The following is a 119494-nucleotide window of genomic DNA, read 5'->3' on the forward strand; positions in this document are numbered from 1 at the left end:
GAGCAAGCAGATCAGTATGGGAAGGTTCTCTAAAGAATTAAGAACTGAGAAACCAACTGAGGAGTGGAACAAGAAGACTCTGTGACGTGATGGACAGATACTGAAGAATCAGGGACCCTTGAGCAGGGAGCTCCAGGTTGGAGGAGAGTGAGTGGGTCAGTTGCTCTGTGAATTAGAGGGCAGCACTAAGCAAGAGTTAAATGAGTTCTCAGGATCCTTCTATTCTTCAGGTACTGCATCAAATAATCTCCAATATTGTGATTGTAGGGGTACGTGGAATCGGTGACTAAGGTTCTACAAATCTAATGCTAAGGCTCTAAATCAGTTATCTACTGCTGTAACAAACTACCCCCAAAACTTAAAAGCTTAAAACAGAAACCACTTTATCTGTTCACAATTCTGTGAGTCAGCAATTTGGGCTCAGGTCAGCTGGGTAGTTCTCTTGGTCTTATCTAGGGTCATGCAGGCAGCTGGCATCAGCTGGAACATCATCTGGGAGCTGGTTGGTTTAGAGGGCTTCAGCAGAATGGCTCATTGCTGGTCTCTTCCCCTAAGAGGCTTACTGGGGTTTCTATGCCTGGAGATTTCAGCGGAGCAAGAAGAGGGGAGGCCCCAGGGACAAGCACCTTTTAATCCTCTGCTTGCATCACATTTTCTGATGTCTCAATAGCCAAAGAAATTCACATGGCCAAGCCAAACTCAGTGAAGGGACAGCATAAAAGTATGGATACAGAAGGACAGGTTTCATTGAGGAATATTAATATAACAACCTACCACAGGCTCTAAGTGCTTCACCACCATTCATACTACCAGCAGCATAAGAGTCTTATGTTCTGATTGAAACAGACCATGGTTCTATGGCTGCCAGCATCCGTGGTTCTTAAAATTCAGTGTTTTGATTCTAAAATTATGTAATTTTAGAAGCAGAAGCTTTGGTAGGGCTTCCCTGTGGCTCAGACAGTAAAGAATCTGCCTGTAATGTAAAGAATCTCCTCTGCAAAGACCAGAGGAGACCTAGCTTTGATCCCTGGGCTGGGAAGATCCCCAGCTTTGATCCCTGGGTTGGGAAGATCCCCTAGAGAAGGGAAAGGCTACCCATTCCAGTATTCTGGCCTGGAGAATTCCATGGACAGAGGAGCCTGGCAAGCTACAGTCGATGGGGTTGCAAAGAGTCAGACATGACTGAGCAACTCACACACACACACACACACACACACACACACAGAAAGCTTGGTACAGCTCAGGAGGATCATGAGGACCCAAGAGGATGCAAGGGAAGTAAAACAAAGCAAGGTCACTCCCAGACTAAGTGGGAACCCACTTGCCTCTTCCATTCCCATCCCTTGGCCCCCAGTTTCCTGCTAGAGCAGGCTGGGATGAGCTGGGAATCAGAAACCCTAGACTATATGCCCTCTTCCATCATTAGGGTCACCTCATCATGAGGTGACCCCAAGCACAGCTCTTAATCTTCCAGTGTTCTCATATAACCAATGCAGATATCAATCCTTGTCCTCCAAATGACACAGAACAGTGGTGAAGCCAGGAGAACTGGGCCCGCTAACTTTCATTATCAGGACCTTGATCCTGACACAACTTAGGAAGAGGGTTCTGCTCCCACCTTCTTAAATTATATCTACAGCTGCTGAGAACCTTAGTCTTAAAGAAGCCAAAATTTAAATATTATTGCCCTTGGTCTGTCCCAGCCTCCACCTGCAGAAGAAAGGAAGGGGGGTGGGGTGGAAGGGACAAAAGAATCCAACTCTGCTCTTTTCCCTTCCCCCCACCCACTCCTGTCTCTGACTTACACTGGAATCCTAGGGCCAGACCCTGCCTGGCCTTGAGCCTCAGTCTGCTCTGGCCTTTAACCTTCCCCAAGGAGAGTATGGAGGCAAAAAGTAGCTCCATGAGAGGAGACCTAGACCAGGGCACCAATTCATGAAACATAAAGGCTAGAGGGACCAGTGGCAACCCACAGATTGAACCACCGTGAAGCACAGGTGAGGAAATAGAAGCTCAGAGAGGGACAGGGACCTGCTCAAAGCCACACAGCCAGCCAGCAGCAGACCAAGACTTAAAGTCTTGGGGTCAGTCCCCTTTTCTAAACTTCAGTTTCCAGTTCTAAACTTGTGACAACAAACCAAGTTGGGGGCACCACTTAGAAACTCTAAAGCACTGTGCAAAGGCGGTAAGGAATCAGGTTTTCCTCCATGGCCTGGAAGCCTGGGTGGGGGAGGGTGGGTTGAGGTGCAGGCAAGAGCACTTATGACTTTCAGAGGATTCATCCAATTTTATTCTAGGCTTTCCCCAGAGGCCCTGGCCACAGAGTGGAGGAGGAGGGTATTAAATATCTGAGAGTTATTTAAAAGCCAGTTGCCAGTCCCTCAGAAGCAGAGTGTAGCCTCTGCTGACTCAATGGAGAAAATGGATCTTGGGTCTATGGATTTTCTTGTGTCTCGTGGCAATGGGGCAGGGAGGGGAGAGTGAGAAATGGGAACAGTAAAGCCTGCAGTGGAGTTTTCCCCTCCCCAGCAGTGCCAGAGCTACAGGAGAGAGAACCTGGGGCCTCCCCCACTACCTAATGACTGAGCTTCATCATGTCAGGCCTGCCGGAAGGAAGGCCTTGGAGGCCTTGCCTCGGAGGAAGGGGGAGCAGAGGGAAAGGCAGGCAGCACGAGGGCAACCAGGAAAGAGGGAGCCTGGATTGCAGGCTACTACAGCATGGAACTCAGGAGGAGCCGCAGGCCATCCTAGCACACTTTATAATTAAGGGTGGGGCCAGCTTCAAGGTCACATATTGAAAAGATGGGGGCACCAACTTGGGCAGCTCCAGGACCCTCGTCCCTAAAAGGCCATGGGCACAGTACTTAAAAGCCCTCCAAGACCATCCCCTGCACACACACATACACCTTTGCAAACAGGGAAAGGGAGCTGGAAAGACAGACTTGCCCACAGGGTCCAGTAACACCGAGTCACCCCTAAGGGACAAAATGGAGCTGGACAAAATGAATGGGTAAGAGCTACCTGCTGGGTGACCTCAGGGAACACCTCTCCAGTTTCCCTATAAAGGCTTAGTGGAGCGTACAGAGGGTAGGGCCTTTGCAGGGAGAAGAGGATGTGGGAACTGGGACTTAGCAGAGGGACAGCTCCTTGGAAGCCTGAGAGGGGGCTCTGGGACCTAGCGGGGTGACAAATTCAAGAATTCAGGTCCCTCGAGGCTGACATGGGTGATTCACAACCTGGCGGATGGCAGACACGATCATTCTGCCTGGGTGGGGCTGGGGTGATTTGTCTGCTGAGTCCTAAGGAAACCCTGAGGGCCTCAGCTCTTTGCCCACAGGCTCCCCTGGGATCTGACCCAGTCACGTTCCCTAGAGAGAGAACCTAGGGTGGGAAGGGCTGCAGCAGAGAAGATGAGCAGGGAACCTGAGCTCCTGTCAGGCTTGGGTTCCAGTTAGCTGTGCAACCTTGAGAAAAACACTTAACCTTTCCGGGCAGCTGTCTCCTGGTGTAAAGCAGAGGTGAAGGATCCTCACCTAGCCTGCTTTACAGGGGTGGATTGAGCCAGAGATTTTTAAATCGTTATTTCACTTAGTAAATGTTCCCTGGTGCCTTTTCCATGCTGAGCTCTAAGCTGTGTGCTGACAACACAAGAAATTAGACTTGTCATGAGCTCCAGCTGCTGGCAGTCAGGGGGCTCAGGACAGCTCTAGCCCTCTGATCACTCAGTGAAATTCAAAGGAGAGAGAAGGAAGCCAGGAAGGCTTCTTGGAGGAGACAGAACTCAAGTTGAGCCTTGAGGGACAGTGGGCTAAACTGGAGGAAAAGAATCAAGGGGAGAGAGCACCCCATGAGAGTTAAACAGTGAGCAATCCACTGGATGCCTCAGGGAATAAACACACAGCCTCAAGACGCATTTACCGAATGCGTTTATTGAACACCCACTACATACCGAACACTGATACTCCCAAGACGCAGAAGGCTGTTCCTCCAGAGAACAGAGACCCTCCCAGATGGCTCACAGACTTGGTTCCAAGGGAAACTGGACAGAGATAAGGAACACCTGCAGAAAGAGGGGAGGCAGGGGAGAAGGCAGGGTAGAGGCATAGAGAGAGATGGCAAGTGGAGACTCGTTCCTTCTATTATCTACCATGATTATTTGAGGTGTTGGGGAATGAAGGAAGATGGAACAGAGCCAAACAGCATGGGAACTAATTAGTCCCAGTAAAGGGCAATGCCTCATCCAGAGTCATGTGGGTGCTAGGTGCCTAGACCCTAATGATATGGCTTTTCTTGTTTCAAAACATTTTCCCTTCACATTATCACAATAGCTCTAAAAAGGACCAGAAATGACAAATTCAGAAGCCCACCTACTCTGCAGAAATAGAAGCTCACAGCCCAGAGGTGGAGAGAGGTCCAAGGTCATGGACCTACATACACAGACCCTACCTGCCATCTGTTCTTGGCCTCAGATCCCTGGGGTCAAGAAGAGATTTTCCTGTGGTGCTGGCCACTCAGACACACCTACTACCTTGGACAGAGCCCTAGGCCAGGTGCTGGGGTCAGGTTTCCAGGCAAAGCCCCAAGGACCATAAGTTTTTTGACAAGTCCCTGGCCTCTGGCCTCACCACCCCATTTATAAAACACAGTCATTGTCTTGTTCTCTGTCCTTTGATGGTCCTAGGTTCTCTCTGGGCCTCCTTTCCCCAACTGAGGTGTCCAGTAAATGCACACACATCCCCACCCCCACCACCAAAGCTGCTGGCTCCCCCCAGGGCTTCCCCTGGAGGGCCATCAGCCAATCAGAAACCAGCCACCATGGGGCCTGAGAAGGGAGAGCTGGCCTTGACAGCTGGCCTGTGATGTCTTAGTGGCTGGAGGCTGAAGGGGCTGTACGCAGCAGGACAGGAAACCAAAGACCTTTTCATTCACTCATTCATTTATAAACATTTACTGCATAGTCTCTTGAACTAGTGCGTGTACCAGAAACACAACAATGAGGAAGAGCCAGTGTCTCCCACTGGGGAAGATGTCAGAGCTGGGGCTTGGAGCTGACATGGGCCACGGCTGGGGTGAATGCAACAGCTGAGGGCCCAGCATCTATGGCATGCCTGAGCTCTTGTGCCATATAAGAAAAGACACCACACCCTGTTAACTCCATGGACCAAGGGTGTGGTGGAGGGCAGGAATGGGCTCAGAGTGTGTTGGCTGACCTCTGGATGCATGTGCTTGCATAAGTCTGTTAGCTTGTCCCTCTGAAAACACATCCAGGCACCTGCATGGGCCCGGAAGTATGGATGTTCAAGTATGTACATGCTTATGAATCAATGGACACATACCAGAATGCACTCAAATCTATGTTCACATGTGCACATGTATGAATGCTCCTGCAAGTACGTGTAAGAAGCACATCTGAGCCTGCCTGCAACTGGCACAAGCTTATGCAAGCCTTCCTGTGCATGTGTAGGCACACACAAGTAAGCATGAGTGTGTGTATGTGCTCACATGCAGACACACCTAGGCCTGCTACATGTTATGTGTGCTTCTACACATACATGTGAGTATACAACCCCACTTCTGAAAAGACATGTCCAATATGCATGTGCAAGTTACTATTCTCATCTGCCAAACCTTGGGAGTGACAGTAGGGACAGGGGAGAGAGTGGGAAGGAAAAGGAGAGGTCTTCCTCCCACCCCCAGCATCAATAACCCTGGACTTCAACATTGACCCCTGTCTGAGACCCAGGCCTCTCCTTAGGTGGTACTGATCTGTTGATTGATCAGTTAAATATACTTTCAGGGAAGGAGTCAACCCAGCAATCCCTAATTTCAGGAGAAAGAGACTGCTTCTTAGGTTGGGGGGAGCCTTTATCCCAACCAGCTCTGCTCATACCAGAAGGGCCTGAGGATCAAGTGTCAACTTCTACAGCCTGAATAATTCATGCCAAGGCCAGGAGAGCTCCCTTCTCAGGAGCCTGTCTCTTTAAATTAGGCCTGGAGCTTCCCAGTTCTTGGAGGGGGAGGGGGGGGGGGGGGGGCGGAAATCCAGAACAAAACAAACCTATATAAACAGCTCAGCCTTGGTCCCTTCTGAGACCCCCTACTCCAACAGTGCAAAATCTGCTTTCTGGTCTCACCACCTCTGGAGCCCCAAACCCTCCTACCCATTCACCATTTACAGGTGGGGTACCCTGGAGAGGAGGAGGGGCAGCTGATGTCATCCAACAACCCTAAGGTCCTGAGACCCAGGACAAGCAAGCAGGGGTCCAAGGCGCTGGGGCAAGGAGGGGGGCAGCAAAGAGCTGAATCACCACACCCACCGGGTCCCAGGGCCTAGGAGAGTGCTTGGGGGAGGAGTCCAGCCTGGTGGAGAAAGCCAAAGGGAAGAAATCCTGGCGGAGCAGCCAGTGACTTGGGGGGAGGAGGGATGGAAGGAAGAGGGGGTTGTCTTGACTTCCTCGGGTAGATGGGGTGGGGTGGAAAAGATGGAGGTCTCCCGGAACGTTCAGGGATGCTGACAGAGCCAGACCAGATGTAACTGGGGTGGCAGAAGAGGGGGCTGAGGCTGGGGATTTTCCTCTCCTAGCACAGCCCTCTCCTTGATCACAGGAATTAGGAAGCAGCTGAAAAACGAGGAACTTTCCCAGCTGACCCCTCATCCCTGCCTGCACGTGGAGGAGGAACTCTAAAATCCTGCCCCTAAATTCTCCCTTGGAGATGCTGACCCACCTGCCAGCTCTCCCCAGCCCGGCCCCGCCCCACACGTGCCTGAGAGGTAAGAGGAAGGAACCTGCTTAACGCGGAGGGTGGGGGAGATGAGAGGGAACTAAGTCAGAACCTCGGAGAGTCAAACTTCACAGCAGTCCGGGAGCCGAAAGGGGGAGAACAAGAGCAGCAGCCCAAAGCCCTGGTTCTCGGGAGCCTCCCACCCCGCCTCTCCGCAAGGAGGGCGCGGAGACACCGCTGGGGGCGGAGGAGGCGGCTGGGAGGCGGGGAGGGGGGAGGCAAACCCTGCCCACTCGGCTCTGAGCCCAGAACGGCCGCGGAAGTCGGAGGCCGGTGCGCAGGGCGAAGAGGGCACCGGGGGCGGGGGGCTCCGCTCCCTGCCTGTCCCCTCTCGCCCCAACCAGGAAAGTGAAGGTTCCTCGGACTCCAGAGCCAGCGGACGGAAGGACGACGACCGCCGGGCGCTCCGGGTCAAGGACTTGCCTCACCCGCCCCCCTCCCCGCCCCCAAGGCGCTCCGAACTCACTGGTGAGCGCCGCGACCCGGGCGCTGGATGTGGGGGCAGCTGCGATGGCCCCGCGCGCGGGACAGCCGGAGCACAGGGGCCCGCTGCTGCCGGGGCTGCTGCTCGTGGCGGCGGCGCTGAGCCGACCCGCCGCGCCCTGTCCCTTCCAGTGCTACTGCTTCGGCGGCCCCAAGCTGATGTTGCGCTGCGCGTCCGGCGCCGAGCTCCGGCAGCCGCCGCGGGACGTGCCGCCCGACGCGCGCAACCTCACCATCGTGGGCGCCAACCTGACGGTGCTGCGCGCGGCCGCCTTCGCCGGCGGGGACGCGGACGGGGAGGAGGCGGCGGAGGGTGGTGTGCGCCTTCCGCACCTGACTGCGCTGCGCCTCACGCACAACAACATCGAGGTGGTGGAAGACGGCGCCTTCGACGGGCTACCCAGCCTTACGGCGCTCGACCTGAGCCACAACCCGCTGCGCACCCTGGGCGGCGGCGCCTTCCGCGGACTGCCCGCGCTGCGCTCGCTGCAGCTCAACCACGCGCTGGCGCGCGGCGGCCCCGCACTGCTGGCCGCGCTGGACGCTGCGCTCGCTCCGCTCGACGAGCTGCGCCTCCTGGGCTTGGCGGGCAACGCGCTTAGCCGCCTGCCGCCCGCCGCTCTGCGCCGGCCTCGCCTGGAGCAGCTGGATGTGCACCTCAACGCGCTGGCCGGCCTGGACCCCGACGAGCTGCGGGCGCTCGAACGCGATGGCGGCCTCCCCGCGCCGCGCTTGCTGCTCGCGGACAACCCCCTGCGCTGCGGCTGCGCCGCGCGCCCCCTGCTGGCCTGGCTGCGCAACTCCACGGAGCGCGTACCCGACGCGCGGCGCCTGCGCTGCGCCGCCCCGCGGGCGCTGCACAACCGGCCTTTCCTGGACCTGGAAGAGGCGCAGCTGCGCTGCGCCGACAGCGATGCCGACAGTCGCGGGGATGAAGTGGAACTCGCCGGCCCCGAGCTGGAAGCCTCCTACGTCTTCTTCGGGCTTGTTCTGGCGCTCATCGGCCTCATCTTCCTTATGGTGCTCTACCTAAACCGCCGCGGCATCCAGCGCTGGATGCGCAACTTGCGCGAGGCGTGCCGGGACCAGATGGAGGGCTACCACTACCGCTACGAGCAGGACGCCGACCCGCGCCGCGCGCCCGCCCGGGCCGCCCCCGCCGGCTCTCGCGCCACTTCCCCGGGTTCGGGCCTCTGAGCTTCTCCTGTTCTGACTTGGGGACTAACCCCTGCCAGCTGATGACCTTACTGAGGCCACCTCGCCCAAGACCGTGGGTATGGGACACCCGCGAGCTTGAGGCTTTGAGACCTTCCCCTGCCCTGAGACCTTTGGATTATGGCATCTCCCCCACCCAGAGGCCTGGAGCTGTACCCCTTCTCCCCAGCTTCTGAGAGCTGTCACCATCGAAGACCCAGAGACACCCTCTTCTGATTCCAGAACCTGCTCCCCACCCATCCACTCATCCCAGGCTCTGAAAGCCCTCCTGAACCACCCGAAGCCCCTTCCCCCTTTCAGGTCTCACTCGGAGACCCTCTCCTTCTATCCCAAGCCCCTGAGACTGCTTCCACCACCCTGTGCTTTGAACCCAGACCTCTCAGCAAGAAACACCCCCCTAAACTACACTCCAGCTTGCAGCCCTCAGCTCCCTTCTAGTGCTCAGGGGCCCTCACATCCCATTCTAGTCTCAGAATCAGAGCACCCCCTTCAGAAGGTTTTTGTGGACTTTGAGCCTTTTTTCTTTTACCAGCTCATCCTGCATACAGACCTACATCTGGGGGCTCTGAGGGCTGGGCAGCCTCCCCCAATCTGAAGATGTATTTCATGCCACCCACCACCCCAGCTCTAGCTCAAGCCCCTCCTTGGCCCAGGCTTGGCACTCAGCTCCTAACTCTCCCATCACAGGGACAGGGACACCTCGTTAAACCCTTAGTGTGGAGCCGATCCTCAGTGTTTCCCACTTTGGGTTCTCATACCCCAATACTCAGCTTTATTCCCAATTTGAGACTCTCAGCTCTTTACCCGATCTGAGGTTCATCCCTCTACCCAAGTTCTGGGCTCTCAGTTCTCTCTAAACCCATCGCTTGCACTCAGTACCCACACCTGCCGCTCACTGGGTCAGGTCCAGTGAGGACTCCATCCCTGGGAGATGCCCACCCCCCTTTCCTCTTAGGATGAGCTCTCTAGCCCTGCAAAACAGGCAGGTGCCAAGCACCGCCCCCCGCAACCATGCTGGCAGATCCTCATGAGAGATCCTGGAGGAGAGAGTCCTGGGGGTGCAAAGTAGATGGGCTGCCTTAGAACCAGGGTCAGCTGACCTTTGTGCCCACAGAGAGGGGTGGAAGAGGAGGCTCTGAAGGACTGGGAGCTGTTGGCCACATCCTCTTTCCCATGTGACTCTTCTCCCCTGAAGTTTCCTTGCTGCCACCTTGCTATCCTTGCCCACCCCCTGCCCCATATGACTTCTGGAAGAGGAAGGGGGCCTCTCCTCCTGTCTCAGGCACAAGCCCTCCTGTCCAGGGTCAGAGCCTCAGCGCCCTGCCTTCTGCATGATCCCAAAGCACAATTGGTGAGTGGGAGGGGGCCGCCTCTCCCTGACTCCCACCCCTAGGTCAAGCAGAATGGCTGGCCTGTGCTGCCTCTGCACACAGGAAGTCACCCTCCTCCAACATATTGGCTTGAGGCCTCCCCCCCACCTAGAAATCTGGATCTCCTTTGGGCAGTTTTCTATAAAGTCTGCAATAATCTCATATACTCTGCTCTTGGAAGTGGTGCCATGTCATTCTTGCTGACCTTGGTCACTGAAGGGGGTGGGAAGGGACACTTAGAGCATTTTGGACCTTCGAGATGAAGCAGTGACTTTTGATGTCTTTTCTCAGACTGGGGGGCGCGGGGGGCGGGGGGGAATGGGCTCTGACCGCACATCATAGGATTGGGGCTAAACATATGGAGGGACTTCCCATTGGGATGGCATGGCTCGCCAAACCAGTTTTGCTTTTCATCCTGAGGTAGAGTTATCCACAGCCAGGGTGGAACCCTATGCTTCCTCTTCATTCTCCTACCCTTTGACTCCTCAACACTCGGTGGAATGGGGGATCATGGGGGTGATGTCGTTAGACTGACAAATTAACTAGCATCGGATGAGTCTGTCGAGGGAGGAAGTCCAGCTACAGAGAATCAGAAGCAGTTAATTCAGGCAGGAAAGAGGAGGATGCGTGATCTGCTGCTTTGGCATCATCTCCTCTGTTGAATTGGGCTTCCCTGGTGGCTCAGACAGTAAAGAATCAGCCTGCAATGCGAGAGACCTGGGTTCGATCCCTGGCTTGGGAATATCCCTTGGAGGAGGGCATGGCAACCCATTCCAATATTCTTGCCAGCGGAGCGTGGCAGGCTACAGTCCTTGGGGTCTCAAAGAGTCGGACACGACTGAACGACTAAGCACAGCACCTCTGTTGAATTACCTGATCCCCCCTTATGTCCTGTGTCATGCCATGCTCTCCTGGCTACAGGGCTAAGACCAGCACCTTGAATATATGAGAGGCTGAGGGGAGGCAGCCTAGCAGTGTGTGTGTGTGTGTGTGTGTGTGTGTGTGTGTGTGTGTGTAGAATAGCTCCTTGAGATATGTGGACAAGAAGATAGGTGGGTTCTAGGCCAGTGGGGTTAGGACAAGAGGCTGTCTCCTCCTCAAGGTCCCCAGGCTGGATTATTTTACATTCAGGATCTCAGAACCCTGGAACTGGATGGCGAATGTCTAGAATTCTGGCATTTTAGAATCTTGAAGTTCTAGAATGTGTCTTCTAAACATTGAAAGGGACCTCCAAGGTGATGTGGGAAACCTGGTAAACTGTGTCAGAAGGAGCAGCCTCTCTCTGTGAAGAGCCCAATCCCTCCCTTCCACTTTTAGGGCCAGAGAAAGCAGCCTGGGACTCCTTGACGGTTCCAGCTTTGCCGCGAGGTCAGGAACACTTCTCCCCCCAGCTGGCTTTTCACCGAGTGAAAAGAGTCTCGAGTCTCCTTATATTCTCCCAGCAAATTTCCTATCCCTCCTGTCAGTCATTCCTCATGAGAAAGGGTTAAATTCTTTTGAAGCATTTTCATCTGTCAGTGGCCTTCAAAGAATACTCTGCCAGTCCCGCAGGACAAAACAGTAATGGGTTTCTAACAAGGTTAGAGAACTATGTCTCTAACAGGTCACCCCCACCCTCAGTTCCAAAGACATGTCCTCTGGCACTGTAACCTAAGACTGCAGTAAGTCCTGGCATATAAAACATGCTACTAGCTGTGGCTCACTGTCAGCAAAAATCTTGGAGGGTTTTAGATGAGAGCTGATGCTAAGCTAAATATCAAATCAATAGTTGTCAAAAATCAACAAATTGAGTACCTAAGTTATGCCAGTTGACATTTAACCTTAGTATCATTCACTGATTCCCATTAAATGTTATCTCTGAGCTGCTTCCCTTCTTGCAGTCTTGCACTGGCCTTGGGCTTTATGGGATGATCAGCAGATCCCCAGGGGACCCATCCTCTTCTGCAGATCCAGCCATTTGCTAACTCTCTACTGAATACAACTTTGCCAGTCCTAGAAAAGCTAATGACCCAGGGGAGAAATTATATTCAATCAAATTCTAGAGAAATGAAGTCACAGGAAACTGCATGCTCAGAGTAGAGGCCCTTGTACCCAGCCTAAGGAAATTTCTTAAAGTCACATTTGAACAGGGTTTTGAAGGATGAATAGGAGTTTGCTGAACAGAGACAGATCAAAAGAATCAGCTTATGCAAAGGCGTGGAGGCAGGAAGATCTATTAGTCTGAGAATTCAAAAAAAAAACGTTTATGGCTGGGATAGATAGGAAGATGTTTGTGGGTAAGATGGTTCTGCATTCCCCTTACTCTCCACTGCACTAGAGGGACTTCCACCCTCAGAGGAGAACTCAGGGAAGCAGGGAGATGTGATATGTGGGCCAGGAGAACTGCATGCTTCTCTCGCTTGTTCCTTCCTTCTTTTTGTGCCCATCCTTTTTGTGGCAAGCCTCATGCTGAGCACAGGAGACAGAGGAATCAGCTAAGCTGTGTCCACAGGAGGCCAGAGGGGCATGAGGGTAAGGGAAGGAACTGCAAAGAGGCCTTGCAGGAACAGGTGAGATGGAGGGGTCTGGCTGGTTCTCCCCTGACACCCTGATGCACCCCCTCACTGCAGACCCTCTCAGCAGCACCAAAGACCCACCAAATGGCCAGCCTCCCCCTCTAATCAGGTGCTGTCAATGCTGCTGGAAGTTTTAGGTAGGCAGGGTACTACAGGGGCCAAGTGCCAGGGGTAAGCTCCATCCAGGATGTGCCCTTAAAGAGCAGGTAGGGTAAAGACTTGCCTGGTGGTCCAGTGCCTAAGATTCCATGCTCCCAATGCAGGGGACTGGGATTCCATCCCTGGTCAGGGAACTAGATCCCACTAGTTCTGCAACTAAAACTCAGCACAGCCAAACAAGTGATTTTTTTTTTTTTTTTAAGAGCAGGTAGGATAGAGAGCAGGTAGAAAGGGAGAAAAAAGATGTGTGACTGTCAGAAATGTGACAGACAAGAGGCGGCTCTGAGGCAAGAAACCCGTCAGACTTCCTGGGGTTCAGTGACCCTGTAAAACCTGAAATTTCCTCTCAAAAACAGAGGAGAGCCACAATCACCATCTCCTTGAGAAGGCATTTACTTCTGCGACCCCATTCCTACCCAGGCCCCTCAGTTCTGGGATGAGAACCAGCGAGGGCCCAGCTGGAGTCCAGAGGGCTGGGGTTCAGTCTGAGCTCAGCATGACTTGCCATGTCGTCTGGTTCCCTGGTCAGTCAGAAACACAGGTTAGGCCCCACTTTGTGCTTGGGTGCTGTGGATTCAGCAGTGAACACCTAAGAGCTGGCTTTTACCTACTTGGTTTGCTCCACCCCTGACCATGGACACCCCCTGCCCTTCCCTGGCTCCAGGTTCCTTCTGTCCAGACTGGGGCTGGACTTGTGACCTCCAGAGGCACTGTCTGCTCTCACTGAGGTCCATCTCCTTCTTCATTAAGTCTGCCTGGCAGACTCATGGCCCTAATTTATGGGCATGGTCTTTCCCGGGCTGGGAGAGGTGACCGGGGCAGTTATTATTCCTGTGGTAATGCACTTGGCTGCCTTCAGAGTCCCCTTCTTGGCTCCCTCACCCCTCTCTCGCCGCCTCTACCCTCTTCCTTCAGCACTGCTTCATGGTGACTTGCCCAGGGGTGGCCACTCCTCTGGAGACCACCTCAGCTAACCCTTCTGTGTACTGATGGGAAAGTTGAGGCCCAGTGAGTGCAGGAGCCCATCCAGGTCACACCAGGTGTCAGGAGCAGAGCAGATCCACAGCTCCGGACGCCCCCTGGGGTTTTCCCCTGCCCTGCTCTGGATCTGAGTACCTGGCAGGGCTTCCCAAACTCTGGACTCTGTATCTGTGCCTCTGTGGTAATTGCCTCCTGCAACCAGGTCTGTGGTGACCTGGAGATAAAAAGCCAACAAAGAAGGGGTGGGGAGCTCTCTTTAACTTCTATCAGCAGCTTTCTGCAGGCCTCAGAAACCCCCTCCAGCCCCCTACCAGCAGAAACCCTCCTGAGGGGTCCCTCTCAAAAGAAGGGACATCTCTTCCCATCTCTGAGAGGAGAAAGGGGTTTGCTCAGGAGCCCCAGTCTCCGAGGTCCCCCTGCTTGAAAATCATCCTTTCTGAGCCTCTCATCTCTGCTAGCACCTGCTGAGATGGTCCACATCCTGTGCTTAGTAAAGATGGGGTCACTGGGATAGTGGAGGCAAGGGGGGTTAAGTCCTAACTTAAGGTGACTGTCCAAACTAGGAATCTTGGCAAGCACAAGGGACGTCTATTAATAATTACGCTGGGACAAGAACAAGTTAGGACAGTACCAGGCTGCTGGCCCTGGACTCCAGTGACTAAGACCTGGAGGGGTAAAGAAAAAATGTTAGACTGCTAGTCTGCCAGCACCAGATTCACTCCCTGTCCTTGACCCTGTCCTCCAGCCATGCTAGACGACTTCTTGAATGCCATTCTCCAGCCATACCAGGCTACTCAGATTTTTGGTACAAGAATCCAGCTATTCCAGGCCCCCCACACCTTTGCTCACACAGTACCCTCTGCCCGGAATCCTTACCCCCAACAGAGAGCAGCAGGACGTTTCAAGAGTCCCCTCTGCTTTCCTGACCTGTCTTCCTCCTGTCGCCAGACCTCCAGAGCTCCGTGTGGGCTGATTTGCTTTCTGGCCCATTGTCTGCAGCAGACTAGATGCCCCTGCCCCAGGAGCTGGGCTCAGTTCCCTTTTGGGTGCCTGACCCTGGTGCTCTGAGATACGTGAGCACTGCCTCTGCCCCACAGAAATCCGAAGCACGGGGGAAAAGCCATTACATGGGCTCGTGGCCTCCCTCTGCTGCGTGTCAGATGTCCACACCCTCTAACTCCCACAACCTCTCACCTCACTGAACTGGGGCTGCAGTTACAGAAGGTGCCTGTGTGGCCAGCTCCTTGTTACTAGTCAATAAAGTGAGAAAACAGAAAATGCGGCTTTAGAATATATATGTAAAACATAATTTAGCTTTAGTTTCTAGACTTTGACTTTTTAATACGATTATCGCTTTCTGGTCCTCCGTTTGGGATTCCTGTCCAGCGTCCTATCTGGGCAACATCTGCCTCTGGCTCTGGCTTGGTTCCTTGACCCAGGGAGCAACAGTGACATCTATTGGCCGATTTGTGTAAGAGCAGAACCAGTTTTAAAAAGTGTTTTCCATACATGTGCCATCTGCTGGTGGACATGGGAATGTGCCTTCTTTCATTTAGTAAAACCTGTTCAGCAAGTATTTTATAAAGTGCCTGCTATGTGCCAAGCACTATGTTCGACAGAAGCTAGGAGTTTTTCTAGGCACTTGACATATATTAGCCCATTTTAGCCTGATGACAATTCTATGAAGTAGGTATTATTTATTTGTTTATTTTTGGCTGTGCCAGCTTTCTCTAGCTGTGGGGAGAGGGGCTGCTCTTTGTTCCGGTGTGTGGGCTTCTCATCGCGGTGGCCTCTCTTGTTGCAGAGCACAGGCTCTATGCACTCAGGCTTCAGTGGTTGTGGCACACGGGCTTAGTCGTCCTACAGTATGGAATCCTCCAGACCAGGGACTGAACTATGTCTCCTGCATTGGCAGACTGCTTCTTAACCACTAGACCACCAGGGAAGTCCCTATGAAGCAATTATTATTATTCCTACTTTACAAAGGAAGAAACTATGGCAACTGAAGGAGAATTTGCTAAAGGTCACAGTGCTGATAGCGGTCAAGGTAGGCTAAGAACTCAGAGCCCATGTGCTTGGACCATAAACAAGTACATAAACAGGATACTTTTTAGGAGGAAAATAGAGTGATGGAAGAGTGATGGGCAAGGGTGTCCTTTGAATGGGGTAGTCAGGCAGGCTTCTCTGAGAAGGTGTCTTACCCTGAAGAATGGGAAGGAAGGAGCTCTGCAAAGAGCCTGGGAAAGATGAATCCAGGCAGGAGAAACTGAGTGCAAAGGTGCTGAGACTGAATATTAAATATTGAGTGGGAAGCCAGTTCTGGCCATTCTACCCCTAAATACCTTGCCAAACAGTTCTTCCCTACCTGGTTGCAGCCTCTGCATCTCTAAGCCAGATCCTTTTCCCAGCTTCCTGCCTGATCCCTCTGCCTCTGGCCTTCCCCTCTGGTCCATCCTCTGAAATACAGCCAAAGTGATCCTAAAAATGCATGAATCTGATCCATCACACTGTCCTGCTTAAAACCTGTCCCACTACCTACCTTCTGGATAAAAATAACAACAACAAGCCCTTTGGGCTAATTATCTGTAATCTTCCTCTCCGTGGCTATGGTTTGGTCCCATCTCCCGTTAGCTCTTCTGGTTCCCTTCATTCTAGCCACATCGAAGTCCTTACAATTCCCTGAAGGTCTCAGTTTGTCTCACCCCTGAGGCTTCCCATGTGCCACCTCTTCTATTTGGAATGCCTGTATCTTCTCACTTAACTGCTTCTCATCCTTCAAAAGTCAGTTGAAGGAATTCCTTCTCTAGGAAGCTTGCCTTAATTCCTACCCTACCCACCCCTCCTTAGTGCTCCATGGCATGACATGAATGCGTGTCAGCCTCCATCCCCAATATCCCTCAACATCAAGTCCAAATCTTTGTCATCATGCCTTATATTCTTGTGAATTTGTGAGCTCCTTGAAGTAAAGGATTATCTTATCTTTCTGTCTTCAAGGTCCAGCGTTAGCCCCAGTGAATGGTACAAGCCCTATAAATATTGTTTATAATTTGTGAGCTATAAATTGTTTAGTTTTTTACTTTTTTTGGCTTTTTATTGAGATACATATTTGCATAGAGTAAAAATACACTCTTTTCTGGCATACAGTTGATTTTGACAATCAAGATATGAAACAGTCCCATCACCCCCCAAAGTACCTCCTGCTGCTCCTATGTAGCCAACCCTTCAGATCAACTCCAGCCTCTGGCTACTAGTGGTCTGTTTTCCATCCCCATAGTTTTGCCTTTCCAGAATGTCATATAAATAGATGCATATACATTTGTCCTTTTTAGTCTAGCTTCTTTCATGAGCATGATGCTTTTGAGACTCATCCTTATTGTATGTATTACTCATTTGTTCATTTTCATTGCTGAGTAGTATTCCATTGTATGACTATACAATAGTTTATCCATTCACACTAGCTTGAGCATTTGGGATGTTTTAAGCTATGTGTACACCCATTATTTATGTTCACATACAGGTTTTTGTGGGGACAGAACTTTTTATTATTTTTGGAGTGGAACTTCTAAATCTTATACTAAGTATCTTTAATAGTGGTAAAGAACCTGCCTGCTAATGCAGAAGACCTAAAAGTCACAGGTTCAATTCCTGGGTTGGGAGGATCCCCTGGAGGAGTAAATGGCAATCTACTCCAGTATTCTTGCCTGGAGAATCCCATAGAAAGAGGAGCCTGGCGGGCGACAGTCCATTAGGTCGCAGAGTTCGACACAACTGAAGCAACTTAGCACGCATGCAGACTTATAAGATTATAACTGCCAAATTATTCTCCAAAGCATCTGTACCATTCTCTATCCTTACCAGCACTGTTCCAGTTCCTTCACAGCCTCACCAGCTCTATTTATGGGAAAGAACAATTAGATAGCCTTTGCACCTTTTTGGAAAATCAGTTGATATGTGCTGGCCTATTTCTGGAGTTCCTTTCATTGATGTGTCTATTTTTTCACCAGAACCACCCTGTCTTAATTACTGTAGCTTCACAGTAAGTCTTGAGATCAGGGAGTAAACAACTCCAATTGTTCTTCCTTTTAAAAATTGCCTGGCTAGTCTAGTTCCTTTATTTTTCCATATGAATTTTAGGATTACCTTGTCTACATCCGTAAAAAAGATCCTGCAGAGATCTTGGATTGCACTGAATCTATAGTCAGTTTGGAAAGAATTGATACCATAACAATATTGAGTTTTCTAATCCATGAACATAGTACATGCCTCTATCTGTTTAGGTCTTCTTTCTTTCATCAGTATTTGCTGCTTTACAGATGTACATAGAGATCATGCACATATTTTGCTACACTTACACCTAAGTATTTCCATTTTGGTGCCATTGTAGGTGGTGTTATCTTTTTATTTGGCATCGTCTTTTAAATTTCAAGATCCAGCTGTTTAATGTTACTATACAGAAGTACAATTGATTTTTGTATATTGAGCATGCATCCTCATTGAGGGCTTCCCAGGCAGTGCAGTGGTAAAGAATTTGCCTGCCAATGCAGGAGACTCAAGAGATGTGGGTTCGATCCCTGGGTTGGGAAGACCCCCTGGAAGAGGAAATAGCAACCTATTGGGAGTATTCTTGCCTGGAAAATTCCATGGACAGATGAGTCTGGTGGGCTATAGTCCAGGGGGTTGCAAAGAGTCAAACACGACTGAGCTACTGAGCACAGCACGTCCCCATTGATCATTCATCCTCTTTTTCTGGTTCTTCGTACGTTGAGTAATTTCAGATTGTATCCTGGATTCTGTGAATGTTATATGGTGTAGACTCTGGGTTAATGTTGAGTTTTTTTGTTGTTAAGAAGAAATCAATTAATTTAGTTTCAGACCCAAAGTTGTGTCTCACCTGTTGGTGGTGGTTCTAATTTCCACACAAATCCATAAAAGGGAAATTTAAACCATGCAGATTCCTTTTCCAAAGCTGTGCTCCCCTGGACCACCTGCCTGCTTTTGTTTGATTTTCAGAGTCATTAGGTAACTGTGTTTTGTATTTTTGTCCAGAGTTTTTAAGTAATCAGTAGGAGAGATAGGTTCTAGTGGACTTTGTCTCGATCAGAATTTGAAACAACTATGCTGAAATTTTTAAAAAGCTAAGAGAAATGAAGTCTCAAAATGCCACGAAGACAGAGACAGCAGGAGAAAAGCTCAAAACTAAAGAGACAATAGTGAACACCTCTCCCCTGTTTAGGTTCCTGTTCAGGTGTCAGGGCTCCTAAATGGTGGTATCCAGGCCAATAGGGTTATTTCCATTTTTTCAATGAGAGGATTAAAGAGCTGGTCATTTGTCTATTTGGTCTCAGGTCTAATCGCCTGATTTTCCCTTGTTCTATATTGCAAGACATTGACCATTGCAGGCTACATTCCCCCAATTCTGTGAATATTAGCTTCTAATTAAGAGTCTGCCAATAGGAGTGCAGGAGAGAAGAAACCAGAGTATTTCTCCCACTCCCTCTGCTTTGGAAGCACCCCAGGAACAGAGGTCTTTCTTTTATGGTCTGGATTCACCAGATACCCTCTCCCTCCACATCCCTACTGGGCTTCCCTGGTCCTTGGCTCAGTACCACCACCTCCTCTCCCTGTCCTTCCACCCTACAGGTGGTAGTCATTTCCTGTGACACCTGGGTTGCCCTTTGCAACTCTTGCAACATTTTTATAACCAGTTTCTTTGTAAATACTGGCATAGGCTTTGTTTATCTGGACTTGGACTGACACAGTCCATGAGGGAGGGCAGAATCAAAGCTCTAGCTCCTGTCTCCTGACTCACATGTCAGTGTCTTTCCACCACCCTTCTCTAGCTGGAAGACAGAGTCAGAGGAAATAGACCAGCTTCTGGCCAACCAGGAAGGCAATGCACTGATCTAAGCTGCACGTTATTTTATAGGAGTGTAAAAAAAAAATTGTTTCACATATATGACCAATTTCCTAGAAGACCTATCTTGTAATCCAGCAGCACCTTCCTTTCATATGAATACAGTATCCTGTCATTTAGGCCTCTGAATCTTCCTCACCCATATCACCACTCCTCCATGAGTTCTTTTGAAACAGGCAGTGGGTAAGACATACAAAACCCAAGTGACCTTGGGGAGATCCAGCGGAGCAGAAGAGACCTCAATGAGAACCAGGCTGGGACTGGGGCAGGAGTCCAGCTGAAGAGGCCAGCAATGCCAAAGAGAAGATGGGATGGCTTTATCCTAGGAGCAAAGCAGGAGTCATGGGACCCAGCGGTGTCTGAGACGGGTCAGAGGTTTGGCAGCTCCCCCAGGCCCTAAGGCTGCTACGTGGCAGTGAGGGGAGGAGAAGCGATGAGGAGCCCGGTTGGAGTTGGAGCTAACACCTGACCCAGCCAGTCCAGGGCAGCCGGACAGCATTTTCTGGTCTATGTCCTGCCATGGGCTTATGAGATAGAAATAAAAGCACAGTCGGCATCTGTTACAAAAGACCTTTAATGGTCTCCTACTTATGGTTCTTTTGTTCATTTGTCCTGTTAAGAGTTGATAAACTGTAATAACTTATCTGACATAATACGGAATGCCACAGGTACAACATATGAACCTGGAAGGTGGCCCAGGAATAAGGGTATCACGAAAGAATCATTTACAGAAGGACCACAGACCTGGAGACCAGTCTCAATCACTTGTCACTCCCCATGCCCCGGCTGAGCACCGGCTCCCACTGGGAAGGAAGAGGCAGCCCCCTCCCCCAGCAACTGTGGCTAGACCCCAACACTGAGCAGAGATGCGCCAGGAAGATGGCCATTCTACACGGATCCCAAGTGCTCTTGGATCTGCAGAGCAGGCCATGATGCATCCTGAGTTTGTGAGTCCCCCTTCATACCCACCTCTCCCACAACCCTTGCAGTAATCCCTTTGAGGCAGGCAAAGCCTGACACTGTCTCCACCTTACACAAGGGGGAACTGACGTCAGGACCTCAAGGGCACACTTGAACTGAACACAGAATAGCACTTGGCACTTTATCTCCCACGCCACGTGGCTTGCTGTGTCCTAAGTCTCACATGGGAATTCCCTGGGTGGGGGCCAGGCAGGATTCTGTGCCAAGGGCTGGTCCAGGTCTCCCCAAAGTGCCCACCTCTTAGTCAGCCCTGGTGAGGGACCTGGGCAGAATGGCAGGCAAGTAAGAAAAGAATTCAGGGGATGGCACGTGGAGGGACCAGCCTCTCTTCAGGGATTCGCCTGTAGCCCACACACTCAGTTGATTGCAAATGTGGGAACAGAATCCTATTAGAATTGCTTCAGGGAGATTTGCTGCTTAAAGGGCATCTGGAGGAACTCTGCCTTCATAGGAGGGACTTTGGTCATAGTCTCCCTCAACATTTCCTTTTTGAAATCTGGACTTTTCTCCATCTGGCTGTATATTAAAGAGGAACCCAACTCTACTTTCTCTTCCTATCACACTGCTCCTTTGTCATCTCATGGGCCCAGGTCAGGAAAGTCAGGTGTCACACTGGGGCACAGACACAAGTCCTGGGGTGGGGCTGGGCCTCTTTGCTTCATTCACGGTCCCCCATACTGCCTGGGCCAATATCAGGGACAAGACCCATCCTCACAGCACCAGGCCCCCACCCAAGTCAAACCCAGGCCAGAGCTTCAGTGGGGGTGAGCTACAAAACCATCAAATGTTTGCATGTTTACTTGTGTGTATGTGTGTGTGTGTGAATAAGCAAATGTTTGGGCCTGGGTCTGTGATGCAAGTTCCAATACGAAGATACTTTTTATTGGAATGCTAGGGCCATTCCAACATGAAAAGCAAGAATAGAACCTGTGCTTGCTGGTCTAGGATCAAACCTCAGAATGGTGGTTTGAAGTTCTTTTTCAAGAGAAGTTTGAAGGTGAAACCTTGATAGGCAAGACAGATAAAAGAAGAGTTGTTCCGGTGGAAGTAGGAATGATGGGGTGGGGAGGGCTGGAGACATAGCCTTTGCCTCCACCCCGTCGTCCCACCTTAGCAGCCCCTGACAAAGCTCTGTGGAATACAGGGGTTCCACAGCACTTGGTTAGAAAACAAGTGTTTCAGAGTCTATGGATCGTGGGTCCCGGGGACCTGTGCTTTGACTTCCCTTTTGGGGTGAAGAGTTGGAAGAGAGTGATGGGTGGTGGAGGGGGAGAATGTTCCCCCTTCAATGGGCCTCTCCCTGGAGCCACTGTGCAGGGAGCCTGCAGGGGAGTGGTAGAGGTGGGGATCCTGCTCCAGTTAGACCATTTCAGTCCTGGAAAGAGGACAAAAGTGGCGGAGCTGCCTGGGCCAGGAGAACAAATTGCCAGGCCCAAGGCAGGCTTACGTGTGAGGGTGGGGAGAGTCTGTTTTGGTCCATGTTGACTTTAAAAACATCAGAACGATTACAGGCCTATGTCCAAGGGACCCTAGGAGAGTTCAAGACTGGGGCCTAATGCCTTCCTCCAGGATGGGTGGAGGATGCTCAGTCCCCAGTTGCTGGCAGGAGGGAAGCTGCCTCTGTGGGCTGCTGACACCACCAGGGATGAGTCAGCGGGGACTCTGATCTCAGAGTAAAGAGGCCTGGGCTTTCCTCGAGCCCAAATCCCTCCCATGTGTCACCAAGAAGTGACAATTGGCAGCTCTGGTTGATCCTGGAGGGGGCCTGACACTTTGAAGGGGCAGGCAATTTCTATTCCACCTCACCCTTGGGGTTCTTCAGCAGGGTAGTGGGGGGTTCAGCCCCGCTATGCCGGGGGGCTGGAGGCTCTTCCTAACCTGGGATCAGATCCAAGCCTTCCTGGCCTCTGACACCAAGATGCACCCAGCTCCCCAATCACTGACACCATCCACGTGTCTCTGTTTTGGTTGCTGGGATCACGGCCTCGGTGCGGGAGGCATTCCTGAACAGTGTCTGAATTTCCTTCTCAGCTGGGTCATCAAAGCCAAACTGGCCTCCTCTCATTCTGGTTGACCTCTGCCTAAGTGAGACTGGAGCAAGAGATGGAGGAGGTGGGTGGGAGGGCTCAACTGGCAGCACACTTCTTGTGTGACCCTGGGCTGCTCCCGCACAATGGCAGGGCCGTGGCCTGAGCAGCCATTTGCAAATTACAGAGCTGATTTTCATCTCCTTTGGGCCTTACAAGTCCCTTGAATTGCGTGGGAAAGAAATGACTGTCCCATTTTCAGTTACAGAAACCAAGCCCAGGGGGTTGAATGGGATATTCAAGGCTCCTCGGCTGCGGGGCAACAGCCAGTGGGGAGAGGCATCGTGGACTTCTGGGCCAGGGTACTCTTCACTGCACCATGTGGGACCAGCTTGTCAGTAATTCCCCCAGCTGAACCAAGACCCAAGTGAGCTCACCTTGCTGGTCTGGGCTCTGAGACCGAGGAGGCTGGTGGAGTCCAGCCAGATCTCAGTCCTTATCTTCACAAGGACTGTACTCCTCTCTTGGTTGGGAAGGTGAGGAAGTCCAGCTGGCTCTCTGCCTGTAAACTTTCACCCAGGCCATGCTCTTCCTTCCTGCCCAGACTGCTATCTACATGTCACCCACTGCAAAATCTCAGTGTGGAGAGATGTGGTCAGCACAGGCCACAAATGTGTGGACAGAGAGAGCAGGACTGTGGGCTGGTGCCTGGAGCTGAGTGGGGCTCCCCACCCCCAGTGTCACTCCAGGGGTTCACCAGGACAGGCTGACTCCAGATGGAGAGGGGCCCTGCAGAGAAGGGGCTGCAGGACGGGGTGGGGTCTGGAGCCAACCAGAGGCTTGGAAAGATAATCTGGGCCTTTCTCAGGAAGAAGCCTGAGTGTTCACTGTGCTGCCATGCATGGCTATGCAGGAGGGCACTCAGCCCAGGGACATGTGGGGCTGAACTCCAGCCTGTGACCACTTGGGAAGCTGTGCATTCCTAAGTGGGTTGAATCCACCTGGAAGAGGCACTGTTTCTAACTCACATCAAGGCACTGTACGGGCTAGCAGCAACCATGGAGCCCTGAATGCAATGGCCCCTCATTACTTCCCCTATAACTCTCCCTTGATCACTTTGTGAGGACAGGGGCTGGGACTGACCCAGCTCTGTGTCTCCAGCGCTTAGCACCAAGTGGAGAAGTTATCAACCAAGCACGGTTAAGCCAAATGAACTTGACTACTGCTCATCTGTAGTCCTGGGCCCAAAGAAGAAATAGAAGGTTAAATAGGCCCATGATGCTTTTTGCAGCTGGAAAATTTCAGTTCAGCACTGTGATAAACCCAAAATGGTCAGTGTGATTTTGAGGTGGAAGGAAATTAAGAAACCAGCCTGACAAAGCTTTTGTGTGACTGCATTAGTGACATGGAGAGAGGTCTATTTGTAGGTAAGGGATCACCACAAATCCTAAAGGGTCTTGTACCAGCCCCAAAGGTTCCAGAAGACAACCCTGAAGAGCGTATGCTGGCCATACCTTGTTCCAACAATTCATTAACTCTCCAGCTGCCCAATGAGGTACAAACTGTCCAGCAAGCTCTAGGAGGGACTGGATGCAGCTGGGACCCTAGAATTGACTGGGGGAGTACGACTATCCCAAGCTGACTTGTTTCTGACCTGGAGTGGGGGTCCCTGGAGTGAGATTCAGCAGGGAAGAGCTGGGGTGCAGTGCCAGGCATATGAACTGGGTAATTTCACCATGGAAAATGGTTGCAAAGTCCATCCCAGGAGGGGCTGAACTGAAGAGCTGAGATCCAACTTGTATAATAAAACTTGGCCATCTCCCTTTTCACAAGTATGGGACACGGACAGAAAGGAGGAAGAGATCCCCTTGCCCTGCTAATCAATACATCTGCTTGGGTATGAGGCAAACTTCAGGATATCCAAAGAGGGTGTGAAGTACTGCAGGGCCTCTCACAAGCTCTCTTCCCCTCCCCCTGCCACGCCTCAGCAAATACAAACAAATACAAATACCTTCTGTAATACTTGATCCCTAGGGCCAAGTAGCTCATGCTAACTACAGCCACAGCTTGCCATCAGGCAACCCCCACCCTGGCCCAGCCCAGGGACCTTAGAAGGGCTCTTCTGAGGCCTGGAGTGGGTGTAGGGTGGTGTGCTAGGTGCCCTCTATTGCCCTGCCAGCTCTGGGGTTCAGTGAATCATAGTTGGTGGCAGACAGACCAGAATCAGTGGTTCTGGCTCCACCCACCAGACCAGAAACTCTGATGTTCACAAATTCTTGGAGGCAGAGCTGGGAGGGCCCTTTGTGATCACCTGGTCGAACCCCTTGGTTTTCTAGGTAAAGTACTTGAGGCCCAGAGATGGAAAGGAACTTGCCCAAAGTCACACAGCAATGAGCATCAAAGGTCAGAGAAACAGATAACTTTTAACACTTTCTGCCTCCTTGTCTGCCTGCCCTGTTGCCCTGGAAGTATGCCCATGTCCTAATCACAGCAACAGCAGCACATGGGTACTGCACACCCATGAAACCAGGAACCACTGTGTGTGTGTGTGTGTGTTGGGGGGGTGGTCATCAGCTCCCCAAGGAAACAAAGGAGTCCCCCTTCCTTTTAGGTAAGGACAACTCAGTGGACCTTGCCACCTTCTATGGAAGGATCCCCTTTGACTGTGGACACAGTGGTCTCAGGGGCTCTCTTCAAGTCCAGCCCTGGAGATCTGCAAGGGCAGGAAGACATTGGTGGCCTCAGTCGTTCTGGCCCTTCAGCCTTGCTTCCCACCAGATCGCTGATCCCTCTTAAGGAAGGGGGCCGGGCAGACTCTCACCTTCCCACCCCACCCCCATCTCAGAGTCACCCTTCAGAACACGTCCTCAAGACCGTGGTGTTTTCCGAAGGCCCCTCCCTTCTCTCTGTCACACTCTGCGCGTATCTGTGGATGACACATACACAAGATACAAGGCAGCTAGGATATTACATCCTGATGGCACTGAAATAGACTTGGGCTACTTCACATGACTTGCCTTAGACTAGGTAACTGCTGGTAAGAAAGTCAGCCCAACTGCTTTGCTCCATTCCTGGGGTCTACAAACCTTCACCAAGGTCACTGTCAGCCACAGAGGAACAGGGGGCAGGGACGAGGGAAGAAGAAGACAGCTGTTTGGTAGGTCTGAACTTCGAGCAAATCTGTGTGGACAATCTATCCATGGGTCTGTCCCCTCCCAGCCAGAGGAGGGTGGCCTTCAAAGCGGTCATGTTTTAGCTGCCAGAACTGTATTCATCACCTGGGACAGTGGCCACATCCTCTCACGCGTCTTGAGCCCCCATCCCCACCTCGCCAAGCCCTTGTGCCCCATCTTCCCCTTTCTGCTCCCCATCCCGAGTCAAATCCGAAGGCCAGAGCTGTGCTGGCCTGTCTGGGGGTCAATAGGAAAAGAGGGGGAATGGAGAAGTGATGCAGTGAGAGGGTGAGGGTGCTGCCTGTGGCCCTGTTGGCATGGTGATGGGGGCCAATCCTGAGGCCAGGGGTTCGCCACCGTGACCTGGAAGACCGCTGGGGCCCCCTGGTAGAAACTGGAAGAACAAAGGGGAGGGGGAGCCAGGACAGGAAGAAGACGAACAAGCATCCTAGTGCATGAGAGTGGACCTGGAGCTGCCCGGAGGGAGGGCAGCCCCAGTCTATCTGTCGTTGAGCCGCGGAGAGCCGGTACCATCCTCCTCTTCCTCCTTGTCATCCTTCATGCCTTTTAGTCTCTGGCGGGCAAAGTCCTCAAACACAATGTCGTCATCGCTGGTGGGAAAGACAAGGAAAACAGGCATGTTTGCAGGGCAGGGAGAGGAAGCTTATCCAGAGGGGTCAGAGGGCCTGCACAGCCCAGCGGGACCCAGAGGCTGTCCTCCAGGACTGGTCTTGGATAGAAAGGCCTGCCAGGCCAGCACATCTGGATGCCCATCAACGACAGTGGGACCAGCCAGTTGCAGAAATACCAGAGGGAGGCATGAGTTTGCTAAGGGCTGGAAATCGACCCAGCTTGAGAAGCTGGGGTTCAGGCACACATCAAATTGTGGGTGGGGGCGGGGAGTGAGGCAGGGTTAGGGCCAGAGGAGGAACTTATTCCACAAAGAGGCCAGGCCGACAGCGGTCTCACAGCATATTCTGAGTCCCCCAAGAACGGGCCCAGGAAACCCCATCCACCCCCACCCGAAGAACTACCCTCAGGAAGCATTCCTGTTTTCTGAGAAAACCCCAAAGGCCCTTTCTCCAGGGAAATGACAGCTCACATTCTACCCTGAGGGATCTTGGATATACAGGGCCTGTGGGGGCTGGGGTGGGGGCTAGGCAAAGCCCAATAGGGGTGGGGAGCAGAAAAAATGTGAGTGGAGAAAGAGGGTGCCTGAGAGGGGTTCCAGGGCTAAGGGCTGCCTCTAAGAACAGTGAGCTCCCTTCTACTAATAAAATATGTCTACGTGGGCCCACTCTCCAGGCCCCAGCCCCACAGAATTCAGCTAACTGCACAGGGTATCCTCCATGGGGTGACTTAAGACCCGACACATCTCCTGGAGGACAAAGGAAGCATAGATTTGGAGCTGGAGCGAGAAAGCTGCTCAGCCCTGGAGGTGGTTCATGTCTGCCCAGGTCCTCCCCTCTGGCCACTGTCCTGTGAGGTGACAGCCTTTGACCACAGGGCCATCCATACTGGTCCTCGTGAGTCAGAAACAACAAGATCCCCAGAACCTTCCCCACCCCACAGCCTGATTCCACTGGCTGGACACCAGCCAAGCAGGAGGGTCCCAGCCCAGGGCCACAAACCAGCCCTGTGACAGCCGACCAGGTGCTGTGGATGGACGAACGGACTGACGGACTGACGGACGTGCAAGGACGAGGGAGGAAGACAGACCCCACCAAGGCAGGAGGAAGAGGAACAGGCACCGAGGGTCCTTCAAGTCACATGCAGGCAAGCGGGTTGCTGAAGAGGCGAGCAGAGGCGGCTCTCAGCAGAAGGGTTAGACCACTGCTCCTCGGGGTTAATTAGCATAAGTGCAAATAACCAGGTAGCCCCGCCCACCGCCCAAGGCCCGCCCCGCCCATGTCTGCAGGCAGGGTTCTGCTTACTTGGTGTCAAGTTCTATGAGATTGGTATCTACCGGCGTCTCGTGCTCTGGAACTAAACACAGGGCAGATGACCGCCCACGGGTTACTGGCGAGTGGGTGAGGGGGCAGGTGGGCACAGGTCCTCACCCCGGGACAACTAAGCTAAGGTAGGGGAGGGAAAGGAGAAAGGGGGAGTGAGGAAGCCAGGGCTGGTCCCTGGTCTCAGAAACACCTCAAATCAGCTTAAATGAAGGGAGGAGGGTCCAGGCAGAGCCAAGGAGGGCCAGGGAGCAGCACCAGGGGAACAGACAAATCTCTGGACCCTGCTCTTTTTGGCATGTCTCCAACACAACTTAGATTCATTTGTTGCATGCCTCACTCACTAACTCTAATATAACTATTTTTTCACATGTTCACATCTCTGAACTTGCGGTATGTTTTACAGTCATTAGCATTTCATAGTTTAATTATGGGGACATTTTTCTTTCTTTGTAGTACGTGCTACAATGTCTCTTTTGACTGAAACAGTCTTAGGTTTAATGAAATATGACCAATCTGGTATCACTTGGAAATATCACTGGGATGGTGTGCCCAGATATCATCCTATCCATGCAGACCCTTCAACTGTGCCTGGATTCGAGACAAGGGCTCCTGGCATGGCCCTTCCCACCACCCTCACCACCCCCAGCCCACAGAGAACAGAGCCAGACCTTTCTGTCTACTGGGGAGTCAGATGCAAATAGGAGTGTGGGCCTAAAAAAGATCCTGTGAACTGGGGAAGAGGGGTGACCCTGGACTGAAGGCTAACTCAGTGCAAGGTGGGGTGACAGGGAAACCCTATCCCAGGAACCCACAGATTCTGCTTACCTTCCCGGTGTGGGGGTTCCTCTTTGGGCTTGGGGTGCATTAGGGTGAAAGGCAGTTCCACGGCCACATCACTGAAAGAGACCCAGACAGGTTGAGCCTTGAGCCCAATCCCAGACTCAAGGCCAGACTCAATGCCCCATCAGTCTGAGAACTGGGAAAGGTTCTGTGATCAGAGGAGGTAGCTCTGGACCAAGAGGCAGGAAATCTGGCCCCAAGCCCCAGTCCCACCACTCTCTGAGCATCAGGCTATCTGGGATAATGGAAACTTCCCCTTTCCTGAGAAGGCTCCTTGAATTTCCATGAGCTAGGAGGTGGCACAGGGCAGTGAGCATGCATCTTGCTTACCGGGTGGCTCCAGAGGGGCCCCAAGATCCTGTGGACCTCCAACGGTCACATCCCAGCCTCCTCTGCCACTGCCCTTCCCAACTTCCTGACTGAAACTCCTCCCACCCTCACTCTCCTCTCTCTCAACATCTCCAGGGGGCTCCTATGAAAGCTCCCAGGTGGCCCGAGTCCCCTGCAATCTAGATGATGCACTGCTGAGGTCAGTTTAATCAAATTCAAGCTGGATGGGACCCTGGTCTCAGTTGTCTACAGAGCTGTCTACATTGTGCTCAGAGCCTTGAAGCCCTATGGGGGTGGAAGGATGGGTGAGGTGGTGCTACTGGCTAGAGCTTCTGACCGGGCTTCTCTGCCCTTGGCCCTGATTGACAGAATAATAACAAGAACACACACTGACAGGGTGCTGACTCTACACCAAGCAGTACTCTAGAATCACTCTTTTTAATATTTACAACAACCCTACTATTATACCCAATGTACAGATTGGGAAACTGAGACCAAGGAGAAAACGTATCTTGTCCAAGGCTCTACAGCTATTAAAAGAAAGTGACAGGCTGAGGATTCTGACTCCCTAATTCACACCCTTAACCCTGTGTGATAACAACTCGGAATTGAGAAGGTGATTCCACCCACCCTCTCTCTCCACTCTGGACAAAAGCAGGCTGGAAAGCTCCTCTACTCTGCAGGGGAGTGTCACCCTACAAATCCCTGTCAACCTTGAGCCCCTCCAGGCACATCACCTTCCTGACTTTGCTGCCAGGGCCGGGTTGAGGGAAGGATGGGGCAGGGGATGAAGTGGTCAGGGGAACCAACTATGCAACCAGGAAGGGATGCTCCCCTGACCCCTCTATTCACTGACGAGCAGTTTACATCTTTAAGTCTCACTGAGCTCACCTAGAAAACAGCGCTAACTCTACTCACCTTCTAGAACCACTTCCAGGAGGTAATGTAGGTAAAAAGGCTTGGTTAAACTGTGAGGCTTGTGCTTGCCAGAATCATGACTTCCCCTCAACAGGGACATGGAGGTTTCATAAAGCTATTGAAACAATGTGGCTTTTTTGTTTGACTTTGGTTTTGTTTTTTGCTTTTTTTTTTTTTTTTGCTTCCAAAGAGGACAGCTTCTTCAGTTCACTTGGGAAAGTGAGCTATCAGAATGGAAGCTGGTGGAAGACTGAGACCGCCATCCGGAATATGGATGGAAGAATGTGGACCTTAACCTTCCTTCCACCAGGTGACAAGCAATCATGGACAGGGAATGTGTCTGGTTCCTCTCTGGGACCTCAGTCTCCCTCACAAGGCTGGGCTCAAGCCTGGGTTCAAGAACTCCTTACTGAATTAGATTGAATCAACTTGAATTAATTTCACTTCTCCTAACGGACTAAGGTTTCTTGGGATGAGCAATATTAGCTTCCTGGGACAGGAGGAAGCAAAACCACTGGGTTTGGGGCACATGAATTTGTGGAAAATGCACGTGGATCCAGCTGGTTCCAAGAAGTCTGTCTACAGAAGCAGAGCTCCTCAGGACTTCTTAGTAACACTCAGCCAGCAGTTAGTTCTCATTCACCTAGAAGGGTTTGAAAGCCACAAAGCCTAAGTTTATCCAAAACATCCTGTAAAACAGACTGATTGGGGGCCAGTCCCCAGATCACTGAAGCCCACGTTGCTGTCTGCAAAGGTCCTTGTCACTTGGGTGGGATGGAACAGCAGGGCAAGTTTTGAAAGGAGAAACCGCACCTTCCCAGCCCCTCCGGAGACAGTCCTAGTCCCCGCACATGCCTGAGCCTGGCAATCAAAAACCTGAGTGCTAAGAGTCCTTCCTACCCAGGGCCCGTGGCTCTGGACGGTCAGGACAATGGTCTCTGGGCCCTTCAGGAAGGTGGGTTGATTAGGTTGAAGGGAGGGGCTTTACCTGGATGCAAGATCTCCCAACAGGCTGGGTGGGTCAGAGGAGGCGGAAGAAGTGGTCAGGAGAGAGTTCAGAGAGGAAGAAAACAGAAAGCACGTTCATTCACCACACTTAGGGGTAGGTTAGACCCGGGGACACACTCCTCCCACCCCAGGTGTAACCGCTCATCAGGGATATACGGAAGTGGTATGAGCCCTGCCAGGGGGACTGAAACCAGGCCCGGTTCAGCCAAACTCCCTGCGAGGGCAGCCCCAGGATCCTCTTCTATAAAGGAGACACACAAGTTCAGCCCTGTGCTGCCAGCACTGGGGAAGCTGGGGCTATCCAATGGCAGAAGGAAGTACTTCAGGATGCCCTGAGGATGCCTCAAGAAGGAGCCTGAGGCACAAGACCCACAGGGTCTTGCAAGGGTCAGAGGACACAGGATTTGAGATCTGTGATTCTGAGATGTCCTATAATACATGGCCAGTATTATACACCACCACCACAGGAGGCATTATTCTAAAAATAAAGGAGACTTGATGTCTAATGCTATTAGCTTTCCAATCTTTTCAAAGAAATTTATGAATTAAAAAAAATCCCTCTGACAAATTAGAAATCCTAATTCTAGATGTATAACAACCTGTTGGCTTAGTATATCGGGAAAAGTGTGAGTTCTTTCTGGGCTTCCACCCGACTCTGCTCTGGATCAGGGAATATGTTTGGTTTACTGTTGTTACCCCAGCACCCAGCCTGTGACCTGAGATTAGAGAAGGAGATTTCGGGAAATGTGTGGGGAACTGTTTTGGCCTCTGTTTCCCCATCTGTAAAGTGGGACAGTCAGAGCACCCTCAATCCAGCTCTGGGATTCTGAGCTCCTTGAGCCACTTCCCCAGCAGATCAGCCTGGGCATAAGTGGGGGTATGGTGGGTGCTGTGCCCTGAGATGTGATGAGGGGCACAGCACCCCTTGGAAACCCCACAGCACAGACTCTTAGGAAGTTCCCGCCACCTCCCATGTGCCCAGACCAGGGACAGGGAAGAGGAGGAGGAGGTAAAAGAAAAGGAAGAAGAAAAGGGGGAGGGGAGAAAGAGGGGAGGAAAAGAGAGGGGCTGAAAGCCTCTGAAACAGGAGAGGGAAAAGGGTGAAGGAGAAGGAAGAGGAACAAGACAAGATCCAGCAAGTAGGCAGAATGGGGCACTGGGTGTGGCCGTCAGGGACCTTCCTGCCCACCCTCTGGGGGCTGGGCTGGGCTGGGCTGGAGCACTCACCCGCCACGAGACACCACCAGCTTCACTTTCACTTTGTAGGAAACAATGATGCCCAGGATCTCCCGGTTGGCTCCTTCCCTCAACCTGCAAGGCGACATAGGGAAGCCAGTTCATGGGTCTTGTGAGACACGGCAGGATGGGCTGCGCCAGGGCAGCACCGTAGGTCCCCTCCTGACCACTCAGCCACCAGGTGCAGGCGGAGCCCAGTGTGTGAGAAAGACGAGGTCTTTCCTTGGGAGCAAGAGCTCAGGGCACTGGGCCCCAGGTCTGACTGTGCTGCCCTGGGAACCAGCTCCTTCCCGCCCAGAGCCCAAGTCCCAGCAAGGAGGTAAGGGGTGGGCTCTTCCTGCTGGGTGGCTTCCCTTTCTCTTGCTGCTGGCAGAGAGGAGGGGGCAGTGGGCAGGGGAAGGGAGGTGCTGCAGAGGTGGGTCAGGCCCCAGGAAGGGCCAGACCTCAGCAGGTAGGGCAAGAGGGGTCCTCATACCCCCCGGTTTCCATTAGAGCAGGGTAGCCTCAGAGAGGCAGTGGTGACCTTGGGGTAAGATACCTGGGATCCCTTCCTTCCAAGACACCTCCACATGTGGTTGAGCCCAGCTCACCACCCTCATCTCTCTGGACTCCCAGACCCCGTCCTCATTCATCCTCTCCTCCCAGGACCCTTCCAGAAGCCCCTCCCACCCTTCCTTCCTTCTTTCCATCCTTCTTTCCAGCCTTGCTCTGCCTCAGGGATGCACTCTATCCAGCTGAAGACACAACCAGGTCAGGAGCTGCTGCCTCCTGCACAAAGCCTCTCCATGTCACCCTCCCCTGGGCAAGGCACTGACTAAGGGAGCCTGGTGGAGTGGTCCATCGTGTTCTCTGGGCACCCCTGGAGAGGGGTGGGATCAGGTGACAGCTTCCCTGGCAGTTCAAGCTCATGAGGACGGGCCCTTGACAATGGTCGGGGAGAGGGTAGCCTGAGCCTGTGCTGGCCCTGCTGGGACCAAGGTGGGTGTGGATCCATCTGGGGGAGGATGGTAAAGAATCTGCCTCCAATGCAGAAGACCCAGCTTCGATCCCTGGGTGGGGAAGATCCCCTGGAGGAGGGCACGACAACCCATTCCAGTGTTCTTGCCTGGAGAATCCCACAGACAGAGGAGCCTGGCAGGCTGCAGTCCATGGGGTCACAAAGAGTCAGACACGACTGAGCGACTAACACACAGTGGGGAGCCTGGGACCAGGGAGGGTGGGTCCTCACAGGGTGCTGGAGGCCAGGTTCGTGTCCTCGTGTTTGAGCTTCCCGTCCAGGGCGAGGCCCCGCTTCTCTCGATTGTTGGCCAGGAAGGGGGTCAGCGTGTAGACCTTGCAGAACGTAGAGCTGGGTGCCACTGTGTCACTGGAAAGAAGGGAGACTAGTGTGGAGATGCCCCCAGAGCCAACCCCAGCCTCACCCCCAGCCCACCCAGGACACAGAGCCCTGCTCTAGCCTCCCTCTCCTGTGAAGGGCCCACCTTTAGGCCCAGCTCTGCAGGGAGACCACTGCCACCCAAAAGGGACGTCTATGCTCCACATGCAAACAGCAGTGACTCTGGGGTGACCCAACAACTTAATTCGTGGTTTCTAGGCAGCTTCAAGTTTTAAAAAATTCATTGTACTGTTTGCCCTGTGCTGTATGACTAGGATAATGTTTTTTAGTGGAGAGAGTGTGGCCTGTTTTTCCCCTAACGTATTACTGTGAAAAAATTTCAAACATATAGGAAAACTGAAAGAATTGTGCAATGATCACTCACCTCCTAAGTTCTACAATGAAGACCTTACTTGCTGTATCTCATCTCTATCCATCGTGTGTAAGGTGTTTGGATTGTTCAGTTTTTACCTACTTTTGCTCCACCCCCTAACCCCTTTTCAACAATAAGAGAGCTGCGGTGCAGCAAGCCTTGGAGCCCCAGCTCTGCCAGTGGCCAGCCCTGTGAGGTTGAGCAGTCACATCTCTCTGCCCCCACTTCCTTCTCTGCACACTGGGGGCAGCGGCAACCCCAATGCAGAAGGCTCCAGGCAGTCTAGGCTTCCATAGCCCCGCTCCTCGCAGATTCACTAGCTCTTATTTTGTCATTCTAGTTTTGGTGGGTCTTTTCCCTGACTGGAGCATGTATTTCCTTGTAGCTAAACCAAGCGGCTGGGTGGTTTTTCAAAAAGCTATTCAGGGCCATCTATGCTGAGCAGCAAGTCTGAGGCCAGACCCTCTGCCAGGTGGAGCAGAGCTACTGGGCCTATAACTGGACCCAGGGCTTCTCCTTTCCCCAGCTGATTCCACCCATCCAAGGCTGGGCTTGTGCTCACTTACTCAGCCTCTTCCATGGCCACAGGGCACTTGTACTGGGCTGTGTTGAACAGACAGATGTCTGCATACTGGCGCACTGCAGAGAAAGAGGGAAACGAGGTGGGTGAGTCCAGGGCTCCCAGGCTCTCTGAGTTGGGATGTTCAGCCCCAGGTAACAGCCAGAGGCCACCAGGAGTTTCTGCAGGAGATGGACCCCATCCTCCACCCAAAGGGCAGCCTGAACAGGCCCATTTCCTTCCATTACCAAAAATCTCCCCCTCAAGGACAGCTCTGTCAAGGGAACTTAGAAGAAGGGCTTCAACAGTAAACTCATTACCTGGCCAGTAAGCAGCCTGTTACCAGCCTCAAAAGCCTTATCCTTCGGCTTAGAGCAGGCCTTAGTCTTCCCTTCAGGCTAGTAGTTATTTACAGGGCTGTTAACAAAGGGAGAGCCTTCGGCTGCCCCCAACCCCTGGGAGGAGTCCCCTTGCCCATCCCCTGGACTGGCCCTCTGCCTGGGTACCCGAGATCTTGATCTTCTTCACCGTCTTGTTGGTGTTGTTGGTGACATGGACGTTGACACTGATGGGTTCTCCGTGGTAGTAGATCTGGGAGGTGGAAGAAGTAGCCAGGGAGGAGGGTAAGATTCCAAAGCTTTAGATGAAGGGGAGGGAAATGAGGCCCCACACACATCTCCTGGGGTTCCCCAGGTCTTGGCCACTCTGACATTGGCCCCAAGCTCATCAGTCACTTCCCACTGATGCTAAGCCACCAGGCATGTTAGACTTAAGTTCCTCTGTGGACCTTGAAAGATAATTGAATTAGAAGGTAATAATCCTAGGCTCTGGGCTTCCCTGGTGGCTCAGATGGTAAAGAATCCATCTGCAATGCAGGAGACCTGGGTTGGGAAGATCCCCTGAAAGAGGGCATGGAAACCCACTCCAGTATTCTTGCCTGGAGGATCCCCATGGACAGAGGAGCCTGGTGGGCTACAGTCCAGGGGGTCGCAAAGAGTTGGACATGACTGAGTGACTAAGCACAGTACAATCCTGGGCTCCAGTCCTGGGTTGGTCACCAAAAGTAATGATAACAGTAATACTAACAATAATAAAGATGAGAGCAGTAAGGCCTTGGACAGGTTATCTAAGCCTTGGTTTCCCCCGCTGTCCATTGGAGGGGCTGGAGTAAGTGATACATCAAGTCCCTGCCAGCTCAGGCTGCCTGGAATTTAGACCTGGGAGGATCTGGAAGAAGCAGGAGAGAGGTGGGGAGGGGCTGACCCACTCTGTGAGGGAACTGGCTCTGAAACCTCACTGAAGAGCCTCGATTTATATCTTGGCCTAAGCACTTGCCTTCACTGTGCCCCTGAGAGGGAGAGGGGGTGCTCACATTTCAAAGGGGGATGGGGATGCAGGGGGACGGTCAGGACCCAGGATTCTTCAGAAGGCACACTGACTTCTGAAGTCAACCGCATCCTTCAGGCTCATGCCCATCCCGTCACCCCTTCAGTCCCCAGAGGCTTCTCCAAATCTCCCAAGGAGGTCTCAGCTTCCCTGAGCCCTGTGGTCCTCGGGTGGGAGCTTCTCCCCAGAGGCTGTGAGAGAGCTGGGATCTAAGGCTCCAGCCCTGGGAGGGCAGCCCCACCCATGCCAAGCCCCAACCTCCTACCTCCTTGTCCAGGGAGGCCTCCAGATGCAAGGGCTTGTCTGACATGAGGAACTGCCTGGTGGTCTCGGCCGTGGGCTGGGGGCCAGGCCTCTCTGGGGCATACTGAACCTTCCGGATGACCAGGCGCACAGAATTCCTAGGGGACATGGGCAGAGCAAATGATGACCAGAGTCCCTTGCCTCTATCCCCTTCCCTTGTGACCCTCACATCCTTCTCTTGCTCAAGAGACTGCCATGGTTCCCATCTCCTTGGACTCCAGTCCAAACTGCAAAGGTTGGCATAGGGCCCTGTTACCATCTGGTCCCACTCCAACCTCCTCCATCCTGGGAGTCCCCAGCCTCCTCTAGGTCCTCACTGTCATGCTTGATGGTCCCTCTAGTCCTATTTCTGAAGCTTTGCGTACCCTAGGTCCCAACCTATAACACTCTCTTCCAGCTTCTGCCTTCATTTGCTTCCTTCTGCAAGGCTCAGCCAAACACCTGTTCTTCCAGGAAACTTCCTAGATCCACCCACTCTGCTCTTTTCCTGGTCTGAACTCCCACCAGTCAGAGGCCAAGCCACCCCACGACAGTACTGTATGTGGATCCATGTTTTGGTAGCCAGCAGGAGGCTTCCCTGGTGGCTCAGTTGGTACAGAATCCACCTGCAATGCAGGAGACCTGGGTTTGATTCCTGGGTCAGGAAGATCCCCTGGAGAAGGATCTTGCCTGGAAGATTCCATGTATTCTTGCCTGGAAGATTCCAGTATTCTTGCTTGGAAAATTCCATGGACAGAGGAGCCTGGCAGGCTACAGTCTATGGGGTCACAAAGACTCGGACATGACTTAGCAACTACACCACCACCACCAGGATGCTGAGAAAGAGACCATGTTCCACTTTCTGCATCCCTTATGTCGCTAATGGTATGAGCCCTTTAAGGCAGGGGTTCCCAGCCTCCGGTATCTAATGCCTGATGATCAAAGGAGGAGCTTATGTAATAGTAATGGGAAAATAGTGCACAATAAATGCAACGCACTTGAATCATCCTCAAACCATCCCCCACCCACTCACCGACCTTGGTCCACGGAAAAACTGTCTTCCTGTTCAGAAACCTGTTCGGCCAGAAACCAGTTCCTGGCTCCAAAAAGGGTGGGGACTCCTGCTTTAAGGACAGAAGTTTTTGTCTAAATTGTTCACTGCTGTATTCTCAGTATCTAAGACAGTGCTGGCTGCGATATAACAAATACCTACTGCTACTGCTGCTAAGTCGCTTCAGTCGTGTCCGACTCTGTGCGACCCCATGGACTGCAGCCCACCAGGCTCCGCCGTCCCTGGGATTCTCCAGGCAAGAACACTGGAGTGGGGTTGCCATTTCCTTCTCCAATGCATGAAAGTGGAAAGTGAAAGTGAAGTCTCTCAGTTGTGTCTGACTCTTAGCGACCCCATGGACTGCAGCCTACCAGGCTCCTCCATCCATGGGATTTTCCGGGCAACAGTACTGGAGTGGGGTGCCATTGCCTTCTCCCAAATACCTACTAAATAGCTATTAAATAAAAATATACACAGGGGACAAGGGCCCCAGGAAGATACGAAGGTGTGGAGAGGCGATGGAATTCAGTGACGGGGGTGCAGATTCCGTTAGCGGGAGAGAGGCCAGTACAGAGAATAAAGACTCAGCAAGAGGATGGACACTCAGAGACAAGGTGGGGCTCAATGAACATGATGGGCGCAGGGAGGAAACAGGGCCAGCAAGGTTTGGTGAGGGGATGGGGACGCAGTCAGGTGGAGTCCCAGCATTCCCACTTCTCAAATAAGCCACCTCCATTTCCTACAGCTGGATAACCAAGGTTGAAGTCCTTGCTCTTGGACTTCCCTGGTAGTCCAGTAGTTAAGACTTTGCCTTCCAATGCAGGAGGTGTAGGTTTGATGCCTAGCCGGGGAGCTAAGATCCTACATGTCTCACGGCCAAAAAACCAAAACATAAAACACAGGCAATATTGTAACAATTCAATAAAGTCTTTAGAGATGATCTACATAAAAAAGAAATCATTTTTTTATAAGCCCTAATTCTCCCCATATGAATTATATGACTTTGAGTAAATTAACCTCTATGCCTCAGTCTCCTCATCTGTAAAATGGCGATGATAGCAGGACCGACTTCTTAGGGTTGTTGTGAGGATTAAATTAGTTTGTACATGTCCATCACTTTGAACTGTGTCTGGTACCTAATAAGCTGGTAAGTGTGAGTTGCTCTATCATTATTAGTAAATTCTGGTGTGGACTTAAAATGTCAAATTGGTAATAGGTTGAGAGTGCTGGCTCTCAACGTTGCCTCCCCTTCCTTGCTCTAGGTAGGCTACTTACCAAAACCTACACCGCCCTTCCTTTCTCCTGGTCGCAAATCTTAAGAAGAAACGGGGAACAGAGAAGCAAGGGACAAAGGTCTCATCTCCCTACATGCTGTAAGTTGCCCAACTGGAGTTGGAGATATGCAATGCATCATATGACCACCAGGTGGCAAACTCAGCCCACTCCCTAAGAGGATGCTGCGTCCTCTGGAAGCCTGCAGCAGGACGCAGAGTTGGGGACCCTGGCCAGCCTTGCCAGGAGGCAAAGCAAAGCCCGACCCCAGGAGGGGCAGGTATGAGAGCAGGGTTGGGCAGCTCACCCCATAAATCAGGGCCAGCTATTTCTGGCTGCTGGCCTGGGCTGTCTGTCTGCCCAGGGCTGTCTCTCTCCAGGAAAATGCTTCCCCTCTCTGAGACATGGCAGACCTCCTCTGTCTGCCTTGGGTGGGTTCACTTTCTCCACTTCCCTTCCCTGTTCAGAAGCCTCTACTGACACCCCCTACCCCACCCCCACAACCTCCTGCTGATGACCTCCCAGGAGAACTGGGAAATGGGGGTCCAAGCTGGCCGGGAAACATCTTGCTCACTGTTTAAAACAATCTGAATTTCAGATTTTTTTCCAAAACAAAATTAAAGGACATGCAGTCTGGAGAGGAAGAGATTAGAGGCAGGGCGATAAGGGAAGTGGGTACAGTGATGCAAAGGAAAAAGTGCTGAGGCCTGAGTCAGGGTAATAGAGCCACCTCCCCCAGGAAGCCCTCCCCACCTGCCAGCCTTCCCCAGTGCCCTTGGAGTTTCCAAGGCTGGAATGCAAGGCCCCTCCTCTCCCACTTCCAGGCATTGTTACTTCTGTCTTCCTCCGACTGAACCGTGCCTGTCCTGTCTCCCTCCCTCTGCCAGCAGGCAGCCCGCACCCAGACGGGTAGAAGCTGCGCCCTCCTCACCGCTTGTGGATCTTCTCCTCCAGGTTCTCCGCACAGAAGGCTTTCACTTCGTAGTCCACACCGCAGGCCTGCAGGGAAGGGTCACTGACCTCAATGGAGAGGGCCAGGTCCGTTGAGCACGGCCTACCCACCCTCTCATTTAACGAGGCCGCTGGATGCGAATATCAGTTCCCCAGGCCTGACCCCCTCGTCTGACTGGGAGCCCTGCACTCAGCCTGTGCGGAGCTGCCTCCCTCATCTGACCCTCCCACAGAGCTGCTCCGTGACCAGCTCCGCTCCAGAGTCCTGGCTGTCTGGGGGGCACGGTCCCCAACAAGGCAGTTGCCCAGAAATAACAACAAGCCTTTCAGCAGTCCTATTTAGGACCACCCACACCCCCACCCCCACCCCAACCACACAGACCCTGCACTGGGCACCCCTTCAACATCTCGCCCTACCCTCTGGACCAAATGATGAGGTACATCCCATCACATCCATTTCACAGATGAGGAAACAGGCTCCAAGCTCTGAGGCCTGGAACACTTGTGGGGTCACCTACGTCCAAGCCTCAGTTTCCCCATCTGTGAGACAGTGATGACTCCACCTCCACACAGGGTTTGTGAGGCCGGACAGTTTGCCAGAGAACATTCTTCAGCCAACACCAAGGCCAGCGAGAGTGACTTGGGAGAGGCTCTGGGCACATAACTGAGTGTAGGGGGTGAGGGTGATGCCATATGTGCCGCCCTGTCTGAAAAGACTGCTTATCTGAGGTGGGATCAGCCTAGCTTACACACAAGGAGGCTTCTACAGGGAGAATTCCAGCACCCTCCAGACAGAGAGCTGGGGACCTGAGGACACAGTGTCCTGAACCCAGAGGGATGCTCCCTGAGGGGTGACCCACCTTCCCTGTATCTTCAGGTCCCGGCTGCAAAGTCACAGAGCATGGGAGGTTCGGAGGGATCTGTTAAGAGGACAGAGAGACCTGTCATATTCACCACTGACCTCTCCAGGTCTCCCATCCCCACACACATTCATCAGACCAGTGCCCCTAAGGACTGACCATGTCCCTTCCATCAGACTAGGCAATTCACAGGACAGACCATGTTTACGTCATCAGAACATGCTAAGCTATGCTTCATGTTACACTAGAGGCCCCTGCAATAAAGCCAAGGATTTCAGGGCATCACAGCCCCCACAGAACAAGAGCTGAAAAGGTCTTTCTATGATGTGCACTGCGGTAGGTAGAATAATGGCCCCTGAAGATGTTCACATTCTAATCTCCAAAACCTGTGATAATGTTACCTACAAGGGCAAAAGGGTCTTACAGTGTAATTCGGTGAAGCATCCTGAGACGGGGAGATCACCCTGGATTAGCCAGGTCGACCCACCATAATCACAGCGTCTTTAACAGTGAAAGCAGGGAGCAGAAAAGTCAGCATCACAGTGATGGGATTCGAGAAAGATTGGACCGGCCATTGCTGGCTTTGAAGATGGAAAAGGGCTGGGCCAGGGGCCAAAGAATGTGAGCAGTTTCTAGCAGCAGGAAAAGGCAAGGAAGCAGTTTCTCTCCCAGAGCTCCAGAGAGAATGCAGCCCTGCTGACACTTGATTTTAGCCCATGAGAGCTGTTCTTGACTTCCGACCTTCAGAACTGTAAAATAACACATTTGTATTCTAATTGGCAGGTTTAATTATTACTAGGTTTGCAATGGTTAGTTACAGCAGCCATAATACGTCTATAACAGAGAGGATGGCTCCTTATCCTCTCTCCTTCTCTGACTCTCACAGTCAGGGGATTTCACTGAATCACAGAATCAGAGTCTGAGAAACTGAAAATCCAGAATCCTGGAGTGGAAAGGCAGCTGAGCAGGGAAATCCAGTACTTGCCATTCTTGTTTGGGAGTTGGGTTGAAGCAGGGTTAGTGGGCAGCCAGTATGAAGGAGGAGACAGCCTTGGAGTGACCCGGGGGCCAGTAAGGACTCCCTTCTTTCTCTGCAGCACCCCCTCGACCCCTCCTTCTCCCACGATGACCTGGACTTGGGAGGGTCCGGGTAGTAGTGCAGGGGTAAGGGTGACACCTCTGGCAGTGGCCAGAGAAGAGACACTTACCAGGCAGCGTAAGTGCCAGTGCCCTGGCCCCAGTGTACGCTGGGGAAATTGCGTGGCCTGGAGCTGCTGCCCCAGCTGCCCCTGTGTGCCTGCCCAGAGGGCTTGCTAGAAGTGATGCTTCTGGAATGGGGCCCCGGGGGCTGGCAGTCCCTGACCTCAAAGGTGAAAGGGTAGGCATGCTCGCCCAGCTTCTTGATGAGGCGCTCCTGCAGCCGCGTCAGGGGCTTCTTGTCCTCAGGGGCCGGCGGGAAAGACTGCACGTTGGCCACAAACAGGTCCTTGCGAAAGGTCAGGCCCAGGACATCCAGGTCCTCCCGGCCGTAGCGGAAGGCGCAGGTCAGCGTCACATAGACTGTGGGAGCAAGGGGGTGCTGAGGAGGGGCCAGGAAGGGTAGCAAACATGCCCCCCACCCAGAGTGCCAGCTGCAGCCCAGGAACCGGCTCCCCTGCCAGTCTCTAGGAGGCACACGTCTGTCCCAGAGCTCCTGCAGGGAGGGCGGTGCTGCCCTTGGGACAAGGGTGTCAGGTGCCTGGCCCGGGGAGGAGGCGAGGGCTGACCGCTGGATGGTCCACCCGCACTGCAGTCCAGGGCATGTGCAGAGGGCCCGACAGGGTCGATGGGGGCCGGGAAGAAGCAGATTGGGAAGATTAGAGGGTGGGGAAACCAGTGCTAGGTGGTATCTGGAAAGCCCAGTGTCTTGTTCCACCCAACCCCCACGTCCCGTCTTCCTGCTGGCCTTAGACAATCCCTTGACTGCGTCAGGAATAAGTCTTCTCTTCTGTACAGTAAGACCCTAACTCCTGCTCCGTTTGCATCCTCCAGCCTTGCAACAGTCACGATGGGTTGATGTAAAGGGCTCAGACATGAAAAGGGTCTCCCAAAGTGGGTACAGGCGGGGCTGCCCCAGGGGGCTGGAGCACCTGCTCTGATGCTGATTGGAGCCGTCACAGGAAGAACCAGTGGGGAGGGGCAGGGATGGGCTTGTTGCCTCTCTTATTTCCAGTGTTCTGCCAGAGAGTCAGAAAGGCCCCAGCCTGGAGGTCAGGCTGGGGGCAGGGGCCACAGCTCACCTCTCCTCTCCTTGAGATACTCCGGATCCACAAGAACCACTCCATCTGGAGGAAGGACAGGGAATGAGCAGACACGACCTCAAACTTCTGAGCCCCAAAAAGTGAAGTCAAGTCGCTCAGTCATGTCTGACTCTTTGTGACCCCATGAACTGTAGCCCTCCAGGCTCCTCCATCCATTGGATTCTCCAGGCAAGAATACTGGAGTGCGTTGCCATTTCCTTCTCCAGAGTATCTTCTCGAACCAGGGACTGAACCCAGGTCTCTCGCACTATAGGCAGATGCTTTGCCATCTGAGCCACCAGGGAAGTCTGAGCCCCAAACACCATGTTAAATTCAAACCCAACCATTTGTCCGATCACAAGCATCATGAGGGCTTCCCTGGGGGCACAGTGGCGAAGAATCCGCCTGCCAATGCAGGAGCACAGGTTAGATCCCTAATCCGGGAAGATCCCAAATGCTACAGAGCTACTAAGCCTGTGTGCCACAGCTACTGAGCCTATGCTCTAGAGACTGGGAGCCACAACTACTGAGCCCTCACACTGGACATACTAAAGCCCAAGCGCCCCAGAGCCCGTGCTCTGCAACAAGAAAACCACCACAATGAGAAGTCCGAGCATCGCAACTGGAGAGTGGCCCAAGCTCCCTGCAGCTAAAGAAAAGGCCAAATAGCAACGAAGACCCAGCACAGCCAAAAATAAATAAAATTGTTATAAACAAAACAAAAGCATCATGAGAGAAATGGGAAGGCCAGCAGCCAGTGAATGTTACCACCATGCCCCCTCCACCCATTGACCCAGGCTGGCCTGCCAAACCCAGCTCACGACTATAGGCAGGTTATTTAACTTCTCTTTCTTCATCTGTTAGAATAATAAGATGGGTTCAAAACCCCAATATCAGGTATACTGTGGAATTCAGAAGTTTTGAATTATAGAAAGGCCATGTGGTCCCTCTTCCATATCTTCTCTAATGCCTTCTGCCAGCTCTGGGGCAGCATCCCTTGTCGAGCCCATTAAAACCTCTACAGGGAAACTATTTTCACCAAGAGGTTAACTAAGGCATCAGTCACCTCCCATCAGTTCAGGCCAGGCTGCCACTAAATGATTTCTGTGTCAAACTCATGAACAATTTGGTGCTCTCAGGGCTTCTGGATTTGGGATTTGCAGACCTGTAGTACCCACCTAATAGGGCTCCTGTGAGGACTAAATGAATTAACACATTTAAAGTATTACCCGGTGCCTGGCACATGTGACCATGGAGAATGTCCCAAGGCCTGGCCTTGGGAATACAGAGTCCAGTTGAAGACAAAGGATGCTCTCTCTGCTCAATGATGTAAGGGAAGAAGTTTTTCTCACTTCGGGTCATTTGATCAACTTGGTATGATGCCCCAGGACTTGCTGGGATCTACAGGGTCTAGCACAGGGCCTAGCATGAAGTAGGTGCTCTGTGAACACTGGCTGAATGGTTCTCAGGGTGCCTATATGTGCAAGGGGAGCCAGATCCCTCCTGCCCTTCTCCCCAGATCCCATGATGCCCAGCCCCCGTGACCCCGTTGCTATTCTTAAAGGCTAATAGGTGTGAACAGCCCTGGCCTCAGACAGCCCATAGGAAACTCTGCCTTGGCCACAGGTGAGCAGGCCACAGGTGAACACGGGGATGTTTGCTCCCTGCCTCCAAGTTCATAGGGGAGATGGAAATGGCAGAGACGCTGGTGAGCTTCAGAGAACACCCGACAGGCTGGGAGGAAAAGTAGGGCTATCTGGCTCCAGGCCAGGAAGGGAAGGGCTGCGTAGAGCCGGACTCTGCAGCCCACAGCCTGCATAGCGACCCCAGGGATCTGCCAGGCCTCCCGCCCCAAGGCCACAAAGACCTTCCTCCCAGCGAGCTGACACCTGGCTCTCTGCTCCATCTGCTCCCACCTGGGCTCTGGAACCACACCTCTGTCCTGCCCTCTTGGCCCCAGGACAGCTCCCAGGCCACTTTCTCTGTGAATGTTTCCCCCAAGCAACACATCCCACTTTCTTCATCTGGACTTAGCCTCCTGCAGTTTCCAGGGTCCAACCTCCCAACCTGTCACCTTCTTTGGTCTCACCTGGGTTTGTTCATGTCCCTCTTCAATCATTTAACCTCTCTGGGTCTCACTGTCCACATCTGTAAATTAGGGTTAATCCCGGGCCTCCCTCCCTCAAACAAATTGTAGGAAGAGACAACGAGATTGAGGTTCTTTAAAGAGAGCTACAGTTCTTAGAATCCTAACTGGAGGTGATTTTGCCCCCCAAAAGGATATCTGGCAATGTCTAAAAACATTTCTGATTGCCATACTGGGATGGGGGGACTCCCAGTGTCTAATGGGTAGAGGCCAGGAATGCTGCCAAGCATCCTTCAACACGTGGGATGGCCCTGCCAGCAAACGATCCAATCCAAAACCTCAAGAGTGCTGAGGCTGAGAGAAGCCCTGAAGTGGAAAAAGTCCTTGGAAGGTGCCTGCAGCCACAGCCCAGCCTCCTGGTAAGAACCCCATGTCAGTGAAGACAGCCTCCATTTCACAAGCCCCTAGGCTTTCTTTCAGAGAAGGTAATGGCACCCCACTCCAGTACTCTTGCCTGGAAAATCCCATGGATGGAGGAGCCCGGTAGGCTGAAGTCCATGGGGTCGCTAAGAGTCGGACACGACTGAGCGAGTTCAGTTTCACTTTTCATTTTCATGTGTTGGAGAAGGAAATGGCAACCCACTCCAGTGTTCTTGCCTGGAGAATCCCAGGGATGGGGGAGCCTGGTGAGATGCCGTCTATGGGGTCGCACAGAGTCAGACATGGACTGAAGCAACTTAGCAGCAGCAGCAGGCTTTCTTTCCACCTCCCCACCCTTTGCCACCAGAAGGGAGCAGAACAAAGCATCTGTGGAGCCGGACTGCCCAGGTTTGAATCCAGGCTCCGCAATCTACTAGCTCTGTGACCTGGAGGAAGTCACTTAACCTCTCCGTGCTTGGGATGGTAATAATAGTAGTTCCCCCAGTGTTGGGTACACAGTTAAGCCTCATGCTAAGTGGCAGCTGCTGTCATCAACATCCTCATTGTCCTTATCATCAGGATTCTTGCCCCACTTCTTACCTCTGTCCTTCCCACAGCGTCCTCTCACAGGCCCCTCAGCTGAAGAGGAAAGCAGCTGCTTGGTTAGCCTTTGCTGACTAGAGCCAAAAGCCACACACATCCTATTCTTGGCACCAGGCCCCTCTGGAGACCTGCAGGCTATTCCTGGGCCACTTCAACCTGCCCTTCTCTGGGAGGGGTCAGGCCAGCCCTGCCTCCCCCGCCCCGGCCTCCAGGGACTCACCCACGGGCTCCACGAGGTCGATGTGGTCCACAAAGTCCCGCTTTCCCAGATAGACGGTGAGCTGGGGAAGAGAGGCACAGAAGGCGTTAGCAGCTGTGGGCCCCCGCCCCGGAGGAGACCCTGGAAGCTGCCAAAACTCCCTGGACCCAACCCTAACCCTCATCATCGAAATCCTAACTGGGCATGGACCTGATCTCCAGTCCTAATACTAGGAATAACAAGGCCTTGTATAAATTTTAAAGCACCTGTTTATCCCAAACCCTGCAAAGAAGTTCTTGTTCCCATTTTGCAGATGAGGACACTGAGGCCTGCAGGGACCTTCACACCAAGCACCACTGACGGTGGAGTGGCAGCAGCAAAAGTGCTTGCTGAGTGGGAGGGCTGGGCGCATCTCTGAGAGGAGGGGGGACCCCGAGCAGGGCCAGTGGCACCGAGAGGTGAGGGGGCTCTGAACACTGAACTCTGAGCCCTTCATAGCACCCCGCCTGTGTGCAGTCTGCAGGGATCCACTCAAATAAGGACTTGTTCTCCAAGGCTGTGAGCCTGTGCCCTGCTGGTTGCCAACCTTCAGGGGAGAACCCCAGAGCTAGAATCCAGAGTGTCATTCCAGATGTTCTCTACTCCTCTACAATCCCTAAATGCTGATGATTGACCCTCCATCAGATTTCTCTGTCTTCACAGCCACACTTGACAGGATTATGCACCAGCTCCTTGATTATCTACTGCCTGGAGCCTCCCACACCTGGGACCTTTCTCCCCACCTTAGCCAGACTGGTCATCCTAAAATGCAAATCTAACCATGGAAGTCTGGTCTGAAAACACTCTGATGGTTCCTCAGCGTCCAGAAGCAAGATGACAAACAAATTTCATTCCAAATGTCAACTCTGATTGATTGGTAGGGGCTGCCTGGGGCCCTGGGTTGAAAAGAACCCAAGATGGAATATCACCTCAACAGGAAAGTGTGGCCAGTGATTAGTGATGTCTGCTGTGGGTGTAGAAGGGGGATGTGGGCACACACAATGATGTCATCTGCCAGCCCAGGCCAGGAGTCCAAGCTTCTAAGCCCAACTCCAAGACTCCAGGATCCAGCTCTGCCACACCCCCACCTCAGCTCCTGCTCCCTCTGCTCCCCGCTTGGCACCCAGATGCCCTGTGATTTATGTTCATGCCTCGAATGCTCTTTTTCCTCCCTACCTTGCCCGGGAGTGCATCTCTACTCAGGGAAACCATCCCTGACCACCCAGGCTGCATCTGCAGCCCCCATGCACTCCTCTATAACACACTTGCACTTTATATTGATCAGTTTTTCTGTCTGCCTTCCCCATCTGGCTGTGAGGGGCACTAGCTGTGCCTTATTTTTATCTCAGTACACCCTACTCCAGCCCCCACAGGCTCAGCCTAGACCTGACATGGAATGATGTCAGCCATACCCATTTGCTGACCTGCGAGGAAAGTAGGATCTGGCCTGGGGCTGTGTTAAGAAAGAGAGTGAGGTGGGAGCTGCCCCAGATAACAGGGCTCAGTATAGGCTCCAGGGGCCGCTCACGCCAGAGGACTTGGCTCCCCTGAGGCCCTTGGCACTGGCTCTAATTATTGCACTCACAAGGCAAGGCAGCCTCTCTGGGATAGGCTGTGTCTCCCCATACCAGGGCAAGGGCGCCCTAAAGTCCAGGGGAGTTATACTGCCCCCCTGAGACAGTTTGCTGAGAGGCTCCCTGTCACTGTAGTCGAGGGAGGACAGGGCTGTGTCTCCCCCTCAGACAGGATGTGCCAGTCTTTCACGGCAGTAAAGATGCCCAAGAGAGGAGGAGAGTTTGGGGACAGAGAGGAGCGGGGGTGGGGCTGCCACAGACTCACCTTTCCATTGGGGCTCGCCTTCTTGAACACCCTGGGGAGAGAAAGAGTTGGAAGGTCAGGTTAGCATATTTCGCCCTGGGGGAAGGTGCCTGCAGGGCATTTCTCGGCAGGACCAGAACACGGGGCCTGGAGTGACTTGCAGGCTCCATACAAGCGCTGAGAGCCGGAACAGTGCCCAGCACCATCGGGTTTCCCCATCTCCACCACTCTGAGACACAGTGCTTGTCTTCATAGCTCCCCTGGGCGCCCTCGACAGCCCCCCTGGTCTATTCCTCACCCAGCAGGTGGAAGGAGTCTTCCAAGGCAGGTCAGACCACCCCAGCTCACGTAGAGGCACAGCCTTGCGTGTCTGCCCACCTCCTTTACCTCTCAGCACCACCTCTCCCACTCCCCTCCAGTCCCCTCCAGCCACAAGCCTGCTTGCCTTTCCTCCAACACCAAGGCACTCCTTGCCTCAGCAGTCAGTCCCTTTTCCCTGGGACGCTCTCCCCCCATAGATCCGCCTGCACCCGCTGGCCCAGCCCCGCACCTTATGTGATGAAGCTTCACCCTGCGCCTGTCCAGCAGTCCCAGTGCTCTCACTGTACTTGCCCTTCTCCCCAGCACTCAGCGCTCCCTAACCCACTGCTCAGCTGACTCTGAGGTTACATATACCCCTGTCTATTAGCTCCATGGGGGCAGGGATCTTTGTCTCTTGTCCTCTGTTGCATCCCAAGCCCCTAGAATGGCACACCTGGTAGGTATTCGATACACCTGTGTTCATGAATGGCAGGAAGCCAGCAGCCAGTAAATATTAGTTGAGAATATGAATGAATGAATTAGGGAAGGAATCAACTGAAGCATGAGGCCAGGAAGGGAGCGGATGTGCCTGGGATGGCACAGCAGAGCACAGGACTCGGAGTCAGGCAGAGGTGGTCCCCTGCAGCTCCTCCTGGTCTCTCCCTGAGCCTGGCCTGGGGGTCCTTCACCTGTCCCCCATCATCCAGCCCCAGAACGGCTCTGAGGAATGTTGAGCAGGGAGACAATAAAGGTAGAGACAGAGACCCAGAGACAGAGGGTATTAGAGGAGGGCAGGGAGAGAAGGAGGGAGAGGAAAGGGATGCTGGCCCTGGAGGTGTGACAGTAAAAGACGGAATGAGAGATCATAAAACAAACCAACAAGAGAAGGAGAGATAGTCACAGAGAGACAGAGCAGACACAGAGCCGCAGAGCAGCCACTAAGAGGGGCAGGAGGTCTAGCAGGCCTCCAGGCCAAGGCGGGGTGAGGCCCACAGTGCAACAGCGACAGCAAGTCCTCCCAGAAATAGAGTGAGGTTGTGGCTCTGTGCTGCCTCCATAGCACGCCCCCACCCCCCCATCACTCCCACCCCTTACTTCCGGGGCCCAAGGGACCACTGATGGGTCTGAGCTTGGCTTGCAAATAGAAGCCTAGCATATCCCTCCCCCACCTCCCCTAGGAGTTCTGGGTTTTCTCCTCCTCATAAATATTTATCATTGTTTGGAGTGTGAAGATGCCACAGTCAGCTGAGGCATAATAATTACTAAAGTGAGAAAAAAAAATACAGATGACACGATTTGAACCAACAGCTCCCAAATTAAGGCTGGACCTGCAGAGGAGACCAGGGAAGTGACATGCCACCAAATCCCCGCTGCTTCTAGAAGCCTCAGTCCATCCCTTGGGAGCCCCGGGTCAGAGGGAAAGGAGAGGCCACAAACGCCTGAGGCCACAAAGAACTGAGTCAGGAGAAGCCATCCCAGTGAGCCCTGAGAGGGACTAGGGGCACCCTGGTCACAAGAGACTGGGGGGCAGGGGGCAGCTAGGAGGAGTGATAGGGAAAGAGGGAAGGAAGGCGGGTAAGAAGAAAGTAAGAATTAACATTTAAAAGAAGAAGGAACTAGTATTAGTTGAGTGCCCAATTAATACTTCTCATTACAGCACTGTGAAATGAGCATTATAATTCTTATTTTATGGATAATAAACTTAAGGTTCAGAGAGATGTAGGAATTCTCCCAGAAGCACACAGCAAGCAAGGGCTAATAAGTCAGGATTCAGACCCAGTTCTGCCTGTCTGCCTTCTGACAGTATACAAGGAGATAGGTAATTTTATGTTCAACCCTGCTGCTTTCCTAAAGCAGATGTTTTTATCAGCATCAAGAATAACAGAAAAGAAGGGAATTGACAGGAGGAGGGGGAATTAATGAAAGAGTGAGTAAGGGGCGAGGAGGAGAGTGAAGGTGACCTGGGGCAGGAAGCCCGGCCCGCCCAGCACTGGGGGACGTCCTACTGCTAACTCAGTCCCAGGCCACATCCTCTGGGAGCTGGATGCTGATGGTTTCCTCAGACAACAAAAGCAGCAGCTGCCCGTGCCCTCTAGGCTTGTACACCCTTGTCATGGTCATGTCTCTGAGTATTTTCCCCAGAACACTGCTGTGGATCCTTCCACAATCCCATTTCAGAGATGAAAAAACTGAGGCTCAAAGAGGTGAATGATGGCTGCTTGTCTCCAAAGCCTGTGTCCTTTCCACTCTGTCCCACAGCCAAACCGTCCCTGAAACAACTCCACTGGCTTCCTGACCCTCAACACTGTCAGAAAAAAAGGCCTGTGTAGGGGTGCTTCCAGTTCACCAGGACCCCCACCTGTGCAGCACCTCACAGATGGCTTCTGTCTGTCCACTTTGAAGAGCAAACACAAACATGCAAGACTCAAGTCAAAGGCAAACTTGCAGACTGTGGGATGCCTGGGTTTGGTTCATCCCCAAGTCCCATCTGTGCTCCGCAAGCCTGATCCTCAGAGCCAAAGCTGGGTCTCATACAAGAATGCCAGCGGCGTTCTAGCTGAGTAAGACTCCCTGGAGACAAGGAATAGAAACCCACCAAGCAGAGCTCAAGAAAAGGAGACAGTAAAGAAGTAAGCAAAAATCTCACGGGAAGGATATGCAGGCAGGACGCACGGGGGCTGGAGCCAGGAACAGGGAAGCCATCAACCTCTCAGGCGGCGGCTCTCTCTCTCCACCTTTCCCCCTGGAGACGCATGTTCTCCTGCCTGCGCTGCTCTCCTTGCGGCTGCTCCATTGTCTCTGTGGACCAACTCTCTCTGCTTACTCAGGGCTTTTCTGCCCCTCCATTATTTTGGCTTCCATGTGGCTCTCACTCTGACCCTGTTTCTACTTTGCCTCTGCTCTGCTTCCCACTGTTAACTGGCTGAATGGCCCAATTCCAAATTCCCAGGAGAGGAATTTGATTGGTCAGTTTTGGTCACGTGTCCCATGCCTGGGCCAATCAGCTAGGTGAAGGGTGTGTCATGTGGCTCATCAGGCATGGTCAGAGCAATGTGTTTCAAAGCAGGGGTCACAATCCATTAGTTGACAATGAAATCAACTTATAGAATTGCCACTAGCACTTTTGCTGCTGTTGTTGTTGAATGGCAGGTGGCAAGTAGTAGATATTATTCTATTTACCAATATTCTATCCCCTCTAAGGCTGGGCATATGTGTGGACCAAATTTCTCCAGTCTTGTGAAGTTAGATATGCCCATACAGCTTGCTCTGGCCAACGAAATAGGAACAGAAATGCCATATGTCACTTCCAGGCAGAAGTATTTAAGGGCTGGTGCATGATGACCCCACGCTGTTTATATTCATTTTCTATGGAAGCTACAATAAATGATCACAAATTTAGTGGCTTACAACAGCATAAACTTAGTATCTTACAGTTTTAAGTTCAGAAGTTCACTAGGTTAAAATCATGGGGCTTCCCAGGTAGCTCAGGGGTTAAAAAAAAAAAATCTGCCTGCCAATGCAGGAAATGCAGGAGATGGTGATTTGATTCCTGGGTGGGGAAGATCCCCTGGAGGAGGAAATGGAAACCCCCTCCAGTATTCCTCCATGACTGAGCAACTGAGCATGCACGCACAGGTTAAAATCAAGGTGTTGGCAGGGCTGCATTCCTTTCCAGAAGCTCTAGGAATAAATGTGTTTTCTTGCCCTTTCCACCCACATTCCATGTCTCAAGGCCTCTACCTCCATCTTCAAAGCCAGCAACACCAGGTTAGGTTCTTATCACATTGTATCACTCTGACCTCCTCTTCTGCCTCCCTCTTCCACATTTAGAGACCCACTGCATGAATACATGCAGCTCTCTACTTTAAGATCCACTGATTTTAGGAAACTCAGTTCCATCTGCACCTGTAATTCCCCTTTTGCCACATAATATGACATATTCAAAGTTTCCAAGGATTATGGTGTAAACATTGTTGGTGGGGGCCGGTGGGGGGTGGGGGGGCGGTTCTTCTGCCTATCATGTCCTCTTTCCTCTGTCATTGAAACCAGCAATGATCTGGATGGGAAGCCTTCAGAGACTAAATTCCAGGACTCTCCTGCTAAATGACAGACAGGTAGCATGAGAGAAACCTCTTGAGCCACTAAGATTTGGGGGTTATTTGTAACTACAGCAGACCAGCTTCTCCTGACTAATTTTTTAAAAATTTAAGTATCATTTAGTAAAATTTCTATTTCAGGTGAACTGAGTTACAATGTAAAATGAATATCGTGGTGAAAATTTTTTAATGTTTAAAACCCACTGTTGCAGAGAGCATGCCTAAAACAAACATGCTGTATCAGTGTCTGTGCAGCCTGTTAGATGCTATTTTCTGATTCTGCTGCTTTTCTGTGAGCTACCAGCCCTCCCAAATATTCATTTGTGCCTGTAGGGAGAAGCCTGCATCATAAGGGACCCAGAACAAAGCACCTTCCTGGATAGATTACCCAACATTCAAGAGTTTGTCATTTTGTACAGTACAGCCAAACAATGGAATATTGCATAGCACTTAAATTATGCTTGCATCTTTCGTAACACAGGGAAATGCTTATGATAGAATAGTAAGCAGAAATCAGGAATCAAAACAGTATGTTTGGCATGAGCTCAAATTTATACTCAATAAATATCCAAAAGAAAGAAGACTGGAGGTTGTTAAGATGGCAACACTCCTCAAACTTATCTATGAATTCAATGCAACACCTATAAAAATTCCAGCTGGATTTTTTTGCATTAATTGACAGGCTGATCCTAAAATGTATATGGAAATATAAAAGTGAAGACAAATCTTTTTTTAAATATAATTTTTATTGTAATTATTTGCTTGAGTGTCTCTGTCTCACTTTGCCCTCTTTTTTCATCTGTTTTGTTTTGGCGATACCTTGAGGTATTGTGGATCTTAGTTCCCTGACCAAGGATCCAACCCGTGTCCCCTGCAGTGGAAGAGCAGAATCCTAACTACTGAACCACCAGGGAAGTCCCAAGACAATCTTGGGAAAAAAAAAAAACAAAGTTGGAAGACTCAGACTTCCAAATTCAAAATTTACTGCAAAGATACAGTAACCAAGACTGTGTGATCTTGGCATAAAGACAGACATAGAAATCAATGGAACAAAATTGAGAGTCCAGAATTAAGCCCATATATTTACAGCCAATTGATTTTTAACAAGGGAACAAAGAGAAGACAAGGAGATAAAATAGTCTTTTCAATAAATGATTCTTGGACAACTGGATATCCATATGCAAAAAAATAAACCCCTCAACCTCACACCAGTTCCGTCCCTGCTTGGGGAACTAAGATCTCACATGATGCAAGGCCCAGCAAAAGAAAGAAAGAGAGAAAAGGGAAAAACTATAAAACTCTTAGAAGAAAACATATGTATAAATCTACATGACCTTGGATAAGGCAATGGTTTCCTAGACATGACATCAAAAGCACAGGCAACTAAAAAAAGTAGATAAATTGAACTTTATCAAAATTAAAAATTTTGGAGTTTCAAAGCTCACTGTCAAGAAAGTAAAAAAACAATCCACAGAATGGAGCAAATATTTTCCAATCATGTATCTAGTAAGAGTCTAGTATCCAGGATATATAAAGATCGTATTATGATTCAACAACAAACAGGCAAATAACTTGATCAAAATCAAGCAATGAATTTGAATAGTCATTTCTTCAAAGAAGGTATACAAGTGGCCAGTAAGCACATAAAAAGATGATTAGTCACTGGGGAAATGCAAATTGAAGCCACAACAAGGGGATTCCCTGGTGGTCCAGTGGTTAGGATTCTGTGTTTCCACTGTCAAGGACCCCAGTTCGATCCCTGGTCAGGGAACTCAGATCCCACAAGCTATGAAGCGTGGCCAAACAAACAAACAAAAAAGCCACAGTGAGATATTTCACACCCAGTAGGAGACCTATAATAAAAAAAAAAGGACAATAAACCTGTGTTATCAAGGATGTGGAGAAACAGGAGCCCTCACACATTGCTGGTGGTGCAGTCACTGTGGCAAACAGTCTGGCAGTTCCTCTCAACAACACTGAGCTAACCTATGACCCAGCAATTCCATCCCTAGGTAGAGACCCAAGAGAACGAAAATGATGTCCACACACACAAAAATGTTCATAGTGGCATTATGCATAACCATCATATGCCACCAACTGATGAATATGTTTTTTATCTGTGGCATATATATTCAATGGAATATTATTCAACCATAAAAAGGGATGAAGCACTGATTCATGCTACAACATGGATGAACCTTGAAAGGATCAACATTATATTTTAAGTGAAAGAAGCCAGACACAAAAAGCCATACATTATCTGATCCCATTTATTTGAAATGTCCAGAATGGGCAACTACACAGAGACAGAAAGCAGTTTGGTGGTTGCCAGAGGCTGGTGGGAGGTGGGATGGGAAGTGATTGCCAATGGGTAGGAATTTCTTTTTGGGGTGCTGAAAACTCTGGAATTAGTGGTGATGGTTATACAACCTTGTGAAAATACTAAAAACCCCTAAAACTGCAAATACTATGGTATGTAAGCTATATCTCAGTTTTAAAAACAAACTCAATAAATGAATATAAGGAAAGGAAATGTGCCCAAATGTTAACAGGGGTTAAAGAATACTCCATCTGTCCACCCACTCACTCCTTTATATCCCTTATTTTTCCATGTTGTACAATGAGCACCAATTACTTCATAAAGATACAAGGCTTCCCTAACAAGATACGCCTCATGTCTTAATGAAAAAATATTGTAAGTGAAGTAGAGAAAATACGGATCCTATCCATCCATCCATTCTGAATGGATGTTAGAATCTCTGATATTGCAACTTTACAATCCCGAGTCCATGTCTCTGTGATTCCTCGGACCCTTCCCCAGACCCGCTGTGTCGGCTGTTACAACTGTGCACCATGCCTTCTCCTCAGTGTTCTCCTTCTCTGACTTCCCCTAAGTCAGGATTAGATGTACCCTGACTCCCACACCCGGTGCGTCCCCATCACAGCATTTACACACTGTAAAATCTGTTTACTCGCCCTGCGCTTCCCTTACAAAACTTATATGAGAGTGGAGGCCTTATTTATGACACTGGATCCCTGGGGACACAGCATGATGCCTGGGCCAAGGAGGTGCTCAGTAAATAAATACAGGTGGAATGTTCTTGAATGAATGCCCTAAGAGAGAATTAGTCAAGAATGAGGATGAATGAAGTTTCAAAAGGTGGTGGTAAGGATCCTTTGCCCTGGGTGAGAGGACTCCATAGATTTCTCCTATCGATGCTTCTCTTTGGCTGTCAGGATCAATAGGCACTGGGTTTAGAAAATACTTCATAAGGGCAGGGTCTCAGCCAGCATCAGGGTGAGCCAGGAAGATAACTGATACATCCAAATGGGCCTCTGCTCAGCTCTGACCAATGACTCTTCCATTTATCATTCACTTATCCAGTAAACATTCACACACTCCTACCACTGCCAGGCTCTGCAGGCACTAAGATGAATAATTCATGGTCACTGCTGACAAAAAACTGTGGTATAGCCAAGTGAGACAAACCCATCAACCACAACGGCCACCATGCATTAAGCTTTCACTGTAAGCCAGGTGCTTTGCTAAGAACTTCAGCATATTAAGATATTATTCCATCTTAACATTCCCATTTTTCAAAGGAGAAACCTGAGATGCAGAAACCCTAAATAACTTCAAGTCTCAAAGCCAGTACCAGAAAACTCATACGGGAGAGAAACCCTATGAATGGGCCACCTATGGGAAATCACTTAGCCAAACATGTCTTACACAACATCAGAAAACTCATCCGAAGGAGATTATCCACGAATGCGGATTCACTGCCAGTGAATTGAGAGAGCACTGGCAACAATTCAAGCCTTTGTGAGCATCCGAAAATTCATGCTACGAATACAGTGAATGTGGGGAAAACTTCAGGTATTAATCTCCATCAACAACAGAAATCTCTTCCAGGAGAGAAACCAGGTGCCAGTCACTGCTCTAAGTGTGTCTTAAACATGAACTCACTTGTTTTTCCGACAACATTTAAGAAGGTATGATTATAGTTCCAATTTCTCAGATGAGGAAATTGAGACACAGAGAGTCTAAGTCATTTACCCAAGGTCACAGAGCTAGTAAGGGGCACAGCTAGATACTGAAACCCAGGCAGTCTCACTCCAGAGATGACACTTTTCACCACTCACAATACTACGCTATAGGTGGGATTGTGTGGTTCTGTCTGGGGGACCAGGAAAGGCTTCAAGGAAGGCAGTATATCAATGAGGGGGATCTTCAAGAACACACACAGGTATGGAAGAGGTGACGGCACTGCTCGTGGAGGCCTGGGGAGGGCAACTGAATCCACTCAGTGTTTGGGAGATAGTGGGCAATCTGAAGTATGTCCCTAGTGCCTAGGAAGAGTACCAGGGAGGAGTACGGGCCTGAGAAGGGTCCACTCACCACCCTGCTAGTCACAGAGCATCTCCTATCCCCGGGCTCTGGGCAAGGTGTGCAGGGTCTCAAATGCCAGACTAAGGAACTCAGACCATATCCAGAAACCAATAAGAGCCATAGACACTTAGTGGGGAAGAGAATGGCTGGGGCTGTCTCTTGGATGCAGAGATGCCATAACCCCACCCCTTTCCCCATCCCTGCCCCTGATGGCAGTCATGGTCAGCTGGGCAGGGTGGGGACCTGCAGGGGGGCGTTCGCCCTCAGGTACACCTGCCCTACATTCTGACCCACTTTCCTGGGTGTGAGAACAGCCATCAGGGAGCAAGGAGGTGTGAGGAGCAGGTGGCTGTGGCAGCAAAGAGGTTTCTAGGGCCCTTATCACACTCTCCCTGGTAGTGGGGTTATTTGTGTACAGGCTGCTCTGCTCTTCCAGGACTGAACAGCCCTCCCTGTGTCGGAACACTGCCTTCCTGTTTACCCACCATTAGCGCACCTGCTTCTCAGGACAGCCCAGGAGAGGGGCAGGAGGCAGGAAGATAGGAAAGGTCACCCGTTTCACAGATTTGGGGAGCGTGCAGCCCGCTTTATTTCCCAGATGGAGACACTGAAGCCCAAGGGAGAGAAGAATCTTGCACCTGGGCCAGGAAACTAAGGCCCAGAGAGACTGGTGTGCCCAGAGTCGCAGACCAGGAGGAGAGCCCCAGGCTGCTGCTTCTCTGGGTACAGGCCCGAGGGGTGAGGGGCAGTGGATGGGGGTCTGGCCAAGTCGAGCTCCAGGACTTCAGACTGCTCACAGGCTCCGAGGCACATAGCTATTGCTCCAGCCTCCTGCCCACATTCATGTGTCCACTTTTCTAGCCATGATCCATATTTGTGAATACTTTCAGGAGCTGCAGAGGGAGGGAGGAGAAAAGCCACCAGGTGGCCACGGAGGTAGAGGGGGAGTTTCTTAAAGAAGCCTGGCCCATTTTCTAGTAACCCATAAAACCAGAGGTCCGAAAATCAAAGGCTAATAAAAATTTCACCAAGCAGGCCAACAGCTGAATCCCAGAGAGCCCACAGACCACACTTGAATGCTGTCCAGCCTTCTCAGGGGTCGAGAGGCAGGAAGGGAAGGGTGCTGGCAGAGGAAACAGTGCGGACGCTGAAGCAAGCAGACCCCGCCTGGGTCCTGCGTGACCTTGACTTTCGCTTCCTCTCTGAAGCATGCTTTCAGTTGTCTGGAAAATGGGGTTGATGTCTACCCCACAGGTGAAGGCGTATACAAAGCCTTGGGACCTAGTAGGGAATGATAAAGGGAAGCGGACGTCATTGGTACGGTGATGACTATTGTTATTATCACTCTGCCTTCCCTCCAGAGCCCAGTGGAGAGTTCTTGCCCAGATGTCCCTTAGGTGGGACAGGATGGTTATGTTACCTCCATTGGAGAGAGAGAAGATTTTTTAGTTGGCTGTCTCCCTCCCTGTCTTGGATAGAAAACAGCAGTTTATGATATTCTTTTTCTAGTTTAGACCCTCACGTTCCGGAAATCTCCAGGGACACACCCTGCTATTCCCTCTCTCTGCAACAGCCTTTCCACCGGTTCCCCCACTGCAGTCCCTCCCATCCTTCCTCCCAAATACCACCTCATCCAAGAAGCCTTCCCTGACTGCTTCAGCTTAAAGTGGCCTTGCCCTGACCCCTTCCTCCTTCCCTCTTGCCACCCATCTTGGCTACTCCCCTCCTTGCTTTTTGATTCCTTTTGTTTCTCCAATCTCTGAGCCTGACACTGTTCTTACCTCCAGGAGATACGGGCCCCTGTGTCCTGTCTCCAGAGCACCTACACTCTGGAGCAGGGGGAGAGACAGAGAGATCCTCCACCAAGAAACAAAACCCTCTGTTAGAAGCACAGCAGGCGAGTGGGATGATTCAGTGTATGGTGTGCCCAGCTCGGCTCCAGGCACACAACCGCCGTCCTACACACACTCACACACACACACACACACACACACACACACACACGTCTCTCTTCCCCTCCTCCACTCTGTCCGTGTCCCCTCAGCACCCACACGAGCCTGCACATCTCCGCTCCCCAGTGGACGGCATGGAGCTGAAATACTGACAAACTCTGGAGGGCAGGAACCCCTTTCTCCATCATCTTCCTTGGTATATAATTGGTGCTGAGTAAATATTTTGAATGAATGAATAAACAAATAAACAAAAGCCGACCGCTGAGCTTGAAGATGGGTAAAAGCAGTACCTGAGCCAAGAGGCAAATTAGAGGTGGACAGCCCGGCCACCAGAATGAGACACGGGTGTGTGCAACCTTAACAGGAGCACCTTACATGCAGGGCGGCCCCAGACATGCAGCAGCCATGATTTTCCCTGTGAGAAGACTTTATCTAAAATTTTATTTGCTTGATGCTTTTGGGGGGACAGAGTTGTTTGTTTGTTTTTCCAATTTGAACATATAAACTTTTGGGGAAGAGCATATTATATTAAAACTAAATATTAATTCAGAAGTATTACTTTCCTCACCATTCTCACATTTCATAGAATATCAGAACAGTTCAGCACAGTGGTAGGTCTCCAACGCTTCATCAACCACTCTGGGTACCAGTCAGGGGCTGAGAGCCCTCCGCAGTCAGAGAGCCCTCTGTCCAGACTGGCAGCTACAGCTTAGGGTAGCGGCTCTTTCCAGAGAAAGAACTGTGGAGAGAAAAACCTAGGCCTTCTATTTAGCCAGACACAGTGGTCATGATGTGCTGAAACTGGCTGGTACAGGCTCATTCAGAGCCAACTGTCACACTTGTAGGAATTCTGTGATCTAGTTGTTAAACATTGCCAATGGCTGTCTACTGGGGTTTATATAACTGTCCACTGGGTTAAATTTGCTCCCCCCAGGGGACATATGGCTGTGTCTGGAGACATCTGGATGGTCACGACTTGGGGGAGGGCTGCTACTGGTGTCTAGCGGGTGGAGGTTAGGGATGCTGTGCGTGCAATGAAGCCCAGCCCCCTCCCTGCCCCCAACAAAGAACCTCAAGGCCAAATGTTAACTGTGCTGATGGTGAGACAGCCTGAACCAAGATGACAATTAAATAAACTATATTAAAAACAGAGAGGGGGAGGCTTCCCTGGTGGTCCAGCGGTTAAGAATCCGCCTGCCAATGCAGGGGACACGGGTTCCATCCCTGGTCTGGGAAGATCCCACATGCCACGGGGCAACTAAGCCCAGGTGCCACAGCTTCTGAGCCTGTGCTCTAGGGCCCAGGAGCTGCAACTACCGAAGCCCAGGAGCCTAGAGCCTGTACTTGGCAATGAGAGAAGCCACCACAACAAAGAGGAGCCCCTGCTCGCCGTAACTAGAGAAAGCACTTGCCCAGCAACAAAGACCCAGTGCAGCCAAAAATAACAAATAAATATGAAAAATATTTAAAAATCAAAGGGAAGACATACTCAAAACTTATCACTTACTATCTATTATTTTACTGAATTTTACTATAAAGATGGAGTCCCACTGTGCATCTCTTCCCAACTCCATGTTCAATGACATCACATTAGTAGGGTGATGTCCTTGGTGGGAGAATTGACAAACATAGGAACTGGCAAACGCTATATCCCCACCTCACCCCCTTTTTCTGGATGGCCAGTTGTTACCAGTGCACCGCTGGGGGCGACCTGAGTAGAGAAGGGAAATCCACAAGTCTGGTGGATGCTTCTGAGCTTTCAGCCCAAGCAGATGACTCAGCACCAGCCTCCCATATGCACTGCGGAACAAGGATCTGAATGTGGCCATATGGACAAACTCTACACACCTCACACACACACACACACACACACCATGCACACTATACCCACCACACACCCAAAGACACACATACCCCACACACATCTACAGACAACACACCTATGTAAAACACACCACGTTATGTACACACGCCATGCACACCTGCACCACACCCCATGTATGCTTCACACCTCATACCACATACATATCCCACACACTTATACACACCACACACACCAATACTAAGCACACTCCACATGCACACAAGCATCACCCGCCCCACATACACATCATCTACAACTCTCGCAACATAAACCACATACACACCACACAAATACACAAGTGCTCCCATGGCAGCCCTCTAGCCAGCAGAGGAGTAACTGAATCATGAGAATGAGAGAAGGCCAAGCTGGAACTTTCATGGCAATCCAGCGGTAAAGACTCCACACTTCCACTGTAGAGGGCATGGGTTCAATCCCTGGTCAGGAAACAAAGATCCCGCATACCTCACCGTGAGGCCAAAAAGAAAAGAGGATGCCAATCTGACTGACCACCTTCTTTGATGTCTAGCACCTCTGCAGTAATTACCGCCTCCTCATCCGAAGGCCCGTCTTTCCCACAGACCCCCACACCCAGCCTGCCAAAGCAAAGGTCTTGACACCCGCCATGAACACCACGCAGTGACCCCATCCCACGCCCGTTTCTCTTGGCCACTGGAGCCCTGGCTGAGTGATGGCCCATCCCTGCCCTGTGCCCAGCTCTCTGCTGTAGCCTCCAGGGCCTGACCTCCGCCCCCTCCCAGGACCCATGACAAGCAGTTCCCTTGGTGACTCTACCCACCCGGCCACTTTAGCTGCCACCGGATGCTGGTAAGCCAAACCTCCGTCTCCAGCCAGAACCTCTCTGACCCCAAAGCCACTAGCCTTGGGACATGTGTACTCCGATGTCCCCAGACTCCTCACACAAGTCCCAAACAGACTTCCTGTCTGCCCACACCTGTTCCTCGCCTACACTGTCTCCGCCCACCCCAGAGGTCAGCACACAGGAAGTGCTCAAGGTGAATCCCAGAGATAAAGGAATGCACTATGTAAATCCTATAAAGAGAGGACAAAACAAACTTCCTCAGGAGGCAGATAGGAAGTCTTACCCCATTTTACAGATGAGAGCCCTGAGTCTCGGTGGAATTAAGGGACCAGCCCAGGAGCAGAAGCCGAGGCAGGTGGGGGGCGGTGTGGGGAGGAGGGAGGCCGTGGAAAACCCAGCGCGGGGGGCTGCAGGCAGCAGCAGCAGGCCAGAGCAAGCCGGCAGGATCCAGGATTGGCTCTCCCAAGCCCCGAGTGAGTGGGTTAGTTACAAAGAAAAGGAAAAGGCGTTCCTGATACGCGTCCTGTTTCCTCTTCTCTGGGCTTCTCGGGTCTTGGAGGGCGGATGTCTCTGGGCTCAGAGCACTCGGCCTGCCCACAGACAGGCAGAAGGTGAGGGTCTCCCAGGCCCTTCCCACCATAGCAGTTTAGCCTGCAGGCACAGGGGCTCCCGAGTGACCCTCGAGTTTTGCTTTCCAGCCTGGAGGAGGCTCCCCCTTTACCCTCAGTGACTACTCATCACAGCCAGCCACCCCCTTCCATCAGACTGCCACATAGGAAGCCTCTTCCGTGTCACCTTTACTTGCTAGGGGAGCCCCTCTAAAGCACCCCCTTCTTCCCTGCCCCATGGCAGCCTAGCCCAGTATTCTGCCCAGCTGTCTCTGTGGCTATTGCCTGTAGACTCCCCATGGGAGGGGGGAGTCCTCCCCTCCCCATTCATGCCAGGGCTCCCCATGAATCAGGCCAGGAAGACAGGGAGCAAAGGCAGAAGCTGTCAAATGGGGCTTCTTGAGTGAGAGAACAAGATGAGCCTCTCCCATCAGAGAGACAAGAGGCCTTCCTGAGGACAGAGGTCGAATCTCCTCTATCAGATAAGAATTCCCCAGGGGAAGAAAGTGGCCACGACTCCTCCATCAGACAGGAGGTCCCTGCAGAAGAAGTTAATGCTTCCACCCTCAGACAAGGGGCTGCCAGAAGGCAAGAGGGCTATGTCCCTTCTGTAAGATAAGAAGACCCAGGAAACAGAAGCCACATTCACCTCCCCGCTCACCACCCCCCTGCCCTCCATCAGACTGGTGCCTCTCCTGAATAAGACCATGCCTCCTCCATCTGACTATGAACCCCAGAGGGCAGAGAACGCCCTGTCTGCTGCCTCCTCAGCAGTTTCCAAAACAGACTTCACTTCAGTCTGAGACACAGAGGAGGACGTCCCCCTAGGGCAGAACTGGGGGAAGTCTCGCCCACATCTTCTCTTGCACAAGACCCCATGCCAACTTCCCATTCCTGCCCATGACTGAAAGGAAACCATTCTGCCATCCTTAAGACAGCCGTGTGTCTGGGCAAAGGCCAGCATCTGTCTGTTTCAGTCAGGAATGTTGACTTCTTGAGAGATGGTGATGGAGTCGACTGGGAGAGCCTTGACAAGAGCTTGCCCAAGACAGGCCATGCCCCCAGATCCAGGTGGAAGTGACCAGATGTGTGGGCTGGATGGATCTATGCTCCTGACTCTGCCACGAAACGGGCAAATCTTTTCTCTATGTGGCCACTAATACTCCCCATCCATCTCCAAACTCTGTCGGCACCCACTGCTGGCTAAGTGGCAGGAGGCGACAGGGAGGAGGGATGGCAGGGCCGGGCCCCGCCTTGAGGATATCACTGCCCTTCCCCAGGGGCCGCCCCTGAGCCTAGCGCAAGCTGCCTCTGTGATCATCTTCCCTACACGTGCCAGCTCCAGGGAGCTGCTATTAGTTAGCATCGATCCACAAAGTGCTTTGCCGACACTTTTTATGAGCTCAGCCTCACCCAGAGCCCTGGGGGCTAGGAGCAAGAGGCGGAAACCGAGCAGGCAGCCCAAGTCCCTGGGCAGAGCCAGGAGCAGCTGAGCCCCAAGATCAAGACCCAGACAAGCCCAGGACCAGCCAGTACTTAGTGAATGTTAGCTGAAGAGTATTGGCTGAAAAGTAACCTGACTGGATTCAGTAACTGTATCTGGGTATATTTTCTTATAAAGAAATAGTAATAATTATTTTCAATATAACCTATTGTTATTGTTATTTAGTTGCTAAGTCGTGGCCAACTTAGCAACTAAGTAACTTCTGCAATCCCATGATTTCCCAGGCAATACTGGAGTGGATTGCCATTTCCCTCCCCAGGGGGTCTTACCCAACCAGGGATCAAACCCATGTCTCCTGCATTACAGGCAGCTTTTTTTTTACCACTGACCCACCTGGTCAGGTACTATTCTAAATACTATATTTAACTCATTTAATCCTCACAAGCACCCTGTAAGGTAGATACTCTCATTCCCCACTTTATATATGATGAAACACAGAGAAATTAAATTACTTTCTCAAAGTCACAGAGCAGAAATAAGAAATATAAGCAGTTCAAACCATCTACTTGATATATGAGGAAGTAAAAATATAGTAACAACACTTCTGGGTTTTAAAAGAATTAGATACTGTTGAAAGGTACAATTTATCCTAATTGTGCTCCAAACCAAATACTTTCATTATTGGTCATCCTGAGGTATAGTTCCTATGTAAGAGGTTCTCTGAAATAGCTGTATTACAGATGTAAAATGTGCACCTGTCAACTCAAAATCATGAAGAAGTTAACCTTCTTTTGAAACTTTTAACTGAGTAGTTTTATTAAACTTGAGAAAACAAACCCCCAAAACCACAATATCAATATTTTAAGATTTATCATGTATTTATTTGTCATATGCTAAGTATTTGATCTATTCCTCCTGTTTAATCTTGAGGACAACTCAAGTAGGGAAAAAGCATTATTCCTTCTAGGGGGGCTTTACCAAGCCTCCAGGCTGAGGGCACTAGCTCGTACACCTCCTGTGTGGGCGTGATCCAGTGGGAGTTTGCCGCCCAGGATGGGAGCTGCTCCAGGGCAGGGACTGTGCACAAACAAGGGGCAACATAAAGGAGCTGTGGGCTGGGGTGAGGCAGGCCTGCTGCCTCATCAGCCTGTGCTTCAGCCATCTAGAGTGTTCAGCGAGGCCCTGGCACACAGTTAGAGCTCTGTCAGTGGTGATGATACTTACCATCATCACTATCCCCCACAAGAAACAGACTCGCTGGGAGGCCCTGGACGGGTCCCTGATGGACAGGGTTCAGCTGGATCACTGGCTCTCAGTAAGGGTCACGTTACCTCGTATGGGTCCGGGCAGCAGAGAGGAGGTGATGGGTATGAAGAGTTTCTGGGAGGCCAGAGTGCTGGGCAGAGACCAAAGCCTGGTACTGCTGAGCATTTTTAAGAAATGCATTTCCATGACTTCCAAGAACACACAGGCTTGCAGACGAGGTGAGCACAGTGAGGCCAGCCAAGAGCAGCTGCCCTCGGTGAGACAACGAGCAGGGAGGGGCATTCTGGGGCACCTCTGAGCCTCTCCCCTTGGTAAGCCCCCTTCCACCTGCTCCTCACATGTCTTTGGGGGTAAGGGTGGGGTGCAAGAAACCTGCTGGGAAGATCAGTGCTAGGCCTTAGCCACCAACCTGTCTGGAGCGACAACTCAGTACCAGCTCCACCTTCCCCAACCTGGAGACTCTAGTCATCTTTCCTCAAACCCCAGGAAGACCACACAAATATTGAAGAAAATGGGAGAGTAATTGGGAACAGGGTCCAGATCTCTACCCTGGCACTTCACGGCTCCTCACCTCACCTATCCTCACCTAGGTAAGACCACCTCCAGGGTGTGGAGGGGAATGAATGAGCTGATGTCTGCCTATGCCTGGAACATAATCCAAGTTCACTACATGGTAGGACTAGGGCACTGAGAGGCACCAGAAGTTCCAGGATGAACAAGACTGCCCAGGGCTCTGGAGAGATGGAGGAAGACAGAGAGGAGGTGGAGGCACCTTTAACCACCATGCCGCATCTCCCAACATTTATCCGGCCCTCTCTATGTATCTGGTGGGCCTGAGGCACTGGGATATGAGCCTGCTGGGGATCCTGGAGTGGTGAGTGAAAGTTGCTCAGTAGTGTCCAACTCTTTGTGAGCCCATGGACTATACAGTCCACGGAATTCTCCAGGCCAGAATACTGGAATGGGTAGTCTTCCCCTTCTCCATGGGATCTTCCCAACTCAGGGATCAAACCCAGGTCTCCCACATTGCAAGCAGATTCTTTACCAGCTGGGCCACAAGGGAAGCCCAAGAATGCTGGAGTGGGTAGCCTACTCCTTCTCCAGCAGATCTTCCCCACCCAGGAATCGAACTGGGGTCTCCTGCATTGCAGGTGGACTCTTTACCAACTGACCTATGAGGGAAGCCCAGAGTGTGGTAGGTGAGCTTATGGAATACACTCCCTAGGGCCTAAATAGCCTCTCCCCCTCCCTTGGCTCAGATTTCACTCTCTTCCAGAAATGTCATGGCCAACATGGCCCTTTGGTATCCTGATTACGTATAGGAGGTCCTGGGCAGCAGGCATGAGTATGTACATCACAGAAAGTGAAGGGCTCTTATACATAGATGAATGGCCACCTGCTTTGAGCAGAGTCCCTGAATCTGACTGAGGCCCTCATGGGAATCTGCTCGATTCTAAGGACTGGACTGCCACATGGGGACTTTGCCAAGGCCAGACTCCAGGAGATCAGCTCCCCAGCGCCTTCACCATCCTGCCTCTGCTCTACCACAGCCACTGTGGCCTTGAGAACTGGAGGGGCCGGTGGTGAATGCACTGCCGGCAAACAGTGGGGGAGGCCCACTGTGAACAACCATCCTTGCATAAGGCACCCACAGAGGGTTAAAGAGAGGGTAACTCGGGGGAGAGAGCAGCTTTGTTCTTCCCAGGTGGACAGGGGGCTGCTGAGAGAGTTACAAAGAGCAGGTGACATCTGAGCTAGGACTTGAAGGATGATTAAGAATTTGCCAGGTCGTCAAGGTGCAGAAGAGAGAACGTCAAAGTGATGTGCATATGCACGGAATCACACGTCCTTATATAGCAGAGTGTACATTTCAAAATCACTATCTCACTTGAGTCTCTCAAATCCCCGAATGGTGTTATTACCCCCCCGACACACACACACACCCACACATGCAAATAAGAAAAGAGAAGTGCAGTGAAGGCAGATGAAGGTGACCAATTTCTGGGCAGAGGGAAGGGGCGGGGATGTATGCTGGCTGAAATAGCCCTCTTCTCAGGAAGGGGAAGGTATTCCTCTCTCACTTGTAGTTCCCGCTGGCCTGTGACACCCCCTCCCATCGCCAGCATACATACACACTCCCCCGGACCCCAGGGCCTCTCAGAAGGGGCAGCTGGCACACACACACGGAGCAGCACGGAGGAGGCTGCGGAAAGGCTGACAGTTCTCCGAGGCTCAGCCAGGAGGCCCGGCCTCACCCTCTCCCACTCCCCCTGAGCGCTGACAACCTCACCTCTCCCTCTGTAGATCTCCTCTGCCCTTCTCTCCAAGCAGCTGCCGCCAGCCTCTCCCTCCCCTCCCTCCACCCATCGCCCTCCCCAGGGAGCAGTGAGCTCAGCCTTTCCCATCAGCCATCCCTGGGAATGATGGGAAATGCTCAGCGGGCCAGGAACTGAAAGGAGGCCTGCCTCCGAGAGGGAGGGGAGAAGGGAGGCTTTTCCGAGAGCTGTCCGGGGGGCATCCTCAATTCTGCTGCTTCCTATGCATCCCGGGCTAAGGGTGCAGTCTGCCTGACCATAAAACACGCTCGAGAGAAGGCGGGATCCAACTGTTACAATTGGCCTCTTTTTTCAGCTGGGGACTCAGAGGCCCAGAGAGAGGACTGAAGAAAATGTGTCTAGGGACTGACTGCCATGTCCCTGGTACCGTTTGATCCTTTCACAGTTCTCGTCTCATTTAATTCTCATAGCTACCCTGCAAGGAATGTGTGACAGGCTGAATCACGGCCCCCTGAGATGCTCACATCTCAATCCCTGGCGCTGCGAAGCTGTTACTTTACATGGTAAAAGAAACTGCAGACATGATGTTAGTTAAGGATCTGGAGATGGGGAGATAACCCTGCTTTATCTGGGTGGACCCAGTGTAATCACAAAGGTCCTTGTAAGCAGGAGGCAGGAGGGAGGATCAGCGGGAGAAAAGGCAAGGTGAGGATGATCGAAGCAATGAGAGAAACTGGAAGATGCTGTGCTAATGGCTTTAAGATGGAGGATGGGGCCAGAAGCCAAGAAATGCAGGCAGCTTCCAGAAGCTAGAAAAGGCAAAAGAATGGATGCTCCCCTGGAACCTCCAGAAAGAATGCAGCCCTGCCAATCTGTGATAGGACTCTGATATCCAGAACTATAAGAGGATAAATGTATGTTGTATTAGGCCACTAAATTTATGGTAATTTGTTACAGGAGCAAAAGAAGACTAACAAAATAGGTAACCCCATTCCCATTTTGCAGATGAGGAAACTGAGGCTCAGAGAAGGCACATAATGTTCTCAGGTTCTGCATGCTCCCCTCCATACCACACTGGCTTACTGGGCATCTCCATGAGCTCTTAAGGCTGGGAGCCCCCTGGCCAGGGCACCAAAGCTAGGGGAGAGTCTGAGGAGGAGGCGGAGGTCTGTCGCTTGTAGGGTGAAGACCAAGGACAGAGTAGGGATCTGGGGAAGGTAAAGCCCTGCCTGAAAGGGGCTGCATTGTGACTGGGGGCTTCTGGGGCCAGTGGCTGAGTCCTACCCTGCCCCAAACTGGGAAGCAGGCAGGCATGTGACACAGAGGAAGGGCCCTGGCTATAAAGCTGGGCTTGGGGAGCTGAGTGTCTTCAGCATTAACAGAGATGAGATGAAATCCCCCTATTATCTCTCTTTGATCTTGATAAAATCCTTGGGAGAAGGTTCCATATCCTTCTTCCTACATTACTGGTGTGAAAAAGGAGGTCCTACGGTTTCGTGACTGGCCCAAGTTCTCACAGCGGCTAAGAGTAGAATCTGGGTATTCATAACGTCCCATATAACAAAAAGCATCAAACCGTGATGAGTGGCTTTGAATGCTGCATGCCTGACATTGTGTTAACTATCATTGGCATTTTTCTCAGTCATGCCAGACACAGACTTGATCAAGTCCTTTCTCCGCCTCAAACCCCTTAACTGCTCCCCACAAGCCCTTCACAATCTGGCCCCTACTCAGCCCTCCAACCCCTACTCCACCACACTCCCTTGAACCCCATATTTTGCAGTCACACTGTCGGTCAGTTCTCCGGAGCCATCAAACCTTTTCCCCTTCCCACAGGGCTCGGCACCCCTGCCCCCTCTGCTCCAGGCCCCTTGTGGTGGAGAAACCACGAGTCCTGGCCATTCCTGCTCCTCCGTGTGGGTAAGAGAGAGAGAGCAGGGCCAGGGGTCAGGATGATAGGCCTGGGAGGCTGGAGCTTAGAGGGCATGGGTAAGTCGGTATTATTCTACACAGTAAAAAAACAGTAGCCTGAAGTGTGTAGCAGATGTCCCCCCTGGGGACAGGCCCTCCCAGAGACACAGACCATAGGCCACTGCAGCTGAAGGGGCCTCTAAGAATGGCGGGTCCTGTCCTTCAGGGCACAGAAAAGTCTGGACTTGACCCCAGTTTCACAGTGTGTCACTACGGGAGTAGGAGGCAAAGCTTTGGGGTCTGCCACTCACTAGCTGGGTGACCCTGGCCAAGGAGGGAGTCGTTCTGGTCCTCCCTTCTGAAACGGGAATGGCAGTGATTTTCTCCCTGAATGCATGGGACGTGCCTGGTGCTGTGAAGATGGCGATAAATGAAAGTTGTGTTCACTACTGAGAGAGCGAGACCTGAACTCAGGGTGCCCATAGGGGAGCTCACTCCCTCTCTGTGACACAGCTGGGGGGTTTAATTTAACCTGGGAGAGCACTGGAGAGGTGGGCACTCAGCTGTCTCCAAAGCCACTGCTTCTGGGCCCCCAGTGGTGGTCAGTCCTTGATCATCTCCAGAAGAGGGCTTGTCAGCCTCATCTGTCTTACAGTTTAAGAAAGGACTCGCCCAAGTGAGCTAGCTTAGGCTACAGGGGCTCCTAATTAAAGACCTGGGCTCCCCTGTGGTCCAGTAGTTGGGACTCCACATTGCCAATGCAGGGGGCATGCATTCAATTCCTGGTCAAGGAACTAGCATCCTACATGCCATGCAGCTGCATCGAAAGATTAAAAAACAAAACAAACACCAAAACCAGGGATCCCACTTGCACACCAGCAGAGGGAAACAGGAATCAACTCTGTACCGAGCACTTCCTGCCAGTGGTGCTGTGGTGGGGCTTGTGTGTGCTCATCTCACTAGATCATCACCACAGCCCACCCAGAGGGGATTAGGAGGCCCATCTACTGAAGAGGAAGCAGAGGTTTCCAAAGGGAGAAGAACTTGGCCTGTGGCACCAGCCGGCAGAGCCACGTTCCTACTCTGCTCCAGGAGGCCTCTGGGCAAGGGTCCGTTTCTACTGCAAATTATTGCTGTTCTAGGGCCTTTGTGAAGGGAAGGGACCCAGACTGGGAGATGCGGCCCCACAGCAGCCTCCTGCTCCACCTGCGGCCTCTGTGGCCCATGCCCTCCCTCCAGTCCTCTCATCTCACCTCAGCTTCCCCAGAGACCTGTGGTTAAAAACTGTGAAAATACCACAACACTGTCCAGCCCCACACCAAGTTCACATCCAATCCAGCTCAGATTTTTGCTCATCTAACACTTCCTCAGCTTCCCAGGTGATGTTAGTGGTAAAGAACCCGCCTGCCAATGCAGGAGACATAAGAGACATGGGTTTGATCCCTGGATCAGGAAGATCCCCTGGAGGAGGGCATGGCAACCCACTCCAGCATTCTTGATTAGAGAATCCCACGGACGGAGGACCCTGGTGGGCCACAGTGCATGGGGTCCAAAGAGTCAGACACAGCTGAAGCGACTTAGCACACATGCGCACGGAAAGCCTTCAGGGACCCCCAACTAGGGCAGATCCCCCCACTTAGCACCCCCAGAGCACTCTCACAGTGTTCATCTCTTGCTGTCTGTGTCCCTGCTCCAGACCGGAAGCCCCATTAAGCCAAAGACAGTGTATGGCATCTCCAGAGGTGTGGGCCACGTGGCCTCTGGAAGCTACCCCATACTGGCCTGGGCCAGGCCTCATGCCAACAGCTGAACCCACGCGTCACATTTAATCCTCACCATCACTCTAGGCAATGGAGATTATCACTCCCCTGTACAGACGAGGACAGTGAGGCTCAAGGAGGAAGTGACTTCCCCGAGGACACCCAGCTAAACTGGAACATGCTGGGACCAGTTTAATAATCTGTGGTCCAAGTGCAAAATGAAAACGCAGGGCCCCTTGTTCAGATTTCAAGACAGAGACAGAAGAGCATTAAACCAATCAGAGGTCCTCCTGAGTTCAGGCCCCTGAGTGAAGGCACAGGTTACACGCCCCTGAAGCTGGCCCCTCGGGCACCCATGTGCTCTGACTCCAGGCCCAAAGCCAGGCTCCTCCCACTGAAAGGCCCTTGGGCATCAGACAGTGGTTCTCCCACTCGAACATACATCAGAATCACCTGGGAAGCTTGTTGAAAACCAGCTTGCTGAGCTCCCCCACCAGCATTCCCATTCAGTAGGTGAGAGGTGGGCCTGGGAATCTGCATTTCTAACCACTGCCTTTCTAGAGGTGATGTTGCCAAAGCTGGTGCTGTGGCCTGAGCGCAAAACCACTACCCTAAGGAATGCATACGTAACTGGGGCGTTTTGAATCCAGGGCCTCCAGGAAGGAGAGGTTTCAGGTGAGTTATCAGGGCTGAGGGTGTCCAGTATCCTTCAAATCATTCTCAGGCCTCAGTCTAAAAGCCCGGCTCTGCTAAGAAGGAGAGAAGGATGGGGAGGACAGGGAGAAGCAAGGAGGAAAAAAGGAAAGCTTTCCACAGGTTACTTTGTTAATTGTTGTAACAATCTTGAGAGGTAGCATCTATTATCTTTATTGTAGAGGAAACCCCAGCATAAAGAAATCAACAATTTGCCCAGGGTCATAGCCAGGAAGTTACGGACACCATGACTAAACTTAGTTCTAGCTTACATGTTGTCACAAAGCCTGCTTCAATCAGCTGGCCCTGATGGGTTCTAATTTCATGACCAACTCGGCCCAGGGGAGCAGAGCCAGTAGCCTTGGGTTAGATTCATACAGTCCCAATCCGCGAATAACTCTGACAAGCCCTGACAACCCCCCAGGGCCCTCCACACATGGTGCCCTTCAAGGCCAGGCCTAAAGCACAGACCTGGGACCCAGCTGAAGGGGCCAACTTCTGATAGCATTTCAGCAGGTCAGGGTGCCCACTCCCAGACTGGAGGTTCCTCCCATATCCAGGCCCTTATCCGCAGCCTCCTCTCTGGTCACTTACTCACACTCTAAGCCCTAGATCACACACCACCTGTCCTAGGATTTGCACAGGCTGTGTTCCTTCTTCCTGGAATGCCCTGCCTGTGTGTCCAACTCCTATCCATCCTTCAAAACCCCAGGTCAGCTCTGCCTCCTCTGAGAAGTCCTCCCTAAGCACCATTATGCCACCTTCTGCTTCCCTAGCTGCTCTCCAACCATTCATTCTATAAATATTTACTGAGCATCTGCCCTGCTGCAGGCACAGTGCAACGTGCTGGCGAGGCAAAGGCCAGACCAAGCTCCATCAGGTCAGGGTACAGGTCTGCTTTACCCCATGAGCCTCTGCAAGGAGGGCAGACAGGGCAGGGGGTGGGTGAGCAGAGAGGGTTCTCCAGGGAGTGACGTTAGCTTAGCCAGAGATTTGAAAAGGTGAGGATATGAGAAGTAGTACAAACTCTACACTCCAGGCCCCTGCCAAGTTGTGGGGAGCAGCTCCCCAATGCCCTTGGCAAAGCCCACAAAACTACTACCAAATGAACATAAGACATGCCATGTACCTCTGTGCCAAGGGTCTGTGCTGGCTGTGGGTTCCCCAGGAAATCAAGGCCCAGAGGGGGAAGGGATGAACCCCAAACAGGAGGCAGCCCTGAGTGGGCCCCTCTGCCGCCTCCACCAGGAGGTGTGGGCTTTCAACAGTGGATGGAGGAGGAGGCAAGGGTGCCCTCCCTCTGATGTCCTTGCCCTGTGGACCCCTCCTCTGGGGGCGGAAGGTATTAAGGGCACACTCTGGAAAGCCACAGCCCACAGAAGCCCCAGGCAGGAGAGGGATGGCTGCGGCCTGCCCAGGGAGGGGAGAGGCTGGAGTGGAGCCAGGCTGGCAGAGGAAACATCTTGAGAGGCAGGAGGGAGGAAGGGAGGAGGAATAAGAAAGGAGGAAAGAGCCAGACATGCAAACACCTCCGCCTCCTCTTTCCAACCAAAACAGAATCCCCAGCAGACTGAGACCTGTGGGGAAGGAGACAAGAAACGAAGCTGTGGCCTCAGAGGGGCGGGTGGCTGGGAAGGTGCCCAGGGGCTGGAGCCTCTGGAAGTTCAGTAGCCCTGCCAGGCATGGGGTAGGGGCAGGGGAAGCCCCCTCCATCACCAGAGCCCACCCAGCTCTGTGCCGCAGGAGCCGAGGCTCAGGGAGGAAGGGGATGGGGACTCGACCTGGTCACTCCTGTTGCTCCTTCAAGGCCCGCTCAGGTACCAACTTTTCCCAAAGCCCCTGGGCCCCACCCCTGGGCTGGGCTGGGCTCTAACCGCAGACAGAACACAAACTCAGAAAGTACTGTGCTGCGAAACTGATCTGATGGGGGAGTCCAGGCCCAGTCCTTAGAAAGCCCACAGCCTGGTGGGAAACCCAGGGAATTAATTCAAAGGAGGGAAAAGTCCCAGGCCGCGGGGCGGCTCTGGACTCCCAGACAACCAGGACCTGGCAAGCACCTGAGGCCAGTCCACAGAACCTAAGGGAGGTCTTTTCCTCTAATAGGACACACGGCTGGGATGGGAGTCAGGACGGAGGAAGAGGGAGGCATCATCTCTAACACACAGCCCCACGACGCGCGCGTACACACACACACACACACACACACACACACACACACGCTCAGTGCCAAGAGCTGAGGGGTTTCCAGGGACCCGGGCTCTGGGCCTTGGACAAATCAATCCCCTGATGTTTCCAGGTCTCTCCACTCCCTCACCTGTACCATTGGGGCTCCTGTCCCCCACCCCTTCCTCCCTGGGAAGGATAGACCTCCAAGTAGGTGAGAACCGAGGCCTCTGGTATGGCTTCAGCACTTGGGAGAGAACCTCACGCCCACCCCACCCCTGCTGGCACCCTCCTTCCTCGGGCCTCCACCCGTGGTCCAGAGCCTGGGAGACAGAGGCTGCAGACAGAAGAGGAGGCGCCCTGGCGCCCAAGGGGGACAGTGGCCCCAGAGCAGATCCACCTTCTGTCTGGGGGCCCTCCTCTCCTTCCTCTCTCTCTGCTGGAGGAAAGCCCCACCTCCCCACACATCCTCACCAGCATTGAGATGACCTTCGTCTGGGTTTCCCCTCATCTGACTGACTCTAAGCTGCTGGAATGCAGGGGTTTTCTTTCATTCCTGTTTTTTTAATTTTTGTTTTTGTTTTTTTTTTTTTTTTGGCCACACTGAACAGCACGTGGAGTCTCCGGTTCCTAACGAGTGATTAAACCAGAGCCCCCTGCATTGGAAGAAGGGGTCTTAACCACTGGGCCACCAGGGCAGTCCCTCATTCACTTTTTTACCACAGTGAACTAATCCGCCTCAGTTGAAACCTTCACTCACTAGAGGACATCAGTCAAACAACTCCCCCCTCCCTCAGCCTATTTCCTCTTCTAAGAAGAGGGAACAACAATAGGGCTTATCCCATAGGATTGTTCTGAGGAATAAGTGTGCTTAGTGCCTGCTGCCCAGTAATATATATTTTGTTGTTGTTGTTAAGTTGCTCATTCGTGTCTGACTCTTTTGCAATCCCATGGACTGTAGCCCACCAGGCTCCTCTGTCCCTGGGATTTCCCAGACAAGAATACTGGAATGGGTTGCCATTTCCTTCTCCAGGGGATCTTCCCCACCCAGGGATTGAACCAACCCACATCTCCTACACTACAGGTGAATTCTTTACCACTGAGCCACCAGGGAAGCCCTAATACATGTCAGCTCTCATTATTAATAATCGTAATCCACAAATATTCATCAGATGCCTGTTGTGTGTCAGATGCTACTGGCCACAGTGATTAGGGCAGATCCACGCAACGGCCCCCGCCTGTATGAAGTTTCCCTTTGGTGGGAAAGGCAGCGGGGCCTTGTGTTGCCCAACTCTGGGAGGGTGTATGGCACAGACCATAGTGCCTACGGCATCCCCTGTACGTGTGCAACACAACAGCCCTGCAAGAAAGACAGCAAAATGGAGCCAATAGTACACAGTGACTCTCGGGCTACATGCTGTCAGGGGCAGGGCTCCACCAGTGTAGAATGCATGACCCATCAGCCTGAGAAAGTCAAGGCTTCCCCAGCAAGTGACAGGTGAGTTAGGAGCTGAAAAAGAAGCAGTGATGTAATTCTGGAGGGGGCCAGGGTGGGATGCTGCACTGAACCAAAATGAAACAGAACCTTCAGTGGGAAGGCTCTGGGGGAGGAAGGCGCTGAGGGAGACCGGTAGGTGAGGCCAGCAGGGGCAGGGCAGCAGGGTCCAGTCACCAGGTGGCCTGGTCAGGAGGTGGATTTCACTGTCACAGTGATCAGACGGCGGCAGGGTTTCAGTGAGGAACAGACACGAGGCAGCTGTACTTTAATGAGCTTGCTTCGGCCACTGGCTGGAGACTGGAGGGCAGAGAGGCCCTAACACACACAGGGAGACTAGCAAAGGGGTGGAATTAATAAGGAGGCTGCCCCAGGTTCAGGTCCCGGATCTGCCATTTATTTGCTAGAAGAGAGATCACAACAGCATCTGCTTCCTTGGGTTGTTGTGAGGATTAAGTATTTTTAATATACCTTTTGGCCATGCAGTACATAAGATCTTAGTTCCATAACCAGGGATTGAACTGGAGTTCCCTGCCTTGGAAAGAGGCGTCTTAACCACTGGAACACCAAGAAGGTCCCTGTTGTGAGGATGACACAAGCGATTTCATGTGTGTAAAGAGCTTAGGACAATATACGACAATACCTGGCTCATGGAGAGTGTGGTGCGCTTAGTTGATATTATTCATCCAGGTGAAAAATGAAGGTGGCCTAGATTAGAAAGGCAGCCATGAAAGAGAAAGAGTAGGACAAGGCCAGACGCCAGATCACCAGGTCTCGCTGGAAGCACCCAGCGGCCACAGCCCCACGCCAGCTGCAACCACAGGAGAGGCCCTGAGCTGGAACTGGCCAGCTGAACTCCCCCCATGTTCGTGACTCATGGAAACCGGGAGATAAAGAGATGAATGTTGTTGCTTGAGCTACTAAGTTATCGGGTGATTGGTTATGTAGCTAAAGATAAATGGAACACCTCATGTTGAGAGTTACCTAGAGGGAAACTCCTTTCCCCCAGAGGGAAGAAGGTGGCGCTTATGGGCAGGAAGGGAGGAGGTGGTGGCGTGAGCCTGGGACCTCTGCAGCCTCCAGCATTCTGCCCTCCAGAAGCGGTCGGATGACTTTAAAGCTAATCATTCCGACATTATTTACATAGCAAAAAACCGGAAATAACGTAAATACCAAATAAGGGGATGGTTCAATAAACTGCTGAGCAGTCACATGAGGAACTCTTATGTGTCATTAGCAAACACGGATATTAGGATAAATTAATGACACGGGAAACGCTGAAGGAAAAAAGCAGTAATCCAAATGTCATACACAGCTTAAGCGCAACTGTGTCTGAACACAGGTACGTGCATGCACACGAGGACACATATACACATAATAGCAAGGATCGCAAAGACCAAAAAAAAACTGTTTCGTAAAGTTCTAAGTCACGAGATTATGGATGATTGCTATCTTCTTGTCCAAATGTGAAGCATTTTGTGTTTTTAAAATAATTACCGAACGATAAATGTCAGCTCTTTTAAATGACCCCTCAAAACTCTGGTCATTCCCGTCTCTAGGATGACAGCCTGGTGAGGCTGGTGAGGGTAAGGATTGTCACCTGCTTTGGTCATGCTGGTGTCCCAGTGTTAGAACAGTGCCAGGGACGTGGCAGGCACTCAGCCAGCATTTGCTGAATGAGGGAATGAATGAATGGCACATATCAGAGGCAAGGCATCCCGGTGAGTACAAAGCAGACTCTCTCATCGGCCCTCGGGCAGGAACCAGGTCCCACCCCACTCTGTCCCCAGGGTTCAGCACAGGGCCTGGCACAGAGCAAAGACGGATGAATGAGCGAAGGGCTGAATAAAATGAATGTTCTGGCAAAGAAACCCTCCCTGATCACAGTGTGCCGAGCTCTCCAGGGCCGGGAACCGTTTCTATGAGAATGAGATGCCTGTGTCTTTGAGAAATAAGGGGAATACGAATACATCAGGGCTTTCCAAGACCCAGAGAGCCTGGCTTGGCCTGACTCTGCCCCTCCCCTCCTCTCCTTGTTCAGCTGCCTGCTTGGTACCACCTTCCACCACCAGGGGGGCAGTTCTGGAAGGCCCAATTCATGTTACTCAAGACATAGCTTTGTTTTTAAAAGGAAACTGAGACAGCAAGCTCCTTCCTGGAAGGACTTTTCTGCCCTTCTGCCCTGAGACAACCTCAGTGACAAGCATCTGGGAAGGGAAACCAACGGTGGAGACCAAGCTGGGATGGGGGGCGGAGGGCAGGTGGCTGGAGAGCGAGGATGGGCGGGTGTGGATCCAGGTGTTGGAGGATGAGAAAGGGGAACAAGCACTCAGCAAGACTTTGCTGGGGGTGAATGGGAGTGCAAGTGGCCAGGTGACTCTGTGTGTGTGTGTGTGTGTGTGTGTGTGTGTTGGTTGTCCCAGTGAGGGGGTAAGGCATATGACCGTGCAGAGGTCAGTGGAAGGGGTGGAAGGAGGTACCAAGACTGTGCCATAGACTGGAGGTGCCATAGACTATGGATGGCAACAGAAGAGGTGCCCACAGGGTGGCAGCAAGAATCAGACAGTTTGAGTCTAGGAGAGCTGTGGTCAGACTCTGCCTGAGTGATTACTGGGGGGTGGGGAATACTGATGGAGGCTGGTCATACCCAAAAGCGGGCTGGAGCCCAGTCCGTGAAGGCTAGAGCTCAGGAAGGACCACCTGTCCCCCCACTCCCTGCCAACCCCTACTGCCCCAGATGCCAGCCCAAAAAAAGACTGTCTACTTTTTATAAATTAAATCTCAGCAGATGTGACACCTTAGACCCATCCCAAACACAGGCTGGTGAACTATGTGACTCAGAGGTCTGGAGGCCACAAGAGGCTGAGAGGAACCCCAGGGCACGGCCAGCTTGCCCTCCTCCTTGACAGGTAGAGAAACTGAGGCCCCGGAAAGCCCTCCCTCCAAGTCCAAGGCGTGAGCCCCCAAACCCAGGGGGAGTTTTCAGGAGGAGACCTGTCTGATCCCAGGGGAGACAGTGCCTGCTCAGGCAGCTCCAGAGAAGCGGGAAGTGATAAACAATTTTCATTAACAGCTGAAGCTGCAGGCACGGCTGGACGTGAGGGAGCTCCTCAGAGCTGACCCTGAGTCACGTTCACAGCTGTGTCCCCAGAATGCAGCCCGGGGGCCTGGCTCAGCAGGGGTGCTCAGTAAATGAACAAATAAATAAAAATGTGAATGAGCCATAATAAATGTAGCTAACACTTATGCAGATCTTACTTTGTGCCAAGCACTATTCTAAGCATTTCACAAATATTAACTAGTTTAATCCTCAAGAAAACTGTTAAGCTTTCCATCATAAAAGATTTCAGTTCAGTTCAGTGGCTCAGTCGTGTCCAACTCTGCGATCCCATGGACTGCAGCACACCAGGATTCCCTGTCCATCACCAACTCCCAAAGTTTGCTCAAACTCATGTCCATCAAGTCAGTGATGCCATCCAACCATCTCATCCTCTGTCGTCCCCTTCTCCTCCTGCCTTCAATCTTTCCCAGCATCAGGGTCTTTTCCAATGAGTCAGTTCCTCTCATCAAGTGGCCAAAGTATTGGAGCTTCAGCTTCAGCATCAGTCCTTCCAATGAATATTCAGGACTGATCATAAAAGATTTAGATTGCCATAATAAAAACTTAATGATTCCCATTTTCCAGATAGGGGAGACTGAAACAAAGAGGGGTTGAATAACCAGCCCAAGGACACATCTTAGCCCCCAACCATTCTTATTCTGGAACCCTTGGTCCTAATCAGGCTCCCAAAGTGCCACCCACTGGACACCTTTTCCCTGTCACAGCCCCTCCCTCTACCCATCCTTTCTCCAGCAGCCTCACCCCCGAACACCTGTATCTCATCTCCAGGGCCTCCTCCTCACAATGCTGCTTTTATTATTAGCAATTAAAACAATAATTTATTGAGGTGAAATTCACATAACAAAATTTACCAGCTTGAAGTCAACAATTAGCAGTATTTACTGCAGTCACAACGCTGTGCAGAACTACCACCTCTACTCCAGATCCAAAACATTTCCATCCCTCCACACTAAAACTCATCACTCCCAAGTGGTTTCTTCTCCCAGCCGCCCCTCCTCCCAGGCCCCAGCAACCAGCCCCGGCTTTCTGGGTCTATGGACGAATCCATTCTGGACATTTCATATAAATGAAATCACACGGTATGTGACCTTTGTGTCTGGCTTCTTTCACGTGACACAGTGTTTCTAAGGTTCATGTTGCAGCATGCATCAGTACTTCATTCCTTTTCTTGACTGAATGATGCTCCATGCTATAAACAGACCTCAATTTGTTTACCCACGCATACACTGATGAACGTTAGGGCCACTGGTTTCCACTTTTTGTCCACTGTGAATAGTCACTTGCTGCCTTTTGATCCTCACCACAGCCCTGAGGGTGAGGACTATCATCTCACCTCGGTTCCCAGAAGGTCCATTCCTGGGAGAGACAGTGCCGTGGACTGAAGCCCCCTGCCTCCCAGACCACAGTGTCCTTCCTACATGTCCCATCAGCCGGTCACTTCTCCCCCAGGTCACATGTTTCCTGGGCATCAGTTACCACACGCCAGGCTCTGGGCCAGGATCGGGCAACACGCAGTGGATGGCTCAGCCTGGGCCCCAGTCTCCATCGTGACCTGAAGCCAAGGAGTTCCAGGATCCAGGGACACCATATCCAGAACGGGTACCTTTTCCTCCCTGGTCTCAGCTCTCCTCTCTGCAAAGACAGAAGACAGCCCCCAGCGGAAGGCTCCAGAGAGCTGCATGGTGGGGCTGTGGAGGGGAGCAGGAACTGCTGGGCTGGAAGAGGGGCCTTTAGAAAACACAGTACTCACAGTCCCTCCGTGGGGCAGGGCCGGGGGATCAGGAGAGCAAGGAAGGTTTCCCCTGCCAATCAGCCATTTCCCTCTCAGACATAAAAGAGGGACCCTGCTATTCCTGGAGATAAACCTTTTCTGAGGTTTCTCAGCCCAAAGGCAGGGGGCCAAGGTTCTGGGATTCCACATTCCAGGTTGGGATAAGGAGGCTGACCTTAGAGCCTACTTACATTGGAGCCATCTCTTGGCATAAGATGAGGCGGTTATGACCACTAGAGACTCAGAGAGGCCGCCCCCTTCCTAGCCCTCCAAGAAACCTCCTTCAGCCAAAGCTGGTCTGTTAATGGACATCCTGAGGGAGTTTCCAGCATTCACTGGGGACCAACAGTCTCAGCCCAGTCACTAAGAGTCACCACCGCCTCCTCACGCGCCCTTCACGTGCGACAGGGGCCGACACATACACGATGAATGAATGACCAACAATCAGATGAATGTTCATTCTCTTAGTGAGTTCCCACTGTTTGTCCTCTCGTCTCTAGTCTATTGCTCTTCACAGCTGCTGTGGGAACCCTCAGATCCTGCCCCTCCTGCACGCTGTGTGTCCTTGGTCAAATCCCTTAATTTACATGAGCCTCAATTTCTTCCATATTTCTTCATCTGCAAACAGGGACTCTACTTGTGGGGTACTGAGGAAGATTAAAAGAGAAGGCAGAGGCCCAGCACCTGAAAGGCTAAGATGGGGGCCCAGGAAAAGTTGTTGAAGGAAAGCTGTTTCTCTTTGGCCCCATTCCCCACCCCATCCCAGCCGTCCCAACCCTAATCCTCTAACTGTTCTGTGCTCCTGAGTCTGAAGAAGGAGCCTAGCCCCTGGGCTGGCCCCTGGCTGGATGTAAATGTTTATGCCAAGCCCAGCCTCCCAGGGACAAGTTATTTGCTCGGCTCGTAATTAATTGCAGAAGGCCCAGTTGGGTAATAAACTCTGCTGGGGAAACATAAACAGTTTGCACAGAGTTCCAAATCCATTGTGAGACCAGTGCAGAGGGTCTGCGAGGAATGGAATGTTCTCCCCAGTCACCTCCCAGCCAGAGGCGGTAAGGTCACTGAAGGTCAGAAATGCGAGGACCCTTGGAGATCATTTTAAAAATAGGAGCTGATGTGATGGAGTCCTTACCTTGCTCCAGGCCCAGCTGATCACTTGATTATCTGGGACCACCATTATGCCCACATTAGAGATGAGGAAATTGAATCTGAAAGAAGCAGGAAGACTTGCCCCAGCTGGAAAGGGGTTGGGCTGGGAGGGATACCAAGCCTGAGCTCAGAGAAGGGAAAGAAAAGGACAGCCAACAAAAGTGTATGCGTGTCCCCTGTGCCAGGCATGGGACCTGGGGACACAGCTCCTGTGGCCCTTGCATTCCAGTGGAGAGAGATGGATCTTAAAGGCTGACCAAAGACTGATTTGATTACATGAGTGCTAAGTGCTTGGAAGAAAAGAAAACAAAGCGGCCAGCGCAGAGGATTCCAGCAAGTTACAAGCAGCCGCTCAAGCTCTGCAGAGCAGATTCCACACAGTAGGCCTCGGCAGGAGCGCACAGTGGGTGTGCACTGAGTTAGGGTTAAAACTTAGTCCTCTTTTCTTGGGGCCAGTGCAGCTTCTCGCCAACCAATTCAAAGTGCGTTGAAGGTGCTGTGCCAGGGCTGGAGCATAAAGGTGGATGAACTAAACACAACAGATGCCCCCAGGGAGTTCGCAGCCCAACTGAGGGCACTCTCCAAAGGGTAAAGGATGGAGTGCGAGACAGGATGATGAGGTTCACGGGGCAGAAGAGAGGGACAATCGGCATATACTGAGCACCTACTGTGTGCCAGGCACTGTGCTTAGCCTATATTATCTCCTTTAGGCCTTACAGCAACCCTGGGGTGTTGGGGAGGATATTATCACCTCCATTTGGGCAGAGGGAGGGGGAAGCATCATGGCTTGCCTCTTACAGGATCTTAGTTCCCCTGACCAGGGATGCAAGTGCCAAGCCCCAACCAGCAGACTGTGAGGAAATTCCCTTATCAACCCTATTTTGAAGATGAGAAAAACTGAGGTTCATAAAAATTATATATAACTGTCTCAAGGTCACAGACATAACACGCAGTAAGGGTGGGATCTGAAACCTGACCTGACACCAAAACCCATGTTCTTACCTCATAGCTCCCGCCTGAGCTCCTCCCTCCCCCACTCCCTGAAAGGGGCACTGATGTTGGAAGTCGGAAGGGACAGGATGCAACCACCACTCAGCCAGCTTTCCCTAAATCTGCAGGGGGAAGCAACGCACCCTGCCGGCTTACCTTCCTTTCTGAGCAAGAAAGGTCAGGTTGGCCCACACAGGCAGCTTTGCTCAGGCACAAACTCAGCTAGGCTCCTCACCACCACCAACCACCACCCCTCCACCTGTGGGAAAGGACAGTCCAGACTTCCACCCTGCACCTCCCACACAAAGAGACAAAGAGAGCTGTAGTTCATAGATTATGAACCCTTTCCCCGCTCTTAGCTCATCTGACCAGCACCCCCTGCCCCGCATCGTACAGTGCAGGTGAATCTGACAGCTAGCAACGCTATCCCAACAGAAGGGGTGGGCTTCCTGCATCATGTCCATCCAGCTTCTGCCAACATTTACTGAGCTCCCATGACAACCTTTCCGCAGCCTTTTCTGGTAGGAGCTATGCCCATTTCACAGATGAGTAAGGTTGAGGGCAGAGAGACCTTTCCAGTCTGTTACTGACACAGCAAGCAAGAGCTATGAGCTTGTTGTTGTTGTTGTTCAGGCGCTAAGTCATGTCCGACTCTCCGCAAAGCCTGGGTGGACGGCAGCACACCAGGCTCCTCTGTCCTCCACTGTCTCCCAGAGTTTGCTCAAATTCATGTCCATTGAGTCGGTGATGCTATCTAACCATCTCATCCTCTGCTGCCCCCTTCTCCTTCTCCAGCTTGGCCTGGCCCAGAACTGGCTCTCCCAGATGTCTTTCAGGTCCTGCCTCAGCAGAGAGGGCTCTAAGTGATGACCAAGTCCACAGTGGGATGAGAACTCCCTGAGGACGTGCAGCGACATGACGCCAACCTCCTGGCACAAAGGACTCGTGGCCAGAGCAGGGGCAGATCCAGGCTTGAAAGGGACTGAAGCTCATGTAGTTTGGAAGCTCTCTTATAAAAAACAAAAATATCTTCTTCCTTGTGCACATTTCTCAAGCCCTCTGAGCCCGTGGACACATTGCTGGGCCTTGGAAACGGCCCTGGAGCGTGAAGGCCTGAAGTTGAAGCGGCACCAGCCTCACGGTGAATCCGCCTCTGGGCTGGAGGAAGGGCCCAGAGGCGATCTGAGCACAACCCGCCTTCACAAAGGCCCTGCCTCCAGCCCAACAGACAGACGAGGCTCCGGAACATTCCTTCTTCTTGTCCCGCGTCCTGCTGCTACTAAACCCTGCCACATCTGTCTAGCCTTCTCTCTCTTGCCATGGTTTCAGAAGAAGCAGAGCCACCCGAGCACAGGGCCTGGCACGGGGTTTGTGTGGTCACACGGACAGCAGTACCAAGGCACACCCCAGAGGGTCCCTCTACGCCTGGTGGGAAGGGCCTGCCTCCACCTGCAGCTGGAACCCCGGGGCTGGCAGGAGCAGCTCTTCTGAGACCCCCTCCTCCCCAAATATTTAAAGGCTATGACATGGCTGACAAGTGTTCCCACCTCCTACATCCCACTGGGCCCACACAGCAGTCCTGCGAGTTATACAGAGCAAGTTTTATCGTCCCCATTTATAGATGTGGACAACCAACAACACTAGTTATGCACACACTGGGCTCCCCAGGTGGTTAAGAACCCACCTGCCAATGCAGGAGACACAAGGGACACGAGTTTGATCCCTGGGTCAGGAAGGTTCCGTGGAGGAGGGCATGGCAACCCACTCCAGTATCCTTGCCTGGAGAACTGCATGGACAGAGGAGCCTGGCGGCTATAGTCCATAGGGTCGAGACGAGTCGGACACGACTGAAGCATCTAAGCACAGCCCAGCACATGCACATAGTGTTAGACACACCACAGAGACTTCCACAAGCAATGCCCCTCAAACGCCCCAGCAGGAGGGGCTGCCTCCCCAAGGAACAGGTGGGGAAACGGAGGCCCCACTCTCTCTGGGCCTGAGCTGGCGAATGGGGCTGCAGCCCTGCTCTCCCACCTCTGGGCCCAGGCCTCCGCTTCATCTGCAGTGGACATTTCAGAAGGCAGTGGGCAGACTGGCCAAACATGGCAGGCGGAGGAGCCAAGGCCTCTAGCTTCAAAGGCAAAGGAGAGACTAGGCGCTCGTGACAGACCCACCAAGTGAAAGTGGACCTCAATGACTGCCTTCTCCCTGGATGAGTCTGACGAAGAGCACATGGGCCTTGGAAGCCTGAAACCTACTTGAAAGCAACAGCCTTATAGACTCAGGGCCTCTGTGTTCCCTGCAGAGCAGTAAAGGGCCCAGTGGCCGCCTCCCACCTTCTACCTGCTGGGCCTTCTAGACCCTTCACAAGACCACTTCTCATGCCACAAGCCAGCCACTTAATGCAGGCTTTTGCTCTCCAAGTCCTGACTCTGTCCCTCATGATTTATTCATCCGTATATCTATTCTACAAACCCTTATGGAGACCATGGTATAGGGTGACCAACTAATGGTCTCCATTCACCCAGGACTGAGAGTTTTCCCTAGATGTGGGACCGAGACAGACCAGGGAAACTGGGATAGTTGATCACTCTAATGTACTGTGTGCCTGGCCCTGTGCTGGGCAGGGAGGACACACTGGACACGCTCCCCGTGCTCAAGAAGCCTGCGGTCTGAGAGCAGTGCTCACTCCAAGACAGACCACTGTCAAAGGCACTTGTGTAGCCCCTCATACACATTACAAAGTGCAACCTTACCGGATGTGTTATCACCTCCATGGTGTGCATAGGAAGGGCTTCCCTTCTGGCTCAGCAGCAAAGAATATGCCTGCAGGGCAGGAGACTCAGGAGACACAGGTTTGATCCCTGGGTCAGCAAGATCCCCTGGAGAACAGCATGGCAACCCACTCCAGTATTCTTGTCTGGAGAATCCCATGGACAGAGGAGCCTAGAAGGCTACAGTCCGTGCGGTTGCAAAGAGTCAGACACAACTAAGGCAACTTTGCATGCACGCATGCATAGGAAAACTAGGGTTTAGAAAAATGATGTGACCAGTCCTCAAGTCCCAGAGCTATAAGTGACATGCCAAGACTTGGACTCCAACAAGACAGATAAAGGGAAGGACAGGCTCCAACATGAACACTAAGACAGAAAAATACAAAGACATGTTTTATTTAATCAATTTTTGTAGCCCCAGTGCTTGGCATCTCCTCGAGGTTCAGAAAATGTATATGGAAGGAAGGGAGGAGGAGGTATACACCTATTTAATCATCTCTAGGCTGCTGCTGCTGCTAAGTCACTTCAGTCACGTCAGACTCTGTGCGACCTCATAGATGGCAGCCCACCAGGCCCCGCCGTCCCTGGGATTCTCCAGGCAAGAATACTGGAGTGGCTTGCCATTTCCTTCTCCAGTGCATGAAAGTAAAAAGTGAAAGTGAAGTCGCTCAGTCATGTCCAACTCTTAGCGACCCCATGGACTGCAGCCTACCAGGCTCCTCCATCCATGGATTTCCAGGCAAGAGTACTGGAGTGGGGTGCCATTGCCTTCTCCTATCTCTAGGCTAGGAGATCCCAACCCCTATTAGAAAATGTATGCATTTCCCTTTCGACAGTTTCAGCTGTTTGCTTTCAGTCAGGCTCAGGAGGGAAGTGAGAAGAAGAAAGAGTGCTTCTCCTTCAGGTCAGCAGCCCAGGGTTCACTTCCTCCTGAGAATTTTCCTTGACTCACTCCTTACCCAATACCCAATTCTGGCCCCCATTTATTTGAGTATAACAGGTGTGGGTGTGTGCGTGTGAGTGTGGGTGTGTGTGTGTGAGTGCTGCTTGTACTCCGTTTCAATGCACTTCTGCAAACCCAGACCTTACCCAGGTTGGCCTCACCCACATCAGGAACTGGAGGTCCACTAGGTACCAGACACACGCCTGCCCTCTAGCACTGGAAACTGACATGACAGTAGCCAAGTACAGCACAACGCTCCGTCTTGGAAACCTATCAGGCTCCAAGGGAGCATGGAGCAGCGCACTGACTCTGCCTGGGCAGTGAACACAGAGCCAAGGGAAGGTGTCATGTCCAAGCACACAGCAGGTACTCAATGCAGCTCAACTGCATTGTATTTAGCCGAACTGCACTGAGCTCAGGTTCAACCTTAAAATACAAGGGAGATTTCACCAGGCAGAAGAGGAATGCATTCCAAACAAAGAGACTGGCTTGAACAGACACATATGTGTAGAAAGTACAAAGGCTGTGGGGGAAGATCCAAAAAAGTCAGTGTAGCCAGAATGTTAGCTGTGTGGTGGGGAGAATCGGGATAGGAGCCTGAGAGGAAAAGGCCTCCAGTGCCACTGGAAGAATACAACCTTCTCACAGGAAACAGAGGAAACAGGTCAGTGTTTTCTTTGGGCATGCCACGCAGCATGCAGGATCTTCCCTGACTGGGAATCAAACCTGTGCCCCCTGCATTGGGAGCATGGAAATCTTAACCACTGAACCACCATGGAAGTCTCTGACTGGTTTTTAAGCTGGGGAAGGACAGGGTCAGATGCGAATTTCAGAATGAGAGGAGGGTTTGAGGGGTTTAGACTAAGCAGAAGACCACTGCAATAGTCCATGCCAGATGTGGGGGTTGGACTGAGCTGGTGGCTGTGGAATGGGGAGAAGAAAAGCACTTTGGTGATGGAACCATGTATCTATCCATCACCATCAGGCTGAGTGCCCTGACGGTTAGGAGAGGGTTTCTCTTCTCCGTGGAGTTCAGAACCTTCCCCACCACCACCCCCCCTCTACAATCCGATGAAAACTCATCTGTGCCAGGGCTCAGTTTAGGACTGGGTTATGGCTCTTTGTTCGAAAGTTCTACTAAAAAGCTTTATTTATTATTAATTTTCTTGGCAAAGTTGACTCTGCAAAGTTGTGAGCGTCAGAGATGGCTGAGATGTTTCAGGTATGCATAGGGAGTCGCTGCTGCCAAAGTGAACACTCTAAATAATATAAGAAATGAAAATGTGCATATTAACCATTCCATTATGCCGTGTGATCATCTCTGTCATTTTTAGGACATTAAAATCTGTTTCAAAAAAAGAAAGTTCTCCTTACCGAGTTTAAAAATGCTTCCAGGTTTCTTCCACTGCCCTGGAGCTATAGAGACCCATAATAAAATCAACCTCCTAATGTGCTGGGTGCTTTCATTAGCATAGATACAGAAAGGATGGAAACTTTATGCCCAGAGGCAGAAAAACTCAGCACACGGACACAAAACTACTGATATGGAGGGAAGGTGAGAACCCCAAGAGCTTCCTCTCTCTACCGCCAGGACTTGGCCTCCGTGTTCCCAGATACAGCCCTTAGAGCTGCAGGCATGTGCCCCACCCCCACTCTATGACCCCCAAGGGTAGAGCTGTTTCTCATAAGACATGATTTCTCTGCTCTTTCACGTTCATCACTCCTCTGGGAACAGTCATCAGACCTCTGCAGGGTCTTCTCAGCTGGAGTGAAGCCTTTGCCCCCCAACCCCCGCCCACCACCAGGGGAGACCCAGGCAACCCCTGGTTTCCATGGAGGGCTTGCTGAGCCTGGTGTCTCCTCTTACACCTGCCCCATTTCTTCTCCTCAGGCCCGAACACTCACTCTGATGTCATGTGGCAGAACTTTCACTTTTCACCCTAGATTTTGTGTCCTCTAGCAGTCCCACCACACCCCTTACTGACACCAGAGGAAGAGAGTGTCTGACTCGGGTGCCTGGCGCATAGTGGATGCCCAAGTATCTGATGAAGGAAGTCAGTCCCCACTGAGAACATCAGTCACAGGCACCGCCAAGACAAGCGTCACTTCTGGTTCAAGTCAAACTCACCTTCCTAAGCTTGCTGCCATGACCTCCCCGTTTCTGCGCAGCTGCCTTTAACCCTTATCCACCGGGCTTGCTCTGCCCGGGTTATAAATGAATGGGCTTGCTCTGCGCCTGGTATAAACGAATTCCCATCACCCCACTTCTGACAGCATTCTGGTGTGATCTCTTCCCTCTTCCCCAGTGATAAGAGGGTGGAGACTTGTCTGTTTCCTCCTCATACCTCAAGGCCCAGCCCGGGGCCTGTGGTGAGGCAGGTGAGGACAGAGGTATCTGTCCACAGGCAGGGTTGGGGGAGGGGGGCGCTGACTGGGAACATAAACCAAGGGCATAAACCAACCGTAAAAAAGCTTAGCCCAGAGGAATCCCCATGCTTCCTGTCATGAGGCCCCTGACACCCCAGAACCCAGGACAGCCAGGCCCCAGTCTGCGAGAAAGGGCATGGTCTTAGCAGGAAGATGGGAGCAGAGCCGCCTCTTAAGACAGCTGCCCACTGGGAGAGACACGCCACGACGGGGCCAGGGACAGGGTGGATGGGCAGATGGCTTCGGGAACATGCCTTGAGTGGAGGTCTGGGCCTGGCACCCGGCAAGTGCTGGGGAAATGTTTGTGGAACTGAGTTGAACAAACTGGAAAATGCTGATTATCTGTTCCTCTAGCTGCAGAGAGGTCAGCTTCCCTCCGGGCCACTTTGCAGGCAAATTATCTCAGGACACAGCCTGTTTCCTCTAATGAGGCTTCTCCCCTTTGCAGCTCTGCCCCTAGGAGCATGGGAAGGGGGGCAGCGTGCAGAGCTGAGCCGGTGCCTGCAGCAGGGCAGCGCACGCAGCTCTCCTCCTGAGATGGTGTGGGCAGCGCCTATCACTGCCCTCGGCAGGGGCACGGTCTCAATGACCTCTTGGGCCTGGGAATCAAAGCAAAGCGGCAAAACAGCACCTCCCAAGACCTCTCTGGGGAGAATGGAAGAAGGAAGCAGGGAGTCCGGCTGAGTTATGTAACCAGCTTCCTTGGAGTCAGAGGCCCTGGCTTGTCACAGCCCAGCACTGCGGGGAGGGGCGCGGGGAGGGACGTGGGGAGGCCGAGGTGGCTTTGGTCCCCTCCTTTGCTGCCTCTCCTCCAGACCTCACAGACCTCCGAGGCAGGCACTGCCTTCCAAGTGCCCCGGCTTCAAGCAGACACCTCCCGCTAGGGGTTGAGAACCAGGAAGGGCTGTTGTCTGAGTGTGTGAAACAGAGGTCTGCTGGCTTCTCTGGCAGAAAATCAGGGCCTTGGCTCTACACCCAGCCCCTGGGGGTGGGGATAAAGGAGAGAAGCCTGGGACCCTCCGTGACGCCCTCCCCTGCCCCCAGCTTCCTGACCCCCCAAGCTCTCCCCACTTCCCCGTAGAGAACCCACCATAAGTGAAGGGCCAAAAGGGAGGGGGGCCCCATCTGCCCCAGCACCAACTGCTCCACCCTCCCCTCCCTTGGGCAATCTCACTTCCCTTTCCAGCCATCATCTGACCTTCTCCTCCTGCCCAGCACAGCCCCCCACCCCCGCACACCCAGCAGAGCACACAGTCCTGGGCAGGACAGGAAGGGGGAGGGGATGCAGGAGACAGGAGGCAGAAAGAAAAGCTTGAGTCCACTGCCAGTGTTAAGAGTCACAATGACTTTTATCAAATCCCTACCCTCTCTGCCCATAGCAACTACTTGCAATAGAGGATATTATCCTTATTTCATAAATGAGAAAACTGACACCCAGAGAGTTTAAGACCCTCACCAAAGGTCAGGGAGCAATACTGCTAGACAACAAAGCCAAGTCTCTGTGATTCTGAGATCCATACTCCAAACCTGTGGCTTTACCTTCAGGGAAGCCCATTCCTACACTTGTAGGGTGCTTCTTAGGAAATTTCTAGACTGTTGGAAAGGATACTGCACAACCTTAAACGGTCACTCGCTGAGGACACTAATTTGGGAGCCACAGGACGTCAGGAGGACAGAGCAGGGACAAAGGCACGACAGAGGCCGAGGCCTTGCCCAATGCCATCTACGCCCTTCCCTCGTGATTAACCTACAGAGACTCAGTCTCAGGCTGGGTTAGTCCCAAGCAGCACCCGCCCCTTTCAGAAGACAGGGCTGCAAGAGACCAGGCTACTGGGCAGAAACACAGTCTGCTGTTGACGCCTCCTCCCCTGCAAGCTGTTGAACCGAATCAAAGGGTTCCAGGGACCTTCCAGGCCAACCCTTTCGCTGCTTGACACACAGAGAAACTGAGGTCCAAAGAGGAAAAGCAGTTTGTCCACGATGTCACAGCGACAGTGACCAAGTGGGATCCCTGCCTCCCAGACCAGATGGCTGCTCTGATTCATCTCATTCGAGTGTGGCCCCCAGATAGCACCCTCTCTCATCTGGCTGTCCCTCTCCCTGCCTGCCCCCCACCCTCTCTCCCCACTTCCTGCTTCCTTTCCCAGCTCGGCTCAGCAGGCCTGGTGTTTGAACTCTCCCGGAGTGGAGCATCCCTCTCCTTCCCACGACTCTTCACCACCCCTCTTTCTCCTGTCTGCTGGACTGAGAAGCAGTGTTCGGGTGGTTTAATTAGCTGATTATGACCGCAGCCTGCTGGATCCGGTGCCCAGAACTCTGTCCTCAGTAATTAGGTGGGTTCTGAGTACTTGCCCAGTGGGAAGCCGTGGGGGAGAACTGTGCTCTGCCAGCAGGCCAAAGGAGGGCTCTCCAGGTGCATAAAGAGCTCCTTGACCACCGCCGGGTCATCGGAAGCCATGGTCCCCTCCTCATGTCAGGTCAAACCACACTGGACATACTATAGCCAGATTCCTAAAGGGTGATGACTACCCAGACCCAGGAGAGGCTCCATCAATGTCTGAGGATGGGTGTGGTGAACAGAGCCCACCCTCTCCAACAGGCCAGGAAGTGATGGCTGGGCACGTGTTGAGGAAGTAGAATTTGGACAAGCAGAGAGAAGAAAGGATAACATTCTTGATGGTGGGAGCAGCAGGAACAAAGGCACAGAGGTTGGAATGAGCCACCGACCCCCTCACCAGGTTGCCTGAACACACATTCTCCTAGCGAAGGTAAAGCCGTCATCCTGTGCCTTCCGTCCTTTGGATTACAGAGAACAATCGAATGCCTGTGACTCTGGGCCATCATTAGACATTTCAGAATCAGCAATGGTGTCTTTCTGTCCTCACCCACCACAATGCCCTCCCCAAATGTATCTTTTCTCAGTGGAACACCTACATTAGCCTCCTTCACTGAACAAATATTTACGGAGCTCCAGGTCTACACAGGTGCAAAGGGACAACAGACTCGGGCCAAGTGCCCTTGGTCTCACACAAAGGGCATCATGAGTGTGCAAATAACCAGGACCTACAAAGACACAGAGGCATGAGTGCCAAAAGAAAGAGAGAATGAATATACAGTTAAAAAAAAAGAGTCACAAGGCACTTGGAGATCAGTGAGGGCTTCCTAAAGGAGGAGGCCATGAGTGATCCATGAGTGATCCAGGCTTTGAAGGACAGGAAGGGCATTGTGAACCAACCTCATGCAACACTGCACTTGTGCCAGGGGCTTATCTCCTAGCTGTACCTATTTTAACTCATTTAATCCTTAAGACAACCTATAAGGCAAACACCACTGCTACCCCATTTTACAACTGAGGGAGTTTCCGCAGAGAAGGGGTTAAATAGTCACCAGAGGTTGCCAGGCTGGGAAGTGGCAAGCTGGCATTTGAAACCAGGAAATCTGGTTCTTCCTAGAGCCTAACCACTATGCTAATCAGCCTTTAATATATGCTAATCAGATCACAGAGGAGGCTGTAGGCACCTGAGGAGGGCATGGCCTGGGCAGAGAAAATGAAGTGTCCTAGGACCTGCCTGCCTGCCAGTTCCTGCAGGTGCTTTGAGCGGTGGGAGGCTGCTGAGGCAACAACCTGGTCCCACAGGGAAGAACGCAACCCACAGCCATCTAGGCCCAGCTCCCCAGTGATCTCAGTCCTACTGCTGTGTGGCAGAGGCCTGAACCGCCCAGTCCCTCATTTCTGCCCTCCAGAAGGAAGGTCACCCCCAAACCCACTACCAGCACACAGGAAACACTGACTCCAGGAGAAGAGCTTCACGTCCTCTGGCTGATCTGACTTCCATAGGGACACCAAGTTTCATGTTGTGCCCAAGGTCACACAGCACTGAGAAAGCATTAGAGCGAATCCCTGAGCCTCCTGGGACAGCACAGCCTAGCAGTCCACTCCCCACCCCTTCTGTGGTCCTCTGCCAAAAATCATCCACGCCCACTGATTACAACGGCTGGGAGGGAAGGGGGTGAGGCTGCAAAACAACGAGGATGACCAGTTGGGGGCCAGAGGCTCAGGGCCAGGATGAAGGGAGCACCTGCCTCGTGTGGGGCCACATTCATTCACCTTCTGGGCCTCTGAGCGCACCTGGAGAAAGGCTGGAGCCAGCATGGCCACCGAAGCACTCAGACCTTGAGTAAGGAGTCCTGCCTCCTGCTGCCCTGACACGGATCCCAACACCCCCACCCCCACCCCCGCTCCAGATCCCTCTCCAGTTACATGAGGACCCACTGGCTATGGTCTCAGCCAGGCCAGACCCAGCCCCAGGCAGAGGAAAAGCGACTCCCGGGCTGTGGTGAATTCAATCACACAGAAATCCAGGACCTGTCTGGTCTGATCCCTGGGGCCGGGCCTCCCGGGGGCCTCATCTGGCACTGGGTCTCTTGGGAAGGAACAAGCAGTTCCTCTTAAGTGGGACTAAAGACGGGGCCAGGCCCAGGAAGGGGGGGTGCGTCTCCAGAGAGATGGCCCTGCCAGGGCCCCTTGGGAGGGAGGGGGGAGGGGGCTGGGACAACAGTGTCCTTTGTTCCCCTCTCTAAAGCAGCCGCCCTGTCTTGTCCCACCCCCTCTGTTCTGTATCCCCCTACTAGTACTCAAGCCACCCCCAGGGTAGGACCCATCCTGCACATAGGAGGGACGGACGATGCTCAGGACCCATCAGGGTCCCTGTTCTAACCCCAGCAGGGCTCATCCTGAAGACATGTCCCACCCCCAGAAGTCCACTGCCTGATGTTGGAGTCAGGGCTCCCACCTGCAGAAGCCTGTCCAATGTGGGAGAACCAGGCTTCACTTGCAGGAAGCCCATTCTGATAGGAGTGGTACTCTTCTCCTTCAGGACTTCTCAATCTGATGGAGGCGATCCCCCAGCACCAGGTCTCATCTGGGAAATACGGCTTCCATCTTCAGCATTCCCTAATGGGAAAGACCTAGGGAGCCCCTGGGCTGACAGTAGAGGCAAGAAGGGAGGAAGTAATTCAGTCCAGCCAACACATCCCTGCCAGGCATCTCCTATGAACCAGATCCAGAGCTGGACAATGGATGAGCCAACAGGAAACAGAAATAGCCCCAAATCACAAGGAGCTCACCAACTGGGTAACAAAGACATGTGAGGTATGAAAACCTGAGTAGAAAGTGCCTTGAAACCTACTCACTTCAGCACCCAGAGCCCACTCGCCATGGCCGCTGCCTCACTCCTCACGTGGACCTAGGCGCTTCCTTTTGTCCAGAATACCTAAGCCTTCCACATGCCCCAGGACCCAGTTCAGGGGGCACCTTCTCCCAGGAAGTCTTTCTCAAGACCCTTTGCCCAACTCAGCGCGGCCCCTCTCTCAGGAGCCAGCACAGACATTCCTCGCTGTGACCATCTCACACCTCTGCAGCATCCCTCCCAGTCCTCAGCTGAGCCTCACCCCCCAGGTCCCCACACCCAGAGCCCCCAGTGCCCCTGGCCCAGGGCCTCACACCCTTCTTCCAAGAGGCTCCCTACCAGCTCCAGGCAGAGAAAAACAAGGTCCTTCCCTACTCTCCTCTGCCCATTGTGGCCCAGCTCTGCCCTCATGGCTCCATCAAAACCCCTCTCAACAAGGTACCAGCCACTGCCTTCTGCCTAAATGCCAGGGGTCTTTCCCAGTTCCATCCTCTGCTGGTCCTTCCCTGCCCTGTGGCTCCCAGGACACCGCCTCCCCTGTTCTTTCCCTTCTCCTCCCTCCACCCTTATGCACACGTGCTCTCCAAAGCCTCAAATGCCCCCAGCCACCATCTCTTCAAACTCTATATCCTTCTCCCTGTGCCATGTCATCCATAATCGCCAAGTCAAATACCATCTCTAAACTGAAGACTCTCATAATGCTTGCCTCCCATGTCCATCCCTACCCTGAGATCTGGACCCATCTACGCAGAAGACCCCCGATATCTTCCTCAACTTCCAGCCTGGCTCCCCGTCAAGCTGCCACCCATTGCAGGTCTCATTAGATGGCCAGCATGGTCACTGCGGAGGATGGCCTGGCAGAGGCCAGAGGCCACTCAGGGTGTGCTGACTCCTGGCCTGTTATTCTTCCATTGCTGAATCCCCAGTGTATGGCACACCCACAACTCAGGACCCCTGAACGCATGCCAATGGGAGGCTTCAACCCTGGGGAAGGAGGCCCAAGCTCAGAAGGAACACAGCTGTGGAGAGGTCTGAAGCCCAGAGGCCAGCCTAGAGCCAGGGATCAGAGACGATGGGTCAGGCTCAATGCTTCCACTCCCGGCAGTCCCATAAGTGACCCTGGCCAAAGCCACAGGACTTCCCCCATGTTCCAGCCAAGATGGGTCACACAGAGCTTAACCACCGAGACCACAGCCAAGTTTCACAGAGAGCTGGTGATTACGTGTCCCCATCACACCCACCCTCCTTCCTTGCCAAAAAAGAAGAGTTCATAAACATCTGTAGAAAAGGAAATGTCGCTCCATCCCATTGTCTCTCGGGAAGTCCTTCTTATTGTCTAACTTTGATCCTTTACATTGTCAGTTGAGTTGGTAGGAATAGGAAGAAACAGAAGGGATGCTCGACTTGAGAATGGGGCTGCCAGCAAGGTAGGGGAGGTCACCTGTGAGTCAGACAATCCCCTCCTTCTGGGTGAAAGCATAGAGCAGCACGGCAGATAGGCCTGGGTTCAAAAGCTCATTGAATGAATGGCAGTGCACAAATTACTTAATCTCTCCTAGTCTGTTTCCTGGTGTAGAAAATGGAAACAGTCCTCGCACTAATAGAATCAGAGGGAGGACCATGAGATCATGCATGTAAATCTGGCACATGTCTGGCACCGGATGAGTAGGGCTAATAGACTCTACCTCCTTGTTCATCTGTCTCAGTTCCATTCTTGCCACAGCCTTAATTCAAATCTCACTTTCTCCCAGGCTCCTCCTCAGCCTCCGCACTGGGCTCCCTGCATCCAGGCCTGCCCCACTTTCAGTTCAGTTCAGTCGTTCAGTCGTGTCTGACTCTGCGACCCCATGGACTACAGCACACCAGGCTTCCCTGTCCATCACCAACTCCCAGGGCTTGCTCAAACTCATGTCCATTGAGTCAGTGATGCCATCCAACCATCTCGCCCTCTGTCATCCCTTCTCCTCCCTTCAATCTTTCCCAGAATCAGGGTCTTTTCCAATAAGTCAGTTCTTCACATCAGGTGGCCAAAGGCACCTTGCCACTGCCAAAGGCATCCTTCTGCAACACAAATCTGCTCCCATCCCCGCCCTCCCCACACTCCTCTCTGAGTCACTGGGGACTTCAGGAGAAAACCTCTCCTTAGCTTGACATCCCAGGCTGTTGATAACCAGCCTGTGCTCACTCTCGTCACCCCAGCCCAACCCGTAGGCGGCACGTGTTGCCTCATGTCTCTAAACCTTGTCACATTCCTCACCCCACGTCAGGAATGACGTCCCCAGCCCCACCTTCTTGCTCCAATGCCATCTCCTTCTCAGGAAAGCATCCCTCACCATGCCCCCTGCCAAAACTGTGTTGGGGACTCCTCCTTTGGCCTCAGCACATGTCACCCTGCAGGATAATCCCTCGCTCTGCTCTCAGTCTTTTGGAAACCGAGTAGAGCCATTCATCCCTGAACCACCAGCCCCAGCACTCAGTCAACATTTGCAGAATGGCTGTCTGATCGATCCGTGAGCCCTTGTTAGAAGAGTCATCACACTACCTGTAATTTATCTTATCCAGATATTCTCTCCTACCCTCTTTCCCCCCTGACCCTGGAACTTCCTCAGGCCCAGTGACTGTTTCTGACTCATTCCCGTTGTCACTTTCATATGGGGGTGGCAAATCCAGATGCAGGATGGCCGCACGACTCCTGATCCTTAGGGTATTAGACATTTGCCATCTCCTCGTCTAAGTCAGAGATAAAGTAGAATCCCATGCTTTACAGAAAAGGCAAGGCATGGCCTATTATTGATTGTGTCTTTCGCTTCCAAATTACTCAGGAAATCTGTCTGGAAGGGAGAGGGAGGCCTCCTGGGATTACAGAGGAGCCCGGGAGAGAGAATGGGGCCACCATCCCATGGACTACAGCCAGGTCTAGGCACCAGGCTTCCAGCAGCACTTCCTCCCCTGCCAGGTGTATTCAGAAAACACAGGGAGGGTCCTGAAAATGTTACGTATGGATAGCTATGATTTACAGGTGGGAAAGCTAAGGTCCTCAAGCTCCCAGTGACTTAGAGACACAGCAGGGAAGTCATGGAAAATACCTAGCTCCAGAGATAGGGTCTCCAACAGGTGCCCATCCTGCTGACAACCTATGCCAGCAGGAGAGCAACGACACTTCCCCCCAGTCACAGTGAGGCTAACCAAGGCCCAGGAGGGGCTGAGTCACCCTGATGGCGAAGCAGCACAAGAGGGACGATGGGGAGGGGGAAGGGCTTCTGGCTCCCTGCAGGGAGAAAAGTCCCACCTCCATGATCAGGAAGATCCTGTCACTGGGGTACCTGGACATGGTGGAAGAGACTCACACATGCTCCTCTGAGGACACAGACCTGGGTCCCGGGTCAGCCGATTGCAACGGGAGCTAGCCATCAAGGTGAATGCAGATGCCTCGGCATCTTCTGCAGCCTCCACCACCAGCTGGGCCTCCACCCACAGAGCCATTCATCCCCCCCAGACCTCAAACCAGGGTCCATGAGGGGCTTGACAGTGCCCAACAGTGAGCTCCAGAGAAACGGATCAAGCAGACTCCAGCCTCTGGCCCCTCTTGACCTTAAGCAAGTCAGGGTAACCTCTCTAAGCTCTGGTTCCCCCTCGGGAAAACAGGAAGAGCAAAGTTAACCTCCTCGCAGAGCCAGCAGGAGGCAGTTTTTAAACCTTCAGAGCACAAGTTATCTCTGAGCCCCGGTTTCTTCTTCTGGAAAATGGAGCTAATCTCTGCACGACTTTTCTCAGGTTGTTGAGAGTGAGTGTCAGATGGCAGTGAGTGTTACACTGCTTTGTCAGTGGTCCCGAAACATGATGGCCACGGGGGCCCTTCCTCTCTGGTCTACGAGCTCCGTGGGGAAGGAGTGGGTCTTGCACACCTTTGGCCCCACATTATGCCTCACACACACCAGGTGTTCTGTAAATAGTTATTGGAAGTCAGGAGAGAGTAAGGCAGGGCATAGACGAAGAAAAGACTGGGGAGAAGTGAGGTACAAAGACAGAAGAGGGTAAAGGAGGAAAAGAATGAATAAGAGGGCTCATGCCGAAAGCCTAAGAGGAGATACGGGAGAAGCTTCTATCTGAACTGAAGGGAACTGGTGGAGCAAAAGGGCGGATCGAGGGTGCCAAAGATGCCTGCCTGACAGGGGCTTGTCCTGGGCCCCAGCCCCCTCCCTTTTCTGTCCCACTTTCCCATTTCAGAGGCAGACCTCTCCCTTTCTGCGTCAGGGCAGGCTCCTAGGGAGACCCCAGCCCCCTCTCCCCACCCCCTTGCTGGAGGAGATCTGCAGCCCTTGGGGAGGTCAGAGGGAAAGGAAGCCCTGGAAGGGAAGCATTTTTCCCAGGCTCCAGGGGGCCTCCCACCCGGTGTGGTGTGTGCGTTTCCACTTCACTTGTGGGGACTGGAGTGTGTCAGAGGCCCAATGGGCTGTTGGCATGCGATCCGGGGTGTCTGTCTGGGCATTAGTCTGATGTGTGTCTGTGGGGGTCAGCACTAGTGTGGTCTTTTGAACACTTTGTTGGTGACAGACATGCCAACATAAGTGTTCCTGTTGGGTGTCTCAGTGAGAGTGTTAGCATTTGTGTAAGTGTATGTATCAGGATAGGTCAACATGTGTACATGAGCATGAAGGTGTGTTAGTACTGGTATGTGTTGGAGTGTGACCTGTGTGTCCCCCCACACACAAGAACGTGTCAGCAAGAACGTATTGATGAGTGTGTACCAGCGAGTGTGTGACAGTGTCACTGGATGTGCTGACATGTGGCAATGAATGTCAGTGTGTGCCAAAACAGAGCGCTCATAGATGAGTGTGCCTGTGTATCCACATGAGCGTGTGCCATTGTGTGTCAGCCTGCCCCCTGCGTCCCTGAGCCCGGGTAGCCGGTGCTGGGTGTCAGCGAATGAATGCGTGTGCGTGTGTCTCCGCGGCCAGGTCCCCGCGCCCCCAGCCCTGCCGGCGACCACACGGGAGACCTCGGGTGGAGCAGAGCCGAGAGCCGCGGAGCCAGAGGTGGCGGGGTGGCTGCGCACGCACAGCCGGGACACGGACTAGGACCCCCGCCCTCGCCCGGCTCGCCCCCACGCGCGCCAGACCGGCCGCCGCCCGCACTCACCGCGTCCCTTTGTCGCCCATGGTCCGAGGCGGCCGCGGGGAGGTCCGCGGCGTCAGCGCCCAGGCTGGAAAATCCCCGGCCGACAGGAGGGGCGCGGGCCAGCCGGTTCCCGGCTCCTGCTCCGCCTCCTCCGCGCTCCGGGCCGCCGCCCCCGCCCGGTCCCGCCGCGCCGCACAGCACCCGCCGCGGCCGGGGCGGGGAGCCGGGGAGCCGGGGAGCCCAGCACCCGAGCGGGGAGGGCCCGCGGGGCCGGTGTGCGCGTGTGTGCGCGCCGCCCAGCCAGCCGCTGGGCAGGGCTCAGGCGCGTCAGGGCCCGGAGGTCGGCATTCAAGGTCCACACGGGTGCTGCCCCGCGTGTGTGTGTGTGTGTACGTGAGGGCGCACGCTGGACGGGTATACGTGCGCGTGTGTGAACGCGAGGGTGCGGGTGCGTGTGCACCGCTGTGTGCGCTGCCGAGTGAGGTGCGTTTGCCTGGCTGGAGTGGGGTGCTCGTCTTTGTGCAGTGTGCGTGTGTACAGGCGCGCTTCCCTGCGCACGCCGGGGGCGGGTGGGGGGCAGCCTTTGCGTGTGCGGGGGCGTGGACGCCGAAGGTGCGCCTGCAACCCCAGGGCGGAGCTCCGGGCGGCTCGCCGGGTAGGGTGGGGGGTCGGTGGGAAACAGGGTGCCTGCGGTGGCGTTCGCCCTACGCCCCACCCTACCCGCACCACACCTCCCCGCCCTTCTGGAGTGAGAACACCCTACCACACCACAGGGACAGGAAGAAGGGGCGGAGGGGGCTGGAGCAGGCAGTGTCAGCGGTGGGGAACTGATGGGGGTAGGAGGGGGACCCGAGGTGGCTGTGGTGACTGCCCCGGAAGAGGAAGCGTGGTGAAAAGAGGAGATAAGGAAGGGGGCCTAAAGCTGGCCGGCTGTGGCCTGGGAGTCTGACCTGGCTGAGTTGCATAAGGGAAGAGTCCCTACCTAGCTTCATGGTCTGTTGTGGGTGACCCTGGACCCCAGCCCTCTCAGAGCCAGTCTACAAACATGTGAAGTGGGATATTAACACCAGCTTGCAGAACCGTCCCTAGATGTTCGCTAGACTACCCTGAGTGCCTGATGCACAGTAGGTATCCAGTGAATGTAAGCATGTTCTTTTGCAGGCTTCTCTGGTGTTCTGCAAAATCCTGCCTGGGACCCTGCTTTGTCTGAGATCCATTTCCCCTTTGCAGGCGGTGGGAGCGTGTGAGGTCTTTCCCACCCCCTCACTGCTGGGATTTGGCTAATTGGCCTTGATAGAGCCCTAATATTGGTATATTAATGGGAGGGTAAAGGAAGCTATCATTTACTCTGATGTGATTGTGGGTCTGTAAACATCTCCTGTAATTATGCTCAGAAGCAGTTACCTATGCTGCTTATACATAATTGGGAAAGGATATCCCAGTACAATCACTATAATTGTGTTCAGATGGGCGGATGGTTGTGGAGGGGCCCTGTTGATGGGCAGACAGCGTGGTCCAGGGTCTGGGCAATGTTAGGAATTGGGAGAGTTGGATTAAGGCCCAGAACCTCCCTCCTGGCCTTGGCCTCTGGGCTTCGCCCTCACTCCCACAAGGGAAGGAGAGGAAGCCACCTGCTGTTTCTGTTGAGGTTGGGGACTTGAGAGAAGCATGCCAGAGTCCAGCATGATGACAGGAGGCTTATCGAGTGAGCCAGAGAGGACTTGAACCATTTTGGACGGTCCAGGTCCGCCCATTCTCTGCATCCATTTCCCCACCTAGAAAACATTGGTTCAGCCCTACCAAATGATTTCCAGGGCCTCTCCTCATGATGATGCCTAAGGCACCTGGATTTTAAAATTCAGCCGAATTCTGCATTTGACTCAATAAGTCTTTGTGTTTAGTTAACTATAAAACATAATGTTATATGGGGCTTCTCTGGTGGGCCAGTGTTTAAGAATCCACCTTGCAATGCAGGGGACACCGATTTGCTGCCTGGTCTGGGATGATCCCACTTGCCACAGGGTAACTAAGCCCTTGCACCACAACTTCTGAAGCCTGTGCACCTAGAGCCCATGCTCCGCAACAAGGGAAGCCATTGCAATGGGAAGCCCGTGCACCACAACTAGAGAGTAGCCACTACTCTCTGCAACTAGAGACAGCCCATGCCCAGCAATAAAGACTAAGCACAGCCAAAAATAAATAAATATGTATATACATTTAAAAAGATAATGTTCTAAATTACTTCCAAGTAAAACAGTCCAGAAAGATGTATCAGATGGTTTCAGGTAACTCCTGCTCCCACATAGCTCTTCTGAGCTCAGTATGGAAAACGTGGCTCTAACATTCTAGGGACATTGAACATTACAGGGTTTCAAGTACATCCCCCTCTCCACTAACCTATAAACATCATGAGGGGGGTGTATGGGTACCTGGGACTACTTGATGCTCACAATTCTATGAGATGGACATTCTTTTCCTTTTTAAAAAAAATGATATGAGCAAACTGACACTTGGAAAAACTAAGTATGTTGCCCAAATCCTTTGCCTCCTCTGAACCTTGGCCTCTGATTGCTCCTCCCCACTGTGTGAGTGCATCTTCAGTCACTTCAGTCGTGTCCGCCTCTTTGCGACCCTGTGGACTGTAGCCACCAGGCTCCTCTGTCCATGGGATTTTCCAGCAAGAATACTGGAGTGGGCTGCTGTGGCCTCCTCCAGGGGATCTTCCCGAACCAGGGATTGAACCCTTGTCTCCTGCGTTTGCAGGTGAGTCCTTTACCACTAGCACCACCTGGGAAGCCCTCCGCTCCTGGCCCTCCCTAAAGTGAAACTTACATTGGTAGAGTCAGAATCTGGCCCTTGATTCACTCTTGATTCAGTAACTGTTTATTGAATGTGCCATGCATGGTTCTAGGAACCTACAAATCATGGTCAGTAAGACAAATGCAACTCATTTCAGTGAGGGTTCCTACTGAGAGGAGAGTTGACTTGTCAGGACCTTTGGATAATATAGTTATTCCTAGTAGAATTAAAATTAATAAAAAATGTAGAAGTAGTGATGTGGAGGAGACCTCTATAAATATAAAAAGTCTAATTTCAGGCAGTGATAGGTGTTATAAAGGAAGCAAAAGTGATAAGACAAAGAGTGATGAAGGCAACTGTCCTAAGAAAAAGGTTCCTCAAGGAGAGGACCTCTGGAAGGAGATCTGTAGATGAGGACCCAGCAATGCGTATCGTATGGGGAGAGCCAGGAGAAGAGCCACCCAAGCAGAGGGAGCAGCAAGTACAGAAGCTGGGCTTTCCTGAAGCACGGGAGCAAGGACAGGGTACCTGGGTTTCTGTGAACAGGGAAGAGTGGTGGGGATTGTGCAGGGCTTGTTGCTGAGGCTGAGGAGTCTGCGGAGCCAGTGGAGGACTTAGGAGATGAATAACTGTGCCTGATTTACATTCTTAAAGGTCACTGGCTGTTGGATGGAGATGTTTTGGAGCCAGACAGGAGCAGAGGCGGGGCATCCCATTATTGGAGCAGGTCAGAGAGAACTGCTGGTTGGCCTAAGGTGACGCAGCAGAAATGAAGAGAAGTAAAGGGATTCATCTATGTTTGGAGGTAGAGTCAACAGCTCCTGCTGAGGGATGTACTGTGGACAGTGGATGGTCCAGGAATGCGCTGAGATTTGAAGCGGGTCTGCTTGTTCCACCCTCCATGCAGCCCACCTCCCCACACATTTCTCCAAGGGCACCGATGCTTGAGAAGACTGGAGGCCCCCTTCCTTCCTCTTTCAGTTTATTTGTAATATATCCTCTGCTTGAAAACCAGAGTGAGTTTTCTAAAGGGTAGATAGATTCTGTAACTGAGGTGGTCATCTCCAGGTATGTCCCAACTTGGGCCAGTCACATCCCTGAAATTTATTACTCACAATAATTTTTTTTTTTTTTAATCAAGGAGAGAGGGAGGGAGAGATGGAAGGAGGGAGAGAAGGGAAGGGAAGAGAAGAGGGGAAAGAGCTATTCTTGGTTTATAGATGAGAAAACAAATGCTCTGGGAGGAAAAGCGTCTAAGCCAAGGACATAACAAATAAAAGAGCTGCAGTCACACCTAAAACCTCTGCTTAGCTGGTCAGGTAGATGAAGGTCAGACTGAAGTGTGAGTGCGTCGGTGGGCGGGTGGGTGGGTGGATGAGTTTTCAGCTCCCTCCCCAACAAAGGTTGTGAGGCTGACTGGTACCCACCTTTGAGGTCTTAAAGGTGAATAAACTTTTCACCTAAGGAGCTTCCCTACCTCTTCCCCAAGCAGAAATCTTCATGTCATCTTTGACATTTCTATTTCCCCCCCTCAATCCATGTCAAGCTAATCCTCTACTTCTACCTCCTAAGTGTCTCCCAGTAAGCCTGAGATGTAGGCAGGAGCAAGACCATGCTGATCCTGGAGGGCTGTGTTAAGGAATTTGGTCTTTATCCAAAGATCAATAAAGAAGCTTTGAAACATTTTAAACAGAGCAGTGACATGCTCAGACATGTGTTTTGAGGAGATGGCTCTGGGTGCTGTATGAAATGTGGATTGGACATGGGCCAGGGCGATGTGGAGGGGGAGATCAATTAGGAGGCAATGTCAGCCATTTAGGGAGGAATGATAACTGCATTCCAGGGAAAGAACACTCAACAGCTGCAAAGCCAGGAGAGAGGAAGAAAAGGGCATGACACTGGAAGGATTCAGATGAATCTCCGGCCAAAACACAGAGAAGGGAGAGGAGGAGCTGCAAAGGAGGATGGGGGCCATATCCTGAGGAAGCAGGCTTACAGATGGGTCAGCTTCCCTAGTAAAACAGCAGGGGCTGTTACATTTGTCTAACAAGAGCTGCAGATTGTCCAACAAGATTGCTTTGTGGTGAGATTATGACGGAGGACAATTCAAAGTTCCTTTTTTTTTTTAGCTTAAAAATATTTTATTTTTGGCTGCTCTGGGTCTTCATTGCTGTGCACGGGCTTTCTCTAGTGGCAGCAATGGGGGGCTGCTCTCTAGTTCTGGTGCTAGGGCTTCTCAGTGCAGTGGCTTCTCTTGTTTCAGAGCATAGGCTGTAGGGCGCTGGCTCAGTAGTTGCGGTACACAAGCATAGTTGCCCTCTTGGCATGTGGAGTCTTCCTGGAACAGAGATAGGACTTGTGTCTCCTGCACTGGCAGGCAGATTTTCAACCACTAGACCACCATGCAAGTCCTCAAGGTTCCTACTTATGATCATAGAAACCAATTCTGATTGACTTACTTATACAATGAGCTTATTGGCCAAACAGTCATGTAGCTACTACTGCTGAATGATGGATTCCACAACTTATATCCCCACTATTGCCAGAACCAAATCTAGCCCTCTTGCTGCCTTAGAAAAAAAATATGGCCACTGCCACCTCTGTCACTAGAATGGATTCTTATCTGGCTCTGCTTCTTTGAGTCAAAGTCCCCCATGCATCTGATTGGCTGAGCCTAGTCATGTGCCCTTGCCCTAAGTCATGTGATCCTACCCTTGCTATAAGGACACTGAGAAACTGTGTAGTTGGCATTTGTGATTCCATACTGCAAGGCAGGATTTCACTTACTCCAGTACCCAAAAAGGGGAGGATTCCCCAAACAGGAGTAAGGAGTTTCGAAGCTGAGTAGCAAAAAATATCTGCTTTACTGTGAAATACAGTAGAAGGAACTTCCTCAACTTAATAAAGAAAAACTTTGAAGAGCTTACAATTAACATGACACTAAAGTTGAAATACTTACTGAATGTTTTCCCTGTAAGATTAGGAATAAGGCAAGGCTTTCAGTCCTCACTTCTATTAAATTCGATACAAGACAGCCTATCTATCACAATAGGAATAAAAAGAAATAAAAGCCACAAAGATTGGAAGTGGAGCTGTCTATATTTGCAGATGATATGGTTGTTAGCATAAAAATACTAAGGAATGTACAAACAACTACTGGAATTAATAAATGAAGTCAATATATAAAAATCAGTTGTGTTTCTATATACTAGCCAGAAAGAACTGGAAATGAAAATAAGAATTCTGTTTACAAGAGTATCGAAAAACATAAAATCCTTCTGCATAAATTTAACAAAAGACATTCTAGATCTTTACCTTTCACTGAAAAGCATAAAACATTGTCTAGAGAAATTAAAAGAGATCTAAATAATGAGGGGCGGCGGCCGAGACGAGCTACCACACACCCAAATGTCCAAGGAGCGGTGGCTGTGCGGGCGCAGGAGGGTCGAGAGGAGCTACTCCACGTTCAAGGTCAGAAGGGGCGGCCCTGAGAAGATACCCCTCATCCAAGGTAAGGAGCAGCGGCTGCGCTTTGCTGGAGCAGCCGTGAAGAGATACCCCACGACCAAGGTAAGAGAAACCCAGGTAAGACAGTAGGTGATGCAAGAGAGCATCAGAGGGCAGACACACTGAAACCATACTCACAGAAAACTAGTCAGTCTAATCACACTAGGACCACAGCCTTGTCTAACTCAATGAAACTAAGCCATGCCCATGGGGCAACCCAAGACGGGCGGGTCATGGTGCAGAAATCTGACAGAATGTGGTCCACTGGAGAAGGGAATGGCAAACCACTTCAGTATTCTTGCCTTGAGAACCCCATGAACAGTATAAAAAGGCAAAATGATAGGATTCTGAAAGAGGAACTCCCCAGGTCAGTAGGTGCCCAATATGCTACTGGAGATCAGTGGAGAAATAACTCCAGAAAGAATGAAGGGATGGGGCCAAAGCAAAAACAATACCCAGTTGTGGATGTGACTGGTGATAGAAGCAAGGTCCGATGCTGTAAAGAGCAATATTATATAGGAACTTGGAATGTTAGGTCCATGAATCTAGGCAAATTGGAAGTGGTCAAACAGGAGATGGTAAGAGTGAAAGTCAACATTCTAGGAATCAGCGAATTCAAATGGACTGGAATGGGTGAATTTAACTCAGATGATCATTGTATCTACTACTGTGGGCAAGAATCCCTTAGAAGAAATGGAGTAGCCATCATGGTCAACAAAAGAGGCCAAAATGCAGTACTTGGATGCAATCTCAAAAACGACAGAATGATCTCTGTTCATTTCCAAGGCAAACCATTCAATATCACAGTAATCCAAGTCTGTGCCCCAACCAGTAACGCTGAAGAAGCTGAAGTTGAATGGTTCTATAAAGACCTATAAGACCTTTTAGAACTAACACCCAAAAAAGATGCCCTTTTCATTATAGGGGACTGGAATGCAGAAGTAGGAAGTCAGGAAACACCTGGAGTAACAGGCAAATTTGGCCTTGGAGTATGGAATGAAGCAGGGCAAAGGCTAATAGAGTTTTGTGAAGAGAATGCACTGGTCATAGCAAATACCCTCTTCCAACAACACAAGAGAAGACTCTACACATGGACATCACCAGATGGTCAACACCGAATTCAGATTGATTACATTCTTTGCAGCCAAAGATGGAGAAGCTCTATACAGTCAGCAAAAACAAGACTGACTGTGGCTCAGATCATGAACTCCTTATTGCCAAATTCAGACTTAAATTGAAGAAAGTAGGGAAAACCACTAGACCATTCAGCTATGACCTAAATCAAATCCCTTATAATTATACAGTGGAAGTAAGAAATAGATTTAAAGGACTAGGTATGATAGACAGAGTGCCTATATGAACTATGGATGGAGGTTCGTGACATTGTATAGGAGACAGGGATCAAGACCATCCCCAAGAAAAAGTAATGCAAAAAAAGCAAAATGGCTGTCTGGGGAGGCCTTACAAATAGCTGTGAAAAGAAGAGAAGTGAAAAGCAAAGGAGAAAAGGAACGATATAAGCATCGGAATGCAGAGTTCCAAAGAATAGCAAGGAGAGATAAGAAAGCCTTTCTAAGTGATCATACAAAGAAATAGAGGAAAACAACAGAATGGGAAAGAATAGAGATCTCTTCAAGAAAATTAGAGATACCAAGGGAACATTTTATGTAAAGATGGGCTCGATAAAAGGCAGAAATGGTATAGACCTAACAGAATTAGAAGATATTCTTCGGTGCTCAGCTTTCTTCACAGTCCAACTCTCACATCCATACATGACCACTGGAAAAACCATAGCCTGGACTAGACGGACCTTTGTTGGCAAAGAAATGTCTAGAGCTGAAGAATTGATGCTTTTGAACTGTGGTGTTGGAGAAGACTCTTGAGAGTCCCTTGGACTGCAAGGAGATCCAACCAGTCCATTCTGAAGGAGATCAGTCCTGGGTGTTCATTGGAAGGACTGATGCTGAAGCTGAAACTCCAGTACTTTGGCCACCTCATGCAAAGAGTTGACTTATTGGAAAAGACTCTGATGATGGGAGGGACTGGGGGCAGGAGGAGAAGGGGATGACAGAGGATGAGATGACTGGATGACATCACTGACTCAATGGACATGGGTTTGGGTAAACTCCGGGAGTTGGTGATGGACAGGGAGGCCTGGCGTGCTGCGATTCATGGGGTTGCAAAGAGTAGGACACAACTGAGCAACTGAACTGAACTGAACTGAACTGAAGATGGGTGAAAAGTATCATTGCCTTGTTTTAATTTGCATTTCCTTTTTTTAAGGATTTTTTCCCAGTTATACTGAGATGCAGCTGAAATATGACACTGTGTAAGGAAGGTGATGACGTGGCAACTGTATATATTGCAAAATGATTACCATAGTAAGATCAGTCGCATAGTTACCTTGTGTGTGTGTGTGAACTTCTAGGACTTACTCTCAGTCAGACATCACTGAACAACTGAACTGAACTGAACTGAACTGAAATAAAGGAAGAGACATACCAAATTGATGGCTTAGAAGACATTACTAGGGTGTTACTGTCCCCCCAAAAAATCAATCTATAATTCCATATAATCCAAATCAAAATCCCAATAAGCTTTTATTTTTTTAATAGGCCTTAATGTGAGAAATTTATATGGAAAAAACTAAATCCATCTTGGGAAAAAAAAGAGACAAAGTTGGAGACCCACACCCATGACTTCAAAACCTAATATTAAGCTATAATCATGAAGATGTAACAGTCCTGGTACAAGGACAGACAAATAAATTAAGGGAAGGGAAATAAGGCCACAAATCAATTGTCGACATCCCCTTCAGTCAGTTCAGTTCAGTCGCTAGTCGTGTCCGACTCCTTTAGACCCCATGAATCGCAGCATGCCAGGCCTCCCTGTCCATCACCAACTCCCAGAGTTCACCCAAACCCACGTCCATCGAGTCAGTGATGCCATCCAGCCATCTCATCCTCTGTCATCCCCTTCTCCTCCTGCCCCCAATCCCTCCCATCATCAGAGTCTTTTCCAATGAGTCAACTCTTCGCATGAGGTGGCCAAAGTACTGGAGTTTCAGATTTAGCATCATTCCTTCCAAAGAAATCCCAGGGCTGATCTCCTTCAGAATGGACTAGTTGGATCTCTTTGCAGTCCAAGGGACTCTCAAGAGTCTTCTCCAACACCACAGTTCAAAAGCATCAATTCTTCGGCGCTCAGCTTTCTTCACAGTCCAACTCTCACATCCATACATGACCACAGGAAAAACCATAGCCTTGACTAGACGAACCTTTGTTGGCAAAGTAATGTCTGAGCTTTTCAATATGCTATCTAGGTTGGTCATAACTTTCCTTCCAAGGAGTAAGTGTCTTTTAATTTTGTGACTGCAGTCACCATCTGCAGTGATTTTGGAGCCCCCAAAAAATAAAGTCTGACACTGTTTCCACTGTTTCCCCATCTATTTCCCATGAAGTGATGGGACCAGATGCCATGATCTTCGTTTTCTGAATGTTGAGCTTTAAGCCAACTTTTTCACTCTCCACTTTAACTTTCATCAAGAGGCTTTTGAGTTCCTCTTCACTTTCTGCCATAAGCGTGGTGTCATCTGTGTATCTGAGGTTATTGATATTTCTCCCAGAAATCTTGATTCCAGCTTGTGTTTCTTCCCGTCCAGCGTTTCTCATGATGTACTCTGCATATAAGTTAAATAAGCAGGGTGACAATATACAGCCTTGACGTACTCCTTTTCCTATTTGGAACCAGCCTGTTGTTCTATGTCCAGTTCTAGCTGTTGCATCCTGACCTGCATATAGATTTCTCAAAAGGCAGATCAGGTGGTCTGGTATTCCCATCTCTTTCAGAATTTTCCACAGTTTATTGTGATCCACACAGTCAAAGACATCCCCTTATGGATTGTAAACTTCATATTTGTATCTGAATTTGTTTGGTCCCTTGATTTGTCTTCAGAGTCTAAATAGGGCAGAGTTAATGAGTGTAATGTAACAACAGTCAGAATGTAGTACATAGTAGATGCCCAATAAATAATTAAATAAGTGCATTTTAGGGAATGAAGTGGGAGTAACAATCTGGTCTCCTACCAAGGTCAAACTATTCTCCTTCAGACATGCAGTTTTGGAGGCAAAGAAACTACTGTACTTTAATCTACCCCATACCACCTCTCCTAGCTCCATTCCTTGGAGAATGGAATTTTCTTTCTTCACCTTAGCCATCCAGAAATCAGAATCACCAGCTCCTGGAGCTCCACCCTGCCTACCCTACTACTGCAGACCCTCCAAAGTTCAGGAAGCAGATCATGCTGTCAGCTCTAGAGGTGACACCCACAAGTCCTGGACTCCTTGGTCTCCTCCAGTAGAACACAGACTCAGAAGAAGTGACAGGTGGAGCTAGAAATCACCCCCTTAGAAAGGGTGACCAAATGCCTAGGTTTACCCAGGACAGAGAGTTTTCCTGAGACAAAGGACTTTCCATTTTAAAACCAGGATTTGCCTGCGTGTATGCTAAGTTGCTTCAGTCATGTGTGATTCTTTGTGACCCCGTGGACTGTTGGCCTCCAGGCTCCTCTGTCCATGGGATTCTCCAGGCAGGAACCCTGGAATGGGTTGCCATGCCCTCCTTCAGGGGATCTTTCTGACCCAGGGATTGAACCCACATCTCTTATGTTTCCTGCATTGGCAGGTGGGTTCTTTAGCACTATTAAAACCAGGATGTGTTGTTGTTCAGTCGCCAAGCAATGTCCAACTCATGCGACCCCATTGACTGCAGCACACCAGGCTTCTGTGTCCTTCACCATCTCCCAGAGTTTGCCCGAGTTCATCTTCAATGAATCAGTGATGCCATCCAACCATCTCATCATCTGTTTCCCTCTTCTCCTTCCTCCTTCAGTCTTTCCCAGCATTGGAGTCTTTTCCAATGAGTCGACTGTTCACATTAGATGGCCAACGTATTGGACCTTCAGCTTCAGCATCAGTCCTTTCAAAGAGTATTCAGTGTTGATTTCCTTTAAGATTGACTGATTAAAAAAAAAAAAAAAAAGATTGACTGATTTGAACTCTTTGCTTTCCAAAGGACTCTCAAGAGTCTTCTCCAGCACAACAGTTTAAAAGCATCACTTTGGCACTTTGCCTTGTTTGTAGTCCAAGATTTTGTTGTTGTTCAATCACTCAGTGGTGTCCAACTCTTTACAATCCCATGGACTGCAGCACACCAGGCTTCCCTGTCCTTCACCATCTCCTGGAGCTTGCTCAAACTCATGTCCATTGAGTCAGTGATGCCATACAACCATCTCATTTTCTGTCATCCCTTTCTCCTCCTGCCTTCAATCTCTCCCAGCATTGGGGTCATTTGGGGTCTTCATAGTCCAGAATACTGGTGGGCAAACAAGAAGAGTTGGTCACCATACCTCCCAGGATTCCTGCCTCAACCTTCTTCATCCTGAAAAGGGAAGTCACATGGACTATACCCTTCCCATGGTGGGGGGTACCCCTCTAGGGTCAGCAGTCTACTGGAAGGATCGATTTACATTTCAAGAACAAATATGGCTTCATGTCTCCAGCTCCAAAGCAGAGCCTGAAGCTCAGCAAGTGCTAGGTAAGCTGTTGAATGGACGAACCTGCTAGAGGAGCAGAGGAGAGGGACCCTGCCTCTGGGAACACGTCTACCCAAGCGGGGCTGTGTTCTGCAGCCATAGTTTGCACAGGACAAGCCTCATCCAGACCTATTATTTCCCTTCCCATCCTACACATTCCATCAGAGACCCAGCTTTTGAACCAGTGTTCAACATTTACATACATTTAAATTATGTTTATGAAGCAGTGTTTTATAAAAGCAACATATATTTTAATACTTTAATACAGAATATTACTAAGGAAAAGCTCAGTCTTACTCCACCCCATCCCACCCAGCTGTAGGCCCCCTCTTTAAAGGAAACCAGTGGGAATTCCCTGGCAGGTCCAGTGGTTAGGACTCTGTGCTCTCATTGCCATGGCCGTGTGGCCAAAAAATAAAACTAAAAAATAAAAATGAAACCAGCAAGCTTTTTTTGATTTGAGATGTGGTGGCTTTACCATCATCGAATTCATCAAATCTAATTAATGTGCATATACTTCTATTTCTTGATTTATCAACTGGATTAATATTCATTGACCCCTCATGAAAAAAAAAAAATGAAGACATTTGCTCACTCACACTACTGCTCATCTTCTAATTTCTTCCATGTTGTGTTAATTATCATGCTAGTTTATTCTGTTCATTACTGCTTTAAGTTCAATGAGTCTTTATTTCCACTTTCATCTACTTTAGCTATATCCTATGATTTCTACTATGTAAAATGAAGAAATTAGGCCCTGTATTCTGCTCCACCTCTCCTCAACCCCCAGCTTCTGATTCTGACTATAGCTGTACTATTACATTCCCAAGAGTTAAAACAACCATATTTAACCATAATTAACTCTTTTGTGCTTTACCGAGAGAGTAATTCTGATCATTTAAATCCAATAAACAGCATTTACAACCTTATGTTTAGAAATACATTCTAGGGAATTCTCTGGCAGTCTAGTGGTTAAGATTCAGCATTTTCACTGCCAAGGGCCTGGGTTCAGTCTGGTCAGGGAACTAAGATCCCACAAGCTCTGTGTCATGGCCAAAAGAAAGAAACTCCAATTTGACATTATATTGGATCTATCAAACAAGAAAAGGCTGTTAGTAAAAAGAATCAGAAAACAGGAAAGAGTTCTGGGAAATGAAATATATGATTGCCAAGATAAAAAAGATGATTTAGAAATCTAGAAACTAGTGCCGGAAAGTAAGGAAGTGCTTAAATAAATAGGATGGGGTGTGTCAAAGGGACATAGGAACCAGCCTGAAAGAGCTCTCAATAGCCAGAGCTGGGATAATTTGAGCAACAAAATAGTGGAGTACTAAAGTGTAATCCAGAGTATAACATAAATACACAGAGCCCATGCTGATCTAAATAAGTGATTAAATAAATAAATAAGTGGAGAGAAGGGACAAATCTTTCTTAAGGAAAAATTCCAAATAATGTATGTGGACCCTCCCCTCCAGACAGAGCTTAATTGGCTCTCTGCCTGTGAATGTGTGCTGGACTTAGTGACTCACTGCCAAAGAAGAAAGCGTGGAAAAGGAAAAAATAATAAGTTCACACTGGACAAATCTGACAAACTAATCAAGTGATCATGGGTACCATCACCAGCTGATTGCATGTGGTGAGAGGGGCAACTCATTCCAGTCTAATCATGAGAAAAAAAAATCCAAATTGAGGGACATTCTACAAAATATCTGACAAATACTCTTTAATACTTTCAAAGTAACACAACAACAAAACAAACGGAGACGAAAAGCGAGGAAAGACTGAGAAAGTATCCCAGAGGAGACTCAGGAGACAGGATAACTAAATACAGAGGTATGCTGGATTGAGTCCTAGAACAGAGAAAGAATAGTGGAAAGCTGTTGAAATTCTAGTAAGATCTAACAAAGATTTGGAGAAACAGGAACAAAAATAAATAAATGGAGCTACATGAACTAAAAGGCTTTTGCACAGAGAAAGCAGCTATCAACAAAACAAAAGAACAGACTGCCAGATGGGAGAATACAATTGCAAATGGTATATTCGATAAGGTGTTAATATCCAAAATACACAAACGCCTAGAACTCAACATCAAAAAAACAAGCAACCCAACTGAAAATGAGCAGAGGATCTGAACAGATGTTTTTCCAAAGAAGACATACAGATGGCCAACAAATACATGAAAAGATGATTGTCACTAATCATGGAAATGCAAATCAAAACTGCAATGAAATATCATCTCACACCTATCAGAATGGGCATTATCAGAAAGACAACAAATAACAGATTTTTCGAGGACGTGGAGAAAAGAGACTCCTCTGTGCACTGTTGGTGGGAATGTAAATTGGTGCAGCCGCTATGCAAAACAGTATGGCGATTCCCCCCCAAATTAAAAATAGAATTACCATTTGATCCAGCAATTCCACTCCTGGGTGTTTATCCAAATAAAATGGAAGTACTAATTTGAAAAAATATACACACTCTTGTGTTCGTTGCCTCTGTATTTATAATAACCAAGATATGGATGCAATCCAAGTGTCCATCGATAGATGATGGATAAAGAAGATGTCACACACATAGAATGGAAACTCAGCCATAAAAATGAATGAAATCTTGCCATCGAGGATGACATGAATGGAGCTGGAGGGTATTATGCTAAGTGAAATCAGTCAGACAGACAAAGGCAAATACTGTACGATTTCACTTATATGTGGAATCTAAAAAGCAAAGCAAATGAGCAAACATAACTAAACAGAAACAGAGTTGTAGTTACAGAGAACAAATGGATTGTTGCCAGAAGGGAGGAGAGTGGTAGAAGAAGAGAAACAGGTGAGGGAGATTAAGGGCCACAAACTTCTACTTGCAAAATAAGTCAAGAATTATGTAATATCTTTGTATGACGACAGACAGTAGCTAGACTTATTATGTTGAACATTTCAAGACGTATAGAAATACTGAATCACTATGTTGCATAACAAGAACTAACATAGAGTTGTAGGTCAGTTGTACTTCAAAAACAAACATATAAAAAGAGACCAAGACTTCCCTCGTGGTACAGTGGTTAAGAATCCACCTGCCAATTCGAGGAACACAGGTGCGATCCCTGGTCTGGTCTGGGCAGTTAAGCCAGGGCACCACAACTATTGAGCCCACATGCAGCAACTCCTGAAGCCTGTGCGCCCTACAGCCCATGCTCTACAACAAGTGAAGCCACAAGATTAAGTCTGTGTACCGCGACTGGAGAGTAGCCCCTGCTCTCCGCAACTAGAGAAAGCCCGCATATAGCAAAGAAGACACAGCACAGCTATAAACAGATTATTAAATAAATAAAAGAGATCAGGTTTGTGGTTACCAGAGGTGGAGGGTTAGAGGAGGGAGAATTAGATGAAGGTAATCAAAAGGTCCAAACTTCCAGTTATAAATAATTACTAGGGATATAATGTAAAACATAATATGTATAGTTAACACTGCTGTATGTTTCATATGAAAGTTGTTAAGAGAGCAAATCCTAAGAGTTTTCATCACAAGGAAAAAATTATTTTCTACTTCTTTAATCTTGCCTCTGTATGAGATGATAGAAGTTCACTAAACTTACTGTGGCAATATAAGTTAAATCATTATGCTGAACGTCTTCATGATATATGTAAGTTAAATCTTTATGCTGAATGTCTTAAACTTGTATAATGTTACATGTCAATTATATTTCAGTAAAACAGAAGGAAAAAAAATTAAAGCAGAAGATAATATCATGGCCATAGGTTTTGTATTTCTATTTGTTTTTACTAAGGATTATTTTATCTTTTTTTCAGGTTTATTCCAACTGTTTAGCCCATAGTATCTTAGACTATCAAAGGTATCAAAGGCAAAAGATGCTTCTTTCCTGCCACCTGGAAATCTTGGAATGTTCTTGTTTTTAATGATCATTTGAGAGTTTTCTTTCTATGTAAATTAATCAAATGACATATTTATGGTGTCAGAAACTTGATTTGCAACTGGAATTGCATTTTATTTCAGTTAATGAAAATGAATTAATCTTGATATATTCTTTAAAAAAACCTGAAGTTTAGGTAATAGTAATGAATGAATGTTAATATGTTTATTTTGATATACTATGGTAATGTAAGATGCTAATTTTATTTTTTAATATTTATTTATTTGACTGTGCTGTGTCTTAGTTGCTGGAAGATGCTAATTTTAGAGGAAGCTGGGTGAAGGGTAATGGGAACTCTCTGTATTATCTTTGCGACTTCTATATGAATCTAAAATTACTCCAAAGTAAAAAGTTTATTTTAAAAATGCTTAGAAGCAAAAGCCATGGAGTTCTCTAAGAATATAAACACAAAAAAGAATTTTTTTTAACTAAGGGGGGAAAATCGAATCATAGATCATTTCAGGAAGCCTGATATTTTTCTAATGGGAAAAACAGAGAAAAGAGAAGCCAGAAGCAAGAAAACAATCAGAAAGATAATAGAAGGGAAATTCTCAAAGTGACAAAAACAAAAAAACCCAAACCACCTTTAGATTAAAAGTGCCTGTTGATGGGAATTCTCTGATAGTCCAGTGGTTAAGACTCTGGTTAGGTGCTTTCACTGACAGGGCCTGTCTTCAATCCTTGGTCAGGGAACTAAGATTCTATAAGTCATGCTGTGCAGCCAAAAAAAAAAAATTCGAATGCTGAACAGAATCAAAGGGAAAAAAACACACACAGCTTTGGGCTCATAAGTTTTCAGAAAGCCTAATACCTTCTGAAATATAAAAACAAACAAGCAGGTTTTATGTAAGGCAGTAGAGATCAAGCTGGCATTGGGCTTCTCTGAAGCTAGAAACTATGAAATGACCTGTAAAGTTCTGAGGGGAATGTGTTTGAACTAGCTTAATTAAAAGACAGTCGGAGAGGGCTTCCTTGGTGGCTCAGTAGTAAAGAATCCACCTGCCAAAGCAGGAGACACAAGTTTGATCCCTGGTCTGGGAAGATCCCATATGCTGAGGAGAAACTAAGCCCGTGCTCCAGAGCCCAGGAACCGCAACTACTGAAGCCCATATGCCCTAGAGCCTGTGCTCCGCAACAAGAGAAGCCACCGCAATGAGAAGCCTGAGCACCACCAGCTAGAGAGTAGCCCCTGTTCCCTACAACTAGAGAAAAGCCCATACAGCAGTGAAGACCCAGTGCAACCAAATTAAATTTAAAAAAAAATTTAAGTCAACAATAGTGGCAAAATAGACTTTCACGTCCTATGCATTCATGCTGAAAAAAGTTACTTGAGTTTGTAGTTCAGAAAAACGAAAAAGGAAGATATGATTTACTGCTTTGATTCTCAAAGTATAGTTCCAGAAGCAGCTTCTGGCAATATGTCAGATATGCAAATTCTCAGGACCCCACCCCTGACCTATTGAATCAGAAATTCTGGGGAGGTCCCAGTGATCTGTATTTAACAAGTCCTTCTGGGGGATTCTGGCCCATGCTCAAGATTGAGAACCACTGGAGTGGTGGACGGTCGTCTCAAATCCCCTCTACTGGCCTGGTACACCCATTGCCTTTGCTGTGAGTTGCTACACAAAGGCCTCCTTGTCTCAAGGGAGAATGAACTCCAGCATCTCCAGCCAAGAATACTTCCTTGCTTAGCTCTCTTCCCTTCCTCTATGCTGGAGATGGTGGTTACCTGAGAGAATGGTCTCAGTTTCACCAGAATTCTTGTCTTAGGCTCTGCTTTTGGGGAGCCTGACCTAACACACTCAGTATCCAAGAGACAACAAAACTAATCCAGACACACACTGAAAAGAAATCCCAGAATGATAACTGTTTGCCTAGAAGTACTTGCTTAAAATTAGAACAGGAAAACAGAAGGTTCGGAAAATGTCTTCAAAAGGTCTTCAAGAATGAAGTGAATTCCTGTCAACAGATAGTACTATTAAGAAGTTACAAGCTCTGAGTCACATGATAAAGAAGGCACATGTCTCTTCTCTCCTAAAGGAACAGGAAAGGTGCCAAGAAACTCCAGGAAAAACATAAAAGTGTACCAGAAAATTGTGATTCAAATGTGAAGGAAACAAAAATGTAGCATGATTTTAAGCAATTGATGATGTATAAGGAAAGGGAAGTATTTGAACTTAAGATACAAAATAATCTACTTGGAGGCCTTATTTTACCTTTATTATGGGATAATTCTAACATATGCAAAAGCAAGGAAAAAATAGCAAAAAGGAACATGTACCCATCACTCAGTGTCAACAATGATCAAGATCTGCTTCATCTCAAATATTCAGTCAGTTTTCAAACTTCCCTAAATGTCTCATACTAAGTACATGCTAAGTCACTTGAGTCATATCCGACTCTTTGGGACCCTGAGGCCCACCAGGCTCCTCTTTCCATGGGATTTTCCAAAAAAGAATACTGGAGTGGGTTGCCATGTCCTCCTCCAGGGGATCTTCCCAACCCAGGGATTGAACCTGTGTCTCCTGCAGCTCCTGCGTTGGAGAGGCGAGTTCTTTACCACTAGCGCCACCCGGGAAGCCCTAATGTCTTGTAACTTTTCTTTTTTACAATTGCGTTGCTTGAATCAGCATCCAGACTACTTGTTGCATCTAGTTTCTGTGTCTCCTGAATCTCTCCCAGGCTCCAGGGGACCCTCCACTTAGGACAATAATTCAGGGACTTGAAGTGACACTTGGTTCTCTAACGATCCAGTAACCACCTCAAGTGTGCAGGGATTGTTTTATTCCTGCTTTAAGGCCAAATTTCTTGTTTTAATCACTATTATCTCATGAAATAGTCACTGGGAAGTCTTCAAGTTCAGGCTACTTCAAGCTCTCTCAAGTCATCAGTTTCTTTAAAGTCAAAAGAATCTCACATTTCTTTCGACCGTAAAGGACCTTTGCTTGGTGGTCCTGTCCATATAGAAATCTGAGCTCCCCAATTCCAGCATAAACACTGAGGCAGGTGTCTAGCCTCGAAATCTTCTGGACTTTTCTGTTTACCAAAGTTTATTAGGAACGCCCCTGGTTACACATACTGTGAATACTCGAGTGCCAGATGTGATTAAAGATATCCAAACAATGCTCTAATTTATAAGTGAACTCCTCAGAAAATCCAGAAAGTTCAGGTTCAAAGACAAAAGGTATTTGGAGCTGCTGTCTTGGATCCCAGATTTTGTTACAAGCAGCCCACTTGACCATGAAGATGAAGGCGGGGCTTGTCCTGGGGCACACAGATTCGCATTATGGAATCTTCTGTCTCTGGCCCAACCTTGGGTCATGGGTTCTGGAGTTTACCCCTTCCCTCCTCTTTATTGGGGTGGTTGGGCATAGAAGGGGCTAGAAGAATAGGCGGGGCTGGGACATGAGATGGAGGTGCTTTGAACTTAGGTGCCCAAGCCCTCACGGCTACTAAGTTGTCAGGCCAGAGTGTGAACCCAGGTCAGTCTGGTTTCATATTTTAACCCCTTCTTCCTCCCCATTCCTATGGAAACTGGAAGCCAATAGGAGAAGTCCTCGTGGGACCTGGAGCTTCCCCACAGGCCCAAAGGGAATCAGAATGGCCAAGTTTCCTGCAGTTAAAGTTAGCTTAGACTAATATCAACAGACACACCTAGAAATGTGAAACCAACTAACAAAAGCGGTCTTTTTAACAGATGAGGGAAATCAGGGAATTTTTCAAGTCAACCTCTTCACCGTTGCCACAGAGGCCTGCGGGCTCAAATATTAACCTGCTAGTTTGGGGGGAGGCGGGCAGGGGAAGTGGCTATCTTGAACATGCCAGAAGCTGAGTCCCTGCCTGCAAGGAGACTTGCTGAGTCACTGCTCTCTCCCTAGGAATGATGAGACCTGCCAGCAGCCACAATTTTCACCATGTTCTCATCATCTATTCTCATGGCCAGCACAGAGCCAGGTACCAAAGACATACTCACGGACTTCCCTGGTGGTACCATGAATTGGAATCTGCCTGCCAATGTAGGAGGACTTTCCTGGTGGCTGAGACAGTAAAGCGTCTGTCTACAATGTGGGAGACCCGGATTCGATCCCTGGGTTGGGAAAATCCCCTGGAGAGGGAAATGGCACCCGACTCCAGTACTACTGCCTGGAAAAATCCCATGGACGGAGGAGCCTGGTAGGCTACAATCCATGGAGTCGCAAAGAGTTGGACATGACTGAGAGACTTCACTTTGCCAGTGTAGGGTACAGGGGTTTGATCCCTGGTCCAGGAAGATTCCATGTGCCTCGGAGCTACTAACCCTGGGTGCTGCAGCTACTGAACCTGTGCACCTGGAGTCTGTGCTCCACGACAAGAGAAGCCACCTCAGTGAGCAGCCTGTGCACCGCAACTAGAGAGTAGCTCCCACCTGCCACAGCTAGAGGAGGCCCGAGTGCAGAAACAGAGACCCAGTGCAACCAAAGATAAACAGTCTTTAAAAATACATACTCACTCCATGAATGAACTTCACTTTTGAAAATTAGCCAACTGTCTGCCACTTGATAACTCTTCAAGTGTTTGTGTATATTATTGGAAACTAATTGTGTATATTATTAGCAAAGAAAACTGGAAATTCCCTGGAGGTCCAGTGGTTAGGATGCCATGTTTCCACTGCCAGGTTCGATCCCTGGTCAGAGAACTAAGATCACACAAACCCTGCAGGGCCAAAAAAAAAAAAAAAGAAAAAGAAAAGAAAACTGTAGTCAGGGAAGGGAATTTAGAGGTGAAATGATGCATGCTACTTAGTAGATATTCTTTTAAAAGCTTTCCTGGGTGAAGCAGAGGAAGCAGAGGAGAGAACAACCAACCTTAGTATAGCATCTCTCTGTATTTGCTGAGGGAGAGACTTTCCCTTTCTGGAGCGGGTGTGGGACCGGCAGGAACAATGTGCTGTATCCAAGGGTCTCCAAGAATCTCCAACCCTGAGTGTGGGGAAGAGGCATACTCTAGAATGGATTCCAAAAATGGGTTCATTCATTTGCTCAGAACGTATTAATTGAGCACTTACTAGGTGCCAAGCCTTATTTCAAGCACTGAGGATATAGCAGTGAACAAAAGTTTAAAAATATCTGCTCTGTCATGGAGCTTATTCTAGACATGAGAGCAAAAAAAAAAAAAAAATGTGAGCTGTAAATGCATTTAACCCTTGATCCAGCAATCCCACTTTTGAGACTTTAGCCTAGAGCTTCATCTATACAATGAAATGATGCAGGCACAAGTTTATTCATCACACTGATATTTTGTAATAGCAAAAGACTGGACACAACTCTGAATCTTGAACCATATAAATATATTATCCATTCAAACCAAAATATTTTAGAAATTCAATATAGGCTTTATGAGATGATAACAGATGTGTTATGGAGAAAAATTAAGTAGGGAAGGGACTAGATAATACTGGAAGGGCTGTGGCTGTTTTAATTGATTGTCAGGGAAGGCTTAACAGAGAAGATAACATTGGGGTAACAACTTAAAGGAGATGAGGATGTATTGAGAAAGTGTTCCAGGCAGAGGCAACAGCAGATGCAAAGGCCCTGAGGTTGAACCTGTCTGGCATTCAAGGAACAGCAAGGAGCCCAGCTGAGTTGAGCAGAGTGGTCCAGAGGCAGAGGGTGAACCAGCTTTGCCA

The 119494-nt window shown here is 50.8% G+C and overlaps 2 protein-coding genes and 1 non-coding gene across 10 annotated transcripts; 1 reads left to right on the forward strand and 2 right to left on the reverse strand.

Annotated features, from left to right (window-relative positions):
* Positions 1-6031: 6031 nt before the first annotated feature.
* TPBGL (trophoblast glycoprotein like) lies at positions 6032-10013 on the forward strand. The gene is made up of 2 exons (XM_015474793.3): positions 6032-6178; positions 6607-10013. Exon 2 carries the CDS (start codon positions 7294-7296, stop codon positions 8461-8463), a length of 1170 nt encoding a protein of 389 aa, XP_015330279.1. The 5' UTR covers positions 6032-6178; positions 6607-7293; the 3' UTR covers positions 8464-10013.
* Positions 10014-20016: 10003 nt separating this feature from the next.
* Positions 20017-98251, reverse strand: ARRB1 (arrestin beta 1). 8 transcript variants are annotated; one of them, XM_059874555.1, is made up of 17 exons: positions 98024-98251; positions 50429-57549; positions 47503-47533; positions 45646-45706; positions 42317-42361; positions 41401-41597; positions 40038-40097; positions 39158-39225; positions 35887-36022; positions 34742-34826; positions 34243-34315; positions 33157-33294; positions 31920-32003; positions 30673-30696; positions 28422-28492; positions 27576-27627; positions 20017-26252 (listed from the first exon to the last, which is right to left on the reverse strand). In XM_059874555.1, the coding sequence occupies exons 2-17, from the start codon at positions 50482-50484 to the stop codon at positions 26141-26143; spliced, it is 1293 nt and encodes a 430-aa protein (XP_059730538.1). In that variant the 5' UTR covers positions 50485-57549; positions 98024-98251; the 3' UTR covers positions 20017-26140. The 8 variants fall into 8 exon arrangements, with proteins under 8 accessions (XP_059730538.1, XP_059730540.1, XP_005216290.1 ...); XM_059874557.1 differs by lacking the exon at positions 30673-30696; XM_005216233.3 differs by lacking the exon at positions 50429-57549 and having other exon boundaries at positions 66513-98104.
* Positions 82694-82788, reverse strand: MIR326 (microRNA mir-326). Its single transcript, NR_031132.1, has one exon. It is a non-coding gene; the product is annotated as a microRNA mir-326 (primary transcript).
* Positions 98252-119494: the final 21243 nt, after the last annotated feature.

This window comes from Bos taurus, chromosome 15, assembly GCF_002263795.3.
Source record: "Bos taurus isolate L1 Dominette 01449 registration number 42190680 breed Hereford chromosome 15, ARS-UCD2.0, whole genome shotgun sequence".
Taxonomy (NCBI): domain Eukaryota; kingdom Metazoa; phylum Chordata; class Mammalia; order Artiodactyla; family Bovidae; genus Bos; species Bos taurus.

Coding starts and splice junctions, on each gene's coding strand:
- ARRB1 (XM_005216233.3), bottom strand. CDS start 66,589: ATGGGTGGAGGGAGGGGAGGGAGAGGCTGGCGGCAGCTGCTTGGAGAG. Junction 47,534..66,512: donor GGAGATCTACAGAGGGAGAG/GTGAGGTTGTCA, acceptor TTCTCTCCCCAG/GGTGTTCAAGAAGGCGAGCC. Junction 42,362..45,645: donor CGACCTCGTGGAGCCCGTGG/GTGAGTCCCTGG, acceptor TCCTTCCTCCAG/ATGGAGTGGTTCTTGTGGAT.
- TPBGL (XM_015474793.3), top strand. CDS start 7,294: ATGGCCCCGCGCGCGGGACAGCCGGAGCACAGGGGCCCGCTGCTGCCG.